Source organism: Biomphalaria glabrata, chromosome 10 (genome assembly GCF_947242115.1).
Source record: "Biomphalaria glabrata chromosome 10, xgBioGlab47.1, whole genome shotgun sequence".
In the NCBI taxonomy this organism is placed as follows: Eukaryota; Metazoa; Mollusca; class Gastropoda; family Planorbidae; genus Biomphalaria; species Biomphalaria glabrata.
In genome coordinates, this window is record NC_074720.1 from 43,903,177 (window position 1) to 44,047,355 (window position 144,179).

Below are 144,179 nucleotides of genomic sequence, written 5' to 3' on the forward strand. Positions count from 1 at the left end.
ATTAGATAAATATTTTACAATTCTATATTATAAAAAATCTAAAATATCCATTATCTTCTATTTATTTTTGAAACCTACAATTAAAAGTTATTAAAACTTGTACGTTTTTATAAACAACCAAATATACGTTTTATACCTTCTTTATATATCTTGAAGCATCTAATGCCCATTATTTTCCAACATATTACGACATAAAGAGTAACCAGTCAACCGTTTGGCTTCCGACACTGAAATCTTGGTTTGATATCTCGACAAAGATATTACAATTTCATAATTGTCCTTAGCTATTCTAAGTCCATCCAAACCCAGTATTGTAACGTAATTTGGGGAAAAAAGACTTTCAGACTGGTGCTGGCAACATTGTTCGTTAACGAAGCAGATGATCAGATCATTTTCTACTCTATAGATCGCAAATTCTAAAAGGAAATCCAACTACTTAAATTAATAACCAAACAAAACAAGTCTTGTGTACTTTCGAAGGACTGTAGAAGAGCCACTAGTCTTAACTTTTTACAAACATGGAATGTGATTGATTATTTGAATACAAAACAACAACTGAATATTTATAAGAGTATACTTTCAAAAAAACAAGTTGAAGGGCCAATCATACTTGAAATATTCAATTTTCAGTACGTTCAAAATACAATATCTCAGATACACTAGTATTTATTACGATCTAACTTCTTGTTCCACAAAGAGATATATATATAGTTCGTCCATCGTGGTTCGATGATGACCACTTTGTCATCCAGGGGGCTGAGGGCTTTGCACTGGGGTTTTATGCCTCCTCATGTAGCTGGTGAGACCTATGTGAGCCCAGGATGTTCAGCGGCACACTTGGCGGGTTATTCCAGCTGGAGCTAGTGTCGTTTGCCTTGCTTTTCTTCTCTGGCGTTTTTCTTCTGCCAGCGTTGTTCTTTTTTTTTTCTCAGCAACCTGTGAGCCAGTTTTCACAGCGCGACGCCATGATGCTCTGTCATGTGCCTCTGTCTACCAGGTGGCTGGGTCTATGCTAAACGCCTTCACAGAAGCTTTAAGGGTGTCCCTGAAGCGCTTTCTTTGACCACCTAGCGAGCGCTTTCCTTTGCTTAGTTGGCCATACAAGAGTCGTTTAGGGATGCGGTGGTCTTCCATTCTGCAGAGATAACGAAGGACAAACATACTTACTCTTTCTCAAACACATAGAAAGAAAATTTAGAAAATAAGTTTACATCACGTGCAGACTTATCACATTCATAACCTCAAAGTACATAAAAAATGGATACAACTCATACCAAAGTTACAACAAATAAACAATTCATTTAATTATCCCATACATAACCCTGACATGACCATGCCTCATATATAAACTTTGAACAACGTTCAACGTCTGTTTAAACAATGAAGAAAATAAGTTTGAATGTATGGGTGTGTGTGTTTGTATAAGTAATAACTATTAAAAATGTGCATGTGTATGTATTTAATACATCATTTATTTGCTTTAAAATTATAATTACTAAAAATTAGCTATAAATTATTTATTAATTTTTTTTCAACAAGAGAGACAATTAGGACTGGAAGATGCAAGGTGGTAATTTCTTTTGGTTACATCCCTTTGAGCAAATTAATAAATTTTCAAGACAACCCAAACAGGAGAGGATTTCATGAAAATGGACCAAATGGACTACTAAATTGTTAAAAAAAAAATAAAACAGAAACAGAAAATGAAAAAACAACAACACTATTACAATAAATAATAATAAAAATAAATTTAATCTTAAAAATGAGTTATATGCCAAAATGAAATATTTTTTAAGCTCTTCATTCACATACTTACTTTGAGCTCTGTACTTTAATAGAAACCAAATGGCTTCAATATATGTACATTTTTATAAATCTAGCATACCCCAGAGGGCTCCAATGGATATAGGATGGAAGTCCTTTGTCTTAGGTTCTTAAGGAAAAAATTGTTGCAAAAATAATTTAAATAAAAATGAATGCTAATAACTTATAAGTCTTATAAAAAAATATTTAAAATATAGTTTGGCAATACTTATTTTTAGGAACACTTTCAAAAAAATTTGGTGAATGTTTTTTTTCACCGATTTCTGGACATTTGCTGTCATCATTTTATGGACCTTTGCTGTCACCTTTTTCTGGACCTTTGCTGTCATCATTTTTGGACCTCTGCTGTCATCATTTTCTGAACCCCTTGCTGTCACCATTTTATGGATCATCGCTGCAGCCTACTCTGCGATCATACTGAAAATCCTGGAAAATGACTTTGATAAAAAAAAAAAATTTTTTTTATAAAATTTTCCTTGTGTTATTATTAATTTAGAATGATGTTTTAGGTGTTATCTTTGAAAAAAAAAATTATAAAAAAAAAAAAAAGAAGCCCAATAAAGAGGCCAAGAGCCGAAAAAAGAGGCAACGCCCAAAAAAAAGGCAAAGAAAAGAGGCAAAAGCCCAAGGATTCCTAGGATGTACTAAGCTAGACAACTGAAGTCAAAAGCTAAAAAGCTGAGGTTTTCTTAAAAAAAAAAAAGAAAACAAAAAAAGTTCTAGATATCTGTTCACTTTAAGACATATTTAACAGGACGTCATAAAATTTTTTGAAAATGTATATGAACAATAAAAAACAATACATCGGACTAACTATTGTTTTTTTTCTAAGAATATATATATATATATCTAGACAACATTATCATTATTTACTTACGATATCGTTGTACAGATTTTTCTTTTTGACAAAAAAAATTTGTATATATTTATGCTTACAGAGAGATTTGAACCTCGTACCTTTGGCTCCAAAAGCCACCATTTAACGTACAAAGCCACACGTCCTATATGAAAGATTTAAAATATTCCTATATATAAATTACTTTCAAAAAAAATTTCCTTTTGAATAATAAATCTTAATCTTCTTTTTCGGCTATACTTCATAAACATTTTTTTTTAAATCTGTAACTTTAAATAACTAAAACGTTATAGATTATCCTAAAAGAATAAGCATAAACAAAAAAAAAAGGTTTTATGTGTCATATTTTCTTACGGTTGACCTTTAAAATTGTTAGTCTAGTAATATTTATACATATTAAAAATAGATAAACCTTTTTTCCAACAGTTATCTACCTTTGAAGGTTGACCTTTCCGTACATTATTTTCGTAACAGAATGACATAGAGAACTCTATTGACATTTTCTAATGAAAATTTTTGCATTTTTTATAATAAAAAAATATTTGTTTTAGTTTTAGAATTAAATAGGCACAATAATTAGATAAATATTTTACAATTCTATATTATAAAAATCTAAAATATCCATTATCTTCTATTTATTTTTGAAACCTACAATTAAAAGTTATTAAAACTTGTACGTTTTTATAAACAACCAAATATACGTTTTATACCTTCTTTATATATCTTGAAGCATCTAATGCCCATTATTTTCCAACATATTACGACATAAAGAGTAACCAGTCAACCGTTTTGCTTCCCACACTGAAATCTTGGTTTGATATCTCGACAAAGATATTACAATTTCATAATTGTCCTTAGCTATTCTAAGTCCATCCAAACCCAGTATTGTAACGTAATTTGGGGAAAAAAAGACTTTCAGACTGGTGCTGGCAACATTGTTCGTTAACGAAGCAGATGATCAGATCATTTTCTACTCTATAGATCGCAAATTCTAAAAGGAAATCCAACTACTTAAATTAATAACCAAACAAAACAAGTCTTGTGTACTTTCGAAGGACTGTAGAAGAGCCACTAGTCTTAACTTTTTACAAACATGGAATGTGATTGATTATTTGAATACAAAACAACAACTGAATATTTATAAGAGTATACTTTCAAAAAAACAAGTTGAAGGGCCAATCATACTTGAAATATTCAATTTTCAGTACGTTCAAAATACAATATCTCAGATACACTAGTATTTATTACGATCTAACTTCTTGTTCCACAAAGAGATATATATATAGTTCGTCCATCGTGGTTCGATGATGACCACTTTGTCATCCAGGGGGCTGAATGCTTTGCACTGGGGTTTTATGCCTCCTCATGTGGCTGGTGAGACCTATGTGAGCCCAGGATGTTCAGCGGCACACTTGGCGGGTTATTCCAGCTGGAGCTAGTGTCGTTTGCCTTGCTTTTCTTCTCTGGCGTTTTTCTTCTGCCAGCGTTGTTCTTTTTTTTTTCTCAGCAACCTGTGAGCCAGTTTTCACAGCGCGACGCCATGATGCTCTGTCATGTGCCTCTGTCTACCAGGTGGCTGGGTCTATGCTAAACGCCTTCACAGAAGCTTTAAGGGTGTCCCTGAAGCGCTTTCTTTGACCACCTAGCGAGCGCTTTCCTTTGCTTAGTTGGCCATACAAGAGTCGTTTAGGGATGCGGTGGTCTTCCATTCTGCAGAGATAACGAAGGACAAACATACTTACTCTTTCTCAAACACATAGAAAGAAAATTTAGAAAATAAGTTTACATCACGTGCAGACTTATCACATTCATAACCTCAAAGTACATAAAAAATGGATACAACTCATACCAAAGTTACAACAAATAAACAATCCATTTAATTATCCCATACATAACCCTGACATGACCATGCCTCATATATAAACTTTGAACAACGTTCAACGTCTGTTTAAACAATGAAGAAAATAAGTTTGAATGTATGGGTGTGTGTGTTTGTATAAGTAATAACTATTAAAAATGTGCATGTGTATGTATTTAATACATCATTTATTTGCTTTAAAATTATAATTACTAAAAATTAGCTATAAATTATTTATTAATTTTTTTTCAACAAGAGAGACAATTAGGACTGGAAGATGCAAGGTGGTAATTTCTTTTGGTTACATCCCTTTGAGCAAATTAATAAATTTTCAAGACAACCCAAACAGGAGAGGATTTCATGAAAATGGACCAAATGGACTACTAAATTGTTAAAAAAAAATAAAACAGAAACAGAAAATGAAAAAACAACAACACTATTACAATAAATAATAATAAAAATAAATTTAATCTTAAAAATGAGTTATATGCCAAAATGAAATATTTTTTAAGCTCTTCATACACATACTTACTTTGAGCTCTGTACTTTAATAGAAACCAAATGGCTTCAATATATGTACATTTTTATAAATCTAGCATACCCCAGAGGGCTCCATTGGATATAGGATGGAGGTCCTTTGTCTTAGGTTCTTAAGGAAAAAATTGTTGCAAAAATAATTTAAATAAAAATGAATGCTAATAACTTATAAGTCTTATAAAAATATATTTAAAATATAGTTTGGCAATACTTATTTTTAGGAACACTTTCAAAAAAATTTGGTGAATGTTTTTTTCACCGATATCTGGACATTTGCTGTCATCATTTTATGGACCTTTGCTGTCACCTTTTTCTGGACCTTTGCTGTCATCATTTTTTGGACCTCTGCTGTCATCATTTTCTGAACCCCTTGCTGTCACCATTTTATGGATCATCGCTGCAGCCTACTCTGTGATCATACTGAAAATCCTGGAAAATGACTTTGATAAAAAAAATTTTTTTTTTTTATAAAATTTTCCTTGTGTTATTATTAATTTAGAATGATGTTTTGTGTGTTTTCTTTGAAAAAAAAATTAAAAAAAAAAAAAGAAGCCCAATAAAGAGGCCAAGAGCCGAAAAAAGAGGCAACGCCCAAAAAAAAAGGCAAAGAAAAGAGGCAAAAGCCCAAGGATTCCTAGGATGTACTAAGCTAGACAACTGAAGTCAAAAGCTAAAAAGCTGAGGTTTTCTTAAAAAAAAAAAAGAAAACAAAAAAAGTTCTAGATATCTGTTCACTTTAAGACATATTTAACAGGACGTCATAAAATTTTTTGAAAATGTATATGAACAATAAAAAACAATACATCGGACTAACTATTGTTTTTTTTCTAAGAATATATATATATATCTAGACAACATTATCATTATTTACTTACGATATCGTTGTACAGATTTTTCTTTTTGACAAAAAAAATTTGTATATATTTATGCTTACAGAGAGATTTGAACCTCGTACCTTTGGCTCCAAAAGCCACCATTTAACGTACAAAGCCACACGTCCTATATGAAAGATTTAAAATATTCCTATATATAAATTACTTTCAAAAAAATTTTCTTTTTGAATAATAAATCTTAATCTTCTTTTTCGGCTATACTTCATAAACATTTTTTTTTAAATCTGTAACTTTAAATAACTAAAACGTTATAGATTATCCTAAAAGAATAAGCATAAACAAAAAAAAAAGGTTTTATGTGTCATATTTTCTTACGGTTGACCTTTAAAATTGTTAGTCTAGTAATATTTATACATATTAAAAATAGATAAACCTTTTTTCCAACAGTTATCTACCTTTGAAGGTTGACCTTTCCGTACATTATTTTCGTAACAGAATGACATAGAGAACTCTATTGACATTTTCTAATGAAAATTTTTGCATTTTTTATAATAAAAAAATATTTGTTTTAGTTTTAGAATTAAATAGGCACAATAATTAGATAAATATTTTACAATTCTATATTATAAAAAATCTAAAATATCCATTATCTTCTATTTATTTTTGAAACCTACAATTAAAAGTTATTAAAACTTGTACGTTTTTATAAACAACCAAATATACGTTTTATACCTTCTTTATATATCTTGAAGCATCTAATGCCCATTATTTTCCAACATATTACGACATAAAGAGTAACCAGTCAACCGTTTGGCTTCCGACACTGAAATCTTGGTTTGATATCTCGACAAAGATATTACAATTTCATAATTGTCCTTAGCTATTCTAAGTCCATCCAAACCCAGTATTGTAACGTAATTTGGGGAAAAAAGACTTTCAGACTGGTGCTGGCAACATTGTTCGTTAACGAAGCAGATGATCAGATCATTTTCTACTCTATAGATCGCAAATTCTAAAAGGAAATCCAACTACTTAAATTAATAACCAAACAAAACAAGTCTTGTGTACTTTCGAAGGACTGTAGAAGAGCCACTAGTCTTAACTTTTTACAAACATGGAATGTGATTGATTATTTGAATACAAAACAACAACTGAATATTTATAAGAGTATACTTTCAAAAAAACAAGTTGAAGGGCCAATCATACTTGAAATATTCAATTTTCAGTACGTTCAAAATACAATATCTCAGATACACTAGTATTTATTACGATCTAACTTCTTGTTCCACAAAGAGATATATATATAGTTCGTCCATCGTGGTTCGATGATGACCACTTTGTCATCCAGGGGGCTGAGGGCTTTGCACTGGGGTTTTATGCCTCCTCATGTAGCTGGTGAGACCTATGTGAGCCCAGGATGTTCAGCGGCACACTTGGCGGGTTATTCCAGCTGGAGCTAGTGTCGTTTGCCTTGCTTTTCTTCTCTGGCGTTTTTCTTCTGCCAGCGTTGTTCTTTTTTTTTTCTCAGCAACCTGTGAGCCAGTTTTCACAGCGCGACGCCATGATGCTCTGTCATGTGCCTCTGTCTACCAGGTGGCTGGGTCTATGCTAAACGCCTTCACAGAAGCTTTAAGGGTGTCCCTGAAGCGCTTTCTTTGACCACCTAGCGAGCGCTTTCCTTTGCTTAGTTGGCCATACAAGAGTCGTTTAGGGATGCGGTGGTCTTCCATTCTGCAGAGATAACGAAGGACAAACATACTTACTCTTTCTCAAACACATAGAAAGAAAATTTAGAAAATAAGTTTACATCACGTGCAGACTTATCACATTCATAACCTCAAAGTACATAAAAAATGGATACAACTCATACCAAAGTTACAACAAATAAACAATCCATTTAATTATCCCATACATAACCCTGACATGACCATGCCTCATATATAAACTTTGAACAACGTTCAACGTCTGTTTAAACAATGAAGAAAATAAGTTTGAATGTATGGGTGTGTGTGTTTGTATAAGTAATAACTATTAAAAATGTGCATGTGTATGTATTTAATACATCATTTATTTGCTTTAAAATTATAATTACTAAAAATTAGCTATAAATTATTTATTAATTTTTTTTCAACAAGAGAGACAATTAGGACTGGAAGATGCAAGGTGGTAATTTCTTTTGGTTACATCCCTTTGAGCAAATTAATAAATTTTCAAGACAACCCAAACAGGAGAGGATTTCATGAAAATGGACCAAATGGACTACTAAATTGTTAAAAAAAAATAAAACAGAAACAGAAAATGAAAAAACAACAACACTATTACAATAAATAATAATAAAAATAAATTTAATCTTAAAAATGAGTTATATGCCAAAATGAAATATTTTTTAAGCTCTTCATACACATACTTACTTTGAGCTCTGTACTTTAATAGAAACCAAATGGCTTCAATATATGTACATTTTTATAAATCTAGCATACCCCAGAGGGCTCCATTGGATATAGGATGGAGGTCCTTTGTCTTAGGTTCTTAAGGAAAAAATTGTTGCAAAAATAATTTAAATAAAAATGAATGCTAATAACTTATAAGTCTTATAAAAATATATTTAAAATATAGTTTGGCAATACTTATTTTTAGGAACACTTTCAAAAAAATTTGGTGAATGTTTTTTTCACCGATATCTGGACATTTGCTGTCATCATTTTATGGACCTTTGCTGTCACCTTTTTCTGGACCTTTGCTGTCATCATTTTTTGGACCTCTGCTGTCATCATTTTCTGAACCCCTTGCTGTCACCATTTTATGGATCATCGCTGCAGCCTACTCTGCGATCATACTGAAAATCCTGGAAAATGACTTTGATAAAAAATTTATTTTTTTTTTTATAAAATTTTCCTTGTGTTATTATTAATTTAGAATGATGTTTTGTGTGTTTTCTTTGAAAAAAAAATTAAAAAAAAAAAAAGAAGCCCAATAAAGAGGCCAAGAGCCGAAAAAAGAGGCAACGCCCAAAAAAAAAGGCAAAGAAAAGAGGCAAAAGCCCAAGGATTCCTAGGATGTACTAAGCTAGACAACTGAAGTCAAAAGCTAAAAAGCTGAGGTTTTCTTAAAAAAAAAAAAGAAAACAAAAAAAGTTCTAGATATCTGTTCACTTTAAGACATATTTAACAGGACGTCATAAAATTTTTTGAAAATGTATATGAACAATAAAAAACAATACATCGGACTAACTATTGTTTTTTTTCTAAGAATATATATATATATCTAGACAACATTATCATTATTTACTTACGATATCGTTGTACAGATTTTTCTTTTTGACAAAAAAAATTTGTATATATTTATGCTTACAGAGAGATTTGAACCTCGTACCTTTGGCTCCAAAAGCCACCATTTAACGTACAAAGCCACACGTCCTATATGAAAGATTTAAAATATTCCTATATATAAATTACTTTCAAAAAAATTTTCTTTTTGAATAATAAATCTTAATCTTCTTTTTCGGCTATACTTCATAAACATTTTTTTTTAAATCTGTAACTTTAAATAACTAAAACGTTATAGATTATCCTAAAAGAATAAGCATAAACAAAAAAAAAAAGGTTTTATGTGTCATATTTTCTTACGGTTGACCTTTAAAATTGTTAGTCTAGTAATATTTATACATATTAAAAATAGATAAACCTTTTTTCCAACAGTTATCTACCTTTGAAGGTTGACCTTTCCGTACATTATTTTCGTAACAGAATGACATAGAGAACTCTATTGACATTTTCTAATGAAAATTTTTGCATTTTTTATAATAAAAAAATATTTGTTTTAGTTTTAGAATTAAATAGGCACAATAATTAGATAAATATTTTACAATTCTATATTATAAAAAATCTAAAATATCCATTATCTTCTATTTATTTTTGAAACCTACAATTAAAAGTTATTAAAACTTGTACGTTTTTATAAACAACCAAATATACGTTTTATACCTTCTTTATATATCTTGAAGCATCTAATGCCCATTATTTTCCAACATATTACGACATAAAGAGTAACCAGTCAACCGTTTGGCTTCCGACACTGAAATCTTGGTTTGATATCTCGACAAAGATATTACAATTTCATAATTGTCCTTAGCTATTCTAAGTCCATCCAAACCCAGTATTGTAACGTAATTTGGGGAAAAAAGACTTTCAGACTGGTGCTGGCAACATTGTTCGTTAACGAAGCAGATGATCAGATCATTTTCTACTCTATAGATCGCAAATTCTAAAAGGAAATCCAACTACTTAAATTAATAACCAAACAAAACAAGTCTTGTGTACTTTCGAAGGACTGTAGAAGAGCCACTAGTCTTAACTTTTTACAAACATGGAATGTGATTGATTATTTGAATACAAAACAACAACTGAATATTTATAAGAGTATACTTTCAAAAAAACAAGTTGAAGGGCCAATCATACTTGAAATATTCAATTTTCAGTACGTTCAAAATACAATATCTCAGATACACTAGTATTTATTACGATCTAACTTCTTGTTCCACAAAGAGATATATATATAGTTCGTCCATCGTGGTTCGATGATGACCACTTTGTCATCCAGGGGGCTGAGGGCTTTGCACTGGGGTTTTATGCCTCCTCATGTAGCTGGTGAGACCTATGTGAGCCCAGGATGTTCAGCGGCACACTTGGCGGGTTATTCCAGCTGGAGCTAGTGTCGTTTGCCTTGCTTTTCTTCTCTGGCGTTTTTCTTCTGCCAGCGTTGTTCTTTTTTTTTTCTCAGCAACCTGTGAGCCAGTTTTCACAGCGCGACGCCATGATGCTCTGTCATGTGCCTCTGTCTACCAGGTGGCTGGGTCTATGCTAAACGCCTTCACAGAAGCTTTAAGGGTGTCCCTGAAGCGCTTTCTTTGACCACCTAGCGAGCGCTTTCCTTTGCTTAGTTGGCCATACAAGAGTCGTTTAGGGATGCGGTGGTCTTCCATTCTGCAGAGATAACGAAGGACAAACATACTTACTCTTTCTCAAACACATAGAAAGAAAATTTAGAAAATAAGTTTACATCACGTGCAGACTTATCACATTCATAACCTCAAAGTACATAAAAAATGGATACAACTCATACCAAAGTTACAACAAATAAACAATTCATTTAATTATCCCATACATAACCCTGACATGACCATACCGTATATATAAACTTTGAACAACGTTCAACGTCTGTTTAAACAATGAAGAAAATAAGTTTGAATGTATGGGTGTGTGTGTTTGTATAAGTAATAACTATTAAAAATGTGCATGTGTATGTATTTAATACATCATTTATTTGCTTTAAAATTATAATTACTAAAAATTAGCTATAAATTATTTATTAATTTTTTTTCAACAAGAGAGACAATTAGGACTGGAAGATGCAAGGTGGTAATTTCTTTTGGTTACATCCCTTTGAGCAAATTAATAAATTTTCAAGACAACCCAAACAGGAGAGGATTTCATGAAAATGGACCAAATGGACTACTAAATTGTTAAAAAAAAATAAAACAGAAACAGAAAATGAAAAAACAACAACACTATTACAATAAATAATAATAAAAATAAATTTAATCTTAAAAATGAGTTATATGCCAAAATGAAATATTTTTTAAGCTCTTCATACACATACTTACTTTGAGCTCTGTACTTTAATAGAAACCAAATGGCTTCAATATATGTACATTTTTATAAATCTAGCATACCCCAGAGGGCTCCATTGGATATAGGATGGAGGTCCTTTGTCTTAGGTTCTTAAGGAAAAAATTGTTGCAAAAATAATTTAAATAAAAATGAATGCTAATAACTTATAAGTCTTATAAAAATATATTTAAAATATAGTTTGGCAATACTTATTTTTAGGAACACTTTCAAAAAAATTTGGTGAATGTTTTTTTCACCGATATCTGGACATTTGCTGTCATCATTTTATGGACCTTTGCTGTCACCTTTTTCTGGACCTTTGCTGTCATCATTTTTTGGACCTCTGCTGTCATCATTTTCTGAACCCCTTGCTGTCACCATTTTATGGATCATCGCTGCAGCCTACTCTGCGATCATACTGAAAATCCTGGAAAATGACTTTGATAAAAAATTTATTTTTTTTTTTATAAAATTTTCCTTGTGTTATTATTAATTTAGAATGATGTTTTGTGTGTTTTCTTTGAAAAAAAAATTAAAAAAAAAAAAAAAGAAGCCCAATAAAGAGGCCAAGAGCCGAAAAAAGAGGCAACGCCCAAAAAAAAAGGCAAAGAAAAGAGGCAAAAGCCCAAGGATTCCTAGGATGTACTAAGCTAGACAACTGAAGTCAAAAGCTAAAAAGCTGAGGTTTTCTTAAAAAAAAAAAAGAAAACAAAAAAAGTTCTAGATATCTGTTCACTTTAAGACATATTTAACAGGACGTCATAAAATTTTTTGAAAATGTATATGAACAATAAAAAACAATACATCGGACTAACTATTGTTTTTTTTCTAAGAATATATATATATATCTAGACAACATTATCATTATTTACTTACGATATCGTTGAACAGATTTTTCTTTTTGACAAAAAAAATTTGTATATATTTATGCTTACAGAGAGATTTGAACCTCGTACCTTTGGCTCCAAAAGCCACCATTTAACGTACAAAGCCACACGTCCTATATGAAAGATTTAAAATATTCCTATATATAAATTACTTTCAAAAAAATTTTCTTTTTGAATAATAAATCTTAATCTTCTTTTTCGGCTATACTTCATAAACATTTTTTTTTAAATCTGTAACTTTAAATAACTAAAACGTTATAGATTATCCTAAAAGAATAAGCATAAACAAAAAAAAAAGGTTTTATGTGTCATATTTTCTTACGGTTGACCTTTAAAATTGTTAGTCTAGTAATATTTATACATATTAAAAATAGATAAACCTTTTTTCCAACAGTTATCTACCTTTGAAGGTTGACCTTTCCGTACATTATTTTCGTAACAGAATGACATAGAGAACTCTATTGACATTTTCTAATGAAAATTTTTGCATTTTTTATAATAAAAAAATATTTGTTTTAGTTTTAGAATTAAATAGGCACAATAATTAGATAAATATTTTACAATTCTATATTATAAAAAATCTAAAATATCCATTATCTTCTATTTATTTTTGAAACCTACAATTAAAAGTTATTAAAACTTGTACGTTTTTATAAACAACCAAATATACGTTTTATACCTTCTTTATATATCTTGAAGCATCTAATGCCCATTATTTTCCAACATATTACGACATAAAGAGTAACCAGTCAACCGTTTGGCTTCCGACACTGAAATCTTGGTTTGATATCTCGACAAAGATATTACAATTTCATAATTGTCCTTAGCTATTCTAAGTCCATCCAAACCCAGTATTGTAACGTAATTTGGGGAAAAAAGACTTTCAGACTGGTGCTGGCAACATTGTTCGTTAACGAAGCAGATGATCAGATCATTTTCTACTCTATAGATCGCAAATTCTAAAAGGAAATCCAACTACTTAAATTAATAACCAAACAAAACAAGTCTTGTGTACTTTCGAAGGACTGTAGAAGAGCCACTAGTCTTAACTTTTTACAAACATGGAATGTGATTGATTATTTGAATACAAAACAACAACTGAATATTTATAAGAGTATACTTTCAAAAAAACAAGTTGAAGGGCCAATCATACTTGAAATATTCAATTTTCAGTACGTTCAAAATACAATATCTCAGATACACTAGTATTTATTACGATCTAACTTCTTGTTCCACAAAGAGATATATATATAGTTCGTCCATCGTGGTTCGATGATGACCACTTTGTCATCCAGGGGGCTGAGGGCTTTGCACTGGGGTTTTATGCCTCCTCATGTAGCTGGTGAGACCTATGTGAGCCCAGGATGTTCAGCGGCACACTTGGCGGGTTATTCCAGCTGGAGCTAGTGTCGTTTGCCTTGCTTTTCTTCTCTGGCGTTTTTCTTCTGCCAGCGTTGTTCTTTTTTTTTTCTCAGCAACCTGTGAGCCAGTTTTCACAGCGCGACGCCATGATGCTCTGTCATGTGCCTCTGTCTACCAGGTGGCTGGGTCTATGCTAAACGCCTTCACAGAAGCTTTAAGGGTGTCCCTGAAGCGCTTTCTTTGACCACCTAGCGAGCGCTTTCCTTTGCTTAGTTGGCCATACAAGAGTCGTTTAGGGATGCGGTGGTCTTCCATTCTGCAGAGATAACGAAGGACAAACATACTTACTCTTTCTCAAACACATAGAAAGAAAATTTAGAAAATAAGTTTACATCACGTGCAGACTTATCACATTCATAACTTCAAAGTACATAAAAAATGGATACAACTCATACCAAAGTTACAACAAATAAACAATTCATTTAATTATCCCATACATAACCCTGACATGACCATGCCTCACATATAAACTTTGAACAACGTTCAACGTCTGTTTAAACAATGAAGAAAATAAGTTTGAATGTATGGGTGTGTGTGTTTGTATAAGTAATAACTATTAAAAATGTGCATGTGTATGTATTTAATACATCATTTATTTGCTTTAAAATTATAATTACTAAAAATTAGCTATAAATTATTTATTAATTTTTTTTCAACAAGAGAGACAATTAGGACTGGAAGATGCAAGGTGGTAATTTCTTTTGGTTACATCCCTTTGAGCAAATTAATAAATTTTCAAGACAACCCAAACAGGAGAGGATTTCATGAAAATGGACCAAATGGACTACTAAATTGTTAAAAAAAAATAAAACAGAAACAGAAAATGAAAAAACAACAACACTATTACAATAAATAATAATAAAAATAAATTTAATCTTAAAAATGAGTTATATGCCAAAATGAAATATTTTTTAAGCTCTTCATACACATACTTACTTTGAGCTCTGTACTTTAATAGAAACCAAATGGCTTCAATATATGTACATTTTTATAAATCTAGCATACCCCAGAGGATTCCAATGGTTATAGGATGGAGGTCCTTTGTCTTAGGTTTTAAGGAAAAAATTGTTGCAAAAATAATTTAAATAAAAATGAATGCTAATAACTTATAAGTCTTATAAAAAAATATTTAAAATATAGTTTGGCAATACTTATTTTTAGGAACACTTTCAAAAAAATTTGGTGAATGTTTTTTTCACCAATTTCTGGACATTTGCTGTCATCATTTTATGGACCTTTGCTGTCACCTTTTTCTTGACCTTTGCTGTCATCATTTTTTGGACCTCTGCTGTCATCATTTTCTGAACCCCTTGCTGTCACCATTTTATGGATCATCGCTGCAGCCTACTCTGCGATCATACTGAAAATCCTGGAAAATGACTTTGATAAAAAATTTTTTTTTTTTTTTATAAAATTTTCCTTGTGTTATTATTAATTTAGAATGATGTTTTGTGTGTTTTCTTTGAAAAAAAAAATTATAAAAAAAAAAAAAGAAGCCCAATAAAGAGGCCAAGAGCCGAAAAAAGAGGCAACGCCCAAAAAAAAGGCAAAGAAAAGAGGCAAAAGCCCAAGGATTCCTAGGATGTACTAAGCTAGACAACTGAAGTCAAAAGCTAAAAAGCTGAGGTTTTCTTAAAAAAAAAAAAGAAAACAAAAAAAGTTCTAGATATCTGTTCACTTTAAGACATATTTAACAGGACGTCATAAAATTTTTTGAAAATGTATATGAACAATAAAAAACAATACATCGGACTAACTATTGTTTTTTTTCTAAGAATATATATATATATATCTAGACAACATTATCATTATTTACTTACGATATCGTTGTACAGATTTTTCTTTTTGACAAAAAAAATTTGTATATATTTATGCTTACAGAGAGATTTGAACCTCGTACCTTTGGCTCCAAAAGCCACCATTTAACGTACAAAGCCACACGTCCTATATGAAAGATTTAAAATATTTCTATATATAAATTACTTTCAAAAAAATTTTCTTTTGAATAATAAATCTTAATCTTCTTTTTCGGCTATACTTCATAAACATTTTTTTTTAAATCTGTAACTTTAAATAACTAAAACGTTATAGATTATCCTAAAAGAATAAGCATGAACAAAAAAAAAATAGGTTTTATGTGTCATATTTTCTTACGGTTGACCTTTAAAATTGTTAGTCTAGTAATATTTATACATATTAAAAATAGATAAACCTTTTTTCCAACAGTTATCTACCTTTGAAGGTTGACCTTTCCGTACATTATTTTCGTAACAGAATGACATAGAGAACTCTATTGACATTTTCTAATGAAAATTTTTGCATTTTTTATAATAAAAAAATATTTGTTTTAGTTTTAGAATTAAATAGGCACAATAATTAGATAAATATTTTACAATTCTATATTATAAAAAATCTAAAATATCCATTATCTTCTATTTATTTTTGAAACCTACAATTAAAAGTTATTAAAACTTGTACGTTTTTATAAACAACCAAATATACGTTTTATACCTTCTTTATATATCTTGAAGCATCTAATGCCCATTATTTTCTAACATATTACGACATAAAGAGTAACCAGTCAACCGTTTGGCTTCCGACACTGAAATCTTGGTTTGATATCTCGACAAAGATATTACAATTTCATAATTGTCCTTAGCTATTCTAAGTCCATCCAAACCCAGTATTGTAACGTAATTTGGGGAAAAAAGACTTTCAGACTGGTGCTGGCAACATTGTTCGTTAACGAAGCAGATGATCAGATCATTTTCTACTCTATAGATCGCAAATTCTAAAAGGAAATCCAACTACTTAAATTAATAACCAAACAAAACAAGTCTTGTGTACTTTCGAAGGACTGTAGAAGAGCCACTAGTCTTAACTTTTTACAAACATGGAATGTGATTGATTATTTGAATACAAAACAACAACTGAATATTTATAAGAGTATACTTTCAAAAAAACAAGTTGAAGGGCCAATCATACTTGAAATATTCAATTTTCAGTACGTTCAAAATACAATATCTCAGATACACTAGTATTTATTACGATCTAACTTCTTGTTCCACAAAGATATATATATATAGTTCGTCCATCGTGGTTCGATGATGACCACTTTGTCATCCAGGGGGCTGAGGGCTTTGCACTGGGGTTTTATGCCTCCTCATGTAGCTGGTGAGACCTATGTGAGCCCAGGATGTTCAGCGGCACACTTGGCGGGTTATTCCAGCTGGAGCTAGTGTCGTTTGCCTTGCTTTTCTTCTCTGGCGTTTTTCTTCTGCCAGCGTTGTTCTTTTTTTTTTCTCAGCAACCTGTGAGCCAGTTTTCACAGCGCGACGCCATGATGCTCTGTCATGTGCCTCTGTCTACCAGGTGGCTGGGTCTATGCTAAACGCCTTCACAGAAGCTTTAAGGGTGTCCCTGAAGCGCTTTCTTTGACCACCTAGCGAGCGCTTTCCTTTGCTTAGTTGGCCATACAAGAGTCGTTTAGGGATGCGGTGGTCTTCCATTCTGCAGAGATAACGAAGGACAAACATACTTACTCTTTCTCAAACACATAGAAAGAAAATTTAGAAAATAAGTTTACATCACGTGCAGACTTATCACATTCATAACTTCAAAGTACATAAAAAATGGATACAACTCATACCAAAGTTACAACAAATAAACAATTCATTTAATTATCCCATACATAACCCTGACATGACCATGCCTCATATATAAACTTTGAACAACGTTCAACGTCTGTTTAAACAATGAAGAAAATAAGTTTGAATGTATGGGTGTGTGTGTTTGTATAAGTAATAACTATTAAAAATGTGCATGTGTATGTATTTAATACATCATTTATTTGCTTTAAAATTATAATTACTAAAAATTAGCTATAAATTATTTATTAATTTTTTTTCAACAAGAGAGACAATTAGGACTGGAAGATGCAAGGTGGTAATTTCTTTTGGTTACATCCCTTTGAGCAAATTAATAAATTTTCAAGACAACCCAAACAGGAGAGGATTTCATGAAAATGGACCAAATGGACTACTAAATTGTTAAAAAAAAATAAAACAGAAACAGAAAATGAAAAAACAACAACACTATTACAATAAATAATAATAAAAATAAATTTAATCTTAAAAATGAGTTATATGCCAAAATGAAATATTTTTTAAGCTCTTCATACACATACTTACTTTGAGCTCTGTACTTTAATAGAAACCAAATGGCTTCAATATATGTACATTTTTATAAATCTAGCATACCCCAGAGTATTCCAATGGATATAGGATGGAGGTCCTTTGTCTTAGGTTTTAAGGCAAAAATTGTTGCAAAAATAATTTAAATAAAAATGAATGCTAATAACTTATAAGTCTTATAAAAAAATATTTAAAATAAAGTTTGGCAATACTTATTTTTAGGAACACTTTCAAAAAAATTTGGTGAATGTTTTTTTCACCAATTTCTGGACATTTGCTGTCATCATTTTATGGACCTTTGCTGTCACCTTTTTCTTGACCTTTGCTGTCATCATTTTTTGGACCTCTGCTGTCATCATTTTCTGAACCCCTTGCTGTCAACATTTTATGGATCATCGCTGCAGCCTACTCTGTGATCATACTGAAAATCCTGGAAAATGACTTTGATAAAAAAAATTTTTTTTTTTTTATAAAATTTTCCTTGTGTTATTATTAATTTAGAATGATGTTTTGTGTGTTTTCTTTGAAAAAAAAAATTATAAAAAAAAAAAAAAGAAGCCCAATAAAGAGGCCAAGAGCCGAAAAAAGAGGCAACGCCCAAAAAAAAGGCAAAGAAAAGAGGCAAAAGCCCAAGGATTCCTAGGATGTACTAAGCTAGACAACTGAAGTCAAAAGCTAAAAAGCTGAGGTTTTCTTAAAAAAAAAAAAGAAAACAAAAAAAGTTCTAGATATCTGTTCACTTTAAGACATATTTAACAGGACGTCATAAAATTTTTTGAAAATGTATATGAACAATAAAAAACAATACATCGGACTAACTATTGTTTTTTTTCTAAGAATATATATATATATATCTAGACAACATTATCATTATTTACTTACGATATCGTTGTACAGATTTTTCTTTTTGACAAAAAAAATTTGTATATATTTATGCTTACAGAGAGATTTGAACCTCGTACCTTTGGCTCCAAAAGCCACCATTTAACGTACAAAGCCACACGTCCTATATGAAAGATTTAAAATATTTCTATATATAAATTACTTTCAAAAAAATTTTCTTTTGAATAATAAATCTTAATCTTCTTTTTCGGCTATACTTCATAAACATTTTTTTTTAAATCTGTAACTTTAAATAACTAAAACGTTATAGATTATCCTAAAAGAATAAGCATAAACAAAAAAAAAAGGTTTTATGTGTCATATTTTCTTACGGTTGACCTTTAAAATTGTTAGTCTAGTAATATTTATACATATTAAAAATAGATAAACCTTTTTTCCAACAGTTATCTACCTTTGAAGGTTGACCTTTCCGTACATTATTTTCGTAACAGAATGACATAGAGAACTCTATTGACATTTTCTAATAAAAATTTTTGCATTTTTTATAATAAAAAAATATTTGTTTTAGTTTTAGAATTAAATAGGCACAATAATTAGATAAATATTTTACAATTCTATATTATAAAAAATCTAAAATATCCATTATCTTCTATTTATTTTTGAAACCTACAATTAAAAGTTATTAAAACTTGTACGTTTTTATCAACAACCAAATATACGTTTTATACCTTCTTTATATATCTTAAAGCATCTAATGCCCATTATATTTCAAACTTATTAAGACATAAAGAGTAACCACGTTTGGCTTCCGACACTGAAATCTTGGTTTGATATCTCGACAAAGATATTACAATTTCATAATTGTCCTTAGCTATTCTAAGTCCATCCAAACCCAGTATTGTAACGTAATTTGGGGAAAAAAGACTTTCAGACTGGTGCTGGCAACATTGTTCGTTAACGAAGCAGATGATCAGATCATTTTCTACTCTATAGATCGCAAATTCTAAAAGGAAATCCAACTACTTAAATTAATAACCAAACAAAACAAGTCTTGTGTACTTTCGAAGGACTGTAGAAGAGCCACTAGTCTTAACTTTTTACAAACATGGAATGTGATTGATTATTTGAATACAAAACAACAACTGAATATTTATAAGAGTATACTTTTAAAAAAAACAAATTGAAGGGCCAATCATACTTGAAATATTCAATTTTCAGTACGTTCAAAATACAATATCTCAGATACACTAGTATTTATTACGATCTAACTTCTTGTTCCACAAAGAGATATATATATAGTTCGTCCATCGTGGTTCGATGATGACCACTTTGTCATCCAGGGGGCTGAGGGCTTTGCACTGGGGTTTTATGCCTCCTCATGTTGCTGGTGAGACCTATGTGAGCCCAGGATGTTCAGCGGCACACTTGGCGGGTTATTCCAGCTGGAGCTAGTGTCGTTTGCCTTGCTTTTCTTCTCTGGCGTTTTTCTTCTGCCAGAGTTGTTCTTTTTTTTTTCTCAGCAACCTGTGAGCCAGTTTTCACAGCGCGACGCCATGATGCTCTGTCATGTGCCTCTGTCTACCAGGTGGCTGGGTCTATGCTAAACGCCTTCACAGAAGCTTTAAGGGTGTCCCTGAAGCGCTTTCTTTGACCACCTAGCGAGCGCTTTCCTTTGCTTAGTTGGCCATACAAGAGTCGTTTAGGGATGCGGTGGTCTTCCATTCTGCAGAGATAACGAAGGACAAACATACTTACTCTTTCTCAAACACATAGAAAGAAAATTTAGAAAATAAGTTTACATCACGTGCAGACTTATCACATTCATAACCTCAAAGTACATAAAAAATGGATACAACTCATACCAAAGTTACAACAAATAAACAATTCATTTAATTATCCCATACATAACCCTGACATGACCATACTATATGTATAAACTTTGAACAACGTTCAACGTCTGTTTAAACAATGAAGAAAATAAGTTTGAATGTATGGGTGTGTGTGTTTGTATAAGTAATAACTATTAAAAATGTGCATGTGTATGTATTTAATACATCATTTATTTGCTTTAAAATTATAATTACTAAAAATTAGCTATAAATTATTTATTAATTTTTTTCAACAAGAGAGACAATTAGGACTGGAAGATGCAAGGTGGTAATTTCTTTTGGTTACATCCCTTTGAGCAAATTAATAAATTTTCAAGACAACCCAAACAGGAGAGGATTTCATGAAAATGGACCAAATGGACTACTAAATTGTTAAAAAAAAAATAAAACAGAAACAGAAAATGAAAAAACAACAACACTATTACAATAAATAATAATAAAAATAAATTTAATCTTAAAAATGAGTTATATGCCAAAATGAAATATTTTTTAAGCTCTTCATACACATACTTACTTTGAGCTCTGTACTTTAATAGAAACCAAATGGCTTCAATATATGTACATTTTTATAAATCTAGCAAACCCCAGAGGGCTCCAATGGATATAGGATGGAGGTCCTTTGTCTTAGGTTCTTAAGGAAAAAATTGTTGCAAAAATAATTTAAATAAAAATGAATGCTAATAACTTATAAGTCTTATAAAAAAATATTTAAAATATAGTTTGGCAATACTTATTTTTAGGAACACTTTCAAAAAAATTTGGTGAATGTTTTTTTTCACCGATTTCTGGACATTTGCTGTCATCATTTTATGGACCTTTGCTGTCACCTTTTTCTGGACCTTTGCTGTCATCATTTTTGGACCTCTGCTGTCATCATTTTCTGAACCCCTTGCTGTCACCATTTTATGGATCATCGCTGCAGCCTACTCTGCGATCATACTGAAAATCCTGGAAAATGACTTTGATAAAAAAAAAAATTTTTTTTTATAAAATTTTCCTTGTGTTATTATTAATTTAGAATGATGTTTTAGGTGTTATCTTTGAAAAAAAAAATTATAAAAAAAAAAAAAAAAAGAAGCCCAATAAAGAGGCCAAGAGCCGAAAAAAGAGGCAACGCCCAAAAAAAAGGCAAAGAAAAGAGGCAAAAGCCCAAGGATTCCTAGGATGTACTAAGCTAGACAACTGAAGTCAAAAGCTAAAAAGCTGAGGTTTTCTTAAAAAAACAAAGAAAACAAAAAAAGTTCTAGATATCTGTTCACTTTAAGACATATTTAACAGGACGTCATAAAATTTTTTGAAAATGTATATGAACAATAAAAAACAATACATCGGACTAACTATTGTTTTTTTTCTAAGAATATATATATATATATTTTGACAACATTATCATTATTTACTTACGATATCGTTGTACAGATTTTTCTTTTTGACAAAAAAAATTTGTATATATTTATGCTTACAGAGAGATTTGAACCTCGTACCTTTGGCTCCAAAAGCCACCATTTAACGTACAAAGCCACACGTCCTATATGAAAGATTTAAAATATTCCTATATATAAATTACTTTCAAAAAAAATTTCTTTTTGAATAATAAATCTTAATCTTCTTTTTCGGCTATACTTCATAAACATTTTTTTTTAAATCTGTAACTTTAAATAACTAAAACGTTATAGATTATCCTAAAAGAATAAGCATAAACAAAAAAAAAAGGTTTTATGTGTCATATTTTCTTACGGTTGACCTTTAAAATTGTTAGTCTAGTAATATTTATACATATTAAAAATAGATAAACCTTTTTTCCAACAGTTATCTACCTTTGAAGGTTGACCTTTCCGTACATTATTTTCGTAACAGAATGACATAGAGAACTCTATTGACATTTTCTAATGAAAATTTTTGCATTTTTTATAATAAAAAAATATTTGTTTTAGTTTTAGAATTAAACAGGCACAATAATTAGATAAATATTTTACAATTCTATATTATAAAAAATCTAAAATATCCATTATCTTCTATTTATTTTTGAAACCTACAATTAAAAGTTATTAAAACTTGTACGTTTTTATAAACAACCAAATATACGTTTTATACCTTCTTTATATATCTTGAAGCATCTAATGCCCATTATTTTCCAACATATTACGACATAAAGAGTAACCACGTTTGGCTTCCGACACTGAAATCTTGGTTTGATATCTCGACAAAGATATTACAATTTCATAATTGTCCTTAGCTATTCTAAGTCCATCCAAACCCAGTATTGTAACGTAATTTGGGGAAAAAAGACTTTCAGACTGGTGCTGGCAACATTGTTCGTTAACGAAGCAGATGATCAGATCATTTTCTACTCTATAGATCGCAAATTCTAAAAGGAAATCCAACTACTTAAATTAATAACCAAACAAAACAAGTCTTGTGTACTTTCGAAGGACTGTAGAAGAGCCACTAGTCTTAACTTTTTACAAACATGGAATGTGATTGATTATTAGAATACAAAACAACAACTGAATATTTATAAGAGTATACTTTCAAAAAAACAAGTTGAAGGGCCAATCATACTTGAAATATTCAATTTTCAGTACGTTCAAAATACAATATCTCAGATACACTAGTATTTATTACGATCTAACTTCTTGTTCCACAAAGAGATATATATATAGTTCGTCCATCGTGGTTCGATGATGACCACTTTGTCATCCAGGGGGCTGAGGGCTTTGCACTGGGGTTTTATGCCTCCTCATGTGGCTGGTGAGACCTATGTGAGCCCAGGATGTTCAGCGGCACACTTGGCGGGTTATTCCAGCTGGAGCTAGTGTCGTTTGCCTTGCTTTTCTTCTCTGGCGTTTTTCTTCTGCCAGCGTTGTTCTTTTTTTTTCTCAGCAACCTGTGAGCCAGTTTTCACAGCGCGACGCCATGATGCTCTGTCATGTGCCTCTGTCTACCAGGTGGCTGGGTCTATGCTAAACGCCTTCACAGAAGCTTTAAGGGTGTCCCTGAAGCGCTTTCTTTGACCACCTAGCGAGCGCTTTCCTTTGCTTAGTTGGCCATACAAGAGTCGTTTAGGGATGCGGTGGTCTTCCATTCTGCAGAGATAACGAAGGACAAACATACTTACTCTTTCTCAAACACATAGAAAGAAAATTTAGAAAATAAGTTTACATCACGTGCAGACTTATCACATTCATAACCTCAAAGTACATAAAAAATGGATACAACTCATACCAAAGTTACAACAAATAAACAATTCATTTAATTATCCCATACATAACCCTGACATGACCATGCCTCATATATAAACTTTGAACAACGTTCAACGTCTGTTTAAACAATGAAGAAAATAAGTTTGAATGTATGGGTGTGTGTGTTTGTATAAGTAATAACTATTAAAAATGTGCATGTGTATGTATTTAATACATCATTTATTTGCTTTAAAATTATAATTACTAAAAATTAGCTATAAATTATTTATTAATTTTTTTTCAACAAGAGAGACAATTAGGACTGGAAGATGCAAGGTGGTAATTTCTTTTGGTTACATCCCTTTGAGCAAATTAATAAATTTTCAAGACAACCCAAACAGGAGAGGATTTCATGAAAATGGACCAAATGGACTACTAAATTGTTAAAAAAAAATAAAACAGAAACAGAAAATGAAAAAACAACAACACTATTACAATAAATAATAATAAAAATAAATTTAATCTTAAAAATGAGTTATATGCCAAAATGAAATATTTTTTAAGCTCTTCATACACATACTTACTTTGAGCTCTGTACTTTAATAGAAACCAAATGGCTTCAATATATGTACATTTTTATAAATCTAGCATACCCCAGAGGGCTTCATTGGATATAGGATGGAGGTCCTTTGTCTTAGGTTCTTAAGGAAAAAATTGTTGCAAAAATAATTTAAATAAAAATGAATGCTAATAACTTATAAGTCTTATAAAAAAATATTTAAAATATAGTTTGGCAATACTTATTTTTAGGAACACTTTCAAAAAAATTTGGTGAATGTTTTTTTCACCGATATCTGGACATTTGCTGTCATCATTTTATGGACCTTTGCTGTCACCTTTTTCTGGACCTTTGCTGTCATCATTTTTTGGACCTCTGCTGTCATCATTTTCTGAACCCCTTGCTGTCACCATTTTATGGATCATCGCTGCAGCCTACTCTGCGATCATACTGAAAATCCTGGAAAATGACTTTGATAAAAAAAATTTTTTTTTTTTTATAAAATTTTCCTTGTGTTATTATTAATTTAGAATGATGTTTTGTGTGTTTTCTTTGAAAAAAAATTAAAAAAAAAAAAAGAAGCCCAATAAAGAGGCCAAGAGCCGAAAAAAGAGGCAACGCCCAAAAAAAAAGGCAAAGAAAAGAGGCAAAAGTCCAAGGATTCCTAGGATGTACTAAGCTAGACAACTGAAGTCAAAAGCTAAAAAGCTGAGGTTTTCTTAAAAAAAAAAAAGAAAACAAAAAAAGTTCTAGATATCTGTTCACTTTCAGACATATTTAACAGGACGTCATAAAATTTTTTGAAAATGTATATGAACAATAAAAAACAATACATCGGACTAACTATTGTTTTTTTTCTAAGAATATATATATATATATCTAGACAACATTATCATTATTTACTTACGATATCGTTGTACAGATTTTTCTTTTTGACAAAAAAAATTTGTATATATTTATGCTTACAGAGAGATTTGAACCTCGTACCTTTGGCTCCAAAAGCCACCATTTAACGTACAAAGCCACACGTCCTATATGAAAGATTTAAAATATTCCTGTATATAAATTACTTTCAAAAAAATTTTCTTTTTGAATAATAAATCTTAATCTTCTTTTTCGGCTATACTTCATAAACATTTTTTTTTAAATCTGTAACTTTAAATAACTAAAACGTTATAGATTATCCTAAAAGAATAAGCATAAACAAAAAAAAAGGTTTTATGTGTCATATTTTCTTACGGTTGACCTTTAAAATTGTTAGTCTAGTAATATTTATACATATTAAAAATAGATAAACCTTTTTTCCAACAGTTATCTACCTTTGAAGGTTGACCTTTCCGTACATTATTTTCGTAACAGAATGACATAGAGAACTCTATTGACATTTTCTAATGAAAATTTTTGCATTTTTTATAATAAAAAAATATTTGTTTTAGTTTTAGAATTAAATAGGCACAATAATTAGATAAATATTTTACAATTCTATATTATAAAAAATCTAAAATATCCATTATCTTCTATTTATTTTTGAAACCTACAATTAAAAGTTATTAAAACTTGTACGTTTTTATAAACAACCAAATATACGTTTTATACCTTCTTTATATATCTTGAAGCATCTAATGCCCATTATTTTCCAACATATTACGACATAAAGAGTAACCAGTCAACCGTTTGGCTTCCGACACTGAAATCTTGGTTTGATATCTCGACAAAGATATTACAATTTCATAATTGTCCTTAGCTATTCTAAGTCCATCCAAACCCAGTATTGTAACGTAATTTGGGGAAAAAAGACTTTCAGACTGGTGCTGGCAACATTGTTCGTTAACGAAGCAGATGATCAGATCATTTTCTACTCTATAGATCGCAAATTCTAAAAGGAAATCCAACTACTTAAATTAATAACCAAACAAAACAAGTCTTGTGTACTTTCGAAGGACTGTAGAAGAGCCACTAGTCTTAACTTTTTACAAACATGGAATGTGATTGATTATTTGAATACAAAACAACAACTGAATATTTATAAGAGTATACTTTCAAAAAAACAAGTTGAAGGGCCAATCATACTTGAAATATTCAATTTTCAGTACGTTCAAAATACAATATCTCAGATACACTAGTATTTATTACGATCTAACTTCTTGTTCCACAAAGAGATATATATATAGTTCGTCCATCGTGGTTCGATGATGACCACTTTGTCATCCAGGGGGCTGAGGGCTTTGCACTGGGGTTTTATGCCTCCTCATGTAGCTGGTGAGACCTATGTGAGCCCAGGATGTTCAGCGGCACACTTGGCGGGTTATTCCAGCTGGAGCTAGTGTCGTTTGCCTTGCTTTTCTTCTCTGGCGTTTTTCTTCTGCCAGCGTTGTTCTTTTTTTTTTCTCAGCAACCTGTGAGCCAGTTTTCACAGCGCGACGCCATGATGCTCTGTCATGTGCCTCTGTCTACCAGGTGGCTGGGTCTATGCTAAACGCCTTCACAGAAGCTTTAAGGGTGTCCCTGAAGCGCTTTCTTTGACCACCTAGCGAGCGCTTTCCTTTGCTTAGTTGGCCATACAAGAGTCGTTTAGGGATGCGGTGGTCTTCCATTCTGCAGAGATAACGAAGGACAAACATACTTACTCTTTCTCAAACACATAGAAAGAAAATTTAGAAAATAAGTTTACATCACGTGCAGACTTATCACATTCATAACCTCAAAGTACATAAAAAATGGATACAACTCATACCAAAGTTACAACAAATAAACAATCCATTTAATTATCCCATACATAACCCTGACATGACCATGCCTCATATATAAACTTTGAACAACGTTCAACGTCTGTTTAAACAATGAAGAAAATAAGTTTGAATGTATGGGTGTGTGTGTTTGTATAAGTAATAACTATTAAAAATGTGCATGTGTATGTATTTAATACATCATTTATTTGCTTTAAAATTATAATTACTAAAAATTAGCTATAAATTATTTATTAATTTTTTTTCAACAAGAGAGACAATTAGGACTGGAAGATGCAAGGTGGTAATTTCTTTTGGTTACATCCCTTTGAGCAAATTAATAAATTTTCAAGACAACCCAAACAGGAGAGGATTTCATGAAAATGGACCAAATGGACTACTAAATTGTTAAAAAAAAATAAAACAGAAACAGAAAATGAAAAAACAACAACACTATTACAATAAATAATAATAAAAATAAATTTAATCTTAAAAATGAGTTATATGCCAAAATGAAATATTTTTTAAGCTCTTCATACACATACTTACTTTGAGCTCTGTACTTTAATAGAAACCAAATGGCTTCAATATATGTACATTTTTATAAATCTAGCATACCCCAGAGGGCTCCATTGGATATAGGATGGAGGTCCTTTGTCTTAGGTTCTTAAGGAAAAAATTGTTGCAAAAATAATTTAAATAAAAATGAATGCTAATAACTTATAAGTCTTATAAAAATATATTTAAAATATAGTTTGGCAATACTTATTTTTAGGAACACTTTCAAAAAAATTTGGTGAATGTTTTTTTCACCGATATCTGGACATTTGCTGTCATCATTTTATGGACCTTTGCTGTCACCTTTTTCTGGACCTTTGCTGTCATCATTTTTTGAACCTCTGCTGTCATCATTTTCTGAACCCCTTGCTGTCACCATTTTATGGATCATCGCTGCAGCCTACTCTGCGATCATACTGAAAATCCTGGAAAATGACTTTGATAAAAAATTTATTTTTTTTTTTATTAAATTTTCCTTGTGTTATTATTAATTTAGAATGATGTTTTGTGTGTTTTCTTTGAAAAAAAAATTAAAAAAAAAAAAAAAGAAGCCCAATAAAGAGGCCAAGAGCCGAAAAAAGAGGCAACGCCCAAAAAAAAAGGCAAAGAAAAGAGGCAAAAGCCCAAGGATTCCTAGGATGTACTAAGCTAGACAACTGAAGTCAAAAGCTAAAAAGCTGAGGTTTTCTTAAAAAAAAAAAAGAAAACAAAAAAAGTTCTAGATATCTGTTCACTTTAAGACATATTTAACAGGACGTCATAAAATTTTTTGAAAATGTATATGAACAATAAAAAACAATACATCGGACTAACTATTGTTTTTTTTCTAAGAATATATATATATATCTAGACAACATTATCATTATTTACTTACGATATCGTTGTACAGATTTTTCTTTTTGACAAAAAAAATTTGTATATATTTATGCTTACAGAGAGATTTGAACCTCGTACCTTTGGCTCCAAAAGCCACCATTTAACGTACAAAGCCACACGTCCTATATGAAAGATTTAAAATATTCCTATATATAAATTACTTTCAAAAAAATTTTCTTTTTGAATAATAAATCTTAATCTTCTTTTTCGGCTATACTTCATAAACATTTTTTTTTAAATCTGTAACTTTAAATAACTAAAACGTTATAGATTATCCTAAAAGAATAAGCATAAACAAAAAAAAAGGTTTTATGTGTCATATTTTCTTACGGTTGACCTTTAAAATTGTTAGTCTAGTAATATTTATACATATTAAAAATAGATAAACCTTTTTTCCAACAGTTATCTACCTTTGAAGGTTGACCTTTCCGTACATTATTTTCGTAACAGAATGACATAGAGAACTCTATTGACATTTTCTAATGAAAATTTTTGCATTTTTTATAATAAAAAAATATTTGTTTTAGTTTTAGAATTAAATAGGCACAATAATTAGATAAATATTTTACAATTCTATATTATAAAAAATCTAAAATATCCATTATCTTCTATTTATTTTTGAAACCTACAATTAAAAGTTATTAAAACTTGTACGTTTTTATAAACAACCAAATATACGTTTTATACCTTCTTTATATATCTTGAAGCATCTAATGCCCATTATTTTCCAACATATTACGACATAAAGAGTAACCAGTCAACCGTTTGGCTTCCGACACTGAAATCTTGGTTTGATATCTCGACAAAGATATTACAATTTCATAATTGTCCTTAGCTATTCTAAGTCCATCCAAACCCAGTATTGTAACGTAATTTGGGGAAAAAAGACTTTCAGACTGGTGCTGGCAACATTGTTCGTTAACGAAGCAGATGATCAGATCATTTTCTACTCTATAGATCGCAAATTCTAAAAGGAAATCCAACTACTTAAATTAATAACCAAACAAAACAAGTCTTGTGTACTTTCGAAGGACTGTAGAAGAGCCACTAGTCTTAACTTTTTACAAACATGGAATGTGATTGATTATTTGAATACAAAACAACAACTGAATATTTATAAGAGTATACTTTCAAAAAAACAAGTTGAAGGGCCAATCATACTTGAAATATTCAATTTTCAGTACGTTCAAAATACAATATCTCAGATACACTAGTATTTATTACGATCTAACTTCTTGTTCCACAAAGAGATATATATATAGTTCGTCCATCGTGGTTCGATGATGACCACTTTGTCATCCAGGGGGCTGAGGGCTTTGCACTGGGGTTTTATGCCTCCTCATGTAGCTGGTGAGACCTATGTGAGCCCAGGATGTTCAGCGGCACACTTGGCGGGTTATTCCAGCTGGAGCTAGTGTCGTTTGCCTTGCTTTTCTTCTCTGGCGTTTTTCTTCTGCCAGCGTTGTTCTTTTTTTTTTCTCAGCAACCTGTGAGCCAGTTTTCACAGCGCGACGCCATGATGCTCTGTCATGTGCCTCTGTCTACCAGGTGGCTGGGTCTATGCTAAACGCCTTCACAGAAGCTTTAAGGGTGTCCCTGAAGCGCTTTCTTTGACCACCTAGCGAGCGCTTTCCTTTGCTTAGTTGGCCATACAAGAGTCGTTTAGGGATGCGGTGGTCTTCCATTCTGCAGAGATAACGAAGGACAAACATACTTACTCTTTCTCAAACACATAGAAAGAAAATTTAGAAAATAAGTTTACATCACGTGCAGACTTATCACATTCATAACCTCAAAGTACATAAAAAATGGATACAACTCATACCAAAGTTACAACAAATAAACAATCCATTTAATTATCCCATACATAACCCTGACATGACCATGCCTCATATATAAACTTTGAACAACGTTCAACGTCTGTTTAAACAATGAAGAAAATAAGTTTGAATGTATGGGTGTGTGTGTTTGTATAAGTAATAACTATTAAAAATGTGCATGTGTATGTATTTAATACATCATTTATTTGCTTTAAAATTATAATTACTAAAAATTAGCTATAAATTATTTATTAATTTTTTTTCAACAAGAGAGACAATTAGGACTGGAAGATGCAAGGTGGTAATTTCTTTTGGTTACATCCCTTTGAGCAAATTAATAAATTTTCAAGACAACCCAAACAGGAGAGGATTTCATGAAAATGGACCAAATGGACTACTAAATTGTTAAAAAAAAATAAAACAGAAACAGAAAATGAAAAAACAACAACACTATTACAATAAATAATAATAAAAATAAATTTAATCTTAAAAATGAGTTATATGCCAAAATGAAATATTTTTTAAGCTCTTCATACACATACTTACTTTGAGCTCTGTACTTTAATAGAAACCAAATGGCTTCAATATATGTACATTTTTATAAATCTAGCATACCCCAGAGGGCTCCATTGGATATAGGATGGAGGTCCTTTGTCTTAGGTTCTTAAGGAAAAAATTGTTGCAAAAATAATTTAAATAAAAATGAATGCTAATAACTTATAAGTCTTATAAAAATATATTTAAAATATAGTTTGGCAATACTTATTTTTAGGAACACTTTCAAAAAAATTTGGTGAATGTTTTTTTCACCGATATCTGGACATTTGCTGTCATCATTTTATGGACCTTTGCTGTCACCTTTTTCTGGACCTTTGCTGTCATCATTTTTTGAACCTCTGCTGTCATCATTTTCTGAACCCCTTGCTGTCACCATTTTATGGATCATCGCTGCAGCCTACTCTGCGATCATACTGAAAATCCTGGAAAATGACTTTGATAAAAAATTTATTTTTTTTTTTATTAAATTTTCCTTGTGTTATTATTAATTTAGAATGATGTTTTGTGTGTTTTCTTTGAAAAAAAAATTAAAAAAAAAAAAAAGAAGCCCAATAAAGAGGCCAAGAGCCGAAAAAAGAGGCAACGCCCAAAAAAAAAGGCAAAGAAAAGAGGCAAAAGCCCAAGGATTCCTAGGATGTACTAAGCTAGACAACTGAAGTCAAAAGCTAAAAAGCTGAGGTTTTCTTAAAAAAAAAAAAGAAAACAAAAAAAGTTCTAGATATCTGTTCACTTTAAGACATATTTAACAGGACGTCATAAAATTTTTTGAAAATGTATATGAACAATAAAAAACAATACATCGGACTAACTATTGTTTTTTTTCTAAGAATATATATATATATCTAGACAACATTATCATTATTTACTTACGATATCGTTGTACAGATTTTTCTTTTTGACAAAAAAAATTTGTATATATTTATGCTTACAGAGAGATTTGAACCTCGTACCTTTGGCTCCAAAAGCCACCATTTAACGTACAAAGCCACACGTCCTATATGAAAGATTTAAAATATTCCTATATATAAATTACTTTCAAAAAAATTTTCTTTTTGAATAATAAATCTTAATCTTCTTTTTCGGCTATACTTCATAAACATTTTTTTTTAAATCTGTAACTTTAAATAACTAAAACGTTATAGATTATCCTAAAAGAATAAGCATAAACAAAAAAAAAGGTTTTATGTGTCATATTTTCTTACGGTTGACCTTTAAAATTGTTAGTCTAGTAATATTTATACATATTAAAAATAGATAAACCTTTTTTCCAACAGTTATCTACCTTTGAAGGTTGACCTTTCCGTACATTATTTTCGTAACAGAATGACATAGAGAACTCTATTGACATTTTCTAATGAAAATTTTTGCATTTTTTATAATAAAAAAATATTTGTTTTAGTTTTAGAATTAAATAGGCACAATAATTAGATAAATATTTTACAATTCTATATTATAAAAAATCTAAAATATCCATTATCTTCTATTTATTTTTGAAACCTACAATTAAAAGTTATTAAAACTTGTACGTTTTTATAAACAACCAAATATACGTTTTATACCTTCTTTATATATCTTGAAGCATCTAATGCCCATTATTTTCCAACATATTACGACATAAAGAGTAACCAGTCAACCGTTTGGCTTCCGACACTGAAATCTTGGTTTGATATCTCGACAAAGATATTACAATTTCATAATTGTCCTTAGCTATTCTAAGTCCATCCAAACCCAGTATTGTAACGTAATTTGGGGAAAAAAGACTTTCAGACTGGTGCTGGCAACATTGTTCGTTAACGAAGCAGATGATCAGATCATTTTCTACTCTATAGATCGCAAATTCTAAAAGGAAATCCAACTACTTAAATTAATAACCAAACAAAACAAGTCTTGTGTACTTTCGAAGGACTGTAGAAGAGCCACTAGTCTTAACTTTTTACAAACATGGAATGTGATTGATTATTTGAATACAAAACAACAACTGAATATTTATAAGAGTATACTTTCAAAAAAACAAGTTGAAGGGCCAATCATACTTGAAATATTCAATTTTCAGTACGTTCAAAATACAATATCTCAGATACACTAGTATTTATTACGATCTAACTTCTTGTTCCACAAAGAGATATATATATAGTTCGTCCATCGTGGTTCGATGATGACCACTTTGTCATCCAGGGGGCTGAGGGCTTTGCACTGGGGTTTTATGCCTCCTCATGTAGCTGGTGAGACCTATGTGAGCCCAGGATGTTCAGCGGCACACTTGGCGGGTTATTCCAGCTGGAGCTAGTGTCGTTTGCCTTGCTTTTCTTCTCTGGCGTTTTTCTTCTGCCAGCGTTGTTCTTTTTTTTTTCTCAGCAACCTGTGAGCCAGTTTTCACAGCGCGACGCCATGATGCTCTGTCATGTGCCTCTGTCTACCAGGTGGCTGGGTCTATGCTAAACGCCTTCAAAGAAGCTTTAAGGGTGTCCCTGAAGCGCTTTCTTTGACCACCTAGCGAGCGCTTTCATTTGCTTAGTTGGCCATACAAGAGTCGTTTAGGGATGCGGTGGTCTTCCATTCTGCAGAGATAACGAAGGACAAACATACTTACTCTTTCTCAAACACATAGAAAGAAAATTTAGAAAATAAGTTTACATCACGTGCAGACTTATCACATTCATAACCTCAAAGTACATAAAAAATGGATACAACTTATACCAAAGTTACAACAAATAAACAATTCATTTAATTATCCCATACATAACCCTGACATGACCATATCCTATATACAAACTTTGAACAACGTTCAACGTCTGTTTAAACAATGAAGAAAATAAGTTTGAATGTATGGGTGTGTGTGTTTGTATAAGTAATAACTATTAAAAATGTGCATGTGTATGTATTTAATACATCATTTATTTGCTTTAAAATTATAATTACTAAAAATTAGCTATAAATTATTTATTAATTTTTTTTCAACAAGAGAGACAATTAAAACTGGAAGATGCAAGGTGGTAATTTCTTTTGGTTACATCCCTTTGAGCAAATTAATAAATTTTCAAGACAACCCAAACAGGAGAGGATTTCATGAAAATGGACCAAATGGACTACTAAATTGTTAAAAAAAAATAAAACAGAAACAGAAAATGAAAAAACAACAACACTATTACAATAAATAATAATAAAAATAAATTTAATCTTAAAAATGAGTTATATGCCAAAATGAAATATTTTTTAAGCTCTTCATACACATACTTACTTTGAGCTCTGTACTTTAATAGAAACCAAATGGCTTCAATATATGTACATTTTTATAAATCTAGCATACCCCAGAGGGCTCCATTGGATATAGGATGGAGGTCCTTTGTCTTAGGTTCTTAAGGAAAAAATTGTTGCAAAAATAATTTAAATAAAAATGAATGCTAATAACTTATAAGTCTTATAAAAAAATATTTAAAATATAGTTTGGCAATACTTATTTTTAGGAACACTTTCAAAAAAATTTGGTGAATGTTTTTTTCACCGATTTCTGGACATTTGCTGTCATCATTTTATGGACCTTTGCTGTCACCTTTTTCTGGACCTTTGCTGTCATCATTTTTGGACCTCTGCTGTCATCATTTTCTGAACCCCTTGCTGTCACCATTTTATGGATCATCGCTGCAGCCTACTCTGCGATCATACTGAAAATCCTGGAAAATGACTTTGATAAAAAAAAAAAATTTTTTTATAAAATTTTCCTTGTGTTATTATTAATTTAGAATGATGTTTTGTGTGTTTTCTTTGAAAAAAAAATTATAAAAAAAAAAAAAAGAAGCCCAATAAAGAGGCCAAGAGCCGAAAAAAGAGGCAACGCCCAAAAAAAAGGCAAAGAAAAGAGGCAAAAGCCCAAGGATTCCTAGGATGTACTAAGCTAGACAACTGAAGTCGAAAGCTAAAAAGCTGAGGTTTTCTTAAAAAAACAAAGAAAACAAAAAAAGTTCTAGATATCTGTTCACTTTAAGACATATTTAACAGGACGTCATAAAATTTTTTGAAAATGTATATGAACAATAAAAAACAATACATCGGACTAACTATTGTTTTTTTTCTAAGAATATATATATATATCTAGACAACATTATCATTATTTACTTACGATATCGTTGTACAGATTTTTCTTTTTGACAAAAAAAATTTGTATATATTTATGCTTACAGAGAGATTTGAACCTCTTACCTTTGGCTCCAAAAGCCACCATTTAACGTACAAAGCCACACGTCCTATATGCAAGATTTAAAATATTCCTATATATAAATTACTTTCAAAAAAATTTTCTTTTTGAATAATAAATCTTAATTTTCTTTTTCGGCTATACTTCATAAACATTTTTTTTTAAATCTGTAACTTTAAATAACTAAAACGTTATAGATTATCCTAAAAGAATAAGCATAAACAAAAAAAAAAGGTTTTATGTGTCATATTTTCTTACGGTTGACCTTTAAAATTGTTAGTGTAGTAATATTTATACATATTAAAAATAGATAAACCTTTTTTCCAACAGTTATCTACCTTTGAAGGTTGACCTTTCCGTACATTATTTTCGTAACAGAATGACATAGAGAACTCTATTGACATTTTCTAATGAAAATTTTTGCATTTTTTATAATAAAAAAATATTTGTTTTAGTTTTAGAATTAAATAGGCACAATAATTAGATAAATATTTTACAATTCTATATTATAAAAAATCTAAAATATCCATTATCTTCTATTTATTTTTGAAACCTACAATTAAAAGTTATTAAAACTTGTACGTTTTTATAAACAACCAAATATACGTTTTATACCTTCTTTATATATCTTGAAGCATCTAATGCCCATTATTTTCCAACATATTACGACATAAAGAGTAACCAGTCAACCGTTTGGCTTCCGACACTGAAATCTTGGTTTGATATCTCGACAAAGATATTACAATTTCATAATTGTCCTTAGCTATTCTAAGTCCATCCAAACCCAGTATTGTAACGTAATTTGGGGAAAAAAGACTTTCAGACTGGTGCTGGCAACATTGTTCGTTAACGAAGCAGATGATCAGACCATTTTCTACTCTATAGGTCGCAAATTCTAAAAGGAAATCCAACTACTTAAATTAATAACCAAACAAAACAAGTCTTGTGTACTTTCGAAGGACTGTAGAAGAGCCACTAGTCTTAACTTTTTACAAACATGGAATGTGATTGATTATTTGAATACAAAACAACAACTGAATATTTATAAGAGTATACTTTCAAAAAAACAAGTTGAAGGGCCAATCATACTTGAAATATTCAATTTTCAGTACGTTCAAAATACAATATCTCAGATACACTTGTATTTTTTACGATCTAACTTCTTGTTCCACAATGAGATAACGAAGGACAAACATACTCCCTCACGTGCAGACTTATCACATTCATAACCTTAAAGTACATGAAAAAAATGGATATAACTCATACAAAAGTTACAACAAACAAACAATGCATTTAATCTTCACATACATACCCCTGACATGACAATGAATGTCATACAAACTTTGATCAACTTTCAAAAATCTTATCTTATATAATACAAACACTACTTTAATTTAAGAAGATGATTACGTTATACGCGTCGTGCATTCAGTCATGCATATCAACTATCAACCAATAACTTAAATTCTGCCAATCACTGGTTTTCCTGTCTAGCTCAGGCAACCCATTCCATGCTCTAATAGCGCTAGGGAAGAAGGAGCATTTGTACAAATTTTTCCTAGCATATGGGACGAGAGGTGTGCCTTTATCTTTGTGTCTTTCTGAGTATTTTATTAAATTTTGTTTTTGTATTTGAAGATTATGGTTTAGTGTTTTATGTATAATTGCTACTTTACTTTATAGTCTTCTATCCTGAAGGCTTTCTAAATTTAGTGATTTTACTAAAGGTGTTACTCTAGTCAAGTGTCAATATTCGTTTGTTATGAATCTCAATCCTCTATTTTGTGTCTGTTCCAGTTTATTAATCAATGATTCAGACAAATACTGACATATAGGTCAAAGGTCAGCGCTTAGCCAGAGATGTGATATTTAAAACGGGAAATCCCGATGTGAGAAACGTTTTTCCCTGTTTTTCCCTGTAATTTCGCTGTTGCTTTTTTTTATATAGAATTAAGTAATCTGGTCATAAACATAGACTACACCCACGATTCAAGTTTTATATTGCTTGAATTCGACTTAAATCTATAAATTACAGAACTGAATTAGTTCTTGATCTGTAAGTAGCAATCAGGTCTTACATATTGTCTGTTGTACTGACGTAGATTACATCTAAATAACACCGTGAGAATGTTTTTATGTCATTCAACTTAAAGTATTTTAAAACTCTTTCTCTCCTAATCGACGATACCATCGTTGATTTTGACCTAATTAAAATAAATTAATTTTTAGTTTTACAAACTTGACTTTGTGTTTTATAAAAAGAGCATGCATTCCCCTTTATATAGTAATGAGCAAAATGAAGAATTCCTTCGAAACGTGGACAAATAATTACGGAGAGAAAAAGTTTATAGTTCCAAGTTATCTAATGGAGACTCTAATAATAATGGCAAAGTCTTTCGATTCCGGAGACTAAGGATGAGTGCAGTGTTTCACATGACTACGCAAACTCAGTCGCGACCTGTATATTTTTCCCGCAGCTCGTGCAGACAAAGCCGTTTGCTGCCAGTGTTCTATTTAAGTTTTCTTTCCCTCTTCTACTCTAGTCTGCAATAATTTCTTTTGGGTCTCAAATGTTTGTACTGCGGGCTTTGGAAATTTTAACGATAAACTATATAATGTCAAGGACGTTTAATTAATCTTCACTGCTGCCAAATTAAAAATTTAAAAAAAAAAGAAATGAGCCTCATTATTATTATTATTATAAAGCATTGATTTTTTAAAGTATTTTTTTATTTTGCTTTTCTTATGTTTGAGTACAATCTTAACTTAACTGTCACATAGGTAGCTTCTTCAGTAGAGCCTTGGCCCTAGGATCAACTTTAGATCAATATTAGCTCCACCAGTAGACCACAAAAAGACCTTCAGCAAAACTAGGATAAGCACCAATACTGGCCCTAGGATCAACTCTTATACTAGGATAAGCCCCAATACTTGCCTTGGGATCAACTCTTATACTAGTATAAGCCCCAATACTGGCCCTAGGATCAACTCTTATACTAGGATAAGCACCAATACTGGCCCTAGGATCAATTCTTATATTGGGATAAGCACCAACACTTTCCCTAGAGTCAACTCTAATACTAGAATGAGCACCAACTCTGGTCCTAGGATCATCTCCGATATGAAGATAAGCACCAACTCTGGTCCTAGGATCATCTCCGATATGAAGATAAGCACCAACACTGGTCCTAGGATCATCTCCGATATGAAGATAAGCACCAACTCTGGTCCTAGGATCATCTCCGATATGAAGATAAGCACCAACTCTGGTCCTAGGATCATCTCCGATATGAAGATAAGCACCAACTCTGGGCCTAGGATCATCTCCGATATGAAGATAAGCACCAACACTGGGGACAAAATAAACCTTACCCAAAGAATAGATCAAAGGCAGTAAGACAAATGTTGTCAATTAGTTCTGTAGTTTGTCAAGAGTCTCTTTCACTGACAGGCCAATCTTTTTACAAAGCTTATATCAACTCACCCTGTCTGTCTGGTAAAAAGTTTGTACACTTTATTTCTTCCCCCTACAAAATCTTGGATTAAGCTGAAATTATTTCTTTTACCTGACAACCAAAGAATCAATTTTTGAAAAGATTTAACCAATTAGTTAATTAAATTTTTGTAATTAATTATTTTGTTTGGTATCTTGAACAAGGAAAAAAAATCATACATGACAGGTGTGATGTTGTAAACTGAATTAGTTCCCCTGAGGACTAACCTATGCTTGAATATTTTTTATGCATTAAAAAAAAAACTATCACGTAAACATTCACCAAGATACCCCTCTCTTCCCTCCCCCTTTCCCAACTGGTCCAAACAAGTGACAGGATCATAGCGCATTGAGAAAGCTAGACAAAAAACAACAAAGCTTATATTAACTGTATTCTTTGGGATCTTTCATTTCTTAATATACATGTTTGATCTAGACTTGAATAAATCTGTGCGATTATAAATATCTTTACCAATTGTTGTTGTTTTATCTTTTGAAGTATTTTTTTAAAATGTTTTTCTTGTTAGTCCTTAATGTTGTTTTCTGGTCGCTTGTTTTTTTTTTTTTCTGCCGCGCCTGCTTTCCCCTGATACTGTTCCCTGTAGGAAGGTCTGCGACTAAAATACAACTAAAGTAAGTATCGTTGTTTTAAGACAAAAGAAATTATTTTTTCAGTATTTTAATCAATCTCTTAAAAGTAGGACACTTTCTTTGTATTGTTCTCAATAAGAAGACCGCCTCTGCGTGACTCAATCTGGAGTCTCTCTTTTGTCTATTATGCGCTGACCTATCGCTAACCACTTCCCACTGTCGCAATAGAAGCACACACACACACACACACACACAAACTCCATCACACCGCTGCGTGACGCAATGCCTTGAATCAATCAGTAAAAGTAACTGAAAAAATCTGTCTCAACACGTCTTACATGTAAGTCGCAAGCCACAATGTACTTGTCTTCATTCTTCTTTCTTCTTCATCGTTCTCATTGTTATGTTGGAGTGTTCAGATGACTAGACCAATACATGAGATGAACTGCGCAGTGGCTTCCAAAATCAGGGAGCTCTCCATATAGTTTTCTTTCTATTGGGGTGATTTGGGGCCAATGTCTTATACGGGCCTCTAGGTAGAGAGAGCAGTTTTCTCTGGTGATATTCCACATGGGCAGATTTCACTGGTTCCAATTTTGAGCTTCCGGAACATGTGTTGTCGCATTCTGTTGTGTCCAGTCCTGAGTCGAAAGATTAGACGTTGGTCTTGTCGGGATAGCTTATAGTAAGCGTTATCTTTTTTGGTGATTTGGATGGGAGCTCGTCCATTTCTCATTTATTTTATCTACAATTAATTTCTTCATTTCTTCTGGATAGAGTGCAGAGTTTACTTGTGAGTTTGTTCTCCCACTCTTGGCGAGTGTGTCAGCCTTCTCATTTCCTTCTAGTTATATATGAGCTGGTACTTGTCTTCAGACCTCGCGCCTTTTTGGGGTAAAATAACCTTGACCTAGAATCGATCAGGGCCTTTGGGCCATCTACTGCTGCAGAAGACCAAGACAGAACTGCACTTATCTTATAAATTACAGACGATCCTGCAAATAAGACGAGAGTTATGTCCTACGCGTATCTAGTCACGTGTCATACTAGTCGTGCATGCTAATTAGAGACTTATAATCTACTAAGACAGGTTTTTCAGGCTGATTCAGGCAACCCATTCCATGCTTGAATAGCGCTAGGGAAGAAGGAGTACTAACATGAATTTATTCTAGCGGATGGAATAAGTCACATATCCGGCGTAGGCATCTGTTAACAAAGGTCTGGAGCTTTTCCATATTTGTTTTAGTGACTCTCCAAGTTTCTGAACCGTATAGAAGGAATTATGTGGCCAGAAAAGTTAACTACTATCGATTTGTGGGAGAGAACTAGACAAAAGCCCATAGCCCAAGACATTACTAAACGGAAATGGAGCTGGATAAGACACACCCTGCGAAAACCAGCTACCAATGTTGCAAGGCAGGCACTTGACTGGAACCCACAAGGAAAGAGGAAAGTAGGCAGACCCAAGCAAACCTGGAAGAGGTCAGTCATCAGTGAAACTGAGAGTACTGGAATGACATGGGAGCAGATGAAGAAAGCTGCTCAGAACCGAGTTCGGTGGAGAGGTGTGGTTGCGGCCCTATGATCCCCTGGGAGTGCACAAGATTAAGTCAAGTCAAGTCAGTATGGAATAAGAACTGTGCCTTTATCTTTGTGTCTTTTTAAGTATTTTATTAGTTTTTTTCTTTATTTTGTTTTGTTTGTTGTTGTTGTTTTGGAATTTTATGGGATTGTAATGAAACAACAGATACTAGTATACCAATAACATGGCTTGATTCAACTAGATTAGACAACAGTAAACAGTGAACGATTCCAACATGTCTCATATCACAATGTTAAAGTACTTTAAAGTATAAACACACACACACACACTGGACATGACCTTCTGACACACTGGACACACGCAGATAATAAACAACTCAGTTACACTACAGTAATACTTGTAAAAGACTCTGCATTTAAAATCCTTTTTGTAGTATCAACCATACATAAAGCAGAGGCGTAGTGAAATGGGGCAAGGGGCACGATGCCCCGGGAGCCACCCTCAGAGACGTAGGTGAAATGGGGCAATGGGCACGATGCCCCGGGAGCCACCCTCAGAGAAGTAGTGAAATGGGGCAAGGAGCATGATGCCCCAGGAGCCACCCTCAGAGAAGCGCCAAAATATTATTATAGATATTTTAGTGAGGTAATAAATTAAATAAAGGTATTTTTATTTATATTATTATTAAATACTTATTATAAGCCTATATTTCTATGCGATGTTCATGGTAAATGGGGAGGGGGCGCCTGTAAAGTTTCTTGCCTTAGGCGCACGTTTCGCAGCACGCCTCTCCATACAGGATGACCCCCAATTTGATTTTGTTACATTCAAACTACGGGAGAGGGTGGCGTACACTATGAGACTCTTGAATCCGGACTACTATTGTTACTTTACAGTTTAGTCTTCTTTACTGAAGAGTCTCTAAATTTAGTATTTTTTACTAAGGTGTTACTCTGGTTAAATTTGAATAATCATCGGTTGTTAACTAAACGGCTCTTCTGCATCTGTTCTAGTTTCTTTGTTTTCTTGATTCGAAGGGTCCCAAAACGAGGATCTAACAAACGTGTGTTTATTACGTGGTTATGGTAAAAAAAAGTTTTCGGTAGAAATTAATCAAGCCATATGAATTAAGAAGAGCAACAAATTAAATTCAAAAAGCGAATAGTGACAACTTTTATTGATGTTTTGATCCATTTACTTAACGCAAGTAAATATGAAAACATTATTAAGATTTAGACATACCAGTCAGAAGAGACCAGATAGAACATATTGGTTTATTGAATAGGACATTTCTAATAAATAAATATATATATATATATATATATATATATATATATATATATATATATATATATATATATATATATATATATATATATATATATATATATATATGTCAAAGATTGATATTTATGAAGGCGGTGTTCGATACTCCATTGAATTAAACCATTGACTCTTCATCCACTTGTGAACTAGAAACATCGTCTAGTCTGAGCAAGTCAGAGGTGTGTTTTCTCATATTCGTCCACATCTGACGGTTGCTTCGCTCGTCATCTATCTCGGTAGGGGATTTGGAGGCTGTGGAGGGGGGGGGGAGAAAAAAGATAAAAATCATAAAAATATCCGCATTAATCCTCACATCAATCATTATGTTAATCATGACATCAATCATCATCACATCAATTCTCACATGAACTGTCAGATCAAACAGCACACCAATCATCAGAACATTCATGTCAATCATTACATCAATCATCAATCACACCAACCAATATATCAAACATCGCATCGATCATCATACCAATCTTAATATAAATCATCCTATTAATCATTGCATAAATTATAAATCGCACCTAACACCAAGTAAATCGGCATGTTAATCTCCAAATCTGTTAGGGCGTTTGTTGCTGTTGTTGTTTTTTTCAAGAAAAAAGAAGTTTTTAAGTTATGGCAGAAATAAAAGGACTACATTCAATCGAGAAACCATAAACCAAAAGTAAAAGCTACTACAGCTACCAGTGAGCAAAAACAAGCAACTCTTTAGTAAAAATAACTCAAGCAGCCTTTTACAAAAGGGTACCATAACAAAATTATAAGAAAATACAGCTAACCAACATTCAGTAGTAATTATGTGTAGGAACTCTATAGAAGAAAGGATAACAGTCAAGAAGCACCGCCCTCAGCTTTGGGGGTACAGAGTTCAAACCTATTTTGGCAACGTTTACACAAGCCATGGAGATGGATATCACGATGTTGCATGTCGGATAATGAAAGCAGGAGCCATCTTCCCCAAAACTACGTCACATCTGGGCAAACTAATCAGCCCGGAGACAAAGATCCACCTCTTTCATGCAACAATCGTCCCCAGACCGGTTTAAGCCTGATTTAACCGATTGCTCCGATTGGGCCTCGTGCCTGCATGAGGGACGATCGGGACAAGGAAATGAGAGAGAGAATACTGGTCCATGTGCGGCATTAGGTATGTCCTTGACAAGGCAACCTTAAAACTCACTGCTCGCTTCCTCTTTCGTGCTCTAAGGGAGTAATTCTCAGCATGGTTCGCTACTAATAGGGTTTCTGATTTGGTAGGGACCCTCTATTTACATTAAGCATATCACTATCAATCACGCTCTTGTAACGAGCTTTAAAAAATGTAGGTCTAAGGTTAACATATTTAGTGTAGGCCTATTGTACGATTGACGTAACTTTAATTAACCCACAGGCACCTACTGCGTTTGAGTTGCTTCTTATGCATGTTGTACAACAAATGTTTGTCTTATGATCTAATTAACAGTAATAGTTGTGGTTGTAAAAAAAAAAGATAGAAAAGAGGCAAAGCATCCATTAACTCTTTCTCTCCGTAATTATTTACCACATTCTGGTGGAATCAACGCTGGTATCGTCAGCTAGGAGAGAAAGAGTTAAATTGGGCCCCGCAATCCGTAAGGCCGGCTCTGATCGTCCAAACGGCCACTTACGCTTGCGAGACACGGAAGTCATCCATTAAGGCTGAAGTGAGGTGGTTCAACAGAGATGGCTGAGAATAGAAAAGTCCTACACCTGAGTAAAATGGTGGCCCAACGACGTAGAGTCACGTGACATATCCTTAGGCAAGACGAAACATGTTGACAAAAGTCAGCCATAACAAGGAAGCAGATAAGAGAAAAGCGAAACCAAGGCAGTCCGCGTACAACATGGCGTCGCACCTTCTTAGAAGACCTAAAATCGGTGGGTACCTTTGGGAAGATGCTTTGGAAGTCGCATATGACAGATCTCCATGGAGAAAGCTTGCCGCCCCAATGCGACGAACGGCGCGAGAAGTCTAAGAAAGTAAGCTATAAGCAGTTATGCTGGTCACATGGACACTCTAGTTGACTATTTGCCACAGAAACAGGTAGATTATTTTTTATATCAGTCTTCCACATTGACGCAATGTCTTGCAAGATAACAAAAAAATTAAAGGGAGTGTAATCTTAAGTTTAGACCTCTGAAAGTAATTCTCTGCCCTTGGACTTGATCCATTCTGCAATGAAATTCATTGAGGTCACGAGAAGTTCACGTTGTCCTGATATACTTACTGTCGTCTGCTCCGATCACTAAAGGCCCCTTGACATCCGACACTCCAGCAAGTTGAAATGGACCTCTAGATGACGAAGGTTCCATTAAGTTCTTCTCGCTGTACGGCTTTGGAGGATCTGTTCTACTCTGAAGAGCTTTAATCATTGGAACTACCTTGACTGCGGTCTGTATAGAGAGAATATGTGCTTTTAATGGGCTATCAATAAGGTCATACATATTAGTCTGTATATAGAGAATACGTGAGTTTAATGAAATATCAATAAGGTCATACATGTTAGTCTGTATAGAGAGAATAGGTGCTTTCAATGGGCTTTTAATAGGTCATACATATTAGTCTGTATATAGAGAATACGTGAGTTTAATGAACTATCAATAAGGTCATACATGTTAGTCTGTATAGAGAGAATAGGTGCTTTCAATGGGCTATCAATAGGGTCATACATATTAGTCTGTATATAGAGAATACCTGAGTTTAATGAACTATCAATAAGGTCATACATGTTAGTCTGTATAGAGAGAATAGGTGCTTTCAATGGGCTATCAATAGGTCATACATATTAGTCTGTATATAGAGAATACGTGCGTTTAGTGGGCTATCAATACGGTCATACATATTAGTCTGTATGGGAAGAACGATTGCTGTCAATGGGCTATCAATTAGGTCATACACAATAGACTGCCGCTCAGTTGTGAGATTATTGCTATTCGCACACAAAAAAAAATATTGATCTCATACTGAGGTGATTTACTCAGCCATTGGTGTCATTGAATTGACTTAGGCCAGTTGATATGCATAAAATCATTGAATCAATATAACCAAGTAGTTTTTATTTATTTTGCTTTAAATTGTACAACGCCGGCCTCAAAATAATAATAAGGCTTGTCTTCGAGTCCAAAGATTAATGAGGAGTGCAGTATTTCTCGTGGCTATAACTACAGGCTATATGTAACCCATGTTCATAGTTTGCCTATATATATCACAATCTAGATTCAGCGGTTCTCAACCTTTTAGTCTCGGCGACCCGTTTTTACAATCCCCCACTCTGCCGCGACCCCCCCCCCCCCGCACACACACACAGCAATAGAAGAGTAGATAATAACAATCCATTTTTTCGAGGGTCTTAGGCGACCCCTGGCAAATCGCCAATTGACCCCCAAAGGAGTCGCGACCCACAGGTTGAGAACCCGCGATCTAGATCTATCTTCTTATGGGCCGGAAACATTTTTGCTTTCATTGAGGTTTTAGATAGCAGAAGGCAGCAATACATATAATTCTCTCATAGCATCAGAAGGAACACGCACGTGAATGTATTTCGTGAAAGGCCATGAAATATATTTAAGGGTAAAAGATGCAAAATATTGTTTTTTTTTTAAATACTAGTTTAAACACAGAGCTCATCTAAGGGAAAGAACTCCGCGCTTACAACTGTATAACTCTCAATATTGTAGAAGCTATTTCCTTTATTCGATATCAAATAAAATAACTAATTACCAATAAATAATTGACTACTTGGTTGATTTTTCTAATTGATTCATGTTTTATTAGATAGATATAATAAAAAAAAATTGTTTCAAGTTTCTACTTGACGAAACCCTACATATTTAGCTGTACCTGTGAATACTGATAAATTAATTCCCTTGTTGGTATCAAACTAATAATTAATTTTTGTTGTTTTTTGTTGATTCGTGTCTTGGCTATGCTTTGTTAGGTCCAATAATGGTGTAAAGTTTCAACTTGATCTGAGAATGGGTGTGGGAAAAATAACGTCTACAGACTTTTTACCAGACATACAAACAAACAGAGAAAATTGATATAAGGTTGTTAAAAAAAAACTCACACACAGAAAAGAGGCACGGAAGCCCATGATGAAGAGATTCAATGTTGAAGATTCAAACCAAATAATAATAATATGAGAAAAAGAATGACAAGGAAAAGTGGGTCGTCTATTAAACACATTCAACAGCCTAACATAACCAGGAATAATAAGAAGAGGCAGACAGAGAAAGCGATGGGAGGACAGCATAAAAGAATAGACGGGCCTACCACTGAAAGAGGTTCTAAACAGGGCAAAGGACAGAGAGGAATGGAGAGAGGCGGTCGACGAGTCTTGCTTTGTGCCCCAACAGTCCAACAGACTAAGGGATAGGAAAAGGTAAAACAGCCTAAAACACAAAGATATATAAACATCTACCTTTGTCCTCATCCGGGCATTGATACTTGGGTTTTTGGTGACCTCAATATTCTCTTCCTGTAGCATAGACCAGGTCGGAGGAGGATACGTGGACACGTTAGCAATGAGAGTCTCTACCAGTGGTTCTTCTGACTGGGATAAAGAGTTACAACATTAAAATCTGAGTGGTTCATCTGATAGGATGAATTGTTTATTAGTGATATTAAATTTTTCACATTTATCTTAAAAATTATCCTTCGATTATTCTCAATTTCAAATGCACTTTGAAAACAATATTGCTCCAGCATTAAATTAAGGAATGGCACTATAAACTGACTCGTCCATTTTATTTATTTTCAACATAGACATACAATTCTTTGCAGCACCTGGCCAACATAGGTTTGTAAAGTGGCTCATTGGCGTTCCGTGACTTGCCATGTAGAAACTTCGCGCACCAAAATGTTTATCAGCCAACTCTTTAAAATTAGGCTTTATGAATTAGAATATAGGGGCAATGTTTATGTAGGTTTAAATGGGATCTTGAAGCTATTCGATCCATTCAGAGCTACAATGTTTGTGCTGTGGGGTGTCGTCAGAGGCGGCAACATATTCCAGTACATATTTTACATACTTTTTTCTAGATTATTATAATTTTTCCTGAATGCCAGCCCAAAATAGTTTTTCACTGTATCAAAAGTTCGATCACTATTTTTTTTCTTTTGCTGAAAGTATCTTTTCATCAGAAAGATATTTGACTTTGTTATTTTAGGGAGTGTAAACGATTTCCCCATCCCTTATATACATTTACAACAAACTCGAATTGTTCAAATGTTTTGCCTTCGTAAGGATCATATTCAGTTATGTAAGTCAAGTCAAGTTTCTCCTTTTAAGATCTTGCGATCTATGGGGCAGATGATGTTAAGGTCATTTGTTTCAAGGGGGGCGCGGTGGCTGAGTGGTTAAGCGCTTGGCTTCCGAAACAGGGGTCTTGGGTTCGAGTCTAGGGATTTAGACTTTCGCGATTTTTAGGGCACCCCTGAGTCCACCCAACTCTAATGGTTATCTGACTTTAGTTGGGGGAAAGTAAAGGCGGTTGGTCGTTGTGCAGGCCACATAACACCGTGCTCGTTAACCGTTGGCTATAGAATATGTTGGCCAGAGAAATAGAAACAGACTCAGTCATGAGCGTGACGAAAAATGTAAAATCTTCATTGTTTGGCTAAGTGCCCAGGTTGGGCAACGCTTATGACGACAAAATTTACCGACAAAGACGACATCAAACAAGTGCATTAAGCCTCCCTAAAGTTATGGCTCAATATATATGCCGCATGCCGCAGGGGCGTAGCTCTTTGGGGGCCCCTTCATTTTTGCTTAATATTTAATTTTTAATGTAAAAAAAACGCTCATTTGGGGGCCCCCTTCATGTGGGGGCCAGGGGGGATTTTCAATTTCTCCCCCCTCCCCCCACCCTAGCTACGCCACTGCGCATGCCTGCTACCGAGTGTTAATTAAACACTTCAACTCTACTACGTAATCGTGTAGGCTGCTCGCTGTTTCAGGAAAGAGAACCTAAACGAATTTGTCTTAGCAAATGAAATAAAAACATGTCTTTATCTTTAATTTCTTCCTCAGTATTTTATTAGAGAACGGTGTCTTTACAAAGCTTATATCAACTCACTCTGTCGGTCTGTCTGTCTGTCTGGTAAAAAGTTTGTACACGTTATTTCGTACACACCCAATCTCGGATCAAGATAAAAACTTTGCACAATTATTTCTTGTACCTGATAAAACAAGAATCAATTTAAAAGAGAAAATAACCAATTGACTAATGGTAATTAATTATTTCGTTTGGTATCGAACAAGTGAAAGCAATTGTACTTGACAAATGTGGTGGTAAAAGTTGAATTAGTCCCCTTTATAATTTGAAGAAAGAAATAGGTCTCCGCTTTAAAGTTTGAAATGAACAATAGATAAATAAAACCTTCAACTTTCATAAGCGTTTCACTGGCGCAGTGGTTAGCGTGTTGGCTTATAGAGAATTGAGCCCTCGAGTTCGAATTTAGGTCGTTCAAATTTAAATAAAATTATAAATGCATTTAAAAAGCGATCATGGTAACATTCACACATATTCTCAATTCTTTCTCCTTCTCCCTTCTTTCTCCTTCTCCCTTCTTTCTCCTTCTCCCTTCTTTCTCCTTCTGCCGCTTTCCCAACTGGTCCAGTCATGTTAAAAATGTTTCTAATCGCAGATTGATTATTGATAGCCTACATCTATTACAAATTTAGTTACATGACATCCAAACTAATTGATACATTAACACCTAAAATAAGTTTCACCTTGACAAAAAATGTCATGTTGTTCTTGTTTTTTTTAACTCTTTCTCTCCTAACCGACGATACAAACGTTGATTCAATCAGAATGTGGTAAATAATTACGGAGAGAAAGAGTTAAGCTATGGTTAGGTTTTGATGTATTATTGCTACAGTCAACCTAATGGTACTCACAGGAGTTGTCTTCAACACTTGGGTGGAGGACAGAAACATCTTTTTAAACAGGTCCACATTTGAAAGTATGTCGTCCACGAGCTTGTTCTCAGTGTTGCTGTACATCTCTCTTGGCGCAGGCAGCACAAGCATCTGGGACATTGAGAAGAGATTATTATTACAGCTTTTATATTTATGCTTATAGTTATAGCATGCTCAGAGCGCTTTGGTCCAATCTCATTTGTGGACCCGTGGAGGGGGGGGGGGAAGGGGTATCTAGGAGTTGGTTTTCCGTGCTGCCTTTAGGCGCTCAGTAAACACAACTCTGCCCGAGTCGGGTGTCGAACCTCGAGCCCCCTTCTAGGTAGCCAAGCCAAGCCAAGTTCAAGCGCACTTGGCCTCTCGACCCACATCACAAAGTAAGTGATTTGTAGAGATTGAATAGTTCTAGTGGGAGGGGGGAGTGTGACAGCCAGGGCCGGATTTAAGGGAAGGCTGGCGAAGCTACAGCTCAGGGGGACTCCACAAAAGAAATAAAAATATATCCGAATTTCAACGGGTGGGAAACTTTTACTTATATCTAAAAGCATGCTATATTTTAGAATAAAGAAATAGAGTTATTGTACATTTAATCTAGCTTTCCTTTAAAAAAAAATATTCAATTAAAATCTTTTTGAAGCCAGAAGACCTGATATCCGTTGTTTTTTTTTTTTTAATTGTACATTAGTAGTAGCGTTAAAAAACACTACCGGAAAACATGTCTCTATCAGAGGGCTTTATTACACAAGAATGACAAAATAATTCACAATAACACAATACACACACACAAGCTGACCTGGATACCAAGCCATTTTGACACACAGAACAGTTCACAACACACAACAAGAAACACTAATACACAACTTAAAGCTCTTCAGTAGTATTCATTCTTCTTGTAATGTTACATTCATTTGTAAAATGTTTTACTTATTTCGGATGTTCCTTCAAAGTTGAAGATAATTACTTCCCAGTCCAAACCTCCGGGGATGGGAACGGGCAGGGTTTGAACCCGGGACCATCGATAAGTCCGAACGACAGTCCAGCGTGCAAACCGCACGACCAGGCAGCCATCCATTCGTCTCTTCTGTATCATCATATGGAGAGATTATCTATTGAGATATTACCAAATTCAGAATAGCCTCAAACCTTAGCTGGACATAGAATTAGATTAGAGGGCATTATGAGATGTTTAACATAAGTCAAAACACCAACTTCTTGACAGTTGGACAATGGACCTCATTCACCAATCGTAAACAAACACCATTTAGCCACGTGATTCTCTATCTCTTCTATACAAATTACGTCATACACTAAGGCTGTCACGTGATAGGTTTTTTTTTTCGTTGTTTTATCAATATTATCACGTGTGTAAATGTTGTTTGTTTACGATTGGTGAATGGGGTCCATTCTAAATTTTGAAATGGGAAAATTCGGCCGTCTAATCTTATGCTTTTTTAATTAAATTTTCACAATAAATAATAAGATAATGGACTTTGATTGTATCAAATTTATCTTATCTCATAAACTCTTATCTCACAATCCGCTGAGTGTAAAACCCAGTGCATCAGAACAGCGTCCTGAAGAGGTTCGCTAGACTTACCCCTGCAGAAGGTGAAGTGCCGATATTTTCATTCACACTTAAGTTTTGAGTAGGAGGTAGCTGGGGGAAAAGAAAGAAGTCAAATTAATATTTCCGATAGAAATTCGGGTTCAAATCTTGGTGAAAGCTTGATTTTTAATTTCAGGATTTTAAGGGCGCCCCTGAGCCCAACCAACTCTAATGGATGCAGGACATTAGTTGGAGAAAAATTTAAAACGGTTAATTGTTGTGCTGGCCACGTGACACCCTCTTAAACTGTGGGACATTGAAACAGATGGCCATTATATCATTCGCCACATATATTGCAAGAACTGAAAGAGTACTTTACTTTTTTTTTAAATTGATATTTATTTGCTGGTTTGTGGCTTGTTAGGATCTGGGGGGGGTGAAGTCCATATATTTTGTTAACTACTCATGCCGAAATCGTATACCTACCTAAGAGCAAGTGATTCTATCAGTTTCAAGGATTAATAACTGGAATAAGTTCCCATTTCAGATCTTATGGTCTATAGGGCAGATGATGCAAAGGTAACTGTTTCTGTGGCCTACGGTTTACGAGGGTGTCATGTGGCCAGCACAATGACCAACCGCCTTTACTTTTCCCCAACTTATGCTAGGTACCCATTAGAGCTGGGTGGACTTAGAGGCGCCCTAAGATCCCGTAATAAAAAAAAAAGAACAGTCTATACCCTGGAGTCGAACCCCGGCCCTCGGTTCGGATGCCAAGCGCTTTACCGCTCAGCCACCACGCATATAATATCTTACCTACTTGAAGTTTAAATACATCAGAGTGGTCAAGACGCGTTTAAGGATAAAATATCGCCTGCATGGTCAAGGTGTCTTACCTCAGTGTCACTAGGAGTCTCCTCCAGAGAGGTCTTGGAGTACATCAAAAGACACAGTCCACCGTCCAGGAGTGGTACCTGGTTACTGACATCTAGAGGTGTGCGGACGAATAATAATTGTGTTGATTACAAAATCAATTATAACTAAAGAACTAGTACTATCTAGATATCAAGGAGTGGTCTTACTCAACGAAAGAGCTTGAGAGTTAAGAGTCAGGTCCAACGATGTTTAGGTCAGTGACCGTCAGTGGCATGGTTCATGTGAGTGATCATTGTAAATGTATTATCCTCACGCCTGCTGACCAACATTTCTTAAGGACATGTTCCTGCTTACCCAGTGTTATTCTAGGAAGTTTCTGAAGATGGAATTCGGTGGCATCCCCGTGGAAACGTCTGTTAGGGGAGGCAATCAGGAAAAAAAAAGACACTTCCTCCCGTGGGCTTCTGACGAACATTGCATGTGGAGCTGACAAAAGAAAAGCTACCCTGTAATCACCAGGCGCCGTTGTACTTTCATCCTTCTTTCTGCTTCTGTTGTGTATGACATCTGCAATCCGGAACCCTTCCTTCCTCTCCATGTGGATCTATCCAGTGCTACTTTTCCCCAGCTGCTAGTGTCGATTTTGAATGAAGAGTTTCATGTCGCGTTTGCATACAACTGTATACCGTAAAAGTAGGCGACCAGCGGCTCTCCTGCCTTCTGCTAGATCTATGGCTTCCCACTTAAGTCTGTGATCAACACTTGTAGCGCTACTCTTAGCTTCAACTCTTGCAACACACAATCTACATTTGTGACTCCACATTATCTTCTTTAATAATCTACATTTGTGACTCCACATTATCTTCTTTAATAATCTACATTTGTGACTCCACATTATCTTCTTTAATAATCTACATTTGTGACTCCACATTATCTTCTTTAATAATCTACATTTGTGACTCCACATTATCTTCTTTAATAATCTACATTTGTGACTCCACATTATCTTCTTTAATAATCTACATTTGTGACTCCACATTATCTTCTTTAATAATCTACATTTGTGACTCCACATTATCTTCTTTAATAATCTACATTTGTGACTCCACATTATCTTCTTTAATAATCTACATTTGTGACTCCACATTATCTTCTTTAATAATCTACATTTGTGACTCCACATTATCTTCTTTAATGATCTACATTTGTGACTCCACATTATCTTCTTAAATATCTACATTTGTGACTCCACATTATCTTCTTTAATAATCTACATTTGTGACTCCACATTATCTTCTTAAATACTCTACATTTGTGACTCCACATTATCTTCTTTAATAATCTACATTTGTGACTCCACATTATCTTCTTTAATAATCTACATTTGTGACTCCACATTATCTTCTTAAATATCTACATTTGTGACTCCACATTATCTTCTTTAATAATCTACATTTGTGACTCCACATTATCTTCTTTAATACTCTACATTTGTGACTCCACATTATCTTCTTTAATAATCTACATTTGTGACTCCACATTATCTTCTTTAATAATCTACATTTGTGAGACAACTTTTTAGTTCAGCGACAAAATGCTATCGTCCTTTTTTGAAGCGTAACATCGGCGACGCACCAAACAGAGCGGACTTTAAACGCGACATAAAATCTGCCGTTTCTAGATTAGGGCTAAGAGTTACTGCCTAGTCTGGACACTAGTAACATCTAGCTATGGACAGAGGATTTGGACTTGTATTTCTTTAGTGTTAGACTGTTGAACTTACATGCCGTCCTTACGTCAGTGTTTAAGACATACTATGTTTTGTGTTTAAGACATACTATGTTTTGTGTTTAAGACATACTATGTTTTGTGTTTAAGACATACTATGTTTTGTGTTTAAGACATGATATGTTTTGTGTTTAAGACATGCTATGTTTTGTGTTTAAGACATGCTATGTTTTGTGTTTAAGACATGCTATGTTTTGTGTTTAAGACATACTATGTTTTGTGTTTAAGACATACTATATTTTGTGTTTAAGACATACTATATTTTGTGTTTAAGTCATACTATGTTTTGTGTTTAAGACATACTATATTTTGTGTTTAAGACATACTATATTTTGTGTTTAAGACATACTATGTTTTGTGTTTAAGACATACTATGTTTTGTGTTTAAGACATACTATATTTTGTGTTTAAGACTTACTATATTTTGTGTTTAAGACATACTATATTTTGTGTTTAAGACATACTATATTTTGTGTTTAAGACATACTATATTTTGTGTTTAAGACATACTATGTTTTGTGTTTAAGACATTCTATGTTTTGTGTTTAAGACATGCTATGTTTTGTGTTTAAGACATACTATATTTTGTGTTTAAGACTTACTATATTTTGTGTTTAAGACATACTATGTTTTGTGTTTAAGACATACTATGTTTTGTGTTTAAGACATACTATGTTTTGTGTTTAAGACATACTATGTTTTGTGTTTAAGACATACTATATTTTGTGTTTAAGACATACTATATTTTGTGATGTTTAGCAGATCATTAATGAGACATACTATGTATTGTGATGTTTAGCAGATCATTAATGAGACATACTATGTTTTGTGATGTTTAGCAGATCATTAATGAGACATACTATGTATTGTGATGTTTAGCAGATCATTAATGAGACATACTATGTATTGTGATGTTTAGCAGATCATTAATGAGACATACTATGTATTGTGATGTTTAGCAGATCATTAATGAGACATACTATGTATTGTGATGTTTAGCAGATCATTAAGGAACTCAAGCCTAACTCATTGAAGGCCTTTTAATACCTCGTCACGCGAAAACCAGAATATTACAAAAAACATTACAAACAACAGTTTCTCTCAAATCACAAGTAAGTAAACCCTGGTTTCTTGTCACATAAGCACTAACTCTAAAAATTCAATAGAAATCAAGAACCATAAACACTGTAAGCCATAAAACTGTATAAAATTTAATTATGGTTATCTTCTATTGAAACCAAATGTATAACATTCTAACTAAAGTATTTTGTTTGTTTGTTTAAAACTTTCTGCTGGATGTTGATGTACAAAGCTGGATACAAGACATCGAAGATTCCTACTAGCCCTGCTGGACCGTCGAGATGAATAGTTCAAGCCACAGAAGTCTGGCACCAAGATCTTTCTAAGTCTCTAGCAATGACTCTACGATCTTCAATGTCTACATAGCCCCTGATCGACTCACGGAGACCACTGATGTCGTAATAGACACTTTCTGTCGAATATCCGTTGCCTGGGAGGTCGTAATCAATGGCTTCTTGACTGTGAAGACCGGCGCCCCATTTCTCTTCGATTTCTCGAGCTATCGCCCTGGCGTTGGATAAGTTGCGTAACGAGCTTCTGGTTTCATTTAGAGATTCTGAGAAAGTATCGTCGAAGAACGTGTAGTTTGGTGACCCCTGAATGACTGGCTCCGGGGTGGGGTGGCTCCATTGATCTGGTGTCGTTTTGTTGAAGCCTGATAAATTATGTTTTAAATCGAGGGAGGTTAAGGCTATTGGTTCATCTTTTAAAGTTGAAAGGTCAAGGTGCATGCCGAGTTCTTGCTGTGTGCCGTAGAAATCTTCTTCAAATTGCACTCTCTCGGCTAGCCAATCCAAATGCGCATCGTCTTCTTCCAAAGCAAAAGTATCATCTTCGTAACTGCTCGGCGTATCTTCGGGCTGAGGTCTCGTTCGGGTGTTCTCGGCAAGTGACGTCATCAAGACAGGCGACGTGTCCCGTGGTTTATCGTTGATTCTTCCCGTCTCAATAGCACTGTATCTATCCAATCGATCGACTAGAGTTGCCTCCGCTTCGGAAAACCCTTCGTCCAGATCCGCCAAAGGAGTTTGTATCTCCTGCTGACTGATCTGTGGGGGGCTCAGCCTGGGAGCATTGGTAGAGCTGGACATCCAACTGATGGCTAGTTCTGTGAAGCCGGTGTCCGAAGCAACGACGTGAGACATACTACTAGAGACATCGCATTGGTGAGTGTTGCTTAGTATGTACTCCGAAGGGGTACCCACTGAAAACTGCGTCGTACAAGAACTGACCCCTGCAATCGTCGCGTCTTCCATATCACTTTCACTTGAGTGTCTTGACGTAATACCAACATAACCTTCGGAACCGGTCAATTCCAAACGGACGTCGGCCATTTTTTTTATCTTAGCTTGGGAGTCAAATTCATCGACCGATCCGGCTGTTAGAACTACTTTAGGCTGGTCCGAACTTGATGGCTTCTGTCCACTCGCCGTTTGCCGCAAGTTATCCAACTCATCTGGGAACAAGATTGACGTAGAGATTAAAGTCTGTCTTGGCGTAAACATTCGGGTGCATTCGTTAATTCCTAGGTACAAAGCGCTTCGAAACAAAGTGAAACGAATAAAACTGTTTCTCTGAATCATTATTTAACCCTTAAAACGCGTGTGATAGTTTAGCCTCTAAATATTGGGAGTATAATTCCATTTTGGATGAACTCATTGTTAAACAGCTCAGCACTTAAAGGGTTAATGACACTTCATAATTAGAGGCAGCGGTTTTATCAGATAATAACTTTCTACTAAGACCAAAAAAAAAAATTATTCTAATTTCCAATGCAATTTTCCATATTATTTTTTTATTCGGTAGACTTTACCTGTTGCGATGTAGATATGTGAGGATATCTTATCTTATAAGTTATAGATGTTTCTTTAAAAAAAAAAGATAATTACGTAGGTGTAGAGATGTGAGGATTTCTTATCTTATAAGTTATAGACGTTTCTTTAAAAAAAGATTATGATTACGTAGGTGTAGAGATGTGAGGATTTCTTATCTTATAAGTTATAGACGTTTCTTCAAATAAAGATTATAACTACGTCTTTCTCGTATTTATATTGTAATCTAGTCGTGCATGTCAATAAGAGACTTTAAAATTACTAAATTATTGGTTTCCATGGCTGATTCAGGCAACCCGTTTCATGCTCAGATGGCACTAGAATATAAGAATCACTTGTTCAATTTTTTTTTTCTTGCATTGCATGTAAGTAAATACCTTTGGCAAACGACACTAGCTCCAGCTGGAATAACCTGCGGCCGAACATTCCGGGCTCACATAGGTCTCACCAGCCACACGAGGAGGCATAAAGCCCCAGTGCAAAGCCCTCAGCCCCCCCTGGATGACAAAGTGGTCATCATCGAACCACGATGGACGAACTATATATAAATACCTTGCTGAGTATTTTATCAAGCTATGCTTTTGTATTTGTAATTTATGCTTAATTGTTTTAGTAAAGTAAGTAAAGTTCCCCTTTCAGACCTTGTGATCTATGGGACAGTTGATGTAAAGGTAATCTGTTTCACGGTTAACGAGGGTATGATGTGGCCAACACAAGTGCCGACCGCCATTACGTATTCCCAACTAATGTCAAGTACCGATTAGACCTTGGTGGACCTTGGCGCCCTAAAGATCTTGAAATTGAAAAATCACAGTCTTCACCAGGATTCGAACCCAGGAGCCCCGGTTCGGAAGGGTTAGGGCCACCGCGTTTCCTTTAATGTGTATGTGTCTATGAGGTAGTGAAGGGTAAATTACGTTGTTAATGAGTCCTGGAATAATTTCTTTGTTTTGAGTTGATTTTGAGTTTGAGTTTTGAGTCAAGGCACATCGGCACAATTTAGGCCATGCCGTGCCCGTAATCCTTGTATTGTTTTCCATGTTTTGGATGCTCCTTTAGAGTTGAAGATAATTTACTTTCTAGTCCAAACCTCCCGCAGGGCAACGGGGGATGGCAGCGGGCAGGGTTTGAACCGGGGACAATCGATAAATCTGAGCAGCCCAGCGCGCAAACCAACCAGGCATCTATTTAAAGGTATCGCTAAGCATTGATAGGACTGCAAAATATAGGTTTACAATTTTCGAGGGGGGGGGAGGCTAAGATTTATTTAATTCGATGCTGTCGTCGCCAAGTTTTAGTCTAGACAATTACCCATCGTGAAAGGATCCGGCGGCATTTCTGTTTGACCTTGACCTTTGAGCGTATTGGTCAGCTCAGTGTATGCGTCACTCAGAAGCTTTGTGAAACGCTCCGTCTTGGTCTCTCTGACGATTCTTTCCTCGTTCTTTTGGATGAGTTCTTGAGAAAACAAACAAATATTAAAAACCGATTTTAAAACAAAAACAAAGCTTATATTAAGCGTAATTTTTATCAATTACTTTTCATTATAGACTACATTGAATCTGTAATAGATCTAAACTAACAATAAAAAGCATTTATAAAAATTTAAAAATCGAATGCATGGCTCAAGGCTTCTCAAGCCAACACGGCAACCACTCTGCTAGTGGAGAGCCCATGAACATGGAAGATTGCATAGTTATTGTTTCTATAATCTCGACCCATTTTTCAGACTTGTGTTCACCAAGACTCAGACAACGACCTATAAAGGGGACTAATTCAGTTGCCGCCACTTCAGTCAATTACTAATTCTTTCCCTTGTTCAAGATATCAAATAAAATAATGTATTACCAATAGTTAAGAAACTTATTGATTTTTATTCTTGGGTTGTCAGGTAAAAGAAATAATTGTGCAAAATTTCAGCTTGATCTGAGATTGGGTGTGGGAGAAATCACGTGAACAAACCTTTCACCAGACGACAGAGTGAGTTGATAAAAGCTTTATAAAAACTTGTCTTGATTACATTTCAAAACTTAGCTATTAAAAATAAATATCTAAATCTCAATACTTCGAATGACAAAAATAAACAATTTGAAACTTAGACCTTGATATCAAAACTATAGGGTGCCCCGCCCTCGCTCACACACTCTCACCCCTCTAACTGCCCCCCTGCTAGTTTGTGTGTGTGTGTGTGAATCATTTAGAGCGTAAGATGGTTGAAACATGCACGATACTGGTAAAAGGGATAAATTCAGGTAAACAGGGCCGGATTTACATTTAGCCAACACAAGTTACAGCTTAGGGCTCACAAGATATATTTAGCCCAGACGTATACAATCTGGACATGTAAATGGGCATCCGAAGAGGCCGATTTCTCAAAAAGCTTAAGGGTTTTTTAAGTCTTAATACGGGACTGGTGGTATACTACTGGACTTTATAAAAACCATTTCATACATTTAGTTGCTAAGTGTTGATCCAGAAGCGTAGCTAGGGTAAGACGGTAGCGACCTTAGGGGGCGGCAAGTGGGGCAACCGCTTCAGGCCCCGCGCCCTGGGGGGGGGGGGGGGGGCGCGAACGGAGATTTACTTTCACCTTCAGTTTCGAAAACCAGACCAGTTATCAAAAACTAGGACTTGTTACTTAATATTTTGGAATACTTTGACTGCATCTTTTTGATACTAATAGCCAATGACATCCTTAGCATACATTTTTGTTTTCGAAATACAGTGCTGTTTCGGTAAGGACAACATCTTATGACCTGTAGATTCTAAGAGTCTATCATTATTTAACAGTTCATCTTGGATTTAAAAAAAAAATCTAGTTTGCACAGCGACAAGCCAGAAACATGGACTTCCGTGACAAATCGTCTGTGACCGTCTAAGCAACTATTCGGCAAGTGTTCGTTTTATTGCAAGTGTTCGTTTTATTGCGAGTGTTCGTTTTATTGCAAGTGTTCGTTTTATTGCAAGTGTTCGTTTTATTGCACGTGTTCGTTTTATTGCAAGTGTTCGTGTTTTTTTTTAAGTGTTCGTTTTTTCCCCAATCATTTCATTGCAGATGTTCGTTTTATTGCAATTGTTCATTTCGTTGCGAATGTTCGTTTTAGTGCAATTGTTCGTTTTATTGTTAGTGTTCGTTTCATCGCAAGTGTTCGTTTTATTGCAAGTGTTTGTTTTATTGCACGTGTTCGTTTTATTGCAAGTGTTCGTTTTTTTTTTAAGTGTTCGTTTTTTTCCCAATCATTTCATTGCAGATGTTCGTTTTATTGCAATTGTTCATTTCGTTGCGAATGTTCGTTTTAGTGCAATTGTTCGTTTTATTGTTAGTGTTCGTTTCATAGCAATTGTTCGTTTTATTGCACGTATTCGTTTTATTGCAAGTGTTCGTTTTATTACAAGTGTTCGTTTTATTGCGAATGTTCGTTTCATTGCGAATGTTCTTATTACTAGCGTTCATTTTATTGCAAGTGTTCGTTTCATTGTAAATGTTCGTTTATTGTAAGTGTTCGTTTTATTGTAAGTGTTCGTTTTATTGCGAGTGTTCGTTTCATTGCACCTGTTCGTTTTATTGCAAGTGTTCGTTTTATTGCGAGTGTTCATTTTATTGCGAGTGTTCGTTTTATTGCAAGTGTTCGTTTTATTGCAAGTGTTCGTTTTATTGCAAGTGTTCGTTTCATTGCGAATGTTCGTTTTATTGCAAGCATTCATTTTATTGCAATTGTTCGTTTTATTGCAAGTGTTCTGGTTCTCCGTATTTAACAGTTATTTTTCTACTTCAGCTTAGCAGAAGTTATAATCTACTTTGTTGACTTTTTCTTGCAAAATGTTTCTGAATCATTAGTTACGTTGATTATCAAAGACAATAACAATACAGTACGTAACGCACTCAAGCTTCCAATATTAAGGTACCATGTTTTGGAACAAAACTAAGGCCCTACAGTGGTAGAGGCGGACGAGCCCGTTGGCTTTCAGTTGTATGGTAAATATAATATACCCTTATTGCTCAGGGCCCCGCATACGACACTTGCCCAGGGCTCCGCGCTCTGCTAAGACCGCCTCTGCGGGATGGAGGGGGGAAATGAATGTGCTTTACATTAAATATTAAATATTAAATATGCAGGGACCCCAAACAGGTCAAGCCCCCCCGGGGCCCCCATATTACGGCTAATTCCTAGCTACGCAAAGTCTGTAACTTACCATCCAGGTTCTCGTTCGATCTCACAGCAGGTTGTTTGATGATATTTAGACTTGCTTCCCTTTTGATGTCAGACACTTTGGTTCTTTCCACGCTTTCTGAAGAGCTGGTCGTGACATGGAAATTTCGTCGCGCATTTTTAGCCTCCATATAGCTGTGATTAGAGTCATCTGTGCAGGAGTGAACAGAGCAACAGTTTAGGGCTTTAGGGGCTCAATTCAACTGTAGGGAGTTTTTGTGTAACTTTTGTTTCGTATTGCAAACATTAAAGTCATCTCAAGAGATCTTACTTTTTTATTTTTTTAGCGCTTAGTTGTCAGTTCTATCGTATGTTGTAAATTACAGAGACTACTGTAAAAGAGAAGATAATTACGTCCTACGCATTTCATGTGCCAATTTTCTCCCTTAGTCCAAGAGTACCCACATTCTAATATTGGCCTAATCAAGATTTAATAGCAATTTAGTTTTATTTCCTGTTTGATTTGTAAATATTTCTTTTCATCTATGTTTTGTTTGATTTTTTTAACAATTTCATCAATATAGAGATAACTTTTCATTGATTATTACACCTAGATATTTTGAGTTCTATATATTTCATTTGTCAGTTGTAAGATCCTATTTGTCGGTTTATAGATGTTAATATATCAGTTGTATAGATCTTAATATATTAGTTCTATAGATCTTAACATATCAGTTGTAGAGATCCTAATAAATTAGTTGTATAAATCTTAATATATCAGTTCTATAGATCTTAGCATATCAGTTGTATAGATCTTAATATATCAGTTGTATAGATCCTAATAAATTAGTTGTATCGATCTTAATATATCAGTTGTATAGATCTTAATATATTAGTTCTATAGATCTTAACATATCAGTTGTAGAGATCCTAATAAATTAGTTGTATAAATCTTAATATATCAGTTCTATAGATCTTAGCATATCAGTTGTATAGATCTTAATAAATTAGTTGTATAGATCTTAATATATCAGTTGTATAGATCTTAATATATTAGTTCTATAGATCTTAACATATCAGTTGTAGAGATCCTAATAAATTAGTTGTATAAATCTTAATATATCAGTTCTATAGATCTTAGCATATCAGTTGTATAGATCTTAATAAATTAGTTGTATAGATCTTAATATATCAGTTCTATAGATCTTAGCATATCAGTTGTATAGATCTTAATATATCAGTTGTATAGATCCTAATAAATTAGTTGTATCGATCTTAATATATCAGTTGTATAGATCTTAATATATCAGTTGTATAGATCTTAATATAACAGTTGTTTAGATCTTATATAACATATCAGTTGTATACATAGTAATATATCATTTGTATAGATCTTAACGTATCAGTTGTATAGATGTTAATAATGTTTGTTTATATATATATCAGTTGTATAAATCTTAATATATCAGCTGTATAGATTTTAATATATCAGTTGTATAATCTCACTATATCAACTGTATAGATCTTAATATATCAGTTGTATAGATGTTAATATATCAGCTGTATAGATCTTAATATATCAGTTGTATAGATCTTAATATATCAGCTGTATAGATCTTACTATATCAGTGGTATAGATCTTACTATATCAGTTCTATAGATCTTATTATATCAGTTGTATAGATCTTACTATATCAGTTGTATAGGTCTTACTATATCAGTGGTATAGATCCTACTATATCAGTTGTATAGATCTTACTATATCAGTTGTATAGATCTTACTATATCAGTTCTATAGGTCTTACTTTATCAGTTGTATAGATCTTACTATATCAGTTCTATTGGTCTTACTGGTCCAGCTTATAATCTCCTCAATTCTTTTCCTCCTCTCCCGGACAATGACACTAGTTCGGCCGTGAACTGTATCCAGCGTGTCATTGATAATGGATATATCCACAATGCCAGTCACCGGGAGCATCCAAGGGGCCACAATTCTCATCCAGCAGCGTCGCCCGGTGATAGAGTGTTTGACTTTCTCCTGCTGGCGGACGCTGGTACTGAAAGAATATAAGAAGCTGTATAAATGTCCTCACAACTCTGGTGTAGAGTGGAAGGTGATTTGTTGCGGACGGTCTTTGACTTGTAGCAGCTAAATGCTGGTAGACTTCTTCTTTTTCTTCTTGAAACTGTCAGGTAGAGTTGAGCCTTCGGCTCTTTAAACTCTAGGCCAGCAAAAGTGAACAAGAGCTCTCTTTCACCGGCCTGAATGAGAACAGTGTACACTGTTCTGTCTGGCGGGTGGGTCAGACTCGTAGCAAGAGGCCGCGTACACTAAGACCCCCGCCATTTTCCTTTTCTATACCAGGCTAACCGTGCGGGACACGCCATTTATGTAACAGCCCCCTGAGGAACAGCGCCTGGATTGTGACATGTTTGTGGGAGCTTTTCTACAACTCCGCGCAGTGCAATGAGGATGCTCTCGCACCCCCTCGGGCATCCCCACGGGAGTCTTGTTTTGCTAACCTTTAGCCTAATCGTTTCCTCCTAAGATCGTTTCCACCCGGGCGCCACTATGGGGCAGGGTAGCATGCCCGGGATGCTGGTAGACACGATAGTTAAGATATATTACGCCTACGGCGGTTTAGTTGTCTTCAAGCAGTTTGGTGCTACAAGTCAACGACCAGTAACAACCATCAGTAAGGGAGACTGAGGAACTAAAATATGTGTGTGTTATTGTGCTTTAGTTTTGTATTAGTGATAAAGCGATGGGGTTCCAAACCGAGGGATCTCGAGTTGAAATTCGCGTGAGAGTGGGGTATCGAATTCGAGATTTTAGGACCCCTCCTCCCCCAGTCAGCTTAACTTCAATTCAACTCAGGGTTTAAGTATGTGGAAGCCCGGGGGCAAAATTTTAGTGGAGGCCCCTACACTTTATTCGTAAGCTTTAAAAAAAAATCCAGTTATTAATAAAATACTAAGAACTAAAATTTTTACATTATAAATAAAAGAGTACTTCGTTTTAAAAAATAAAATTATTTAATATGCAAATTTTGGTAACCAGAATGTAAATTTTGGGGGTTTACGTCATGTAGTCATTCCAGATTATATTACGAGTCTACAAGTATATGATAAGTAGACACTTTGTAACTACGATAATAGTGTTGCCAACTTTGTAACTACGATAGTGTTCCAACTTTGTATCTACGACTGTGTTTCCAACTTTGTAACTACGACAATGTTGGCTGCCTGGCTGCCTGGTCGTGCTTTTTGCGCGCTGGACTGTCGTTCGGATTTATCGATGGTCGAGGGTTCAAATCCTGCCCGCTCCCATCCCACGTCGTCCTAAGGGAGTTTTGGACTAGGAAGTAAACTAACTCTGAAGGAACATCCGAAACATGTAAAACATTTTACAAACAATGTAAGAATTGAAATATTTTAGGTAAAAATGCAAAAAAAAAATGTCTCAAAAATTAGAAGTTGCTGACCATTTGAAATATGGCTTTTTCTCTTTTGCGGGGGCCCCTTTTGTGGATTCTCCTGGGAAGTAGCCCCGCCTGTACTCCCTTATATGCGGTCCTGCCTGCAATACGTTAGTGATGTAAATGCGGTTGGTCATAGTGCTGGACACATGACACCCTCGTTAACTGTCGATGCCGATGTAAACACGAATAGTTTTACTTTTGACCCCATAGATCAAAAAGGTTTCCTTTTGTTTTTCAAGCAGAAGTGTCGTGCATATTATCTTATCTTATCTTATATAATACAGACGTTACTTCAAAATGCCGGACCTCCAAATGTTTCCTACTTGACAGAGGCACCATGCCAAATAAAATGTCAATCTTTAAAAACTAGCTGTGTGTCCTTACAAATCTCAAATCTCCCGCAGCTCTTATCTTATCTTATAAAATACAGACGTTACTTCAAAAAGAATATGATAAGTCCTACCCGAGTCCCTAGGTCATTTTTATCATACATATTAATCAATTGCTTAAACTCTGCTAATTTTTTGTTTTTTCTGGCTGGCTCAGGCAACCCATTCCATGCTCTAATAGCACTTGGGAAGAAGGACTTTTTGTACAAATTTGTCCTAGCATAGGGAACGAGGAATGTGCCTTTATCTTTGTGTCTTTCTGAGTATTTTATTTGAGTTTGTTTTTTGTCTTTGAAGATTATGACTCAGTGCCCAAGATCACCCCCCCGGCCCCCGCCCCATCAGTGTCTTAGGTTTAACTTACAAATCTTTTTCTTTGACGACTGCCCATTGGAAATCTAGGCTAGTGAGAGCATCAAACGAGACAAGCGCTTTCCAGAATCCAGATTTTTTAGGAAATTCTGTGGATCAATATTTATATTCAAACTGTCATAAGTAAAAGTCAAACAGATGAAAGGGATGTAATCCAAACTATCATGCGTTTTAAGAAGCTTTAAAAAATCATCTTTAAATTGTAACTTTTATATATCATGAAGACAAGTTATTTTATAAAAGTGTATTTCAAGGTAGGCTTCTTTAGGGGGAGCTCGTAGAAAGGGTCGTGCAAAAATAGCAGGCTGGATAACATAAAAAATTAGACAGGCCTCTCTCTCAGCGCTTTTTTATTCGTGATTGTACGCACCGGTACGCACCTTTTTCAGTGTGGGGAAAAAATATTAAATTTCGCATACTTTAACAATTGTTATTAATTTATTAGTAGTTAAAAGTTAGACAATTCATCACTGAGTAAAAAAAGAAAAAGTTAAGTTTCCCTTTCAGACCATGCGATATATGGGGCAGATGATGTTAAGGACATCTGTTTCTATGGCCAACGGTTAACGAGCAGGGGTCATGTGGGCTGCACAACGACCAACCGCCTTTACTTTCCACAACTAAAGTCAGGTACCCATTAGAGTTGGGTGGACTCAGGGACGCCCTTAAAAATTCTGAAATTCAAAATCTCAGCCTTCACCGAGATTCGAACCCAGGACCTCAGGTTCGGAAGCCGAGCGCTTAACCACTCAGCCACCGCGCCCCCCCCCCCCCCATCACTGAGTACGGCCCCCCCCCCTTTTTTTTTTTTTATTTACAAAAAAAATGACTGCTCTCTCTTGATAACTAACAACAGCTGCTGACATGAAATAGTGAAGGCACTGGGTTATGCGAACTGTCGCTGCAACCCTACGATGAAAGTCAAGGGACAGGTAACCATGGTGATAATGATGAGTCAACCAACCAAGCAAGCAGCCATTCTTCAATTTGTTTTTAGAGCAGTGGTTCCAGCAGGTGGTGTAAAAGTTCAGGAAATCCCACGGATAATAGTCCTACGAGAATACTGAAACATTCAACATTTCCAAAAGCATTATATTTGAATGTACTTTGGCTGAGTGGTAGAGCGTTTGGGTTTCGAACTGAATTCCCAGGTTCGAGTCCTGGTGAAGAATGGATTTTTTTTATTTTTAGGGTACCTCTGAGTCCATCTCTAACGGGTGCCTGGCATAAGTCGGGGAAAAGTAAAGGCGTTAGGTACGTGTATATAGTTCGTCCATCGTGGTTCGATGATGACCACTTTGTCATCCAGGGGGCTGAGGGCTTTGCACTGGGGTTTTATGCCTCCTCATGTGGCTGGTGAGACCTTATGTGAGCCCGGAATGTTCGGCTGCACACTGGGCAGGTTATTCCAGCTGGAGCTAGTGTCGTTTGTCTTGCTTTTCTTTTCTGGCGTTTTTCTTCTACCTGCGTTGTTCTTTTTTCCTCAGGTACGTGTGCTGGCCACATGTCAACCTTATTAACCGTGGGCCATAAAAACAGATGACCTTTGCATGTCCTGCCCTATAGATTGTAAGGTCTGAAAGGGGAACATATTTGGTACGAAGGCTTTGTACTAGACATGTTGTCTCTTGACCAAATATGTCTATATAGCCTAAGTCCTAATTTAATAATATATAGTGTTTGTTTATTCTGTAAGGTCTGAAAGGGGAACATATTTGGTACGAAGGCTTTGTACTAGACATGTTGTCTCTTGACCAAATATGTCTATATAGCCTAAGCCCTAATTTAATAATATATAGTGTTTGTTTATTCTGTAAGGTCTGAAAGGGGAATATATTTGGTACGAAGGCTTTGTACTATGACATGTCTCTTGACCCAATATGTCTATATAGCCTAAGCAATAATTTAATAATATATAGTGTTTGTTTTATTCTGTGAGGCGGGAATTGAAAGGAGTGAAAAGAGGAATGTCTAAATGCACCAACCAATAGCCGGCACAGCTTTAGCCAAGTCCCATAATCCCGTGGTTGGCGTAGATCCAGTCAGGACCAGTGTGTAGCCGTCGTCAATGCTTAAATATGTTGTGACTTCTGCAAATGTAGCAGACTGGAGATAGACCTTGAGAAATATAAAAAGTCCAATATGCAGCAAACTAAAAACATGGAATGTAATATTAAACATATAAACCCACAGATCAAACTTTCTTTGTACTTATTTTCCTAAGTCTGCATTGAAATATCGCATCTTTTGTTTTTGTATTGGGGGCTGGGGAGGGGGACACTTACTTCCTCACTATTGGCCCAGACGCTGTGCAAGACGCCACTAAAATAGCCCACAGTTCGATTCCTCTTGGTACTTCTTTCCCATTCTACTCCAGTCCGGTTGAGTCCAGTCTTGAGCCAGACCCATTCAAACGTTGACTCGTGTGGTACAATGACATCAACTTGCCAGGTATGATTGTCTGAAAGAAGTAGAAAATGTTTCGTCTTTTTTTTTTCATTAAATGGATCAAAAATCTGGCAGGGACAGAAGAAGAACTAGCTGACTTGGTGATGCGCATTGACAGCCGCAGCATATGGCATGCAAGTCTATGCACAAGAAAAACAAATTATGACCAATAGCCAACAGGGCATTAAAAGGGACATCAGTATTGGAGGTGAAAAGCTGACTAGTGTTAGCAGCTTCAAATATCTTGGAGCTATTGTCTCAGACGAGGGAACGAAACCTGAACTACTGGCCCGAATAGCACAGTCCACAGCAGTCTTTTCTAAACTTAAAATAATAAATTTGGGCCCGGGGGATTTTTCTAATTTCCCCGCTCCCCCACTCTAGCTACGCCACTGAAAATGTAAATAAAGTTCATGATATCCATTTGTTAATTTAGCACAATTTGTATGATGCTAAGAGTTGGAAGGACACTTTTTAACGACTTCAAATCATTCATTTGCAATATTTTTTTTGAATCAGAAGATAAATGAATTTGAATAGTTTATGAAATGAGAATTGAATTTGAAACTTTAAAAAAAGGTTATGGAAAAAGAGACCCTCGTTAAACAACACACAACTATGAGTTTGTACCTTTATAGGTATTTTAATTGTGTTTACAGAACATGCAATGTTCAATGCAATCTTCAAATACAAAAACAGAATTTAATAAAATACTCTGAAAGACACAAAGATAAAGGCACATTCCTCGTCCCATATGCTAGGACAAATTTGTACAAATACTCCTTCTTCCCTAGTGCTATTAGAGCATGGAATGGGTTGCCTGAGCTAGCCAGGAAAACCAGTGACTTGGCAGAATTTAAGTCATTGGTTAATATGCATGACTAAATGCATGACGCGTAGGACGTAATCATCTTCTTTTTTGAAGTAACGTCTGTATTATATAAGATAAGATAAGATAAGTTTCTTTAAGTTCCTTCCTTTTTTTCGGGTTTCTCTATCTTCTATTCCATCCTCTTTCAACACACATTCATACCATTCCACATTCACACCATTCCACATTTGCACTACGCTGCGCATCGAGTGAAACATAATGCCATAAATTAAAGAAGCTGTTTTACATTTTGCGATCATAGACAAAAAAAAAATATGTCTATGGCAGTGATATTATAATTTCAAAGCTGTTTTGGTGGACTCGCAGAAGTCGTGATGAAAGTTACAGTAAAACTTACCCGCGGTAGGATGCGCTTCTAAAGCGTCGTAAATGTTCCAGGCGCCAAGTTCCGGAAGTGATCCCAGCAGAAACAGACGATGTCTGATACGGTTGAAGCTTGGACACCAAACTTTGAACTGAAGAACGATCTCAGTGGATTTTACCTTCATTTGATCTTCATAGATTTAATCTTTACTCCATCTTCAAGACATTAAATATAGAAAAATAAATATACAAAACTAAACTCTTCACATTTAAACTGAAATATGAATTCTACGCAATTATATCGTCGTCATAGTTATATATTATTGCTTTTATATAGCGCTGCTTTCATGCTTATAGCATGCTCAGAGCGCTTTTGGTCCAATCTCATTTGTGGACCAGTTGGGGGGGGGGGGGGGTATCTAGGAGTTGGTTTTCGGTGCTGCCTTTAGGCGTTCAGTAAACACAACTCTGCCCGAGTCGGGTGTCGAACCTCGAGCCCCCTTCTAGGTAGCCAAGCCAAGCCAAGTTCAAGCGCACTTGGCCTCTCGACCACGCTTCCCAAAAATTTCAGCTTTGAAAAGCCCAAAGCAGAGTACAAATAGCTTCGATTAGGTTTTGTATGAGCTCTTTAGTTTCTGAAGGTAACATTATTTTTTCTTTGTTTTTATTTCTAAGAATTTTGTTTTTCTTCGTTACTGCATCTATGTGTCTGAAGTCTTTCTTTTATTTTTACAAAGCTTATATCTTGTTGATGTCCAGGGGCTGAGCCGAAGGCTCTTCGAGCCCTAAGTTTGAAAAAAAACCTGTTTGGACGCCAAACAGTAATAAAAAAAACCTGTGAGAACACAGTTCTGTTTGAGAGAGACCCGAGTCAATGCCTATGTAAAGCATTGCTGTTTCCAATGCCTTTGGCCCCCGACGCATGCTTGGCTGCACATGGCCGAAGGCCGAGGGCACCGGGAGCCTCCGCCATTTTCCTTCGTTGTACCAAGCTAACTGTGCGGGACCCGCCATTTATGTAACGGGCCCTTAAGGAACAGCGCATGGATGTGGGACGTGTTCGTGGGGACTTTTTTACAACCCCGCCCGTGCAAGAGGTGGACTCTCGTCTACCCGTGGGCATCCCCACGGGAGTTATGTTTCGCCATTCATTTAGCCTAGCTACCCCCTCAAGTAGCCGTTTCCACGCAGGTGCCACGATGAGGCAGAACAGTGTACCCGGGCAAAGCTTATGTCAGCTTACTCTGTCGTCTGTGTGTCTGTCTGGCCAAATGTTTGTGTATTGTATTTCTCCGACATGACGTGTAGGACGTAATTATCTTCTTTTTTTTTTTTTGAAGTAACGTCTGTCTTATATAAGGTGACACCCAGTTTCGGATCAAGCTGAAATTTTGCATAATCATTTCTTTTATCTGACAATACAAGAATCAATATTAAAAAAAAAATTTGTGATAGTAAATTAGTTTATTTGGTATCTCAAACAAGGGAATGAAATAATACTGAAGTGGTGGTAGGCTATAAACTGAATTAGTCCCCTTTAGTGAAAACCACTAGCGGATCCAGAACTTTGAAGTGGGGGGGGGGGCGATTTTTTTTCAAACCCTAACCCTAACGCCCAGTAAACCCTAACCCTATGCATAAACGTGCGTACACACACACACACACACATATACATACATATATATATATATGTTTATATATATATATATATATGTTAGAATTATAAAAAAGCAGCATTTCTCAACCTTCAGCGAAAAACAAAACAACAGGGGCAGCGCTATAAGGTTCTCTTCTGGGGTTCTTGCTTTTTTCACTGCAGAAACGCATTCTCCTGACAAGTATAGCTCTTATTTATCAATGGATTTCGGGGCGAAGCCCCAACACCAAAAGCGTTTTCTTGCATTCTTCACTGCAGAAACGCATTCTCCTGACAAGTACAGCTCTTTATTCATCAATGGATTTCGGGGCGAAGCCCCGACGCCAAAAGCGTTTTCTTCTTTTTTCACTGCAGAAACGTATTCTCCTGACATCTACAGCTCATTATTCATCAATGGAGTTCGAAGCTCATTATTCATACTATTAAAAAAGGACCTTTTGAATAATGTTGTACTTGAAAATTATTTTAATATGAATTTATAGGCCCTTAATACATTGCAAATAAAACCGATTTGTTCCTTGAAAAGATACCCCACATATTTAGACTTTTGCTTTGGGGATCGCCGCCGAAAAAAAAATATTCAATAAATAGTATTCAATATGATTGAGTTGTAAATTGTGAATTATAGTCCCAAATTTATTTAACTAGAAAAATATCAGATTGAGTAAAGGTTGGTAAAAGGCGACTATGAAAACATTATTTGAGTTTATAACTCATCTCAATCATGGCTCTAATACTGAAAAATTTCGTTTGAATTCTAACTTTTCCAATGCAAAGTCTTACTTAAAATAATTATGATAAATTCATGTGAAATTAAATAAACTCTGTCTGGAAATGGGAGGAGCGGTAGAGTGAAAACGATTAATCCTCGCTCCTTTAATAATTTCTGCTAAAGATTGCATTTGGCATTAAAGAATAGGGGTTGGGCGACTCAATATAAGAATTTAATTTATAGTGTATATAAATTATGATGGGGGAAATGCGATTGCACGTATCGCCCTTCCCTCCTGGTACAACCCTTTTTCATTTAAATTTACTAATGATACTATTTGAGATTAGATTGTGGTATGACATAATATACAATGGGTCACATATCAATACGTAGTTTATATTATATAGATATTCAACTAATTTTGTTCACAAACTATGATTCTCCACAAAAATAGGACCGCCCCCCCCAGTATTCAGAGGTCTAGAGTGGGGAGGGCAGTACATGCAATCGCCCCCCCCCCACCCCACCGAATCGGCCAAAATACCAGAAAGGGAGCGACATAATATAAAATGTATATATTAATTCAACTAATTTTGTTCACAAACTATGATTTCTCCATAAAAACGGACCGCCCCCCCCCCCACTCAAAGGGTTAAGGTGGGAAGGGCAGAAGAGGTATTCGCCCCCCCCCCCCCCACCAATCGGCAAACAGGGAACGACATAATATAAAGATCGGTTAAAAAATCAATAACAAGTCTACACAATATAGATATTACATTGATTCTATTAGCAAGCTGTGATTTCTACAAATTAATTGGACCGCCCCCCCCACTCGAAAGTGTATGGGGGGGGGGGGGGGCGGGATTGATACCATCGCCCCCTCCCGACCCCACCAATCGGCCAACATACTAGAGGGGGGGGGCGAAATAATCTAAAAATAGGTTGAAATATAAATAATTTGTATTTATTTTTAACATAAGTAATAAATTCGTATACAAATTGTGTGAATTCTATAATAAAATTCGCCCGCCCCCCGGGGGGGGGGGAGTCGGCCGAGTGGGGGGGGCGATTGCCCCTACCGCCCCCCCCCCCCCCCTGGATCCGCCAGTGGTGAAAACAAACATGAAATAGAAACAAAATAACGGAGTATGCTACGCCGTGGGTCGACTAGTATATAATAATATATACCTGACTAGGCCTAGGACCCTACTTTTAACTTTAATTCAGATCTAATTGGTTAAGCGGCGTAAGCCTATTTAATCTAATCAGAGGTTTAATTCATTAATTAACATGCATGGCTAGATTGACACATGAAATGCGTATGACGTCATTATCTTCTAATAATATTATAAATATACGAAGAAGACGTTGTCACGTTCCTTCAGCATTGAGGATTAACACGTCTAGCCCAAAGCTCTTGCAGGACGGCTTGGAACAGGGTTCGAACCAGTGACCACCAAGACAACAGTGGGGAGCGCGTACCACACGACCAAGAAGCCATTCTTCTCGTAATCTAGCGTCTCCTGTTTATAATCTAGATATAGAATAGTTTCAATAGATTTAGATTTTAGATAAAGGCGGATACAGATCTAGATCGAGGTGCTTATTTCAACTCTGTTCAATAGACATGCAAGCCTAAATCTAAAAATAAAAACACAAACCAAAGAATAAAATGATCTAGTCTGTATTTCAGAAGAATGCTGGCACGTGTCTTGTAAAGGTATCATTTAAAATCGAACATGATCTGTAGAAATTGGCTAGCATGACGGTGGGTCTAAGTTTTTGTGATGTGTTTAGCACTAGTGATCTGTCCATTTCACATCGTGTGCAAATGTTAGTTGTGCACTTTCAGACAATTAAAAATGATGGCTAATCTTAGTAAAAATCAGTATTGTTGGGCGTCTTCAGCACTTCTTGCAACTTTAGGATGTCTGCCTGGTCGTGCGGTTTGCACGTTGGACTGTCGATGGTCCCGAGTTCAAACCCTGCCGGCTCCCATATCCCCCGTCGTCTTGCGGGAGGCTTGGACTAGAAAAAAAATTATCTTCAACTCTGAAGGAACATTTTAATTTTTTAGGGGCTTATTCCGGAAGAACATTTCCGCCTCTACATGTTACAAAATAGAGCAGTGAGATGTAGGCCCTATAACAAACGAATATTCCAGTTTGATTACAGTAACACCATTTGTAAAATCACTTAACTTAGAGACACTTCAGGACAGAAGAATAAAAAGTAAAGTAGCTTTAGTAGGCCTACATGAAACACTAGACCATAACTTACAAATAGAAAAACAAAACCTAATGAAAAACTCAGAAAGACATGTAGAGGTATACATTCCATAAACCATACGCTAGAAAAAATGTATACATGGGCTCCTTCGTCCCTAGTGCCATTAGAGGATGGAATGGGTTGCCTGAATCAGCCAGGAAAACCAACAAATTAGCAGAGTTAATGTCATTGATTAACATGCATGACTTGATTGGCACATGAAATGGGTAGGACGTAGTTATCTTCCCTTTTGAAGAAACGTCTGTAATAGCCTATATATAAGAAGACATAACGGAGGCACAAATCTTATCTTATCTTATATAATACAGACGTTACTTCAAAAAAGAAGATGATTACGTCCTATGTGGTGCATGCCTAGTCGTCAGAATAGAAGTCTACTTTCACAAGCCTACGTGTCATATGTATCGTCTCGTGGCTTCCACTGATCATTATCATTGCCCATATTATTCAAAGCAATGTCATTGTATTTTATTTTACTACTAGATCTAGGCGTTGAGAGATTTTCTTTCTGCGCATGCGTGATCTTTCGGTCTTGTGTCATGTAAAAATGTCTATATGACACTGGGTCCATGAAATAGTAGATATAGATATTTTTTTGTGTGTGAGTCTTAAGTTTGTTTTAGGGCTACTTTACATATTGTTGTAGCGGACTGAAAGGGTTTGTAACATAATAGTATTATATGTACATTTGCACACTAGCGCGTCAGTGCAACACCGCTTGTGTTTACGTAATAAATGGAGTTCCTAATATGTCTTCCCTCTTAAACACTAGTTTGTTATTTGTGTAATACGAATATTCTACATGGTGTCAGAATAAAACTTGAAAAGCTGTCCAGACAAAGGTTTTTATTAATCTAATAATGGCTTCTTTTTATTTTGAGCAACCAATCTTGAATTGGAATGCTAAAGATCTGTATCAAGAGTTTTTAAGGTTTCAACAGCAGGTGAGCTTTTGTTTCAAAGGACCGTTAGCTGGTGCCGATAGTAAACAAAAAGCCGGATGGCTGGGAATGTGGATAGGTCAACAAGGCCGTGAAGTTTACAAAACTCTAAATATTAATGATAGTGAAGAGGGAGATCCGCAATTGCTATTAAAGAAAATAGAAGACTACATAAGGCCAAGACAAAATAAAAGAGTGTCTAGATTTAGAGCACATCAGAGAAAGCAGGAAGAAGGAGAAAGTTTTGATAACTTTATTAAAGACCTAAAGCTTCTCATTATGGACTGTGAGTATGACAACCCAGACGATATGCTTATTGATTTGATCATTAGTGGAGTCATACACGAAAAGGTACAATTAAGACTACTTGATCAGGGACAGAAGTTGACCCTTAGCAAGGCTATTGAAATTGGACAACAATACGAGATGTCGCAAAGCCAAGTGAAAATGTTTAGGGGCCAAGAAGTTCTAGCAATCAAGAGACAGTCACACAATGTATTCAAGCAGAAGTCTAAAGAAAACTCAGCTAAATTATGTAGTAAATGCGGCAAGAACCACGAAAAGGGAAAATGTCCAGCAATAGGAACCACATGCAATTTCTGCAAAAAGAAAAACCACTGGTTTCAAATGTGCAGAAAAAGACGCAACGTCAATCTGGTAGAAGATGACAGTCACAGTGATGAAAATATTATACCTGTTAGCACTGCAAGTAGCCAGTATAGAAAGGGTAATATTGAGAACATCAATGTCGTCGAAGACAAGTGGACTGTAAAACTAGTCGTGCATGGCAAGACATTAATTTTTCGTATCGACACTGGTGCAAGATGTAACATTCTTGTCAAGTCAGAGTTTGAAAAGCTCAAAGACAAAGTAAAACTTGCTTATTCAGCAAAGTCGCTCAAGTCTTACTCTAATCATGTTATTAAGACTTTAGGAGCAGTAGTGCTACCTTTGAAAAATAATATCCGAGAGGTGAAAGCAAGATTTGAGGTAGTAGACATTAGCCAAGAGAACATTTTGAGTGGTGACACAGCAGAATGTTTAGGACTACTACAACGGATAGACAGCATAGAATCCAAGGCAGAAGACGAGTTACAAAGAGAGTTCCCTGAAATGCTTAAAACAACTGGAACACTGCCAGGAGAATACAAGATTCAGTTACAGGAAAATGCTAAAGGAGTTATCCATCCACCACGTCGCTTAGCAGCATCTCTACGCAATAAAGTTGAAGAAAAACTTAAAGAAATGCAAGCTGCTGGATTTATTACTCCAGTACATGAACCTACTGAATGGGTTAGCTCCATGGTTGTTTCGTTCAGGAATGACAAAGTGAGAATATGTATTGATCCAAAAGATCTCAATAAAGCAATCAGACGGGAACATCACCCGATGAAAACTATTGAAGATGTGATCACTAATATTCCGGATTCGAATATATTCTCAGTTCTCGATGCCAAGTCAGGGTTTATGCAAATAAAGCTTGAAAGAGAATCTTCATTTCTCACAACTTTCAACACACCTCTGGGAAGATATAGATGGTTACGATTACCTTTTGGTATTAAATCAGCGCCAGAAATTTACCAAAGAATTATGGATGAAATGCTTCAAGGAATTGAAGGAGCATATGTCATCATAGACGACATTCTAGTAGCTGGTAGAGATGTTGAGCATCATGATCACATTTTGAAACAAGTCATGCAAAGAGCAACGGAGTACAATCTAAAGCTGAACTATGATAAGTGCAAGATAAGGCAAAACAGAGTACCTTATATGGGTCATATCTTGTCAGAGAAAGGTTTAGAACCAGATCCAGCAAAGATAAAGGCAATTATTGACATGCCAGCTCCTCAAGACAAAGATGGAATCAGAAGATTTCTAGGTTTAATTCAGTACCTAGCAAAATTTATTCCTAATCTAAGTCAAGCAGATGCTCCAATACGAAAGCTTCTAAAAGATGATGTAGAATTTCAATGGAATCATGAACAAAACAAGAGTTTTAAAGAATTGAAACATCTTTGTACAAACCCTCCAGTTTTGTCATATTATGATGTCAACAAGAACGTAGAGATAGAATGTGATGCAAGTAAAGATGGACTGGGAGCAGTATTACTCCAGGAAGGCCGTATAATTGCATACGCATCAAGAGCTCTCACAGATACAGAAATAAGATATGCTCAGATTGAGAAGGAAATGCTCTCAATTGTGTATAGTACTAGCAAATTTCACTGCTACATATTTGGTAAGGAAGTAACAGTTTATAATGATCACAAACCTCTGGCGCAAATCTTCAAGAAACCTCTATTGTCAGCACCAATGAGAATACAGAAGATGCTAATAAGACTACAGTGGTATGATCTGAAAGTCTGTTATAGAAAAGGCAAGGAAATGTTTATCTCCGATACACTTTCTCGTGCACATCTACCAAATACTGATACACAGACATGTGAATTTACAGATGATTCAGTGCATATGGTCTCTGTAAGTGATTCGAAATACAGTGAAATTAAAGACTGTACAAGCAAGGAACTTTCAATGCTTCTGGAAGTAATTATGACTGGTTGGCCAGACACAAGAAGCGAGACTCCAATTGAAGTCAGACCATATTGGGATTCAAGAGACCAATTATCAACTTCTGATGGTATTATATACAAAGGTCTGAGAATAGTCATGCCACCAAGCTTACATAAATACATGCTAAATCTGATTCACAAGTCTCACTTAGGAATAGTCAAGTGTAAGCAGCGAGCCAGACAAGTCATGTATTGGACAGGCATGAATGCAGACATTGAAGTGACAGTTAGGGATTGTAGCAGGTGTGCTGAACATCAGAATCAAAATGTGTCAGAACCGCTAATGCCTACCAAGACACCAGACCTTCCATACAGCATGGTTGGGTGTGATCTGTTTAACTTTGAGGGTAAAAAGTATGTGCTTCTAGTTGACTACTTCTCAAAGTTTATTGATGTCAAAGAACTGTCACAGGAAACTACATCAGATATCATCGAAGCAATGAAGAGTATATTCGCATGCCATGGAATACCTAGAAGGTTAAGGTCAGATAGCGGGCCACAGTTCTCTTCAAGGGAATTCCTGAACTTCTGTAAATCATACGGAATAGAGCATGAAATGTCGAGTCCTCATTTTCAGAGTTCTAATGGCGAGGCTGAAAGAGCTATTCAAACAGTGAAGAAACTGTGGAAGAAAAGCGAAGACAAATCTCTGTCGCTATTAGACTACAGAACTACTCCACTGAGTAATATTAATTTGTCGCCAGCACAATTACTCATGGGACGCCGACCCAGAAACTTGTTACCTTCGAGCGAGGAAATACTCACACCTAAGACACCAGATCTCAAGGTAGTGAAGAAACACTTTGAGTCCGAGAAACAGTCTCAGAAACATTATTATGATAAGAGGAAGGGAGTTAAGAGTCATAATCCACTACAAGACGGAACGGCAGTCAGAATGCAACTTAATTCTAAGTGGAAACCAGGAACAGTAGTTTCGAAGCATTCTAAGCCTAGATCATATAATGTCAAAAGTGGAAATAAGGTCTACAGAAGAAACAGAAAACACATCAGAAAGTCTTCTGAGAAAGCAAACAGATTTGACAACAATTATGACTTTCCAGATGACATCTCAGAACAACCAGAACCACTAGATCTAGAGAGTCCAAGATTACAAACTACACTAGATGTTGAGCCGCCACTACACACTGCTTCTTCTAACACCGCTAGACCACATGAACCTTACGTAACACGCTCAGGCAGAATAGTTAACAAACCCAAGAGACTTGATTTGTGAATTGGCTTTTTGGTTGACTAGTTTGTTAGTTATTCTGATAAATAGATTTTCTGAATTAAAGAAGAGAGATGTAACATAATAGTATTATATGTACATTTGCACACTAGCGCGTCAGTGCAACACCGCTTGTGTTTACGTAATAAATGGAGTTCCTAATATGTCTTCCCTCTTAAACACTAGTTTGTTATTTGTGTAATACGAATATTCTACAGGGTTAATCTGTGTGCGGCCTACTGATACATACCACTCAGGCCAATCACACAGGTCAACGGCTGTCGATAGACAAGGGACAGTACTGCTAATAACCGCAAGTATGACCTGTGATGTGGTCATGTGATCGAGAACCTTCACGGACTAGCGACAGTGTGTAACAATAGACAGTTGAGTCCAGGACAGCAAAGCAGTAAGGACTTGTGGTACATTTGAGTTCTCGAAAATGTAGCTGTACGAGCTAGAGAGACTAGTAATGTTTAGTTAGGCAGTTCTGTTAAGTACAAGAAAGCATTTGAATTTGATGTAGCCAATTGTGTTGAATTGGCTGTCGATGTATTTGTAATTAAACCGCCACTTTGTTACTTGAAGCTCTCGTTGTCAAGTTCTTGTCTTAGATGCGCTGTTGTGTTGTGAAGTAGTGTTTGCAGAATGCATGGTAGAGAAGATCGTAACAATATGTTACTTTTCCCGTTAGTATCCATGGAACATTTATGCCAAGTTTTATCAAGATTGGTCAAACGGTTTTGATTGTTATTCTGGACACACATACGCCTTACGTTCTTCTTTACATTATCTTTCAAATCTTATCTTTTAATTCTCTTCATAAAGCTTATCTCCCCTTAGCTAAGAAATCTTATTTTCTACACAAGACTTATTTCCCTTAACTTACTGCGTTTTTTCTTTATTCTACATTATAACAAAACTAGTTTCTACTAGTTGATTGATTTTTTTTTTATTGATGCATGTGTTGTCATCAATTATGAGCGTGTTAGTAAAAAATTTGATGAAAATTGAATGAGCAGAAGTGGTCGAAAAATCGATTCCAAAAGTTTATACAAACCCTGTTTAAAAAAAAAACCCAAGCAAAGAAATATCTGACATACAAACAACAAACACAGTGAGTGACAATATTCACAAAGTTTAATGAACCAATGGTCACGTGACATAGATGAGTCAATGAAAACATTCAGACGTAGTGAGCAGACAACTAAATGACCCCAGTATGGGGGGGTTCAGTTCAGTCGTACTTGTAGTTCATGAGCTGTTGGGTAGAACTTGGGTTTTAATTTTGTCCCACTTTGTGGTGTCTACAGATGCTAAACCACACTGACCTATACAACAATTATGAATGTATATATATATATAGTGCTGTACACCTAGGTATTACAAAAATAGATGTTCACCAAAAAAAAAAAAAAAAACTACAGCATTAATAGTTGACAATAACATAAGAGTCAAATTGTGGTTTTAAACGGCTGTACATACAACTTCAGATGGCAACGTAGGACTAAGAATTCAGTGACCTCGACAGCACCAAGTGATCAGCAAGCCACAGAGTCTGGACATCGTGTGATCAACAAGTCACATGACCTCAGACACCATGTGATCAGCAAGTCACATGACTTAGGGCATCATGCGACTCAAAGAATGAGAAGCCTCACAATGAAAGCATAATAAAAAAATAAAAACACAATAAAAAATAAACCTAGAGCAAGATACATGAATGTACTGCCAACTAAAAGCAGTTCAAAATAATTATTCAAAAGCATGCATTCTCCTGTTATTAGAGATGTTAGCTCTTTTTTTTTTGGTGTGGTGTATCCTATGTACAGAATAAAGAAAATGATGACAAATGTGTTTTTTTTTTTTAAAGGCATATAAAAATGTATGTGCACTATTCAGCACTGCAGGTTCGAATTGTCGAAGCCCTTCTGATTGTAGGTATTTTTTAGTTGGCAAGATTGAAAATCAATTTAGCATCCTTGACATTCAGTGCATTGCTACAGAGAAAACACAAACTGAATAAAAATCATAAGGATCTCAATGACGTCAACTGATGAGATGCAGGGGCCATATTTAAGGTCTGGTAACAGCCCAAGGGCTTCCACAAAAGAGACTTAAAAATTCACATATGGTCTTACTCTGCACAAACTCCAAAACATACAAAAATTTTTTTTTTAAATTCACAAAAAATTGCATATTAAATAATTATAACTTTTTTTTTAAAGTAGTAAAATTAGATCAAATTTACAAGCAGTCTTATTTCTTTCTCTTAGTATATGGCTTGTTATTAAATATCAGTATGTTTATTGATAAGTGTTAAAAAGTGGATTTTTATTAAAGCTTTCAATAAAGTGTAGGGACCCCCACAAAAAATCTGCACCAGGACCAGCAAATACTTAATTCCGGCCCTGATGAGATGCCAAACTAGCTGTGCCACTGTTGGCTTCACTTTGAAATAATCCATCCCATTATTTGATAAGGACTACAGCAAGAAGAAATCTATTATCCTATTCCTCATATAAGCAAATGTTCAAAGAAATAAAAGAAGTGAAAAACTTGGAATGGCAACAAAACGAAATAAAACAAAAAAAGTAAAGCTCACAATAACTAGTGCCACAGACTACTCCTGGTATCCGTAGCAACAGATGTACACACTTTAACTAATGCTTAGATGAAACTCCATGAAGCAAGTCAAACCATAAATTAAAATATCTGAACAAATCTTTGAGTACATAACATTGATCTTTCAGTTTATATAAAAAATTCAAATATTCTTTGAAACGATCTGGTAAAAAAAGCATTTTGAAAACATTGTTAAAATAGGTTTATTTTGAATGTACATTCTCATAGATATTTTAGCAGCTTGTTGACACACAATAATCAACAGGTACTGTGGTAGAGCAGGAAGAATCAAGACACAGCGAGAGACTAAGAAGATGGACATAGAACACTGAGACAATATTCCCTTTTGATTTGTATATAAAAAAAAAAACACAAAATGATCATTTACATTTCCCCAGAAAACATGAAACAGTAGCACATCAATTTATTGTATTGTCTTTCATTCTTATCAAGTTACAGTCTAAAATTTTTAAACAAAATATATACAGGAGTGGGTGACAAAAGACAGATTGTCAATTATTAATTTTCTTTTCCATCACTGGTTAAAATCCAAATTTCAAATACATTTAAATTTTTTTTTATCTGTGTCAAAGATACAGTGACGATACGTTTGAAGATTTTATTATAGCAGTTGAAATTTAAATTTTACTATTAGTCCTAATTATTTAGACAATCGCAAGGATGTATTTGGGTTTTTTTTAGACATCCTTCAGAAATAAGGATATTTCTATCCTACCCCAAACCTAATGCAGGCAGGACAGGAGGGATGACAGGGGCCAGTTTTCGAACTAAGGACCTTCATGAAGACAGACTGAATCATAAACCACACAACCAGCAGCCATTAATAGTGTTAACATGAAGGCTAAAAAATTTTAAAACATTTCTGCAATCTAGGGGGAGAAAAAAATAACAATAGTTTTTTATAGTTTTTTTTTTATTATAGTTTTTTTTTTTTATAGCACTACTTTCATGCTTATAGCATGCTCAGAGCGCTTTTGGTCCAATCTCATTTGTGGACCAGTGGGGGGGGGGGGGGGGGGGGGGGGGTATCTAGGAGTTGGTTTTCCGTGCTGCCTTTAGGCGCTCAGTAAACACAACTTTGCCCGAGTCGGGTGTCGAACCTAGAGCCCCCTTCTAGGTAGCCAAGCCAAGTTCAAGCGCACTTAGCCTCTCGACCACGCTTCCCACAATACAAAAAAATTTGATGACGTTATGATGGTAGAAAGATACTGTCATTATTTTGAGAATGAGGAAAAAATACTGCTCTGAGAGCCATAAAATAGATGGATTTTTATGCACAAACTGTGGCAGATTTAGCACTCCAGAATTGGCTCGTCTAGTCACAGCAGATTCTATCCTGATTCAAGAAGAAACTAGCATCGATAATTTATCTTGATGCATCTATTATCTTTTGAATAATTTAGTAAAAAGGATAAATTGAGATGTGCAGCTCAAATAAACTAATGGTCGTTGACACAAAGTAAAGGTCACTGTTATACCTGATATGGCAGTTCATATTTCATTCCACGAATGTTGTATAGCACAAATTGATCTTCTACTGTGTTTCCATGACATAAGATTGTCAAAAACATACTCATTAATATATATTTGAATATATTGGGTTATTTCTTGATTGAAATCTCACATAGTTGTTCAAAAAGAACAAATTAATATACAAACTTGAAATCTCATGCATTTCAATCTCTACTACAGGGGCCTGACTTAGCCTTGTCAAGATTACACAGCGACTTTAGTGCTACATTGCAGAGGTTGTATAAAGACATAATAAACAAACTAAAAAGAACTGTCTACAAAATTAAAGTAATTGGCTCAAAAAACTTGTTCTAAAAATACATTATTAAACTAAGTGTATCAAAAAACATAGACTTTATCTAATCCAGTCTAAAAAAATCTCACAGTTCAACAGTTGAATCTATAAATGTTGAAAACTAAATACAAAGTACAACCTTTTTATAAACGAAATATTACAAAAAATACAATTTTCACATCAATTTCAAATATAATTTTTTTTGTTTTTAAAACTGAGAGAACATCTTGGTGGGGGAAAAAATGGCTGTTAGTCTGAATATCAGTACAGATGTTCAAGAATATCAGTACAGGTATTCAAGAATATCAGTTCAGGTGTTCAAGAATATCTGTACATGAGTTCAAGAATAACTGTACAGGTGTTCAAGAATAACTGTACAGGTGTTCAAGAATATCTGTACAGGTATTCAAGAATATCAGTTCAGGTGTTCAAGAATATCTGTACAGGTGTTTAATTGAGCTGGAGGACATGAAATCAAAATGCAAAGAATGAGTTGATGTTGTGCTTCCAGAATTTATGTGCAGCAAATAATACTGCAGACAGATGACCTATAAATGGCATACGCACATATAAATGGCATACGCTGCTGACAAATGACCTATAATTGGCATACTCTGCTGACAGATGACCTATAAATGACATACGCTGCTGAAGATGATCTATAATTGTCATACGCTGCTGACAGATGACCTATAAATGGCATAAACTGCTGACAGACAACCTATAAATGGCTTACACTGCTGACCTGACAGATGACCTATAAATGGCATACACTACTGACAGATGATCTAAATGTGATATTGATAAAAGATTACCTAAATGTAAAAAAAAAATGCTAACAGACAATGTAACATAGCATAATGACATTGGATGACTTCTGAATGACATATTGACATCATATAACTTTTGTGTGGCATACTAACATCACATGGCTTCTGTATGGCATACTGATATCACATGACCTCTGTATGACACACTGACATCATATGACTTAAGTGTGGAATAAGGACATCAGATGACTTTTGTATGGCATACTGTCAGCATGTTTTCGGAGACTCCATGAAAAAGGCAAGATGGCTTTACACTAATGAGAATGAGATTTCAAATGGCAATCCACTAGTCAGATTAACTTACATTAAGATTTGTCTTTTAATTGAAACAATATGTTAGCATCAAGTCTTATAAAAAATACAAACCAGAATAAAAAGGAAACAATTAATACATTTACAATGTATTTACATTTAACTCTTAAACAGGAAAAAAAAGGTAATTAGAAAATTAAAAGTGTATATACAAATGCATTTCAATTAAATTCATTTAGAAAATGACCACAGTTGTTTAATGAGGATTGACCAACCTGTCAATATTGCACTGAATAAAGTGGTTTCAAAGATACACAGAAAGCTGAAAGAATATGGACATTGAGAAGCAAGCAAGAAGAATGAAAAAGAATCGCACAGTCAGAGATGGTGAAGAAAGTCGAATGATTAAACCTAAATCAAAACACTCTTCGTTGAATACCAAATCTTTAAACTAAAAGATGATCAGATCTATTAATGTCGAGAAGACAAATGAAGAGTGGCTCTGAACAAGCTGCCTTGTATTAGAATATATTTAATTGTACAACTCATGACACTGACTGAATGGCTTCTAAACTAAACTAGAATAACGAATTGCAAATCCAAATTCTTTATCATAGGTAAACTTTCCTCATTTCAATTTCTCTGTGCAAACTGGCCATGTAAAACAAACGCAAGGAAAGAATCTCTTAATTTAGACAGACATTTTCTTTTGAAAAAAAAATAATAATAATAATTGTACATTGAAAATACTATATAGTTTGTATTTGAATTATACTTAAATATTGTCATCTTCAAATTAGGGTAGGTTTAATTCTATAATTTTATTCCTTAGTTATAATAATCCCTGTAGTCTCCCCGTGACGGATATGGTGATTTCTCTTGCATATGTGCCATATCGTAGACAATATCATCTGGCTGTGGGACGTACAGTGTATTGAGCATATGAACCAGGAATGAAGCAATAGCAGTACAGATCAGCTATGGAGTACAAAGAAAGTTTTCAATTAGAACATGATATCATCTTAAAGGTTGGCACTGCTGAACCTTCAATTTCAAAGATATTTATGTTGAATGTAAGTAAATCATTCGTTTTCACAGCTTGGTTGTTTTAATTGTTTTTTGTTTTGTTTTCCAAGACATAACGTAATGTGTACAAGGCATTGGAGGTGCTGTGGCTGAGTGGTAAAGCGCTTGGCTTCCGAACCGGGGACCGAGGTTCGAATCCTGGTAAAGACTGGGATTTTTAATTTCGGGATCTTCGGGCGCCTCTGAGTCCACCCAGCTCTAATGGGTACCTGACATTAGTTAGGGAAAAGTAAAGGCGGTTGGTCGTTGTGCTGGCCACATGACACCCTTGTTAACCGTAGGCCAAAGAAACAGATGACCTTTACATCATCTGCCCTATAGACCACAAGGTCTGAAAGGGGAACTTTACTTTACTTTACAAGGCATTAGAAAATATTTTTAGTTTGGGGGATGGTGAAAATAGTCTTGTGATTATTTTATAAAGTAAAAAAAAAAAAGGAAACAGTATCTCTTTCAGTCCTTGCCCTTGTGCTCTTCTTTTATACTTTAGGACAGATGATGTAAAGGTCATCAATTTCTGTTTTCGAGGGTGGTTTCGTAAAATGCAAAATGATTGGGATTTCTGGATGGAAAAAAAAGTTTCTTCTAACTAAATGGGTTTTTTTTTTTGTAAAATGTTTGACATGTTTCAGATGTTCCTTCAGAGTTGAAGATAATTTACTTCCTAGTCCAAACCTCACACAAGACAATGGGGGACAGGAGTCAATAAGTCCAAACGACAATCCATTGTGCAAACCGCACGACCAGGCAGACATCCAACTAGAGTGTAGCTGATGTTTTGGTACATATATTGATAGTTATATTATCTGTAGAGAAATGACGTTTCTTATTTCTTCTGATATGAAACGTAATTGCTGTACTTCTGGTCCCTCACATTGTTCTTCATCTAGCCAGCTTTTTGCTGCTGAGCTGTCAGCTCTTTTGGCAGACTGTGCCAATGAAACTAGTGTGCAGTTTTCTTTAGTTGTTCAGTACTGCCACACAGAGTGTTGAATATGTTTGCTTGTAGTGGTAGTTGGGTCTGCCTAAGATGGGGCATTCAAAGAGGATGTGGTTTACTGCCTCATAAGGGTGGACGCAGTGTCTATAAAGGGGTAGGTGTGTGGTATTTATTTTGTTAAGGTGGTAATTTAAAGGTATGCCTCCTGTTCTTAGTTGTAAGGTTGTTGATGGCTCTTTGTGTGGGGAGAGAAAATGAACCTGATATTGTTAAAATAAACTTGTAATAGCAGCCTAATAGGAGTTGATTGTAGTTTAAATAAGAACAATTTTTGCTTTCACTCTCTCTCTCTATCAGATGGTTGTAAAATGAAGAGCCAATTTTCAATAAAAAAAAAGGTACTTTTATATATAACTAGCTATCTGTTAGTAATCTCAATAATAAATCTTTACACAAATTAATGTTTCAACTGAATGGCATTCTTCAAATGTTTTAAATTTTAATTTAACTCATTGAATAAACCTTCAGTATCTTCTCTCCCTCTTATTATGTAAAAAACTCATTTTAGCAATAAATTTGGTTAATAAAGCAATTTTTTATGTAAGGAAAATTAAAGTGCCAAAATCAAATCATTGTCAAGGTGAAATTTAAAAAACAATTAGTTTGTGCGGTAAAAAAAAGGTATTTCAGAATCTAGACCTAAAAAATAAACACTTTTTTAAAAGTCATCTGTAAAGTTTTATGATACAAAAGATATTTCAGTAAAGAAAACTTTACAATGCCAAAGATATTTCACAGTACAGGAAACTGGACTGACCTGTAAGACAAAATAAACCACTGTAATACTGATGACTACGATGATATAGCGATCAAAGAATTCTTGTAGTTTAATCTGACAGCCCTGAAAACAAAAACACAATATGTGAGACATACTAAAATTTTGTACCAATTAAGTATATCCTGCGCAAATAGGTTTAATTATAGACATTTCTATAACTAAAATTATATGCTTAAAACTTCGGCCAGGAGGGGATGGTTAGTCTTGGCTCTGAATTCAAACCTCTGCTGCCTTGCAGCTATACCCATTCATGGGAAAGGCTTCGAGAGTAAACCCTGAGGTAGTTTGCAGCCCACAGTGCTCCACCCTGGAAGAGCCTGCGACTTGCTGTTACTTGTGATATATCAGCGGCATGGAAAGAGGGAAATGATGTGCGGGTCACATCTTTCAGAACATAGCTAATGCCCGGGCATTCATTTCCATGAGATGATCCATAGTCACTTCATGACTGATGAAGGCCATAGAAACTTCAAACCTTGTCCTATAAATGAATTAATTTCTCAAATTTTCTTGTAGTATATCTATTAAAGATATTAATCATCGTCATCATCTGGAAATAGGACTCAGTATTTTCTACTTTGATACAAAAGTATCCAATGAATTATAAACTCTAAACTTTTAATGGTGTCCATGCATGTATTCATATTTTTTATATAATAAAAGTCAAGGTTTCAAAACATCAAGACTTAATTTTATAATTTGTTATCCATCTTTACAGAGGATTACACAATCATTTTATATGGAGAAATTATTATTATTTTTTTTTTTTAAATCTCATAAGCAAATTCCTTGACATTCTCTTCTTGTATATTGTCTATAAAAATATTCTTAATTATGGATACATTCACAAATATAATTTAACTGGCTTGTAAATTCTTCAAATAAGACTTGATAGATGTGTGCCAATATTATATTTGAGAGTTGTATTGTTCACACAGTATCTCTCAACGTAATGTAACATTTGAAGGTTTGAAGATGCATAGATTTACTAATACACTGAATAAACGCAGTAGAGAAAATGATCTGATTAGTAAAAATTAATTTCTTCAAGCTCAATCAAATCAAAAACAAACCAAAAAAAAACACAAACCACTTGTATAAATGTTTTAGTAACTAAGGTATCTTGTGTGCTGTTGTTCTAATGTTTGCTTTAACCATGTATTGTTTTTTATAATGCACAATTGTAAAACAAATTTCCTCACGGATAATAAAGATTATTACTATTATTAATATTATTATTAAGGTAGAGTGACAGACAAGCTGTGTATGTGTTGGGCCAACAATATTTAACAATATTAAATACAACAGGTGAAAAATGAATAATGACTGATAACCACTATCTAACGATTATTTATCAGTCAAATGACCAATCACAACACAATCTTGCCTTATTTGCCTTTTACAGTTTCCCCAAAAAGACCTTCTAGAAGAGTATGTTAGTCCAGCCTCTTTATTTAAACTTTCTTTTTGAAATTTTACTTTTCCTATGACCTGATTATTTGTTTACAAAAATGTCTTTTCAAAGACTAACCTGAAACTTTGATTGACTCAACACATACACAGCTTGACACCCCCCCCCCCCCAATAATATGATTGGTAGATGCCATGAGTAATTGAGCATGACAGTGTGGTTCTGACAAAGATTTTCTAAGTATATTGTTAAAAATCTTCTACTTCAGTAAATTGATGCAAACACAATCATGTAGAAATGTTCTTTTTAATCTAAGACTAAGACTGCTTTATTGATCCTTACGGAAATTTGCGAAGCAGGACGTTTTGGCGCCACCGTTTTGGCGCGAAATACGTTATGTACGTTTATTGTATTATTTCTTTTAAAAGAATTATTCATATCTATGTTTTGCATGAGTGTTTGTGTTAAGACATATTTTTCACGTACTAAATGTAAATGTGTGTTTGTGTTTCACATCATTTTCTTTAATAAACATTTTGGCTTGTGTATGTGTGTTTATTAAGAGGCACACTTTTATTTAAAAAAAAAGTTTTTTAAGATATTACTTTAAAATTAAAAACAAAATGAAACGATGATAGACTAAAAATTAATGCAATTATTTGTTTACATTAACATTGGTTTATTTATTGACTGTATGGTATCTCCAGCTATACATACCAAACGCTAATAATAAGTAAAAATATAATACATGTACCATGTTTCTCAAAATACTAAGTTAAGTATACATAGACACCATGGTTATTTGCCTAAGTCGCTGGAATTCAAAGGTTCATAAAAAAAAAGCTACGTGCTTATTAAATTATCGTCAAATGATATCTCGCGCCAAAACGCCACGTACCGGAAATTTGTTGTGATTACAAGGACTCTTTTCTCATATAAAGACAACACAACAGAAAAATACACATAAATACAACAGACACAACATAAAGAGTTCATTCAACTGTGACCATTTCCCTCATGGCTGACCAGAATGCACAGACAATCTAATCAGACCACCTATAACCATTGCTCTTGGTTACTGTTTCCTAAAATTTCCCATAATTCTCTAAACGAAAGGTAAAAAAATTAACTCTAAACATTTCAAAACAATAAATGAAGAAATGTTCAAAAAATCTACAAAAGATTTTAATACATGGAGGCATATATAGCAAGCTTTTTCTTTTGTATTTGGTGTATGCTAAGCGACGTATTTAAATAAATAGAAAAACTTTGTTTGCACTGTAGAATCAAATTTCAAAACTCTTTCACTAGCAGGTTTTGGTTGTCACCCAAACATATGAAAGAACAAACATAATATATATCAAATGGTGGATTAATATTAAAGCTATATTTACAGATTAGTATCAATGGAACAAAAGTTTTAAAAAAATTGTGTCTGACTTACAGTTGGCCATATATCTTCTGATTTTTGTCCACTTGTTGGATCATTACTTTCTGACTGAGATATGTACAAGGGACAACTGGCTTGCTGCAGTCTCAGGTAGTTCTTGCAGCAGCTGCCTGGCACTTTGTATGGCCTACTACAGCCTTGGTCAGATGACTGCTGCACATTACACCATACAGATTGCTTATAATCTACTGGGTCATTAGCACCACAGCATTCCAGCTAGTAGGGAAAATCAGGAAAAAAAAATAGTTAGATATACAACCAATGGGATGTGGTAAATACAGGCAGACACAACAAAATGGGATGTGATAAATACAGGCAGACACAAGCAATGGGATGTGGTAAATACAGGCAGACACACAACAAATGGGATGTGGTAAATACAGGCAGACACACAACAAATGGGATGTGGTAAATACAGGCAGACACACAACAAATGGGATGCGGTAAATACAGGCAGACACACAACAAATGGGATGTGATAAATACAGGCAGACACAAGCAATGGGATGTGGTAAATACAGGCAGACACACAACCAATGGGATGTGGTAAATACAGGCAGACACACAACAAATGGGATGCGGTAAATAAAGGCAGACACACAACAAATGGGATGTGGTAAATACAGGCAGACACACAACAAATGGGATGTGGTAAATACAGGCAGACACACAACAAATGGGATGTGGTAAATACAGGCAGACACACAACAAATGGGATGTGGTAAATAAAAGCAGACACACAACCAATGTGATGTAGATTTAAACATAGATTCTAATATACCATAGTAGATGTTTTTATAATACATTTTATTTTACAACTTAGTGTAACACTTTCATATAGGACCTCAGAGCGGGGGACGCCAAGTGGAAAGAAACTTCAGACATTGCTAGTGAAAGATTTTTATGGAGACAGCTTGCTATCCAATGCGCCCAACAGCGCAGGACAAATAAGTCTAAGTAAGTAAAATAGACATTAAAAGAATTATATCAAAATGAGAACCACTCTCCAAATCAAAATGTAAGAGTCAGATGCGGTAATGCTGGGCACCTTTGATGCATCTTCATATAGGGCAGTGCCAGATCCATGGCATCAATGGAGGTAAGTAAAAACTATATAACGACTGTTAGCTCGGTCAAACTCAGTGGCTACGGAAAAATGTCACCTGTTGAGTCATGGGAAGGTCTCAAAGTAGATAACACTGCTTGAGCATTAACAACATACATACAACATATTGGATGGCTGCCTGGTAGTGCAGTTTGCGCGCTGGACTGTCGTTCAGATTTATCGATGGTCCAGGGTTCAAACCCTGCCCGCTCCCATCCCCCGTCGCCCTGCGGGAGGTTTGGACTAGGAAGTAATTATCTTCAACTCTGAAGGAACATCCGAAACATGTAAAACAACAAGCATTTTATTATCTTTTACAAATCAATTAACATAATAGTTTAAAGAATGAGGATTTATATTTGATGGGCTTTTTTAAACACTTTTTCTTATTTTTTCCTTTTTTCATCTCCTGTAACTATTTCCATTACAATGTGGTCGAAGTCGATGGTGAGATGTGTAGCTAAGAGGAATAAACCGCTTTGCTACCTATCAGCTTGACCAGAGTTGTTTGCTGATAGCGTAATGGCAGCGTGGAAACCTTTTCCCCAAATCCCCCCCCCCCCCAACATGTCCACCAAAGAGATTGGACCATAGTGCACTGGGCATACTATAAGCATAAAATATGCCCTTTACAAAGCAAAAAAAAAAAAAAATTATTCTTATAAAAAAAATAAATAATTAAAAACTGATCATTAATTTCCTAAAGCTAGTTGTCCAAGTACCCAATTCAAAGTCTTTTAGCTTTTCGAAAAATGTAACAAAACCATATATTTAGAGTGTGTGTTCTAATTTTATCTCACCTCAGACTGCATGATGTTGACAGCTCTGTTGATTCTATCAGTCTGTATTCCAGTGTACTTTGTAGTTATCAAAGTCTTCAACAATTCGTCTTTCACCAAAGATCTTTCCAGCTGAAAGACAATGAACCAACAATAAAAATGTGTTCATTGATGATCAGATTATTTTATTGGTCCAAACAAATGGAAATTCAGATTGACAACAATTGTCCACCTCAGCATTACTACTATCATAACAATACAGACGCAGACACAAACAACATTAAAAAAAAAAGACACACACAACAAACGCTTGATGAATCAGGCTCTTATGCACTTGTTGGTGACAATGAATGACTTTGAAACATCCGAAATGAAAGTGGGATGAGTTTTCAGACTTTCATTTCCTTAACTCTTTCTCTCCTAACTGACGATACCAGCGTTGATTCCACCAGAATGTGGTAAATAATTACGGAGAGAAAGAGTTAATGAAGAGTAGCCAAACAATTCCTCCAATCTGATGTAACTGTGGCATAAAGGGTACAAAGTTCAGTTTCAGAATTGAATACCTTTTGGAAATGCATCTTCCATGAAAGGTTTTTTGAAAATATGATAGGGGGAAGGGGGGGGGGGGGATAATTAGTCTATTTAATCAATATATTTGTATCACTGAATTATTACCATACCAGTTCAAAATATTTATATTTTTTTAATGAGGGATTGTTTTATGCCAGGGTTCAGGTATCTGAATATTTTCAAATTGTACTAACACCTTACATGTTCAGCTATCAAAGAATCTTGTGATCTCAATTCCTTAAAAAAAAAAAAAAAAAAAAAAATAGTAATTAATGTAGGAGGTGATGCTGCCATGCTTAATACATTTTTTTAAATGCAGGACAAAAACATCTCCCGCTGTGACAATACAGAATTGAAGGGTTACAAGCTCATTTTATTTGTATGAAACAACTTACTTCATCTCTATAAATAGCTCCATAAGTAAAAGCTGAAATCGTCAAACCCATAGCAGCCACCAGTGCTATCAAGTACTAAGGGGGAAAAAAAAAGAAAAATATTTGAAACAACAAACAGATCTAGGTATACAGGTCTGACTAAAGTAAAGAAGTCAAGTATGTTCAATGCTTTCATTATTATTTTTTTAATTTTAGATATATATATAATATACAGTATGATTATTGCTAAGACAAGTTCAGTACAGACTAATGTTTACGACTAAACATAACAAGCTACTAAATCTTCCATGAGTAAAAAAAAAACATATTACCACAACGAGCAGCCATTTTTTTTTCAAACATCCCCCGATCAAACCAAATATAGAGAAGGCCACAATAACAGCCCCAGCAGCCAAGGTCAGATAGAGAAGAATCAGATAACGTTTCAGACTTTCATTCTTGTCCAGCTCCAAGTACTCATTGGTCCAGAAGTCCAACCGCAGCCAGAGTAAGACACCAAAGATTGCTGCTCCTATCAGCTGAAACAGAGACATTGAGAAAATTACAGACTCTACATCACTGCGGCTCTTTTAAAAAATGTAAATCTCTTTTCCCCACTTATGAACTTTTCATTTTTCTATCAGCTAAACAATGCTCAAGTGCATATTATCACATATTTATTATAATATAAAATGAATTGTGCATTTTATTAATGTTTAGAGTTCAAAATTTTAGTTAAAGTCTAGATGTTTAACATACAGCTGTGTATACTTAATTCAGTGTTTCCCAAGCTGTGTTCCGCCAAACCCTGGTGTTCTGTGAGACCTGAATAGGTGTTCCATGAACTATTGGAATAATTAACTAGTACGCCACCATGTGAATTAATCTGTCTAAAAAAATAAGCTATGTGTTCCGCTAAATACTCAGAATGTGCAAAGTATTCCATTAAGGAAAAAGTTTGGGAAATACTTTCTTAATTAAATGAAAATATTCATGGGTGTTTGCACCAAAATTAAATGGCATAAAATGAATTGCTTATTTAATTTTTAAGAAAAATCACTGATTTTTCAAAATACCATTCAACAATTTTTTTTTAAAGTGTCGATAAAATTATATAAAATATTTAATAATTTATTTTATTTATTCTGTTGAACAAAAACAAATTAAGAAAATGTTATTAATTCAACGTCTTTCCTGTAGTATATATTTATATTAGATAAAGTGTAGTACAATTTTAAACATTATCTCACAAGGTATAAAATTCTACTGGGTTTGAACCAGAGAACATTAGGATGACAGTCCAGAGCACATGCCATAAGACCAGACAGCCATCTATTCTAGATTCTTTCTAGACTGGATTTTTATCTAGATTTGTAAGATTCAACACTTCATTAATGACAATTATAGAAAAGTCTTACTGAGTCGTAGACTTAATTCTTAAACTTATTATAGACTATAATACTATATTCTATATAGATAGACTTAGACTACTAGCTATACTACTGTTACTCAACTGTACTAGACTGACTAGAGACTAGGACTCATACTCTGACTCTAATAATACAAAGACAAATGATATATTAATATATATATTTATGTCATATTTACATTTGTGATACAATGTAACATTCCTATTTGACAAGTATTATCTTAGCCTTTGCTTATTGACATTTAATATTTAACTTTTAAAATCTAAGTTCAGTGGGTCTTAATTGTCTTGTCTTATATCTTCTTACTATTAGTGAAGTGAAGTATTAATTACAGTTGTTACTTCAAAAAGAAGCTAGATCTTAATTACACCCTGCATTCTATGATTCTTACTTAAAAATTTAAGACTAATTAGTACTGATAATGACTTTCTTAGTTTCTAAGTAAATTAAGTATTAGTAATTAGTAAGTCAGGTCTAAGCCTAAGTGACTGACTAAGACTAAGTCACTAGGACTAAGAGTCTAAGTCTAAGTAACAAGTAAGACAGTGAGTTAGACTAAAGACAAGATTGAAGATCTAGAATCTAGAAGTAAGAGTAAGACTGTAGTGTAAACTGTAAGTAGTGTAAGTGAAGTTAGATCTAGATCTAGTAATTAATCTAGTAAAAGTAAGTCAATAACAGTAATTTTGAGTAATCAGTAACACTAGTCACTACTCACTTCACTTAAAAATCACTACTAGAGTCTGTGAAACTTACTGAGTAAGAAAAAGGAAAGAATAAAAATAATCTAGACTCTAGTTTAGTGACTGATTAGTCTAGACTCTAGTCAGTCTAGTAGTACTAGATCTACATCTAGATCTAGTAGAGTCTAGCTAGTAGATCTAGATCTAGAATCTAGACCTAAAAAAACTAAAAAAAAATAACTCACCCATAAAATGCACAAAAAAATAGTTAAAGTAGTTTTCAAACAGAATAACTTTTGATCCGTCCTCATCTTAAGCTTTTAGCGAACGTGAAATTAGATCTAGTTTAGATTCTAAATCATTTCAAATCCTTTTTATTTATTTGTTAAACTGAGTCATGAACAACGTCTATAAATAATGTTACATAGTAAGACTTTGTTGTTAGATCCCACTTCCGCATGACCTCAATTTCGTCCATAAGGGGGCGTTATCGGCAATTAAACCTCTTTTGTGTCGGTTCAATCACTGACCTAAATAGTAAAGTCACTATCTTATCTTCTTAGCTTATAAAATACCTAGTATTTTGCTTCGATTTCTAGGTTTTTCTTTTTTAATTTCTTTTTAATAAACCCTAATGTGTTGCTTGATTTTTAATTAATAAATTGAGAGACACTCTTATACAGAAAACGAAGAATATTAAGTAAATTAGCAGCAATAAGCCTACATAAATGGACCACAATTTAAGATAAGATAAGATAATTTTATTGATCCAATCTAATGGAAATTCAGTGAAACTACTGTACAAATATAGATGAAACATTCGAACAACATTCACACACGAAAACACATACACATTCACAACCAGCGATTTATGAATTGGACTTCTATGAACTTCTCGATGACGACAGATGATCTTGTAACACTCTGACCGAAAGCGGGATGAAGGAGTTTTTAAATCTTTCTGTTTTAGTCCTAATGGTAAGGAGACGACCACTTCGTTCAGATCTTATGTAACAGTGGCTTAATGGGTGCAGGTTGTCTTTAAGAATCGTGAGTGATTTGGAAAGGCATCTTTATTGGAAAAGCTCTTCATGAGATGGTAGCTGTGTTCGAGTGATATACGATGCTTTTTTAATTAGTCTATTTAGTCTAAATCTTTGTGCCAGTGAAGCATTACCATACCAGCAGGTGATGGAAAAGTTAATAAGACTACTGATGGTTGCTGTGTAGAAAAGTTTGATTATTGTTTTGTCTATGTTGAATTTTCTTAGCTTTCTGAGATAGAAGAGTCGATGGTGAATTTTCGTGTATAGATTTTTACAGTGTTGACTTATTTCAGTTTGTTGTTGATAGTTGTGCCTAGATATTTATATTCTTGTACTTGTTCTATGGTTTGGTTGTTTAACTGAATATCTGCAATATTGTCTTTGTTTTTCCTAAAAATCAATAATTATTTCTTTAGTTTTCTGAACATTTAAAATTAGAAAGTTATCTATACACCATTCGTAAAAGGTGTTAATTGTTGAATGGTACATATTTTCGTCCCCTGCAATAAGGCCAATGATTTCTGTGTCGTCAGCAAATTTTATGATGGGAGTGTCAGCTGATAGCCTCTGAATGTCATTTGTGTACAATACTGGTGACAGCACGCACCCCTGCGGCGCTCCAGTGCTAAGTTCTCTCGTGCCTGACTCATGCCCGTTCACTTTTACATATTGTGGTCGTTTGATGAGAAAGTTTAGAATCCAAGTTTGTTTGCTTTTGCTAACGTTCAATTCAGATAATTTTTGTATCATGCGATGTGGCTGGATGGTGTTGAATGCAGATGAAAAATCTACGAATAATACTCTGGCGTAGTGTCTCTGAGTATCAAGATGATGGTATAGACAATTCAGCATAAATAGTATTGCATCTTCTGTACTTCTTGACGGTTTGTAAGCAAACTGGTGTGGGTCAAGAAGTGTTTCGACTTCTTTCAGTAATGTTTTAAAATCATTTTCTCCAGGCACTTCATTGGAATTGATGTAAGTGCTACGGGACGTAGGTCGTTGTTGGAAAGTTGGAAGCAACGATCTTCTATTTGGGTACTGGAATTATTTCAGATGTCTTCCAAATGGAAGGTATTTTGTACGTTTGCCAGGACTTGTTGAAGATAGCACAAAAGATATAAGCCAGTTGTTCCGCACATAGCTTTACAAGTTTGCCACTTAATTTGTCGGGTCCCCAGGCTTTGGCGGTGTTTACTTGTTTAAATATTTTAATCACTTCTTGTTTATTAAACAGTTCTTGAGACTGGATTATATTGCTGTTTTCAAATGATGCCAATAAATCATGGTGGTCTTTCTCGAAGTTGTGGCAGTCAAATCGGCTGTAGAAATCATTTAGTTCATTGGCAAATGTGTTATTGTCAGCGACGCACATTGGTTTGCGCTTAGGTATATAGCCAGTAATTTGTTTCAAGCCACTCCAACAAGCTTTAGAAGTATTTTTCTTGAAAGAGCTTTCAATTTTTTCCTTGAATCTCTCTTTTCCTTCAAATAATTTCTTTTTAAGGGCTTTTTTGGCTGAGATGAATTCAGAAGAACTGCTCTTGAACATTCTTTTCTTGTATAGAATCGCTTCCTTTATGTCTTTGGTCATCCAGGGTCTATTGTTACTGAATGTTTTAATTTTCTTCTTTGGTACAATCATGTTTTCACAGAACTGGATGTCCATTGGACCTCATTCACCAATTGTAAACAAACAGCATTTAGTCACGTGATCTTATTGAGAAAACAACTAAACAAACGGTCACGTGACAACCATCATGAATTAAACATGAGATCGTAAATTATATAGAAGAGATAGAGCACCTTGTGGCTAAATGTTGTTTGTTTACGATTGGTGAATGAGGTCCAATATTGACGGTTGTGGTAAGTTCATCTATGTCAGGGCAGTTGTTTACAAACATGTCCCAATCTGTTTGCTCCAGACAGCTTTGTAGCTGTGTATCAGCGTCGTCAGACCATGACTGGATGGACTGTGCTACGGGTTTTGTTGTTTTTAAAACCGGTTTGAACGTGGGTGTAAGATTGATCATTGTGTGGTCCGAGTCTCCGAGATGAATAGCGATCGAGATGTGTAGTCCATTTGTATGTTTCCATAACTCATGTCCAAGGTTTTATCGTGCCTTGTAGGACAATCAACATATTGACTATATGTTGGCAAGTGTTGAGCTAACGAAAGATGATTGAAATCTCCCATAACTAGTCGGACAGCATCAGGACTTTACATCTCCACATCATGTACAATGTCTAGTATATGTTTTCTATGTGTTGGCTGTGGGTGATATATACACAAGTATGACGTAGATTTGTGTAAACTCTCTCGGCAGGTATTATGGCCTGAGATTGATTCAATATCGGTCGTACTTTTTATTGACATAAATAGCCAGTCCTCCTCCTCTTGTTTTGCCACTATCTGTTGTCCTGTCTGATCTGTACAAACGAAACGCATCCAAGTCTACTGATGCGTCAGGAATAATTTCATTTAGCCATGTTTCAGTGATTCAGATTAGCGAGCTTTCGCGGAATTGGTAGAAATGTCTGCAGCAACAATCAAGTTCGTCCATTTTGTTATTTAGTGATTTAACATTGCCCAAGACAATATGAGGCAGATAGACCCTTTGTCCTCTTTTCCTGCTTTTGACTCGAACTCCTCCTCTACGGCCTCGTTTGTATTTGTTTTGTCTGTGTGTTGGTGGGCTCATGGCGGTTTGTTATGTATCGGCCATTTTTTTCCGAGATGGCGGGTGTGTACATAGATTCATTGATGATCATATTATTCATGCTATCCATTGAAACAAATTACAAATGCTAAAACGAAATCTAATTTAAAAAAAAAAAAAATACCCAGAAAGACATATATCTTATTCTATATGCTACAACACATTCACAAGTGCCCTTTCTTCTTTAGTGTTATTAATATAGAGCTTGGATCGAATGGGTTGCCTGAAAACCAAAGATTTCAGTTATTGATTAAAAAATTTAAAATGCATGACTAATTAACATACCGTATATGGATACATGTACATGGCGTAAACATGATTATAAAAATCTTTTATTTTGAAATAAAGTCTGTAATTAAAAAAAAGGATAAGATATGTATTCAATTGAAAATAATAATAAGGCTTGTCTTCGAGTCTGAAGATTAGTGATGAATGCAGTATTTCCCGTGGATGCGCAGCCCCAGCTGTGACCTACATATTTTGCCACATCCAGAGCAAGCATAACCATTGTCCGCAGGTAGTCGATTTAGATTTTCTTTTCGCCGACTGCGTCTGTCCTCGGCAGCGGATTTTCTTTTGGTCTCAAATGTGTATCCCGCGGCCTTAGTGAGTGGCCTTCATCTGTCTCGTTCTGAGACCGCATGCAACATGCAGGTGCTCTCTTCTATGTCAGCTAAGGCAAGTTGGCGCCTAAGCTAGTTTCTGAAGCGTTTCCGTGGGGCAGTTTTAATCGAAATTAAAAGTAGGCCTTTATTGTTATTAAACTGTTCCCCACTGACTAACAATGTTTTTCACGTGCGAACTAGTGTGATTTCTTGTTGATGGTAGAGGGCTTCCGGTGACCCCTGAAGTGTGTTACGGGACTTCGTTTTTTGATTTTCTCGATTGGGAGATTGGAAAGTGTGTTTTCTTTTTTGTGTGTTGTAGATCAGTGTATGTGAATTCGATTTGGAGTATTGTTAAGTGTTTCTTTTAGTGGGATTATCGACTATATTGTGCTTCAGCGAGACGTCTGCAATCAGAGTGATAGCGCCGTCCTATAGGAATCGGTGAGTTTTTTTTTTTTTTTTATTGTTTCAACCAACGTCCTAAATTTAAAAGTAGGATATAAAAAAAAAAACAATGATAATTAGATGAGGATATAATCATCAAATTTGTTTCTTTAAGTCGTTTTGTTTCTTCAACTGCTTTAGTTACCCAGACGGTGCCTAGACCATTAAGATGTTATCTTCAAAATTATCTTGTCAGGACCCTTAATCCCATATATCTTTAATTGTAACGCTGTACCAAGTTGTATTCTTCCCTCCTCGATCTTTATTTCCTTTATTTTTCTCTGTAATTTTTTTTCTTCTCTTTTTATATTATTTTCTTATAGATTTTTAAAAGAAAAAAAAACGACAGCAAAAAAAAATGTTAATATACGTATACATATTTGTATACAGTCGATACTTATATAATTATAAAAACATTACAAATCAGCTACGCCCGTTGATCTGGTCCCTGGCTACATATACATATTGTTAATTTTACCGTGACCCCCCCCCCCTCCATTTTTTTTTCTTATAACAGTGATAATACAAAGACCCAAATCTAAGTAAACGCCCACCCCACATATATTCCTATGGCAAGCAAATTGTAGTAGCCTATTATGTTGCAGTATTATGTTGGATTGGACGAGCCCATGAATTTGAGTATCACGTTTCTGCACCCCCAACTCCCGCCTTAATGAATATAGTCATTTTTTACACTGACTATTCTTCTGCTTTGCATTTCTTATTTGAAATAGTTGATATGATCTGTGATATTTTAGGGTCCCGGCCCTTTTTTTTTATTATTTTACCTTTAATTATCCCTTTAGTCTATTGGACCGTTGGGGCACCATGCACGATCCGTCGACCGTCTTTCTCCATTCCTCTCTGTCTTTTGCCTTTTTATTATTAGGCTACATCCTGTAAATGGTATAATGGTATAATAATTTTATTTATTTAATTTTATTTATTTATTTGCAATTCTGGTTTCTCCCCCCTTCCCCTTCCGTCACAACCCTAAAAAATTAATTCAACATACAATCGATGAATTTGCCTCGGCTTCATTAATTCGTTGTTGAAGTATTTCATGAAACCTTATTGTTGCTCTTTGGTCGGAACTCTTTTTCTAAGACTAAGACTGCTTTATTGATCCTTACGGAAATTTGTTGTGATTACAAGGACTCTTTTCTCATATAAAGACAACACAACAGAAAAATACACATAAATACAACAGACAACATAAAGAGTTCATTCAGCGACTACACACAGGTATCTTGGTGCATTTCATGTTCCCTGATCAATGAGTGGCGGTGATAGAGTCTGACCGAGTGAGGTACGAACGAGTTTTTGTACCGCTCCGTTCTTGTTTTGATTGACAGCAGTCGCCCACTTCGCGACGACCTGACGTAGTTCTGATGGAGCGGGTGGCCGTTGTCTTCCAAGATTTTTTCGATTTTTCTTAGGCACTTTTTTTCAAAAGTTCCTTTAAATGTGGTAATGTTGTGAGTGTAATTTTGATGCTTTTTTAATGATGTTTTCTAGACGTCGCAACAGTTAAGATGAGGCGTTGCCTTGCCAACAAGTTATTCCGTATGTTAGCAGATTTTGTATAGTCGCTCCGTAAAAAGTCTCAAGGATCTTCTTGTTTAGTTTAAAGCTATTGAGTTTGTATAGAAAAAAAGAGTCGCTGGGCTGTTTTCTTTGTCAGAGTGCCAAGGTGGCCTTCCCATGAAAGCTTGTTGTTAATGATAACGTCTATATGCCTTACTTGTTCTATAGATGTAGTGTTTATTTGCAGTTCACGTATAGTTTGTTTTTTCTTTATTTTTCGTTACCAATCAGGCATCGTAACTCTTTCTCTACCAACAATTGATTTAAAAATGCTGAAATTATTTTTTTTTACTAAGACTGCTTTATTGATCCTTGTGGAGATTCGCTGTGATAATAATAATGTATTGATAAAGCGCTGTTAACAAACAAAATGTAGACTCAATGCGCTGTGGTAACATTACAAACATAAACACGGCAGCTAAAATGACAAACTAATCTAAAAAAGTTTTGAACAGATAGGTAATGATAATGTTCTTCTTGCATGTAGTGTAGCATGCTGTCTGTCTGAGATCAATGGGGGAATGAGTTCCAAACCTTTGGTCCGTGAACATAAAAAGCCCGCAGACCGTAGCTTTTGAGGAAGAAACGTGACACCACTAGAAGCTGTTATCTTATCTTATATAATACAGACGTTACTTCAAAAAAAAGAAGATGATTACGTTCTACGCGTCATGCATTTAGTCATGCATATTAACCAATGACTTAAATTCTGCCAAGTCACTGGTTTTCCTGGCTAGCTCAGGCAACCCATTCCATACTCTAATAGCACTAGGGAAGAAGGAATATTTGTACAAATTTGTCCTAGCATATGGGACGAGGAATATGCCTTTATCTTTGTGTCTTTCTGAGTATTGTATTAAATTTTGTTTTTGTATTTGAAGATTATGGTTCAGTGTTTTATGTATAATTGCTACTTTACTTTTGAGTCTTCTATCCTGAAGGCTTTCTAAATTTAGTGATTTTACTCTAGTAACTGTTGAGCTGTTAAGTCCATTGAGCGCAGGGCTCTTTGAGGGACATATGGAGTGATCAGTTCGCTAAGGTACAAGTGCATTTCTTTATTATAGAAGCACTGATGACAAAGTTGTGTAGTCGATTCTCGCTTTCACAGGTTTCACAGATTACAATGACACCTTCTCAATAAAAACAAAATTTAATAAAATACTCTGAAAGGAGCTTCTATTTCTATGGTGAAGATTTGCGCACGCAATTGAAAAGCAATCCGTTTAATAATTATTGTAATACGTCATCAATTTATAGTCCATGCTTGAAAGGGTAAAAGTTTTGTAAGGGAACAAAACCTGAAAATGAAGGTTAAGAAAATAAAATATAACGATTTTTGACGCTATGGTTTTACTTTTACCATCTCTTGAAGAGCTTTTTCATGAAAGATGTCTTTCCAAAACACTCACGGCTCTTAAACACAACATACTCCCACTAAACCACTATTTACATAAAATCTGAACGAATTGGTCGTCTCCTTTCCATTAGGACTAAAACAGAAAGATTTAAAAACTCCTTCATCCCACTGTCGGTCAGAGTGTTACAAGATCATCTGTCATCACCGAGAAGTTCACAGAAGTCTAATTCAAAAAGCGCTGGTTGTGAGTGTGTATGTGTTTCGTGTGTGTATGTTGTTCGTATTTGCATCTATATTGTTATTGTACAATAGTTACGCTGAGGTTGTCTATTGTAGCCAAACTGAATTTCAATTTGATTGGATCAATAAAAATTATCTTATCTTATCTTATCTTATTACTGTCAAGAGGCAAAGTTGTACATCGTTTTCTTCGTATATTCGTGTTGAAGTCAAACATTTCTTTATTAAAACATTACCATAGTTGGAAGCACTTTATAAAAATGAAAGTAAACTACATATAAAAAACACCCTGTTTGACATCTTTGTCGTTGCGAGGCATAATTTTCAGCTTGTTAACTACAGAAGTAGACTTCTTATAGTTGCTTTTCGACACGTCGTTTGATGAACAGTAACTCTGTTACACATACTTATGCTGCGACAACGAAAACGTTTGGAATGATTCTTATTTAGTTGTTTGCGACATCTATTCGTGAATGACTCTTCTTCTTCGTTCTCGTTGTTATGTTGGAGTGTTCATATGACTAGACCAATATATGAGATGAACTGCGCAGTGGTTTTCAAATCAGAGAGCTCTCCATATAGTTTTCTTTCTATTTGGGGTGTTTTGGGGCCAGTGTCTTATACGGGCCTCTTGGTAAAGAGAGCAGTTTTGAATAACAATTTTAGTTTTTAAAAAATACGTAGCTACCCATGAAAACGTGTGTACTATGTCATGTTTTTGTTGTAAAAATCTTTTTTTTTTTTTCCGATGATTTTTGGCGACCCCTGGAAAAAAGTTAATACTCTACCCCCAAGGGGCTCGCGAACCACAGGCTGAGAACCCCTGAGCTGGTCGTAAAGGAATCTTTCAAATACGTGTTTCAGTTGTTTCACACATTCCTAGGCAGTTTCACTTTAGGATGCACTAGCCATGGCAATATTTAATTTCGATGTTTCCATTTCAAGAAATTTACTGTCAAAGGTAGGTAAACCTGTACACTGCATTTATTTTATGTCTGTTGGATGCTTTAGTTTGAGTAGACTCTTAAATATCTACTTATCTTATACATTACAGACGTTAATTTAAAAAGAGAGAAGATAATTACGTCCTATACGCATTTCAGGTGTCAATCCATGGGCCTACTTGTCGTTTATGGATTTCGGCCCTTCATGTGACGGTACATTTTCCCCGGGCCTTTCGTTCAGCAAAGGCCGCCTCTGGGGTCCAGTCTGGAGAGTAGGGCCGAGGTCTTTAGTCCCATAAGAAGTTGCAAATGGAAAGCATTAATGCCACAGACAGAAATACTGTAATAAATGACTCACTAGCACACTTACAGAATTACTATTACTCTACAAACACTCTCCCATGAAATTCTATTAGGTCTATGCCTATATTTAGCCTATAGGTCTAGATTCTAGATTAATTTTTAAAAAAATACAGAAACAAACAAACAAAAAAACAATTTCAGCAATAAAAATGATTTTATTAAAATATAAATAGTACATAGTCTATTGTTTTTAAAATCAATATTTTAACTTTTTTTTTTTTTTTTTTTTTGTATATAAGTTAACTATATATCCTTGATGTGAAACTCATGCTAGCACTAGCCTTTCTTAAAAGAAAAAAAAAAAAGTTGGCAACACCACTGAACAACAAAAATGGCAGCCCGCTTATAGTCGCCAAGGCACTTTTGAAGTATAAAATCTAGAAAGTATAAAGGCTATCTTTTTTACAACCAAATCTATTAGAACACTGTGTAAATTATTAAATGGGTATCAATCTTCGGCTTTAAAGTACTCGAAGACGCAAACCTTCGTTATTAAATTTTATGTTTAGTAAACGCAAAAAGGAATCCCAATAAAAAATAAACAAAGAGCAGATTACTCTTACTCAAACTTACTAGTCTAGAATCTAGTTACTGTGATTAACTTAGTTTTACATCTATTCTAGATGATCTAGACTCTAGTCTAGACTCATTTCTAGACTCTAGTGTAAGTTTTAGATCTAAACTGACAAGACCTAGAATAGAAAGACTATTTGGACTAGTGACTATACTATAACACTATACATGGATGCAAGATCGCCGGCTATAGCCGGCATGCCGGCAAAATCGAAGTTTAAAAAAAAGCTTGCCGGCAAACGCCAGTCCGACTGATTGCCGATTCAGTATCGGACTTTTTTTTTTTTTTTTACACATTCACGTTTTGTACTTTCAAACTAAAACTTAATAAGTCGAATTCAAAGAAAGACAGGAAGTTACAATTCTTAAGTTACAGCGCATGCGCTATTTCCGAACTTTCGCTTTGTATCAAAAACGTAAACAAAAGTTAGAAACAAATCCGTATGGCCCCGCCTGAGACGCCTAAGACTAAGTTAGATCTAGCAAGTAGATCTATTTATCTAGATCTAATTCTAATAAGTTTGATCTGCCGGCATAAAAATTGAAACCAGACCTAAAGGCTAGATCTAGTCTAGAGATCTAGATCTATTTCTACATTTTAAAATGATCTTAGAAGTTGAACGTATTTACCCGAAAATGCGAAATTACCGTACCGGATCATCGCCGTATTAATAATGATAGTAACGATAGTTATAAAACTTATAGAGATCTATAATAATATAGATCTAGTCAATTCTTGTCTTGATTTTTTTAAAATAAGTTTTTTATTATTAGATCTAGTCCTAGAATCTAGATTTAATTATATCCAGGCCCAGGGACTAGACCTAGTCAGGCTAGATCTAGATAATTGGAATAATTATCTAGCTAGAATCTTACAGTTACAATCTACCACTACATCTAGATGTAGCCTGACTAGGTCTAGTCCCTGGGCAGAAGCAGCATAGATCAAAAGTAGATCGTATCTATTAGTATTATTTTATAATCTATTATCAGATATAATATTCTACTAGTAAAGTCTAGATCTAATTAAATCTAGATTCTAGATCTAATAATAAAAAAAAACTTATTTAAAAAAGGCAAGACTCTAGTCTAGACAAGAGTCTAGTCTAGATTTAGATTTTAGATCTAGTAATCTAGATCTAGTAGATGATTCTAGCTAGGGCTAGTAGGGCAGGGCTCACTTCTATGATCTAGCATTACTAGATTAGTGTATATAGATCTAACTTCAAGATCTGAAACTAAATCTAGAGTATATAATTTGGATTTAGGTCTAGTCTATACCTAAATCTAGAGAAAATCTAATATCTAGTAAAATCTAGTTAAATAGTAGCTCTAGTGACACTCTATTCCTAGACAAGTTAAAGTCTAGACTTAGACTCAGAGAATATTGTATGTCTAGATCTGTAATACTTAATTAACTTAATACTTACTAGTTTCTTTATTAGACCTAGATATAGATAGATGTAAATTGATGGATCTACTTTGTTACTATTATCATAGAATTAAAATAACATCTTGACTAGATCTAGATATCTAGTTAATCTAGTATAAAAATCAGTCTAAGACTAAGTTCTCTAAGCTACTATTAGTTAGAAGATCCAGTTAACTAGTTCTATATTTGGTAAGATCTACTGACTACTCTGTCAGCCAATAAATATTTAGATCTATTAGATCTTTTATTTGAAATAGAGTTAACTTTTAACATAGGTGCTACAAAGTTTGATTTATACTAATATAGTAGTAGTAGGTAGGCCTATCTATGTGCATATTATATAGAAAAAAAAATGAAATGTTTAAACATACATGTAGATTATAGTAATTTAAGTAAAAGCTTAGAATTTATAGTTTGTATTTAAAGACATATATATTTATATATATATATATATATATAGCGGTAAATGTTTTATTTATGTCGAGAAGTATAAGAGGCATCATGCTTGCAGGTTTTTTGAGATTGCCGACCCCCCCTTGCAGGCAAAACGGGGTTCTGTTGCTTGCATCCATGACACTATAATAAGTTATAGTTTGAAGAGATAGAGTCTAGTCAGTCTAGATATTGACATTATTGATCATATTCACATTTGACTAGGACTAGGTCACTAGAGTACTAGAGTAACACCTTTACTGCCTTTAGTTTTACTACTTTTAGACACTTTAGACTACTTTAGAGTTTAGTGACTTTAGTTAGTGTGTGTGGGTTAGTCTAGTAAAATCACTAAATTTAGAAAGCCTTGCCTCCATTCACATATTATATTAATAGTATAGAGATAGAAGACTTAATAAAAGTAAAAAGTACCAGTACTAGTAGCAATTACTTCAAAGTTCAATGAGACCTAGACCTAGAATCACCTAGATCTATATTTTTATATATAAATATTATATTATAATATTATAGGTCTTATAAACTAAAACTATTATATATAATATAATATACTATTATAACTTACTATATAATAATAATATAATAATTAATATAGACTAGTCTCTATATCTATTATCTATACAACTATACATAAAACACTGAACCATAATCTTCATTGAAGACTTCAAATATATCAAATACAAAAACAAAATTTAATAAATACTGAGTTTGACTAAGAAGGACACAAAGATAAAGGCACATTCCTCGTTCTAGATCTATATGCTGGGACAAATTTGTTCAAAAGCTCCTTCTTCAACTTACTTCTTCCCTAGTGTTAAACCAATTAGAGCATGGAATGGGTTGCCTGAGCTAGCCAGGAAAACAATGACTAAAATTTCTAGTACTATTTATTAATTAGTATTATCTAGTCTCTACTAGAGACTAATAATAATAAATAAAAACTAATTAATAAAGCTAAGGAGAAAACAGGAGAGGAAGATACTAGATCTAGATTGTTCTGTTGTCACAGTTTGATAATAAATTACTGTAGACGTTACTAATTAATAATGATAATAACGAGATTGTCTTTACCAAGGTAGACATATATAGCTAACTTTTTATTTCCGTCCGATCCTTTGCTTTCGCACAAAACATAACAACAAACAATGATGTAATATCATATAATATTAGCACATAGATGAAATCATTATGCATTATGATTCATTATTAATGACAGAGACATTATTAAATATTGTAGCCTGTCCTGAAGCTACGCTAAGGCAAATCGACTCCTAAGCTGATCTTTAAAGCGTTTCCGTGGGGCACCTCTGTTACGTTGACCACCTGTTAGCACACCAAAAAAGACTGCTTTTAGCATATATATGTTTATCCCCCATATAAGATACATGTACATGCTCTGTCCAGCTGGTGGTCACATAAAATTACAAAGACCATGGGATACACATTTGAGACCAAAATAAAATATTCTGCTGAGGACAAGCGCAGATGGGGAAAAGAAAAACTTAATTGACCACCAGCAGACAATGGTTATGCTTGCCCTGGATGTGGCAAAATATATAGGTCAAAGCTGGGTCTGCGTAACCGTGGGAAAAAACTGCAATCCTTATTAATCTTTGGACTTGAAGCAAGCCTTATTATCATAGCCTGTCACTTATAGGACGATAATTAATAGGTAGTGGCTGTCACCATCTCATGTACGAACCACAGTGCTACCATACTGATTGTCTAGGCTGCCACATAGGGGTGATAGTACTGATATCTAGTCTGAGCTAGATATTATTAGATTAAAATTAGATCTAGATTAGATTCTAATTTTACTTAATAATAATAAATAATATTTATACTTTGATTTAGATCTGTATAAATATTTTTACTTATTAGCTCTAATTTATAAACCTAGCCTCTATCTAGAATATATACACTATAGTCACTATAAATTTAGTGTCAAGATGCTTCAGGACAGAAGACTAAAAAGAAAAGTATCTATAGATCTAGATCTAATACATGTCAAAAAACAGATTGCACTCTCAACAATTATACTTTTAGGAACATTTTTTTGATCATTTTCAAACTGGTTTTCATTGACACATTATACATCATTTTTGATGCCCAAGAATAAAGGAATTAAAAAAAAACAAATTAAATCAGCTGCATGAGACAAAATTTAACATGAAAAATGAGGTCAAACACACTAAAAATGAAAAATCCATCAATCACAGAAGATGTGTCAAATTATCCATGAATTTCACAAATTCACATTTTATATTATCCACGAAAAATGTGTCACAAAGTAAAGTATAGGCCCCCCAGTTATAGAACATTTGGAAAAAAAAAGTTTTTTTGTAACATTTATACCTATTAATTGAGACCCCCATGACCCCACTCCCTTCGCTAAAAAAAAAATTTGCAAATTGTACTTTATCATCATCTTTAATAACAAAACCAGTAACAGTTTTGACATATCATATATCAGTTTTAATAATAATAAAATACTAATAAAGACACAAAGATAAAGGCACACATCCAGGGCCAGTCTTAGGCCACTGCAACCTATGCTGTCGCAGTGGGCCCCGCGCTTTCATTGGGCCCGCTCTAATTCTAGGTGTGATTATTAAATTGCAGAATCTATACGAAAAAAGTCATGGAAATCTCCTGAATTTATTAAAATCTCCTGAAAACTCATAAAAATCTCCTGAAAAATAGTCAAAATTGTCATTTATGGGTGTCATTCATTGCGTAAAACGCAAATCCTGCGCGCGATAAAAGACAAAAGGCATTTTCAGCTTTCATGTAATAAAATGCAATAATCGGGGGAATGTTCACCTTAATCAGAAGTTACAATTCTTTATTTACTTTTATAGTCACTGGCATATAAATATGTTATAGGATGCAAAGTAAAGAATGATCGCAATTTAGTTCTTAGTAAAGAATAAATAAAATTCAAAGTCGAATTTTTTTTTTATACAAAATCTTAATTTTCACGTATTACCCTTATTCCCACCCAGACTAGGCCCAGCGCAATAAGTTTCGCATAGGGCCCCGCAATTGTTAGGACCGGCCCTACACATCTAAATGATCTAGGACAAATTTGAACAACAAATGCTCCTAATTCCCTAGTGCTATTAGAGCATGAAATGGTTTGCCTGAATAGGAAAGGAAAACTGACTTTTACAAAGTCATTGATTAACTCTTTCTCTCCTTAATTAATTACCACATTCTGATGGAATCAACGTTTGTATCATCGATTAGGAGAGAAAGAGTTAACATGCATGACTAGATGCATAGGATGTAATAATCTTCTCTTTTGAAGTAATGCAATTTATAAGATAAAGAGTTACTATAGTGTAAATTATCATACTGTAAATCTAGATTTCTATAAAATAGATCTATTTTATAGATCTTAATATATTCTATTCTTATTCATGTAATCTATACTTATTGTTTGCAGGAATGTCTGTAAATTAATAAGAATAGTATATTATAGAGAGAGAAATCTATTACACTGTCTACTAAATCTTTATATAATCTGGACTTATAGATGTAGTAGATCAAGTGTAGTCTTCAATAATGTACACTCTACATTTAAAACAGTCTAAGACTATGTAACTAAAGTTTATTTTAAACTTTTAAAAATTTATTTTTAACATATTTATATAAATTTAGTTTGTCAAGTTTTGTTTTACATTTTTTTGGGGCATTCCTTCAGAATTGAATATTATTACATTCTAGCCCAAGCCTTCCAAAAGATGTCAGCATCCAGGACCATTGAGATGACATTCCAGAGTGCATACCAATTGACAAGGCAGCCATTATTTTGGAGCTGATCTAGAGACTCATTTTTAAATTGCCCCTTAAAAATTCAACCTGTTTTCAAACAAATTAATTAGCACAGTACCTGATCAGGACCTAGAAAGCTTAATTTACCAATCCACTTAATAGATTAATCTCGTCTGTTTTCCTTGACACTTGGATTTTTTTTTTTGTTCATCATCATCAAACTCCATTTGAGTGAGGGCTTGAGAGGTTCAAATCCTCTCTTGCCCTGCTGTTTTGTGTAAAGCATACATGTCACCATACAGGTCGAGAATTTGTGGTTTCCCAGACTTAGACTTGTTAGACTTTTACAGGTGATGCAGGCCAACATCTAGTCAGATCATTTGAGATTCTTTATGCTGATATAGTCAATTGACAGAAATTATTATTTTATGTACAAGTATTATTAGTTTTTTTCATACCTTTTGGTCCTACAAGGTCCATGGATTGATGTTATATGTATCTCATAAAAAAAATAAATTGTGTCGGTATTTGTATCCAAGATCTGGCTAACTAAAATATGTGGATGGTCATCTGCTATGCACTCTAGATTGTCATGGTCCTGATTCAAATCCTACCCCCGGCCATCCTTTTGGGGATTTGGGCTAAGATCATTAGGATGAATTTATTTTAATTCTCTAGGAACATCTGAAACATGTAAAACAAACAACTTGGCGGGCTTATAATTTATATCATACAACTGTTAATGGTTGGTGGAATATAATTATTCATTATCAACTTTATCTTTTTTTTTCTTCTAGTAGGGTATCTAAAATCAATCATCGACCCATGGCGCTGTGCCTCAAGCAAACCTGTTTAATTCAAATCAAAAGTTTGATGCAGGCTGTCTGCCAAAGGTTTCTGTATACCAGCGCATCTAAAAAGTTGTACTTGAATGGGCTGAAGCAATGGAGAGACACGTGTTATAAGCACAGCTTCTGTAACAGACAGCACAGAGCTTGTGTTAATCAGTTCAAACATGTTCACAGTTCAGTGAAAACTGAATCCCTAGTGGATGAACAGAACGCTCCAGAAAATAAACAATCAAAAAAGGAAGTCGAACATGTACCAGTAATGGTGACCGAGGTCTTGGAACTATTGCAACTGAAAGAGGGCCAGGTGTGTATCTATTGTTTAAATGTATTGCAATTGTCCTGACATATATATATATATTGTTGGCTATATATAATATATAAAGCAGACAGTAAGGTGTATGTATGTATGTCCCCATAGAAATCAACACCTTTTGTCCAATCTAGGTAAAACTTGACATATATATGTTCCTTAGATCATGGTGGAGACCGTAGTGTATGTTTAAATCCCTACCACCACTGGAGAGCTCAAAAATAAACATAAAGTACCTAATTGTATCTCTATTAAAAATGAAACTTTTAAACAAATTGGGTAAACCAGTTTTCACAGTATTTTATATTTGATATAAAAATGTCGGCTGAAAGGGTAAACCCATTTTCACAATCTACTTTTATTTTCGTATTATCAGTAATACCAAAATTAAGGCCAGCAGGCCGCAGTTCATATCCAGCTAGTATATATATATACTATGGGAAGCGTGGTCGAAAGGCCAAGTGCGCTTGAACTTGGCTTGGCTACCTAGAAGGGGGCTCGAGGTTCGACACCCGACTCGGGCAGAGTTGTGTTTACTGAGCGCCTAAAGGCAGCACGGAAAACCAACTCCTAGATACCCCCCACCCCCCCCACTGGTCCACAAATGAGATTGGACCAAAAGCGCTCTGAGCATGCTATAAGCATGAAAGTAGCACTATATAAAAGCTATAATATATATATATATATATATATATATATATATATATATATATATATATATATATATATACTGATTTTCTGACTAATTGGCTATTTAGGAGTATGGTCTGTAAATGTTAAGTTTATGTAGCTCTTTGAGAAGCTTGAAACATGTCGTAGCATAGATTTGATTGCATAGTTTAATTAGACTTGTGATTTACTTGAACAAGCCAATGAGTAATGACACTACAAATCTTATTGCTGATAATATTTATAGAAGCAAGTTTATTGGCTTAACTGATAGAATATTCTTCCCCAAACTCTTTATTTGTAAATCTATTTCAAGAAAATCCTGGGGATTCTTGTATGCAGTGTGCTTGTTTTTTTTTCAACCTTTAGATTATTCCTTGCAGTAATCCATATTTTATTCTGACTATTTGAGCATTAGACCATGTTATACTTAGCAATTTTGTCTAGATATGACAGTTTGTGAATTTCACATTATCTGCGTTACTGACAACTTAAAAGCTAAATAAATGTAAATCGGGCTGTTCTTTATATGGGTTGTAGTGGCTGAGAGGGAAAGTGCTTAGCTTTTGTACCTAGGAGTCTCAAGCTAAAATCCCAGTGAAGACTCTGATTTTGAACTTCAGGATCTTTATGTCGGCCCAGAGTCTACCCAGCTGAGATACTTTGGGCAAGTGAAGCGGGTTGGTCATTTGGCTGGTCACATGATAGCCTTGTTAACTGTTGGCTAGAAACTGATGAGTTTTACATTATTAGTCTCCCATAGATCTCAAGGTCTGAAAGGGGTACCTACTGTTCTTTTTGTTTGACTTACCTTTCTCATAAATTATGATAGTATAAATTGGAATTCATATAATAACAATTATGATAGTATAAATTGGAATTCATATTATAACAATTATGATAGTATAAATTGGAATTCATATAATAACAATTATGATAGTATAAATTGGAATTCATATAATAACAATTATGATAGTATAAATTGAAATTCATATTATAACAATTATGATAGTATAAATTGGAATTCATATTATAACAATTATGATAGTATAAATTGGAATTCATATTATAACAATTATGATAGTATAAATTGGAATTCATATTATAACAATTATGATAGTATAAATTGGAATTCATATAATAACAATTATGATAGTATAAATTTGAATTCATATAATAACTATTATGATAGTATAAATTGGAATTCATATAATAACAATTATGATAGTATAAATTGGAATTCATATAATAACAATTATGATAGTATAAATTGGAATTCATATAATGACATCCCTTCTATTTCTCAGCTGATAGTTGACATGACTTTTGGAGGAGGTGGGCATGCTAAGGAGATTCTGAAACACACTCCAAATATTAATTATGTGGCTTCAGACCGAGATTCCTTTGCTTATAACAAGGCAGTTGAGTTAGCAGCATCACTGAAGTAAGTAGGGCAATATTTAGGATTATGGTTCTTAGGGAAATCTGGGCAACTCATGCAACAATAAAAAATTACCTTGAACTGTAAAGCTGATTCAATTGATTTTATATTTACTCTAAAGGTTTAACATTTACTCAATTTTATCTCATTTCATACACCTCACATTATAGAGAATGGAGCAGATAGGTTGTCATTGTGCTTAGTTTGACATTTTTACCCCTCAGGCATTTTTTTTTTTAGTATGACATTTTTTATGGCATCAATGATTAGACAGTCTGTGGAATAAGTCTCTTTGTCTCCCAATAAAAATATTTGTTTACTTCTTCTTCTAGCCAGTTTTATTGCTGCTGAGCTGTGAGCTCTTTTGCAGATTGTGCAAGGAAAAAAAGTGTGCTGTTTTCTTCAGTTGTTCAGCACTGCCGTACAGGGTGTTGGTGATGTTGGGCTGTAGTGGAAGAAGGGTCTGCCTAAGGTGGATTAGGAAGGGGCATTCAAAGAGGATATGGTTTATGGTTTCATAAGGGTGGGTGCAGTGTCTACAAAGGGGAGTTGTGTGAGTTTATTTTGTTCAGGTGGTAATTTAATAGAGGAGTGTGTCCTGTTCTTAGTTGGAAGATTGTAAATTGTAGAAGTAAATACTGTCCAGTTTGTTAGGCATAGTCATTTCTTTGTACATGGCTCTGCCTGTGTTTTCTACTGCCCATTGGTTGAGCCACTCATCTTTGTGATTGTTGACTAACATTGACCTTAGGGTGAGGTAGTTTACAGTATTTGTGTACCAAGCAAGGGTTCTCAGAGCCTTTTGTATGCACCTGAGACCTGGAGAAGAATACCTCTAAAGCTACAAAACCTTCCATTTTATGTCTATGTACTATTGTACTCTGTTATAGTGTGTGTGGTGGCTTTGTGGTAAAGCACTTGGCTTCCAAACTGAGGATTTATCTTCAAATCGTGGCAGTCAGCCATAGAAACATGATCTGCCCCCATAGATCATGTTGCAGCTCTGTAATATATTAATTGAATAGAAACTGCTCTAGTTTTTCACCTCTTGTCTAGGAGTCCCTCGGGTGTCAGCTGTGCGTGTATAATAACTCAATAACTCTGTTATCAAGATGAATACAACATTTTATTGTCTCATCATGTCACACATTGGCAACTGTCCACTTGCAAGCTTGCACATTTCTGGCCATTCACTCATACATTCCAACAGACACATACAAGTAAAAGCTTACACACATTCATCCATGACAGATGAGAGGGTCTTAAAGAGATACATTTAATACCCCCTCTCATTCTGTGATAGGCAGACATTGGTAGGACTAACACTGACATCGACAGTGGAGTGGCAACTTGTATTGGTTGACAGCTGGAGGAATACCAATGGCGATATGTAGTTGGCACACATATAGGAAAACTATATAAAAAAAGAATGTACTGATAATACAGAAATGCCCTTGTACCTTAGCAAACTAATCACTCCATATGTCACTCAGAGAGCCCTGCGCTCAATGGATTCTGGTGCTTTCTCCTTCAAAAGCTACAGTGTGCAGGCTTTTTCAGTGCACAAGGTTTGGAACTCACTCCCCATTGGTCTCAGACAAAATGCTACACTACATTCAAGAAGAACATTAAGACCTATCTGTTCAAAAACTTTTTTAGATTAGTTTGTCATTTCAACTCTCGTGTTTATGTTTGTAATGTTATCACAGCACCTTGAGCCTACATTATGTTTTGTTAACAGCACTCTATAAATTAAATTATTATTATTATTATTACTTATAATGAGTTACATTGAATCCTTCTCTTCAATCACTTTGAAACATATGAATTCTTATATACTTGTCATGTCACTAGCTCAAGACATTAGATAGCAGGCATTAGTTTCATACATCTTGTCTTTTAATATTTGCTCCCACTTTGTGATGATTTCATTTGTTGGACTGTTTGGTTGAACTCCTATAGTAACTAAACCATTTGTTTTTCCTTCAGTTGTGGAAAGATGTGGCCTGTACTTGGCCGTTTCTCGGAGATCTCAACAAATTTAGACAATCTGGGAATACAGCCGGGTCAAGTGGATGCATTTCTATTTGATCTTGGAACCTCATCTTTTCAATTTGACTTTCCACATCGAGGATTCTCCCTGAGTAAAAATGGACCACTGGACATGAGAATGGATGGAAATAGGTAAAGCAGTGTATATAAGCTGGGGGTCTTTGACTATTAATTCTGATCAAATGGATGCTAAAATAATATTGATTTTTTTTCTTCCAATAATTATAGACTAGTTAACCAATGCACTAAAATTTATTTCTTAAAAATTTTTCAATATCATTTCTTAAAAATAATTTGTCGCTTACTCGTTATTTATTTTTATCTATTTAATTTTTGTTTTGTAAATTCCGCACTTTTAAGAGCTTTAAAAAGATTGAAATTTTACCACTTTCTAACGAAGACAACTAGAAGATTGAAGCTATTTCTTTTTTCTTTTATTTTTTTTAAATTTACATGTTTGGATTTTACTTTAAAATTTAATAATTATAACATTCTAGTGCAGTGGCTGAGTGGTTAAGGGCTTGGCTTCTGAACCTTGAGTCCTAGGTTTGAATCTTGGTGAAGACTGGGATTTTGAATTTGGAGATTTTTAGGCACCCCTGAGTATACCCAACTTTAATGGGTACCTGACTTTAGTTAGGGAAAGTAAAGGTGGTTGGTTGGGGACAAAACATGGAGAAGTACGAGAAGACTATGATTGACATTGTCCCATCATCTTGTACTGTTGACACATTTTTTTTACTTAGTTTATTTAAGTGTGCCTTGGGCAGGGTTTAAACCTGGGAAAATTGAGATGATAGCCCTGAATGCACACAACTACGTGGCCATCTCTATATAAATAACACTTGCATTGCTTAATATTTCTTTTTTCTAGCTTTTATTTTGCAGGTAGAACTATATGCATTGATCTGCTATTCTCTAAATTTAGTCTACATAATAACATAAGCAAATTGAGTCAGCCATTTTGTCTTTAATGCATTTTTCCCTTTTGGTTCTGGCGTTCCAGATTCCCAGATCAGCCAACAGCGGCTGACGTGGTCAACACTCTAGATGTCGCAGACATTGAGCACATACTGCATAAGTACGGAGAGGAAAAGAAAAGCAAACTCATCGCCCATGCCATCGTTGAAGCCAGATATGCTTACGGCAAGTTCACACACACGAAACAGCTGGCAGAGGTTGTACAAAATGTTTTTAACAGGTAAACTTGGACCTCTGTTAATCTTTTCCCTCAATAAAAAATTTATTTGACCCTAACTTTGAATATTGATTCGGATGATGCATATCTTGTACGGGTGAATCGAAATACATCAACTTGAAATTCTTTTTACACGAGAAAACACCATAAGATAAATGTGGACATTTCTAAAGCACTCCAACAATTAATGTGTTTAATTCAAAATGGACCTTAGTTTAAGTCTCTATAGCTAAACAATGTTTTCAATGTAGAAGCTTGATGCCAACTGTTTGTAATCTAGAAAACCCTATATTATATACCATCTCTGATTATATGACATCACTATTATGTTCAAAGTCCATACTCTATGGTGCTTCATTAAGCTAAATTAAGCTGACAGGTGATTGAAAAAATTTTTCTACTAGTATAAGGCACACATGATTCTTTTTTTTTTCCATTTGTTTTGAAAGTTGAACTGAGCTTTAGTGTACAAATACATAAGTGCAGTCTTATTAAGTACTCAAATAAGGGCATGTTTCTTACTCTATAGGCTAGGACAACTTTTATAAATGCTCTTTCGTTCATACTGCCATTATACCAAGAATCGGGTTGCATGAATCAAACAGTATAACTAATAACTTAGTAAAGTTTAAGTCTCAAATTAACTTACATAACTGGATTATCTTATCTTCTTATAACATATAGACATTACTTTAAAAAGATTATTAGGTCCTAAGCGTGTTAGATTAACTCTAAGATCATTTTTAAAAAAATAAGAGAAAAATGTCAGTTAAACTTTAAAAAGTGATCTTTTGTGTACCACCTAACATTTCTTTTTTAATTCACTTTTTGAATGTTACAGATTGCACTCAGTAAATTTGTTTTTTTACTATCGCAAGTCCAAGCAGCTCATCTCTCCACAGCTTCTGTTCATTTCTTTGTCTCTGAATTTCCTGCAGTCTTATGAGAAATAGAAACTACTTTAGGAGTGTTTGTAGTAAGATAATCCTATTATCTTCCTATCGAGCTAACTTTCTGTAGGGAAGGCTTGATGTAATTATCCCTAAGGATAACTGTCTGTCTGCAATGACTGAATTTCTTTCCAAGTGATTGGCCGGAGTGTTTGTTGTAAGATAATCCTATTATCTTCCTATCAAGCTAACTTTCTGTAGGGTAAGGCTAGATGTACTTATTCCTAAGGATAACTGTCAGTCTGCAATGACTGAATTTCTTTCCAAGTGATTGGCCTCTAAGATCCGCTTTATTGTTTGGTTTTTAGAGTTTGTGCTGAGTAAATGTGCTGAAGGATAGACTTAAAATGAGTTGCAGATCTCTGTTATTGTAGATGTATGTTGATTATTAAATGCTATAATGCTTAAGTTTTTTTTCAAGTGAGATTTCTTTAGCTCAGTGTTTCCCAAACTTTTGACCTTTGTGTAACCTTTTTATAATTTTTGTAATGCTGAGTACCCCTTGCGGCCCTTCCCACCAACACACTTTAATTTTTTAACAGAACATAGCGTGGGAAGCGTGGTCGAGAGGCCAAGTGCACTTGAACTTGGCTTGGCTTGGCTACCTAGAAGGGGGCTCAAGGTTCGACACCCAACTCGGGCAGAGTTATGTTTACTTAGCGCCTAAAGGTAGCACGGAAAACCAACTCCTAGATAACCCCCCTCCCACTGGTTCACAAACGAGATTGGACCAAAAGCGCTCTGAGCATGCTATAAGCATGAAAGTAGCGCTATATAAAAGCTATAATAATTTATTTTTAAAAAAAAAAACATAATAAATGGGTATTTTAAAAAATCAGCCATAGTTAATGAGGTGCAACACGTTCATCCAAAGTCTTCCTGTACCCCTGGGGGTACGCATACCCCACTTAGGGAAACACTGTTTTAGATTAATGGCAATGGAGACACTGTGGCTGAGAGGTAAAGCGCTTGGCTTCCACACCGAGATCCTGGGTTGAAATCCTGGTGAAGACTGGGATTTTTAATTTTGGGATCTTTGGGCACCTCTGAGTCCACCCAGCTCTAATGGGTACCTGATATTAGTTAGGGAAAAGTAAAGGCGGTTGTTTTTTTTTGCTGGCCACATGACACCCTCGTTAACCGTGGACCACAGAAACATCATCTGCCCCATGGATCGCAATGTCTGAAAGGGGAACTTAACTTTTACTTTTATTTAATAAACTTTTACTTTTATTTAATAAACTTTTACTTTTATTTAATAAACTTTTACTTTTATTTAATAAACTTTTACTTTTATTTAATAAACTTTTGCTTTTATTTAATAAACTTTTACTTTTATTTAATAAACTTTTGCTTTTATTTAATAAACTTTTACTTTTATTTAATAAACTTTTACTTTTATTTAATAAACTTTTACTTTTATTTAATAAACTTTTGCTTTTATTTAATAAACTTTTACTTTTATTTAATAAACTTTTACTTTTATTTAATAAACTTTTACTTTTATTTAATAAACTTTTACATTTATTTAATAAACTTTTACTTTTATTTAATAAACTTTTACTTTTATTTAATAAACTTTTACTTTTATTTAATAAACTTTTACTTTTATTTAATAAACTTTTACTTTTATTTAATAAACTGTGTTTTTACAGATGCTCTCCGTGTAATCATTTGTATTAATTATTCTGTATTTCAGTGATGTGTTTCGTCAAGATAAATTGTCCAGACCTGCCCACCTGGCAACGAAAACATTTCAAGCCCTTCGAATATTTGTGAATGACGAGCTAAATGAAATCAACAATGGTCTTCACATTGCCAGGCATTACTTGAAAAGCAACGGACGCTGCGTGGTGATTTCCTTTCATTCGTTAGAAGACAGAATTGTGAAAAGACATTTCCATGACATTGACATGGATCAAGAATCCAACATCACGCTTCACCACCACTTCCGTAACACCAACTTGACCTTTGACATGGATGTTGTGAAAAATGACTATTTGAAGAAGTTGTGGGAGCCAGTCTCAAGGAAAGTTCTAGAGCCAACGGAAGAAGAGATTCAAAGCAATGCCAGATCTAGATCCGCTAAACTACGAGCTGCCATTAAATTATGAAAACTTTAAAAACTTTGTATATTCTGTGAGTGTATGTCTTATTCAGATTTATGTAGAGTTTGGTTAATAAATTGCATTCTCACCCAAATTGAGTGATCTGTAATAATTTTGTACTGAATACCAATTTGAAAAAAAAAATATTATTACAATGGCTGAAATATATATGGCTCCTTCTGTCTCGGAAGACAATGGTTGCACCCATATTAGTCACTGGTTTTGGTTTTGTCTTGAGACGGGGCAGAATTTTGTGCGACTGTTCAAGCCAATTCTGGAGCGGCAGAGTTTGCCACAGTTCGTGTATGTAAATGCATCTGTCCTAGGGCTAGCTGACTGGGCAGATTTCTTCTTCTTTCTGTTGGCTGACACAGCTTCGTTTCTGTTGCTCTACGCACCGACAGTGAGGTTTGTACCAGCACGTACAGTCTGTCTCCATGCTGTCCGGTCTTGGGCTATCTCCTCCCACATACTCAGGTTGATGCCTGTGGTTTTCAGGTCTCGCTTGCAAACATCTCTGTAGGTTGGTCTTCGATGGCCCTTGGGGCTGACTCCCTCTGCAAGCTCGGCATATGGAAAGTCATTAGGGATTCTTCTATTTGGCATGCAGGTGACATGTCATAGCCAGGGTTGTCTTCTCTGTGACAGAAGAGCATAGATGAAATAACAAAGTTAAATAATGCTAATTTTAAAAATGCTGCAAGTATGTCCAGTTATTAAGATTAACCAAAAACAGAAATTATAAATTATTTTATTCTTGGTATACCAGTCGCTTAGACTTTGAGTTTAACAAGGGTGTTTTAATAAATGAAAATTTAACTTGAAATCTTAAATGTTAGTACCTGGCCATTGGTTTGCAACTTGCAACATCTAGTACAACTAAGCTGATGTTGGTGTATTACATTCTTAATGTAGTACTTGAACATCTGCCCTACTTTCCTAATGTTTACATCAGAATCATGCACATAATTAACACCCAGTCTGATAAAACAGCCATTAAAGTTTGCTGTTTTTTTATTATGTATAATAATAACATGAAATTAAAGTTATTTCTCTAAGTTGAAACATTTCTAGAGTATCCATCTTCTGCTTGAGGATCTCAACGCAAGAGAACATACAACTTTAACCTTCCTTCAACATCTCTTGTAAAAGTATTTATCACTTTCTCTCCGTAATTATTTACCACATTCTGGTGGAATCAACGTTGGTATCGTCAGTTAGGAGAGAAAGAGTTAATTAAAACTTCACACGTTTGTTGGTAAAATACATATTTTTTGTTTCACACGATTGCCACTTGTTTAAACTAAAGTCTTTTGTCTCTAGGTATAAATGTAATTGTTCAGAATGCTGAATCAAAATACTTATATTGGCTTTAGTTTCATGATTATTGAGATTGCTGCTTTTTCCTTTAATCGATACCTGCAAAAGAGAAGAGGAATCCCTCTAATCGATACATGCAAAAGAGAGGATACCTGCAAAAGAGCTGAGGAATCGTTAATGGAGTTTGCATATTTAAAACCCTTGCTATTCCAGTTATCCTACTTTCAATTTGTCCTAAAAATAAGCATTATAAATTAGAGTATTTAAAGCTAAAAGTAAGTGTGAATGTTAAACTTTTTTTTTTTTTTTTTTACAAATTTTCTCCTCCTGTCATTAAAAAAAATATTTTGCTTAATTTCAATAAGTAGATTGGTTTTTTTTTTTGTTTTTTTTTAAATAATGTATTTTAAACAACCTTTTTGAACAAACTAAATTTTTGGTCAAATTCACGGGAAACATTAATTTAGTGATTACTTCCCTTGCTATCGGTCGCACGGGGCATAAAGAAAATATAGGTCAATACTTCCGTATACAATAATTGTTAGGTCTTTCAATGTCATGTCCTGTGAGAACTGTTCCTTGACCGGTCTGTTTGATCTAGAATGTCTAGGTCCTTTACGAGAAAAGGATTGCTAGTGTGATGGATGTTTATCCTGTACTGAAGTCAACTGTAGATGACTGTTTGAATTTCAATCAATTACTCAGCAAGCGTTTGGGTTTCTTGTTCGGGTGTATTCAATGTAGTTAAACAACAGCACAAAGATAACACATCTATTTTAACTAGTGAAAATATGTGGTCAACTCTGATGAACAATGAATAATAAGTTAAATCCAATAAAAGACAAAGTCAGAGTCTCTGTCAAGTAAAACACGTCTTTACCCAAGAGAATCCTATCGCTAACTGATTTTCCAGTCTCTAACCCAAAATATCCCAAGCGTCACTAGTCCCGTTCAATATACGTCTCCTATGGTGCGTCTTTAACTAACTAATAATATAAACTAAGTGGCTAACACTAGCACAAGAGGACAAGTTTTAACTCTTTCTCTCCTAATTGACGATACCAACGTTGATTCCATCAGAATGTGGTAAATAATTACGGAGAGAAAGAGTTAAGAGAGTTACGGAAAGGGGGACCGCAGTACGAATACAAATGCGTGAAATCACTGTGTTAAGGGAATTAACCAACAAACACAACCTCAGAGGCACCCAACTCCCTTTCCCGAACGGTCCACCAACGGGTCATCTAAGTTTTTTTATTTGTTGTTTACATAGATGCAGGTAAAAAGGCAGGTTTCAATATTTTCATCTTGAATTTCAGAAGCTATGAACTTCAAACACTGATAGCACAAGAATTTTTTTTTAATGGCTTAAATTGCGAAAACCAGCAGAAAACGTTGCAAAACGGGTCCACAGGGGAAGAGAAAGACCGGAGGACCTAAGGAAACAGGGATAGGAGATTGGTTGACCAAAAGGGAAAGCTGACAGAATGGACATGGATCCATCTGAATTGCCCTGAGCAGAGTCCGACGACGAAGATGCTGTTTCGGCCCTATGCTCCAGTGAGAGTCAATAGTCAAGTCAATGAACTACAAACTATCAACAACCACAAACCTCCCTGACCCGTGACCTCACTATGCTCCAGTGAAAGTCAATATTCAAGTCAATGAACTACAAACTATCAACAACCACAAACCTTCCTGACCCCATCCCAAATAGAGGATCGAAACTGTTGACGAGGTGATTCTATTGTCCGGCCAGCTAACATTTTATTATTATGTTGAAACGAACGAGTATTCATTCTTCGGCACTGCCAGGGTTGAGTTTTGTTGGAGGGAAACAAAATTCGTTGTAGTCCCTTTATCAGCTTCCACTGAGGAAATTTCTGGTGATGTGGCAGGTCTGCAGCAATATTGCACTCTGAAAGGCAACGAGAATCTTCATAGGAATGTTAAGGGCCTTAAAGGTATCTGTGAGATCAGCTGTTATTATCCCATCGGTTGATATAACAATGGGGTATATTGTTGTTTTGGATAACTTCCATAAACGCTTAATCTCCAAGCCTAGGTTCCCATATTTTCGTTTTTTTTTTTCCATTTCTTAAATTATGAGACAGTGGTATGGCGATGTCAATAATGGTAGTGTTTTTTTTTTCTGTTTTTTTTTTATCAATGAACAGCAGATTATTATTATTATTATTACATTGTTAATTATCAATAATTAATCAATGAACTGATTGTACGCCCTCTTGTCAAGATGGCTGCTTTTTTTTTGTATTCGGTGTCAAAGATGAGTTGTTGTTTTTTTTGCTTTCTTGTCGTCATTATACAAAAACAAAATTTAATAAAATATTTAGAAAGACACAAAGATAAAGGCACATTCCTTGTTCCAAATGCTAGGACAAATTTGTACAAATTTTCCTTCTTCCCAAGTGCTATTAGAATGGGTTGCCCAAGTCAGCCAGGAAAACCAGTGACTTGGCAAAATTTAAGTCATTGGTTAATATACATGACTAAATGCATGACGCGTAGGACGTAATAAGTAATCAAGCTTTATACGTTGAAATATAACACGCCTACAACGGTTTGGTTGTCTACCAGAAGTTTGGTACTATAAGTCGACGACATGAGAGTGATCTTATCTTATCTTATCTTATCTTATATAATACAGACGTTACTTCAAAAAAGAAGATGATTACGTTTAAACGTCATGCATTTAGTCATGCATATTAACCAATTACCTAAATTCTGTCAAGTCACTGTTTTCAACAACAAAGTGGTATCAGATCCAATCCAATTTTATTTCATCATAAACTAGGATTTTTTTTTTAATTAGAGGGGAATTATTCATTAGTAAAAATAAAACCAATGTTTCGGAATGTGTAAAATGTTCCTTGTAAAAAAAAATTAAACCTGGCATAGAACAATGCATGACAGGATTTTACAAAAAAATGAAGCCAAAACGATTATTCGTTCAATCTGTTTTCTTCCAACAACTTTCAAATTAAAAAAAAAATTGAGAAGAAGCAGCCGGTTTCGTCTTGATATTTCAGAGGCTGTCAGTTTCAACTAGATCTAGAGAGACACACAATTATCTTAAACTGTTTTGACAATTGTCAGAGATGTCTATTGGGTTATAATGCCTAGGTGTTCTGTTTAAAGATATTAGTTGACTAATTGGTTAATTTTGTTTTGATTGAGTCATGTCTTGTCTGTGCCAAAGAAGCATTTGTGCACATTCTCAACTTGATCCGAGAATGGGTGCGGGAGAAATAGCGTGTACAAACTTTTTACTAGACAGACAGTGAGTTTATATAAGCTTTATACAAAGTTTATCTGTAAGCATTGGGAATATGGACTGGGTGTTCTGAAAAGATATACAATAGCAGTGCTTATTTTCTTTTATTTAAAATGTTAGTGAAAAGTAGAGAATTGTCAATGTGTAACTGGTCTTTGATATTGTGCATAAAAGATATTTAATCTTAACCTACAGATACAGATCTACAAAATAAACACCCGTGACGAGTAACAAGCACCGACACTGACCTAGGTAGAAACTGGTCTCATTATTTCCTCATCTGTGCGTGGTGCGGTAGGGAGGGGGAGCTGCGAGTGCAAACTGTTGCTCGAATGATGCCGCCGTAAACAAGAGTGCCAGGCTGATTACACACCATCTCTACAAGTGTTACTTTGATTGCACTCGCCATGGTCTCAGAACTATCAGAGCCGATAAAATGGTGGGGACATTAAAGTGAATGGGTTTCGCTTTGATTTTTAGTTGTCAAAAAAAAAAAGATCCTTGTTGACTGCATTGTATTTAACCGTTGTCAAATTAATATCTCCAGATATATATATATATATATATATATATATATATATATATATATATATATATATATATATATATATATATATATATATATATATATATTTACAATCTTTATCGCACACAAACAAAATCGAATATGGCTGAGTCAAGAGAAAAACGTAGGCCCTAATTGTGTTGCGTTGACAAATTAATTTGCTAATTATATTACCTGCTAATTAACTGGAACCTCACCTTTTAGATTGCCACTGTAAAAATGTTGTAAAATGTTTTACATGTTTCGGAAGTTCCTTCAGAGTTGAAGATAGTTTACTTTCCTAGTTCAAACCTCCCGCAGGACGACAGGGGATGGGAGCGGGCAAGGGTTTGAACCCGGGACCATCGATAAATCCAAATGACAGTCCAGAGCGCAAACTGCACGGCCAGGTAGCCATCCACTGTACTATAATTGTATATATGTAAGATGTTATTCTTTCGGCTTTTGGTCATAAGCCCATTTGACCTCTCTAAAGTATTTAACCAGGACTAGACTTAATGCCCTAAGCTAATTGACAAATGGCTACCCTTGTAATCAACAAAAAGTAATTTTTTACATTAACGTTCTTCAAAAGGATTGAATACTGGGGCATAGTCTATAGCTTATGTTGCCTATAGATGACTGCCTGGTCGTGCGGTGTGCGCTTTGGAATGTCGTTTGGTCGTATCGATGGTTCCGGGTTCATACCCTGCCCGCTGCCATCCCTCGTCGTCCTGCGGGAGGTTTGGACTAGGAAGTAGATTATCTTCAACTCTGAAGAAACATCTGAAACATAAAAAAAAAAAGTTCCCCTTTTAGACCTTGTGATCTATAGGGCAGATGATGTAAAGATCATCTGTTTCTGTGGCCTACGGTTAACGAGGGTGTATTATGGCCAGCACAGTGACCAACCGCCGTTTTTGTTTTCCCCAACTAATGTCAGGTACCCATTAGAGCTGAGTGGATTCAGATGTGTCGCTCAGCCACCGCGCATCGAAACATGTTCCGGGGGAACGTTCCAAACCTGTACAAGAAAGAAAATTCTTGCCTGTTAATTAATTAAGACAAAAAATTCCATCAGCCTCTGACCACAAGACCAGCTCTTCTTATCTTAATTATGCCTTTCATGGTGGCGAGAAAGCGCTTGGTTTCCGTGACGTTTGATTTCGGGCTCGAATCCTGATGAAGACTGAGATTTTTAATCACGTGATTTTAGGGGGCCCCTGAGAATATTCGTAATGGGCCTTAGGCATAGGCAAACTAGGCAGCAACTTAGGTCCCCCAATGTGAGAGGGAGTCACACAGGACTAAAAAAAAATTAGATACAAAATTGTGAAACTTGGATCAGATTCAGTATAGCGCTATGATTCTATGTTTTACTAGTCTAACTGTAAATGTTTTGTAAAATGTTTTACATATTTCGGATGTTCCTTCAGAGTTGAAGATAGTTTACTTCATAGTCCAAACCTCCCTCAGGAAGACGGGAGATGGGAGCAGGCCTGGTTTGAACCCGGGACCATCGATAAATCCAAACGACATTCCAGCGCGCAAACCGCACGACCAGGCAGCCATCCACTCTGTCTATACTACGGAAAGTACGATATATGAATTTCAGTTGTTTGTCGATAGACACAGGCAGGTTTTTAATAAATTGCGTTAATTGTACTTATTTATTTATTTAGTTTTGCAGCTTAAAAAAACACTTTTATATTTCATTTAGGGCTACCCATTTCAATTCGCATAGGGTCTCCTGTCATCCAAGGCCGGCCCTGAATAAATTAGTTGCAGAAAGATAGATGGTCGTTGTGCTGGTCACATGACATTCTCGTTAACCGTTGGCTATTGAAACACGTGACCTTAGCATCAACTGCCTCATGAATCGCAACGACTGAAAGGGTGCGATTTACTCAACTTAAACAACATCATTAACTCTTTCTCTCCGTAATTATTTTTTTCACGTTTTGAAGGAATTCTTCATTTTGCTCATTACTATTTCACTCCCCAGTTATGATTAAGCTTTAATTGTTTTGTTTGTTAGCATACAATGTTGTATTTGGTATAGAAATAAAGGGGAATGAATGCTCTTTTTTGTATAACACAAAGTCAAGTTTAAAAAATTAAACATTAATTTAATTTAATGGGGGTCAATTCAACAATGATATCGTCGAATAGGAGAGAAAGAGTCAAACTTTTTCTTTTGTATCCGCCCCTGTATTGATGACTAAATACCATTGAGGGTGTACAAGTCTAGCGCAGACACCTACACAGCTCGACACACCAAACAAAGTACATTATGTCGTTTCGCACGTCGAAAGTCACGGTGACCCTAGTCTTAACGTGTGAGCAACACCAGTTGAAGTTTAAGAAGCACCACGTGATTTGTAAACTGCTGAAACTACAGCAATATCTGCCATCAAAGTTCACGCTGGGATTTGCATACCCGCCCAGATCAGCGACGCTGCACATTACTTTGGATCAAATCATACATGAACCTTTTTTTTTGTTTTCTTCTAAAACTTTTTGGCTATCATTTTAGCTTAATTAAAAAAGCAACAATTATTTTTTATCGAAAAGAAAATCGATAAAAACCTGGCCACATCGCCTTTTGTCGCGAGCAAATGATGTCACGAATACATTTACAATTATATAGATCTAACTCCCCTTGTATCACTCTGTATCAAGGGAAGTAATAAATTATACCCATGCCTATTTACTGTTTATATTCTGTTGTTTTTCTATTCCTCTGATTTTTTTTCCTTCCTCCGACTTTGACGTCTATTGTTTCGCTGCTGGTTTAAATTTGCTTTTATTTCCACCACTTAGAGAAATCAGCGGGACTGATAAGACCCTTGGAGAAAGTACCATCAACACTGTAGCGCTCGGTTTACCAAAGGGGTGAAGACTCGGATTTGAGGTTATCTACCTTGAGTATTGTCGTGCATTGTTCAAGGGAGTCTCAAACTGTGCTGTAATGTGATTTCAGCGCCAACGAAAGATTACGCAAATCTAGTAGGTTCCACTTTTACTCTTGTGTAGCTGATGGCGTGTAGTCATGCACCTTTTTTCAAACATTTGTATTTGCAGCTATTTAAATTATCCATAGCTTACCATAAATCATGATATTTACATTTTAAACAAGAGATTACCAGTGGCCATTATGGGCTGAAATGAAAGGTCACCAGAGGTCATGATGGATATAAACAAGAGGTTATCAAAGGTCAAGGTGGATATAAACAGGAGGTTACCAGAGGTCATGATGGATATAAACAAGAGGTTACCAGAGATCATGATGGATATAAACAAGAGTTTACCAGAGGTCATTAAAGATATAAGCAAGAGGTTACCAGAGGTCATTAAAGATATAAGCAAGAGGTTACCAGAGGTCATTAAAGATATACTCAAGAGGTTACCAGAGGTCATTAAAGATATAAGCAAGAGGTTACCAGAGGTCATTAAAGATATAAGCAAGAGGTTACCAGTGGTCATTAAAGATATACGCAAGAGGTTACCAGAGGTCATTAAAGACATAAGCAAGAGGTTACCAGAGGTCATTAAAGATATATGCAAGAGGTTACCAGAGGTCATTAAAGATATAAGCAAGAGGTTACCAAAGATCGTTACAACGTTAATTTCGAAACACATCATCCAATACCGGCACTTAACACGTCGGCCTTGAGAACCCTCTTTGTATAAATATGTTCAGCATATGTAATGTAGATGTTTGTATTGGCTTAATGTGTTCTGTTAGTGTAGATTAGATATAGTTTGTCATATTGGTATAGTACAGGCGGGGTTAAACTAGGGACGGCGGGCCACATGCGGCCGACAGAGCGTTTTAGGCGGCTCGCGGAGGCATACGAATATTAAAATCAGTTTTAAAAACTGCCAACTTTTATAGTATTTTTTTTTAATTTGGCGTGTAAAAATGAGATTTTCCATGTATAGCACAGCATGAATTTTTATGATATGGCATTGCACATGCTAATTACCATTTACATATTTTGTTAAATTAATTATTCCCCCCCCCCATTCCTTACCAATTTTTAATTTTTAATTCGGCCCTCGATAGAAAACGTTTGCCCACCTCTGCTGTGGTAATTCAGTTTCCGTACTGTGACCTAAAGATTCTTCTATTTTTTTGAAGCATATCGGCATAGTGGACCCTATTCATTCCTCTTCTCAGTTGGTTATCTCGTTGAAGTAGGTTCTATCAGTGACGGACTGCTTTTAAAACTAACCATTCATGTGTAGAAGAATACAAAAGAAAGGCTGAATAATCTCTTATATATTTTTTTTTAATCTCAATTTTTTTTCCCTTTTACTTTTCCTAGTTATGTGCATATTTATAAAAAAAAACAACACTTTTTAGATCTACTTTGAGCCATGAAATACAACGGCATAGTAAAAGAAAGTCAAGCGATATGTAGAAATGTGAAGGTGATGAAACCCAGAGGAAAAAAAAAAGAAAATTAAAAAAAAAAATGAAGATTGTGAGATTTAAAAAAAAATTTAAAAAAGCAATGTCAGGGACGCCATATTGCAAGATCGATGTTGTCAAAAATTAAATATTAGTTGTTTTTTTCTACAAAAAGGCGCACAAATATGAAATACTTTTTAAAATACATAGATGACCAACACTTCCAAAAGTTATAGGCCTACACCGGATACACCTTAAAACTAGCTATTGATAGTTATCCGCCATAGATGGGAATATTCAATAACCAGTAAAGTAAAAATAAAGATCTGAGAAGGCTCGAAACAAATAATCTGACTTCTCTTGTTACAAAATAAAAAATACTGGTACTATTTTACAATAAACAAAAAGAAACGAAAGGCACATTCTCCTGACAATAGTTTCTTCTGCCTGATAGTACCATTAATTTGAGATCCACCGGAGTATTGCATATTGCATCTTCTGCTCATTCTCTCACGCGCCAGGTACGCTCCGCCCACACTCCGCGACGATTGGCTGGCCCCAGCTCTATATATGGCACGGAGCTCAGGGTCGAGGTGTTTTTCTGAGTGAGCGCAGGTGAGGGGGGCGGCTTGACTTATAAGGCGAGAGCCATCGGTAGATAAAGTTTCCACTTTGCTCAAAAAAGATTGCTTGCATATTTGGCCCATGGTGCCAAATTCACGAGACGTCTAGTCCCTCTTCCACTATTTCTTCTCTACTGGTCATCTTCTAGAGTGAGTGTCACCATTGGCTTCTGGGATACTTTAAACTAGGTAGGTGGCCCGTCTCTGGGTGTGTGTGCGCGCGCGCGCGTGTGTGTGTGTTTTGTTTATCTGTGTTATTCTCGCTACTAACTCCGGCCTCACACTAGACGCACCCTTTCTTCAGCGCGTAAGAATCCGCAAGGGCATTAACTCCGGTATTCATATTATTGAATCAGTGCATGTACATCCGATTAAACCGGAAACCACCTGCCCTTTCATCTTCTATCGGAAGTGCATACTTTAAGTTATAATTAACAATGAACGGGAAGATGTGATTAAAAACATACAGTGCACATCTTTAAAGCGAATTTGTTCTTTCGCAATAGTCATTATCAAAAACACAAATTTAATTCTCAAACATACAATGTAAGGCAATAAATTAGACTTATCTTTTTTTAAACTTAAGAGACACTGATAAAACTACACTTAATATAAGCTTTTTTTTTAAAGTAATTATTTTTTATTTTGCTTTTTTATTTACATTGTTTGGGAAATCTGAACATTACAGTAAAATATTTACGATAAATATAAGCATTTAATATAATTATTTTTGTATGTGTCTGGAAATCATTTTCTTAACTAAATCATTATTAAATTATATAATTACAAATTAGTATATATTTTTTCTGACTCTAATATCGATCCAGAGCAAACTGCTTTTTTTTTATATAGACATGTTTGTAATTACATAATTTGTAATATAATTTCATCTAAAACATGCACATTTGACTAATTATATTATTAATAAGTGTTGTCATTAATTAATATTCTATGTGCATCGATTTTTCTAATTTTGAAATAAAAATTGATGTTTCCGGCATCGCTAGAAGTCATACTTCTGTATCTTTCCTTTACCACCTGATGACACACTACTGTATCTTAACTGTATACGCTGATGTCACCTTTCTGTATCTTACCTGTATATCTAAATTCATACGCTTGAATCATACCTGTACCAACTTATGTCATAGCCTACTTCTGTATCTTACCTTTATCACCTCATGTCATAGTTTTCACTTACCTGTACCACCTGATAAAATACTCTTGTATCTTACCTGTATCCCTTGATGCCATACGTCTGTAACTTACCTGTATCATCTGAAAACCTTCTGTATCTTACCTGTATAACTAAATTCACGCTCTTGTATCTTAACTGTATACATACTTGACCCATACTTCTGTAACTTACCTGTATCATCTGATAACCTTCTGTAACTTACCTGTATCATCTGACAACCTTCTGTAACTTACCTGTATCATCTGACAACCTTCTGTAACTTACCTGTATCATATGACAACCTTCTGTAACTTACCTGTATCATCTGACAACCTTCTGTAACTTACCTGTATCATCTGACAACCTTCTGTAACTTACCTGTATCATATGACAACCTTCTGTAACTTACCTGTATCATATGACAACCTTCTGTAACTTACCTGTATCATCTGACAACCTTCAGTAACTTACCTGTATCATCTCACAACCTTCTGTAACTTATCTGTATCATCTGACAACCTTCTGTAACTTACCTGTATCATCTGATAACTTTCTGTATATTACCTGTATAACTAAATTCACACTCTTGTATCTTAACTGTATCACTTGACCCATACTTCTGTAACTTACCTGTATCATCTGACAACCTTCTGTAACTTACCTGTATCATCTGACAACCTTCTGTAACTTACCTGTATCATCTGATAACCTTCTGTAACTTACCTGTATAACTTAAGTCACATTCTTGTATCTTACCTGTATCCCTTGATGCCATACTTCTGTATCTTACCTGTATCATCTGATAACCTTCTGTAACTTACCTGTATCATCTGATAACCTTCTGTAACTTACCTGTATCATCTGATAACCTTCTGTAACTTACCTTTATCATCTGATAACCTTCTGTAACTTACCTGTGTAACTAAATTCACACTCTTGTATCTTAACTGTATACATACTTGACCCATACTTCTGTAACTTATCTTCTGACAACCCTCTGTATCTTACCTGTAGAAATAAATTCACACTCTTGTATTTAACTGTATGACTTGACTCATACTTCTGTATCTTACCTGTATCATCTGACGTCAATCTTCTGTATCTTACCTGTATCATCTCAGAATCATCTGGTGTCAAATTTCTGCATTTTATAAGTACACCTAAATTCACACTTTTTAAAACTCTATTACTTGTCATACTTCTGTATCTTACTAGTATCATTGGATGTTACATTTCTGTATCTGACCTGTATCAGGGCCGGCCTTAAACGTAGGCAAACTATGCTGCCACATAGAGCCTCCGATAGACGGGTGCCTCGCATAGAACTCAAAAAGAAATTTTATAGAAAAAAAGCGAAACTTGCGCACAACGTTCTGTTCGAGTACATTACGTTTTAAATAGATTTCGTAATTTTACTTTTCGCGGTTTTGTTTTTGTATTTTTCGATTTCATTTGAGGGCACCAAATTCACTTGGCCTTAGACTTCAACTATCTAAAGCCGCTCCTGCCTATATTTTACCTGATGTCATACATATGTATCTTAACCGCATACCTAAATTCACACTCGTGTATCTTACCTGTATCGTCTGATGGCGCCCTTCTGTATCTTACCTGTATCATCTGATGACGCCCTTCTGTATCTTACCTGTATCATCTGATGTCATACTTTGACATACATATTGCTGTCTGTGATTTAATAATAATAATAATAATCTTTATTGTCCGTATGGAAATTTGTTTTACAATTTGTGCATTACACCAAACAAAAAACATTATAACTATAAGAAACCAAAGTGTACATTCACACCAGACTCACTCCTAATTTACATGTGACAAAGTTTATATCACATTGTTCTTATTTAATGATTTGATTGCCAGGGGAACAAAAGAGTGTTTGTGTCTGTTTGTCTTTGCTATCGGTGTCTTGTATCTCTTTTGTGATGGTAAAATCACAAAGTGCTGACACAAAGGGTGATTCTTTATTTCGAGGATCTAGTTAGCTTTTGAATACTAGTGTCTCCGTCCACTCATAAAGATTTTGCAAGCTAGTTAGAGGAATTGTAATACTACTAAGAAGAAATTTTAATTAGAAAAGTTACCCCCCCCCAGCAAAAAAAAAATTCTTTTTATTTAGTAGCGTCCACGATGCACTGTTTTTCATGGAAAGGTTCTGTGTGTGTGTGAATGTGTGTGTGAGTGTGTGTGTGTGAGTGTGTGAGTGTGTGAGTGTGTGTGTGAGTGTGTGTGTGAGTGTGTGTGAGAGTGTGTGTGTGAGTGAGTGAGTGTGTGTGTGAGTGTGAGTGTGTGCGTGTGTGTGTGTGTGTGAATGTGTGTGAATGTGTGTGTGTGAATGTGTGTGTGAATGTGTGTGTGAATGTGTGTGTGAGTGTGTGTGTGAATGTGTGTGTGAATGTGTGTGTGAGTGTGTGTGTGAGTGTGTGAGAGTGTGTGTGTGTGAATGTGTGAGTGTGTGTGTGTTTGTGTGTGTGTGTGAATGTGTGTGTGTGTGAATGTGTGTGAGTGTGTGTGTTTGTGTGTGTGTTTGTGTGTGTGTGTGAGTTTGAGTTTGTGTGAGTGTGTGTGTGTGCTCTAATACAACTCATTAGTTTCAAAGATTTTTGTCTTTAATTGTGTTCAAATCTTTTTATATCTAATGAGTAAAGAGTGGGGGGGGGGGCGACACGGAGAGGAACACAGTTTAAGGGAGGGTGGGGGGGGGAAGAAAAATGACGCAAAGAGTGAATGAAAGGGAAAAAAAGACTGACCAGAGAGACAGAAAAAAGGAAGAATGGTGGAGAGAGAATGAAAGAAAAAAAGAAAGACTGACAGAGAGACTGAAAGAAAAAGAAAGAACGATGGAGACTGATAGTATAAAAAGAATGTGGAGAAGTTCGTTCTCCCATGACGTTGATAAATCTTGTTGTGTATTTGAAATGCGTCAGCAGGGGAGTTGAGTGGAAGTTAAAGGGAAATAAACACTGTTCAAAACAGATCAGAACATTGTTTATTCAACTTTGCGATTGTTTTATTTTCATTTTTGTTTTGTTTTAATTCTCAACCTCATAGCCCCATTCCAACTACAAATGTAAAAAGTTTTTAATTGAGATAGTTCTATTAATTAATAAATTTATTCTTCAATCTTTTACTAAACACACATTAAAATGAAGAAAAATCCAAAAGTTACATAGAGATACACTCTAGACTAGTCTAGACTGTCGTCCCGAGTCCGAATATAAATCAATTATTAATTCGTGTGATTTCCGCTCTGAACTGTCGTCTACAGGCCAAATGTCCAGCCGTGTGATGGGCTCTGGACTTTCGCTTCGAGGACAAATGTCCATCCGTCTGGTATTGGCTGTGGACTGTCATTTCGTGGCCAAAAGTCAAGCCAAGTGGTATGATCTTTGGACAATCGTTTCGAGGTCAAAAGTCCAGCCGTGTGGTATGATCTCTGGACTTTCGCTTCGAGGCCAAATGTCCAGCCGTGTGGTATGGGCTCTGGACTGTCATTTCGATGGTTTCCAAGTTTGGGCTATGGTGTAATGATCCTCAATCTAAAGGAACATTCGAAACGTAAAACCGATGCCTCTCGTTCTGTCTTTATTTTTTATTAAGACGCTTCTAAAAAACTACAATATTTCCTGACCCTTTCTTTGAGCATTCTTTTGATTTTTTTCTGATGGCCAGCGTGTTTCTTTACACACAGACTGGTCAAGGTCTTGACCCGAAGTTTCGCTGGACGTCCAGAAAGTAATATTTTCTATCTTTTCTAATGTACTTAACTCGTTGACTGGACTGGATACATCTATAGAGCCTGGATACATCTATATAGGCTGGATACATCTATATAGACTGGATAGATCTATATAGACTGGATACGTTTATATATCTTTTTTTGCGAAGATGCCATACCTATTACATTCATTAGCTCTAAGGTTATGACTATATTTGCTCTGAACAGCTTGTTATTCCTGGTTGCCTGAGCCAGCCAGGAGAACCAGTGACTTGGCAGAATTTAAGTCATTGGTTAAAATGCATGACTAGATGGATGACGCGTAGGACGTAATCATCTTTTTTTTTGAAGTACGTCTGTATAATATAAGACGAGCATACGCCGCTATTTAGTGACAAGATGACGACAAGTGAGGACAAGATAGGACATGATGAGGACAAGATAGGACAAGATGAGGACAAGATGAGGACAAGATAGGACAAGATGAGGACAAGTGAGGACAAGATAGGACATGATGAGGACAAGATAGGACAAAATGAGGACAAGATGAGGACAAGATAGGACAATATGAGGACAAGTGAGGACAAGATAGGACATGATGAGGACAAGATAGGACAAGATGAGGACAAGATAGGACAAGATGAGGACAAGTGAGGACAAGATGAGGACAAGTGAGGACAAGATGAGGACAAGATGAGGACAAGTGAAGACAACATGAGGACAAGTGAGGACAAGATGAGGACAAGATGAGGACAAGTGAGGACAAGATGAGGACAAGTGAGGACAAGTGAGGACAAGATGAGGACAAGTGAGGACAAGATGAGGACAAGAGAACAGCGCTGGCAGAAGAAAAGCGCCAGAGAAGAAAAATAAGACCAATGACACTAGCTCCAGATGGAATAACCTGCCCGGTGTGCAGCCGAACATTCCGGGCTCACGTAGGTCTCAGCAGCCACATGAGGAGGCACCAAACCCCAGTGCAAAGCCCTCAGCCCCCCTGGATGACAAAAGTGGTCATCATCGAACCACGATGGACGAACTATATAGTGACAAGATTACTTGTTCTCTCTCCCCCCCCCCTCTTTTTTTTCTGAGCCGCGCTTTCTATCGCAGCGAAAGTTACGTGGGATAACTCTAGTCCGACTTGCAGAAATAAAAGAGTTATCCTTCCATGACTTTTTTATCGAAGGTTAGAGAGTCGACGTGAATGCGTTTTGTCTCGCATGGTAGGGCGAATTCGACGATTATATATATAGATAAGATATAATGTTTATATTCATTTTTTACAGTAATACAGTTATATGCTTAGGCTCGGGGGTGAAGGTCAGTGATTGTTATGCAGCAGAAGCTAGAAACTAGCAGACGATAGATCTTCTAAAAATGTTCAGACGATGGAGAAACCACTCTCCTCTGGCATGTGACTTAATGCATGGACCGGTTTGATTATGCGCCAATTTGTGAGAGTACTTGCCAAGAGACTTGCATGTGAGACACCGATCATCTCTGCCAAAAAAAAATTCTGTTATAACTCTAGAATGTATTGATATTACACGGTAGCACAATGAATGCTGAGTTAGCTGGAGGATCTGTAGGGGACGTCCGCGATTAACATACAGAGACGTCTGCAAGCGGGAACTATGGAATAAGGCTTTATTGAAAGTTTTTGAGGAGAAATCGTCCAAGATTAGGCAGTATGGAGACGGGGTTCTGCCTACTGGTACGGTCCTGTCATAGATAAATAGGATTGAGGCAGCCATGCTTAAGAGGGAGAATTTTTCATAGCCAGGGCCGGCCTTAGATAATTGGAGGCCCTAGGCAAAGTGAATTAGGTGGTTCCAATTGAAATAGAAAAAATAAGAAATTTATGTAATGAAATAAAACCTTGTTGTATCTATATCTAAATCACCAAATAAAAGAAAAATTCATATAGTGTTATTACCTTAGCGTTCCGTAAGCCGTCTTGAATCTTAGTAGAGACTTAGAGCTACGCTAGCAGACGAGTCAGAGTTCTGCTTTGTTTGATCCAAGTATCGCAATTTTGTCTCTAATTTTTTTTTTTAGTCCTTGCGAGGCCCCCACCAATCGGAGGCTCTCGGCAACTGCCTAGTTTTCCTATGTCTAAGGCGGCACTGCTATTGCCCTACATACGACAGCACGATTCATTCAAGCAAGAACTGTGGCAAACTTTGTCTCCCCAGCATTGGTCTGTTTGGTCACTATCAGATTTAGCTAAAAATCAAGTAGAAAAAAAAAGAAAAACCAATAATCCAACCTGGCACATCCATTGTCTCCCATAACAAATGTTTGTACAAGTATGACTCGATTATAAAGCTGGGTGTTTTTTCTATCTTCATTTGATCAGCTTTGACGACAATAGACAGGGTGATGTAACATACAATATCTAGCGAGGTGTGAGGGGTGATATCTATGCTTCTTCTTTTCTTCTTTATGTTCGTGGCCTTCCTCTTCCCTTGTGACAGGGCCGGCCCTAACAATAGCTGGGCCCTATGCGAAACGGATTGCGCAGCGCCCAGTCTGAATATAAGGATAAGGATAATAAGTAAACATAAAGATTTTGTATTTGAAAATACATTCGTCTTTTCCATAGAAGAGAATGAATGTAAGAGAAGGAAGAGACGTACGTCAGATACACTTTCTCTTATTGTATTAGATTTGAAGAGAGTTTATAGTTTCAATCATTTGACATCCTGAAATTTAAATTTCAAACTTTTTTACATTCAAATTAAATGTTGTATCTATCTGTTAACATAGTCAAGTTTTTTTGTGTTTTTTTCTTCAAGAAGATTTCGAACTTCTTCAAGTGTCTATACCAAGGGTAAATATAGCAAGCGGTCAATTTGTTTTGATTTACATGTTTCTGATTTTCCTTCAGATTTAAAGATTATTACATCCAAGCCCAGGCATTTTTGCAGGACGACGGGGGATGGCAGTTGGCCGGGTTCGAACCCGGGACTATTAAAAACAACAGTCAATAAAGCTTACCACAAAACCAGCCATCTTGAGGCTACAACCGAAATCACGACTCCATCAACAAAACAACACCGTTTTTTTTTATATAGATGTGACAGACGGACAGACAGACGGACAGACAGACGGACAGACAGACGGCTAAATAACCCAACAATAAGAACAGTTCACGTTGCCTTAATTTCCGGAAGATTAATAACATACTTACCTTTTTTTTTATTTTTAATTGTTTGAAAGATTTCTTGTATTTCTTTGTTTGTTTTGTGCGAGTGTAATTAAAGGGGGATAATACGTTTTTATTATGACATTTAATCATCAAACTTTACGTTGGACGCCACTCTGCGTTCGCTCTCCCTCAGAATCATACTGCTTCAAACAAAAAACGTTATGTCAGCAATCAGTGCTTAGGTCGGAGCATCAAGGTCTCTGTACCTGTAGATATGTGTGATGTGTGTGTGTGTGATGTATGTGTGTGTGTGTGTGTGTGTTCCTTGTTTGTTCTTTAGTAGGAAAAGGGGGGAGGGGGAAGAAGAGATTCCTCAGCAAATGAAACACATATTTGTAAACATAGTCTCATACGTGTGTGATTAGACGTAAGCGCTTGGGGGTTATACCTGTGTCCTCAGGGCCGGCCTTACAAATTGCGGGGCCCTATTTAATGGATGCTTGCGAGGCCCCGCTTCTATTTTTTTTTTAATAACAAATATTACTAGTAATTATTTTCCCATGTTTCGATGGAATTATTCATTGTGCTCATTTGTGTTTCACAACCCTGTTATGATTAAACTTCAATAACTTTTTTGTATGTAATCAGGAGATGTTGTATTAGGTATATAATTATGGTAGAATGCATGCTCTTTTTATATAACACAAATTAACCATAAATTAATTTAATTTAATAAGGTCAAATCAAGAAGACTCAAAAGTAAAGTAGCAATTATACATAAAACACTGAACCCATGACTGAACCATAATCTTCAAATACTAAAACAAAATTTAATAAAATACTCTGAAAGACACAAAGATAAAGGCACATTCCTCGTCCCATATGCTAGGACAAATTTGTACAAATACTCCTTCTTCCCTAGTGCCATTTGAGCATGGAATGGGTTGCCTGAGTTAGCCAGGAAAACCAGTGACTTGGCAGAATTTAGGTCATTGGTTAATATGCATGACTGAATGATTGACGCGTAGGACGTAATCATCTTCTTTTTTGAAGTCAGTGGTGTAGCTAGGGTGGGGGGAAGGAGGGGGAGAATTTTTAAATCCCCCGGGCCCCCATTTGAGGGGGACCCCCAAATGAGTGTGTTTTTTTTACATTAAATATTAAATATTATGCAAAATGCAGGGACCTTAAAGAGGTCAAGCCCCCCGGGCCCCCAAATGATGGCAAATTCCAAGCAACGCCCCTGTTTGAAGTAATGTCTGTATTATATAAGATAAGATAAGATTAGAATATGCCCAAACCAACTCAGCTTTCGTCTCTTCACAGTTCTTCCATTTTTTGCCAGCCAGAGTTTTGACTTGTAGCAGTACAAAACATTAATCTTCTTTCCTGGTATCTGATACCCAACATTTTTCTGTAGCATTTACTCTCAAAGTCTTGAATTCTTCTAGTAGCCAAAGCTTTTAGTGTTCGTCTGTCACAGCCACATAGAAGTACGGAGACCACTAGCGAATGTAACTATTCCAGGCTTTACCTCTATGATTAAAAATTTATAAGATCACACTTGTTTGGGGGGGTTGCAATATTATAAATGACTTACAGTGTAACAAAAAATGTGTATGTGTATATCTTATCTTCTTATCTTATATAATACAGACGTTACTTAAAAAAAGAAGATGATTACGTCCTATGTGTCATGCATTCAGTCATGCATATTAACCAATGACTTAAATTCTGCCAAGTCACTGGTTTTCCTGGCAACCCATTCTATGCTCTAATAGCACTAGGGAAGAAGGAGTATTTGTACAAATTTGTCCTAGCATATGGGACGAGGAATGTGCCTTTATCTTTGTGTCTTTCAGAGTATTTTATTACATTTTGTTTTTGTATTTGAAGATTATGGTTCAGTGTTTTATGTATAATTGCTACTTTACTTGTAAGTCTTCTATCCTGAAGGCTTTCTAAATTTAGTGATTTTACTAAAGGTGTTACTCTAGTCAAATGTGAATATTCGTTTGTTATGAATCTCACTGCTCTATTTTGTGTCTGTTCCAGTTTCTTAATGTTTTCTTGAGTTGAGGGGTCCCAAACTGAGGATGCATATTCTATTATTAGCCTAACTTGTGATCATACATGTGTATGTCACAATGAGTGTCTATGTGATTATGAATGTATATGCGATTGTGAATATGTATAAAATTGTAAGTGTGTATGTGATTATAAATATGTGTATGATAAGAAAAATGTGTATGTATGATTATTCTGAGCCGATCAGTAGTACCACACCATTTAACTAAGATTTAGTCTTCTGTTTAGAGGATTAAGTGTGAAAAGTGTAGTGACCTAGTTTAGAGAGTATGTTAGTTTTGTAGATAAATATATTGTGCATTGTTCTATAGCAGGGGTTCTCAATCTGTGGGTCGCGACCCCTTGACGGGTCGATTGACGGTTTGTCAGGGGTCGCCTAAGTCCATCGAAAATATGGATTGTATTTAGTGTGTTCTTCTATAGCTGTGTATGTTATGGCGGGGGGTCGCGGCAGAGATGGGGGGGGGTAGTAAAAAGGGGTCGCCAAGCTTAAAAGGTTGAGAACCGCTGTTCTATAGCGACGGTAAAAGTAGTGACGTAGTCAGACAGACGAATGACGTGGCAGTATAAGCGTACTTGGAGAACCAGATGGCTAGAGTTTAGAGACGGTTGAATAGTGATAGAGGCGGATAACTAAACTACGGATATGGCGACTAGACAAGCATCCCGTTTGTAAATAAATGCATCAGTTGAAGTATACAGAAGCCTTGAGTACGTCTATCATTTTGATTAAAATGTCGCTAGACTAGTTTTGACTGAGTGAATTGACATATTCTTGGATTAGCACAGCACACATGATCCAGGACAAAAGGAGGCCCGGTGGTCGAGTGTTAAAGCGCTCCGATTCCAAATCGAAGGGTCTAGGTTCGAATCCTGGTGAATTTTTAATTTTGGGATCTTTAGGGCGCCCATCTCTAATGGGTACCTGACATTATTTGGGAAAAGTAAAGGCGGTTGGTCTTAGAGCTTGCCACGTGACACCTTCGTTAAGAGAAACAGTTGACCTTTACATCATCTAACCTATAGACCGGATGGTCTGAAAGGGGAATTTTATTAACTTACTTTCCTAAGTATTATTTTAAATCTTGTACATAAAGTCATTGTATTTTACATTCATCAGTTAATATAAATCTTGTAAATGTAAATCATTCTTCTATCAGGTTTATCAGTTGTCTCTATCCTCAACAAAAAGCCATTATTTCGTAAGCTCACAAATTACAATAAATCGTGTAACTTAAGGACATTCTTCTATCAAGTGTTTTTCTTTTCATTAAATTTTGTCCTTCTCCAAGTTTTTCTGTTTGCCAGGTTTTGTACACAGACAAAACCAATATATTATCTTATGTTTCAAACTCTAAATCTTGTACACAAAGTCATTCTTCAATCATAAATTCATCAATTACTCTCCAACTTGTTCCTATAGTCATTCTTCCATCAAGTGTACAAGTTTTCTAGACCATACTAGCATCTTACGTCATCAAGCTGAAGCCACAGACCTATAAATATTATATATAGAGCTCCTCCTTCGTGATCGAAGATGAGCACATTTCTCATTTCCTATGGACTCGAAGATGACTGTTAAATCCAATCCTCTCTTTAAAAAGCCAGCTGCATAGGTGGCATGTGTAGATTTGGTGAGTAGCAGATTGACCTGCTTCTTCTCTCAGCTTTTTGTTGGTTCGGCGCTCTTTCTCCCTGGCCACTTTTCTTGCTTCAAATCTTGAGACTCCGAGACTCACAGCTTCACGCCATGAGGAGTGATCGAGAGCTAGTGCTTCCCAGCTGTGAATGTCGATATCGCATTCCTTGAAGGAGTTCTTGAGAGTGTCTTTATAGCGCTTCTATTTACCTCCCTGGGAGCACTTTCCTGCACACAACTCCCCGTATAGAAGTCATTTGGGAAGCGATTGTCTAGCATGAAGACTACATTTCCAGCCCATCGAAGTTGGGACCATTTTACTGTCGCATAAATATTATATCTAGACTGGACACGGAGATCTTTTAACACTACAAAAAATGTGAAAAAAAAGGGGGGAAAAAGCTGAAACAAAGCGTTGTTTTGTAAAGTAGTTATATGTAGTAAAGTTGTTTGTTTTTTTCCACCCTAACCTATGTAACAAATAATTTAATGTTTAGATCTAGGTCTAGTAATTGAACATCGAAAATAAGAGCACTCTCTTCTCGTTATTATTATTTCGCAATTTTTAGATACAAAATCTAGAAAGATTTAGATATCGTTATTATTATTTCGCAATTTTTAGATACAAAATCTAGAAAGATTCAGGTAATCAATCTAGTTAAATGTACATTAGATGATAAAAATAAAAATCAATGACGTGAATTATTTTGATCTAGGATATCCGAAACATTATCTCAATGGAAACTAACAGGAAATGGCTTTATTTCATATATTTGCGTGTATATATAGTTCTGTGATTAATAGTCCATCTAAAAAAAAAAAATCCGCCAAATGATATTGCATTATTTCTAAACTTTGAAAACTAAAGATCATTACTTTTCTAAGACAGAGAAGATTGATTTTCATATATTCGGGGCGACTTTTCTTACAGCTTGAAAAAGAGTTACCTACATACAATATATATATATATAGGTCCGTGATCTGATCATTATCGGATAAGAATTTGTTTCCGCTTTCCAGTCAAGGTATAATATATAGGTCTTGGCTGAAGCCTTTTGTACGCCAATCTATTCTTCTATCTAAATTTCATCCATCTCAGAGCTACTGTACACTAATTCATGCTTCTGTCTTCAGTTGGTCAGACCCCTCTCGGGGATGCTGTACCTGCCGTGTTGTAGCACAGCCCCCGCGTGTACACCCGCCCTTACCTGTCTGTTAATTAAAGTCTCTACACGCCGGCTGGCAGCGTCTACTGGCACTAAGATGCTGTTTTGTTATTCTGAGCCCCTCCTAGCTCTAGCCTCCACATTTTTTGTTCTTCCTGGGCATCTTTCTTTCTCTCTCTCTCTCTCTCCGTGTTTCAACAGGAGGGTCAACCCACTGTAATGGAAACATCTGCAGGACAGGGAAACTTTTAATTCTTCGGTAAATTTAGGGTAAACAAGCAAGCATAAATAGTAAAGCATACACGCAAGTAAAAAATAACTGAAGCATTATTTAATCTGAGAGCTAAACTTTAATGACATAAATATGTATAAATCTATAACTTGTTTAGTTCTTAACAATTAAACTATTTCCAAAATAAAAAAAAATGTTTATGTTTTCTATACATGCTAATTTAATTTAAAGCACACAGCATTTAAATAACGATATTTCAATTATGCCAGTTAGGTTGAAAATTTTAACGAACACAATATTTCCTAAAGTAGCCAACTTGGCATAAATCTATAAGATATCACTTTTTGATACTTTAGAGTGCCTTCATCTATTATAGCTGCAGTTTCGTCTGAAGTTTAACACTTCAGCATTTTAGTCTCAGGAATTTCTTTGTTGACCAAGGAACCAAATATTGATTGATTCAAATCAAAGTTTAAGTCACACTCGGATTATCCACTTCCAGGTAAGAGGATGGACCAATTTAATTTTTTTTTTCAAATTTTAATCTTTATCCCAGATTTAAAACGTGTAATTGACTGTCTTAAATATTATTCGAGTATGAAATAATAGAGTGTCACGTGGGTCTCGTCACGTGACTTTAAATGCTAAGACGTTCATTCAGAAATGAAGATAGGCCTAATTAAGTACGTCCAAGAAGAGAAGGACTGGGTGTCAAAATCGGCCAATGCATTTCTATACCATACGGCCGATTACGGCCCATAACGTGTATATCACCATGTAATGGGCATCCAGTGCTAGTTTACCTTGGCTAAAAATCATTTTTGTTAAGTTTGCTAATGTATCGATAACTTTACGCTTGCATACAGTGATCTTTATTTCTTTATAAGAAATATAGGCCTTGTGTTGCTTTTCAATCGCTAAGTATGTAGGCCCTTCAAGGATGAAGCCTACTAGTAGCACTGTCTACGGGTGTAGGCTATTATAGGCCTATATTTCGAAAAATGTGATAGATTAAATTAGCATTACACTGTAAGAGTCGGTTAATATATTTTTCTAAACACGATGTTCAGGAGGCCCCTTTTACAACAGAAAACTATAAAATCTTTTGTGGCATCCATGAGGCTCTTTAGGTGGCCTTCACGGCCCATTTAGGTACCACCCACCGGGCATTTACCCGAATGCCCATATAACCAGTCCGCCCCTGCGTCCAAACCCAAACCTCTTGCAGGACGGTAGGGGGGTGGTGGAGGGCAGGGTTCGAATCCGACATCATTGTGTTGATTGTCCGGAGCGCTAACCACACAAACAGTTTAAACAGAAGCAGAGAGACTTGTCCTCCTGGCATCTCCTTACTGAGTGACATTGGATTGTACTTATTAAAATAATTAAAGATGTTTTGTTTCACTAGGGTTCTTGCACTACTTTTTATCTCGTATATCATTAGCACAGCACAACAGATACTAATAGTAATCAAGCAAAACCTTAACCAGCAGACAATATATTTATTTGCATAAAATAGAATAAAAAGTTCAGTGGCATTCCCAGCCATCATTAAATCACATATATTACTTCACTTTAATTCACAATATAATCAAATCACAATATAATCCACAATGGAATTCGTCAAATATAAGTAGCTACGCTAGTAACACCTTCTTACGCCAAATCAAGGTACGTCTGTCTTATCTTACGTCGACTGTTTCTTGACCATGTGATTAACACCCCA

The 144,179-nt window shown here is 35.0% G+C and overlaps 4 protein-coding genes and 1 long non-coding RNA gene across 32 annotated transcripts in view; 3 read left to right on the plus strand and 2 right to left on the minus strand.

Annotated features, from left to right (window-relative positions):
* Window positions 1-37,169: 37,169 nt before the first annotated feature.
* On the plus strand, window positions 37,170-38,453 carry LOC106074914 (uncharacterized). Its single transcript, XR_008780401.1, has 2 exons — window positions 37,170-37,335; window positions 38,061-38,453. It is a non-coding gene; the product is annotated as an uncharacterized LOC106074914 (long non-coding RNA).
* Window positions 38,454-42,063: 3,610 nt separating this feature from the next.
* LOC106074916 (uncharacterized) lies at window positions 42,064-72,500 on the minus strand. 2 transcript variants are annotated; one of them, XM_056044903.1, is made up of 14 exons: window positions 72,372-72,500; window positions 68,376-68,557; window positions 66,984-67,159; window positions 66,684-66,816; window positions 64,691-64,787; window positions 62,307-62,512; window positions 60,499-60,666; window positions 57,616-57,762; window positions 51,625-51,716; window positions 50,780-50,839; window positions 49,162-49,293; window positions 46,678-46,809; window positions 44,485-44,650; window positions 42,064-42,484 (listed from the first exon to the last, which is right to left on the minus strand). In XM_056044903.1, the coding sequence occupies exons 2-14, from the start codon at window positions 68,524-68,526 to the stop codon at window positions 42,348-42,350; spliced, it is 1,797 nt and encodes a 598-aa protein (XP_055900878.1). In that variant the 5' UTR covers window positions 68,527-68,557; window positions 72,372-72,500; the 3' UTR covers window positions 42,064-42,347. The 2 variants fall into 2 exon arrangements, with proteins under 2 accessions (XP_055900878.1, XP_055900877.1); XM_056044902.1 differs by lacking the exons at window positions 42,064-42,484; window positions 44,485-44,650; window positions 46,678-46,809; ... (1 more) ...; window positions 50,780-50,839; window positions 51,625-51,716 and adding an exon at window positions 54,584-55,928.
* A 6,360-nt stretch (window positions 72,501-78,860) lies between these two features.
* Window positions 78,861-94,418, minus strand: LOC106074915 (tetraspanin-7-like). Its single transcript, XM_056043980.1, has 7 exons — window positions 94,188-94,418; window positions 92,162-92,368; window positions 91,851-91,925; window positions 90,904-91,014; window positions 88,993-89,214; window positions 86,117-86,200; window positions 78,861-84,251 (listed from the first exon to the last, which is right to left on the minus strand). The coding sequence occupies exons 1-7, from the start codon at window positions 94,251-94,253 to the stop codon at window positions 84,102-84,104; spliced, it is 915 nt and encodes a 304-aa protein (XP_055899955.1). The 5' UTR covers window positions 94,254-94,418; the 3' UTR covers window positions 78,861-84,101.
* An 8,443-nt stretch (window positions 94,419-102,861) lies between these two features.
* LOC106054262 (12S rRNA N4-methylcytidine methyltransferase-like) lies at window positions 102,862-119,308 on the plus strand. 4 transcript variants are annotated; one of them, XM_056045058.1, is made up of 6 exons: window positions 102,862-102,908; window positions 110,284-110,641; window positions 112,624-112,760; window positions 114,747-114,941; window positions 115,816-116,010; window positions 118,657-119,308. In XM_056045058.1, exons 1-6 carry the CDS (start codon window positions 102,877-102,879, stop codon window positions 119,069-119,071), a joined length of 1,332 nt encoding a protein of 443 aa, XP_055901033.1. In that variant the 5' UTR covers window positions 102,862-102,876; the 3' UTR covers window positions 119,072-119,308. The 4 variants fall into 4 exon arrangements, with proteins under 4 accessions (XP_055901033.1, XP_055901034.1, XP_013065509.2 ...); XM_056045059.1 differs by lacking the exon at window positions 102,862-102,908 and adding an exon at window positions 103,596-103,638 and having other exon boundaries at window positions 118,657-119,297; XM_013210055.2 differs by lacking the exon at window positions 102,862-102,908 and adding an exon at window positions 103,604-103,622 and having other exon boundaries at window positions 118,657-119,299.
* Window positions 119,309-129,264: 9,956 nt separating this feature from the next.
* The window catches only part of LOC106054261 (twitchin-like), a 175,176-nt gene continuing 160,261 nt past the window's right edge, over window positions 129,265-144,179 (plus strand). For 16 of the 24 annotated variants that reach the window (XM_056044307.1, XM_056044323.1, XM_056044319.1 and 13 more), the window contains exons 1-2: window positions 142,344-142,480; window positions 142,810-142,955. The gene's annotated coding sequence lies outside the window, so the exon portion shown is untranslated. Of the gene's footprint in view, window positions 129,454-142,339; window positions 142,492-142,809; window positions 142,956-144,179 lie in introns of those variants that run through there. The other 8 variants (XM_056044313.1, XM_056044315.1, XM_056044314.1 and 5 more) reach the window with 5 other exon arrangements.

Coding starts and splice junctions, on each gene's coding strand:
- LOC106074916 (XM_056044902.1), bottom strand. CDS start 68,526: ATGAAGGTAAAATCCACTGAGATCGTTCTTCAGTTCAAAGTTTGGTGT. Junction 66,817..66,983: donor TCTGGGCCAATAGTGAGGAA/GTAAGTGTCCCC, acceptor ATATTTCTCAAG/GTCTATCTCCAGTCTGCTAC. Junction 64,788..66,683: donor TAAAGCTGTGCCGGCTATTG/GTTGGTGCATTT, acceptor ATTGATCCACAG/AATTTCCTAAAAAATCTGGA.
- LOC106074915 (XM_056043980.1), bottom strand. CDS start 94,253: ATGAGGACGGATCAAAAGTTATTCTGTTTGAAAACTACTTTAACTATT. Junction 92,369..94,187: donor TTTTTTTGTGCATTTTATGG/GTGAGTTATTTT, acceptor TCTCTGTTTCAG/CTGATAGGAGCAGCAATCTT. Junction 86,201..88,992: donor CAGAAGATATATGGCCAACT/GTAAGTCAGACA, acceptor TTTTGTTTTCAG/GGCTGTCAGATTAAACTACA.
- LOC106054262 (XM_056045058.1), top strand. CDS start 102,877: ATGTTTCCATTTCAAGAAATTTACTGTCAAAG. Junction 102,909..110,283: donor CAAGAAATTTACTGTCAAAG/GTAGGTAAACCT, acceptor TTTTTCTTCTAG/TAGGGTATCTAAAATCAATC. Junction 112,761..114,746: donor GAGTTAGCAGCATCACTGAA/GTAAGTAGGGCA, acceptor TTTTTCCTTCAG/TTGTGGAAAGATGTGGCCTG.